Source organism: Zeugodacus cucurbitae, chromosome 2 (genome assembly GCF_028554725.1).
Source record: "Zeugodacus cucurbitae isolate PBARC_wt_2022May chromosome 2, idZeuCucr1.2, whole genome shotgun sequence".
Lineage (NCBI taxonomy): Eukaryota > Metazoa > Arthropoda > Insecta > Diptera > Tephritidae > Zeugodacus > Zeugodacus cucurbitae.
The window spans coordinates 40,761,132-40,905,310 of record NC_071667.1 but is presented as its reverse complement, the minus strand read 5'-3'; the positions used below and the strand labels follow the sequence as shown (position 1 = coordinate 40,905,310).

At 36.4% G+C, this 144,179-nt stretch overlaps 4 protein-coding genes across 11 annotated transcripts; 1 reads left to right on the top strand and 3 right to left on the bottom strand.

The window, feature by feature from the left end:
- Positions 1-47,111: 47,111 nt before the first annotated feature.
- On the bottom strand, positions 47,112-77,132 carry LOC128919976 (uncharacterized). Of its 2 annotated transcripts, none has more exons than XM_054225968.1 (5): positions 77,003-77,132; positions 48,919-49,060; positions 48,062-48,813; positions 47,781-47,973; positions 47,112-47,707 (listed from the first exon to the last, which is right to left on the bottom strand). In XM_054225968.1, exons 1-5 carry the CDS (start codon positions 77,054-77,056, stop codon positions 47,622-47,624), a joined length of 1,227 nt encoding a protein of 408 aa, XP_054081943.1. In that variant the 5' UTR covers positions 77,057-77,132; the 3' UTR covers positions 47,112-47,621. The 2 variants fall into 2 exon arrangements, with proteins under 2 accessions (XP_054081943.1, XP_054081942.1); XM_054225967.1 differs by lacking the exon at positions 77,003-77,132 and adding an exon at positions 49,166-49,524.
- On the top strand, positions 76,148-121,002 carry LOC105220266 (uncharacterized). Of its 7 annotated transcripts, none has more exons than XM_054225970.1 (5): positions 76,566-76,846; positions 96,140-96,282; positions 96,388-97,145; positions 97,234-97,426; positions 97,500-121,002. In XM_054225970.1, the coding sequence occupies exons 2-5, from the start codon at positions 96,246-96,248 to the stop codon at positions 97,583-97,585; spliced, it is 1,074 nt and encodes a 357-aa protein (XP_054081945.1). In that variant the 5' UTR covers positions 76,566-76,846; positions 96,140-96,245; the 3' UTR covers positions 97,586-121,002. The 7 variants fall into 7 exon arrangements, 3 of the variants coding, with proteins under 3 accessions (XP_054081945.1, XP_054081946.1, XP_054081947.1); XM_054225971.1 differs by having other exon boundaries at positions 76,568-76,846; positions 96,358-97,145; XM_054225972.1 differs by lacking the exon at positions 96,140-96,282 and having other exon boundaries at positions 76,569-76,846.
- On the bottom strand, positions 93,610-95,436 carry LOC105220265 (39S ribosomal protein L37, mitochondrial). Its single transcript, XM_011196700.3, has 5 exons — positions 94,950-95,436; positions 94,570-94,890; positions 94,237-94,517; positions 94,011-94,177; positions 93,610-93,952 (listed from the first exon to the last, which is right to left on the bottom strand). Exons 1-5 carry the CDS (start codon positions 95,129-95,131, stop codon positions 93,698-93,700), a joined length of 1,206 nt encoding a protein of 401 aa, XP_011195002.2. The 5' UTR covers positions 95,132-95,436; the 3' UTR covers positions 93,610-93,697.
- On the bottom strand, positions 120,811-122,449 carry LOC105220377 (protein arginine N-methyltransferase 1). Its single transcript, XM_011196816.3, has 4 exons — positions 122,189-122,449; positions 121,887-122,132; positions 121,596-121,825; positions 120,811-121,534 (listed from the first exon to the last, which is right to left on the bottom strand). The coding sequence occupies exons 1-4, from the start codon at positions 122,189-122,191 to the stop codon at positions 120,913-120,915; spliced, it is 1,101 nt and encodes a 366-aa protein (XP_011195118.2). The 5' UTR covers positions 122,192-122,449; the 3' UTR covers positions 120,811-120,912.
- Positions 122,450-144,179: the final 21,730 nt, after the last annotated feature.

Sequence of the window (144,179 nt, the reverse complement as noted above, 5' to 3'; positions counted from 1 at the left end):
GCAAATTTTTATAGACATTTTTATTCCATTCAAGAACCAGCCATGATCATTTAAAATTTGTTAAAAACTGGTTTATGGAATTCGGCTTACGGTTACCCACATACGCACCAATCAAAAATGCAAAAATGGCTTCATATCAATACGATTTGACACAGCTCCTAAAATTGGCCGAAGGTGCCCCTGAACTTTTAAAAAGCGGGCACCCGTCTACATTGATATCAATATATACGCAATCCATATATCCATTGGAGGTAAAGAAATTTTCATCAAAGAAAGTATTTTCCAGGCGACACATCAATTATACTAATTTCTGAGTTAGGCAATGTCATTAATTGTTTCTTTGATGTAGGTACACGCACGTCTTCTTCTTCTTCTTGACTGGCGTAGACACCGCTTACGCGGTTATAGCCGAGTCCAAAACAGGGCGCCACGTATCCCTCCTTCTGGCAGTTTGGCACCAATTGGTATTACCTAGTGAAGACAGGTCCTTCTCCACCTGGTCCTTCCATCAGAATGGAGGTCTCCCTCTTCCTCGGCTTCCACCAGCGGGTACTGCATCGAATACTTTCAGAGCTGGAGCACTTTCATCCATTCGAACAACATGAACTAGCCAGCGTAGCCGCTGTTTTTTTATTCGCTGAACTATGTCTATGTCGTCGAATAACACATACAGCTCATCGTTCCATCGTCTGCGGTATTCGGTGTTGCCAATGTTTAAGGGATCATAAATCTTCCGCAAAACCTTTCTCTCGAAAACTCCTAGTGCCGTCTCATCGGATGTTGACATCGTCCACGCTTCTGCACCGTAAAGTAGGACGGGAATGATGAGGGACTTGTGGAGTTTGGTTTTTGTTCGTCGAGAGAGGACTTTACTTTTCAATTGCCTACTTAGTCCATAGTAGCACCTGTTGGCAAGAGTGATTCTGCGTTGGATTTCCAGGCTGACATTGTTATTGCTGTTAATGCTGGTTCCCAGGTAGACGAAATTATCTACAACTTCAAAGTTATGACTGTCAACAGTGACGTGGGAGCCAAGACGCGAATGCGCTGACTGTTTGTTTGATGACAGGAGATATTTCGTCTTGTCCTCGTTCACCACCAGACCCATACGCTTCGCTTCCTTATCCAGTGTGGAAAAAGCAGAACGAACGGCGCGGGTGTTGTTTCCAATGATATCGATATCATCGGCCAGTAGCTGTACACTCTTGTACAAGATTGTACCTTCTCTATTTAGCTCTGCAGCTCGTATAATTTTTTCCAGCATCAAGTTAAAGAAGTCGCACGATACTGAGTCACCTTGTCTGAAACCTCGTCTCGTATCGAACGGCTCGGAGAGGTCCTTCCCGATCCTGACGGAGCTTTTGGTGTTGCTCAACGTCAGCTTACACAGCCGTATTAGTTTTGCGGGGATACCAAATTCAGACATCGCAGCATAAAGGCAGCTCCTTTTCGTGCTGTCGAAAGCAGCTTTAAAGTCGACAAAGAGATGGTGTGTGTCGATCCTATTTTCACGGGTCTTCTCCAAATTTGGCGCATGGTGAATATCTGGTCTATTGTTGATTTCCCAGTTCTAAAGCCACACTGATAAGGTCCAATCAGTTTGTTGACGGTGGGCTTTAGTCTTTCACACAATACGCTCGACAGAATCTTATACGCGATGTTGAGGAGGCTTATCCCACGGTAATTGGCGCAAATTGTGGGGTCTCCCTTTTTGTGTATTGAGCAGAGTACACTGAGATTCCAATCGTCAGGCATGCTTTCTTCCGACCATATTCCAAAGAAGCTGATGCATGCACCTTATCAGCTCTTCGCCCCGTATTTGAATAGCTCGCACGTCAGCACTACGAAATATTTGGAGAATTTCATCGGATGCCCTCTTACGAATTTTATATTTGACACACCAATTTCTTAATTTCGCATTTATGTCATTATTATTGTTGTTAGTTACCAGTAGCCGCATTACGCACATTATGCACATTACATATATTTATATTTAGTTCTTCGGATACATTTTTGCTACAACTAGGAACATTTTCATTTTCTGGAACAATAGTTTTTTTCACGATTTCAATTGTGCTCCTTTTTTTTCTTGCCACAAGTCGATGAAAATGTCTATCACTCACTCCACATTTAGTTTTTCCCATTTCAATAGAATTATTAATTTACTATTCAATTAGTTTCATATATATGTATATTAATCTAGACTTTTAAAAAACTACAACTTACTTGTAAGTCCGCGTACGAAATGAGAAAATATATAATAACTATATGCATAAACGCAGCGTTTCCGAAGACAACGAAAAATAGAACAATAATGGCAAACAGTAACGCGGTTGCATATACGCAGTATTCGGTGGCGACAAGAGGTCGGCGGCAGATAACAGTAAAAAATTTACAAACGCTGTGCAGCTTTGAAAATGAATATCATCATCTACTTTGTCTCTTTATTTTGTACAACTTACCCTACGCTACTAAAAGAAGGTCATTGTGAGAAAGGGAAGGAATTAAACAAATAAGGCCTCACATTGCCCTGCTTTTGTGAGGCCTTTATTTTGTCCCCGCTAGGTTATCGTCTTGTATGGGAGTGGAAACATACCATAGTTGCAACAACAGCTGTAATAAACACATGGGTGGAGTAGATCTTTCAAACATTCTGATGGAATCTTATAAAGTAAACCACCGCTCAAAGAAGTGGGTAAATGAGACAATTTTACGTTGTTTAGTCACATTTGTATTAAATTTTGTCTATTTTATCGCAATCATCAATCTTCAATGAAAACTAAAGCACATTCCACTCACTAATTTTAACTTGGGGTCGGAAATTTTCTCATGACTTATAGTGATACAAATCCCGAGTCAACTTAAATAATAGGAGCTCGCCGTCATCAGCAACAGAGATAGAATCTCCACATGATTGATCCTAGGGTTTCAACAAGCAGTCTACAATTTTATTCCTACATCTGCAAATTCGAAACACTACGAACAAAACGGGCGCTGGGTTGGGTTTGGTTAAAAAAGGAAGTGGCTACACAATACAAAATTGGGACTCCATTGACTATTAAACCATGGCCCAATGTTGCTCACAAGCAATTTTCTGTAGCGCCCACAAGAAAATGTGTAGCAACGGGAAATTTTGCTCGTTAGCTCTTTGCGTCATTATTTTATGGTCCGAATAGAAACAATAAAAAGTCGGGGTCGAACGGTTAATGTCATATTTTAATTGGGTTTATTGTGTACTTGGATTTACATCGCACAAGCACTGGTCACAGAGCTGTTGTCGGAACTGAACAATCCGGGTTTCATAATTGTTGAGTATGTATTTGCGCCTAGTTCGGGTCGGGTTGATGAAGGTTTGGGTCGGCTTGGTAGGAACATCATCGGGTCTTTTGTCGCTATTTGTTAGTTTTCTCTCCGCACGCGTCGTGTTTGTACATGCGTTTTGCTGGGTGGGTTACAGTACGCCGGGCCGGCGGTTTAGACGTCGGGCCAGGGTCCCTTCTTTAGAGAGTAGGATAATGCTTAGGGTCAGGCGGAGTGATGTCATGGTAGTGGTCGATCTGCTGCGTCAGTTGTAGATGGTCTGGATGCTGTTTTGTAGAACCATTTCACTATAAAGAAATTTTATTAATTATTGGGTAAAGATTCTACTTTGGTTATTGGGCGGGTAATTATGCCTTGAGAAGTTCGTATGTATATCTACTACTCTTGTTCTATTGTCTGAACCGAAATAAGTTTCGATTCGATTCGACGTAGTCTCCATTCATTTCGGGCTAGTGTTTCATGGTGAATGACAACCAAATCATTGACTTCTATGTTGCGTTGAGGGTATTTCTGAACCGAAATAAGTTTCGATTCGATTCGACGTAGTCTCCATTCATTTCGGGCTAGTGTTTCATGGTGAATGACAACCAAATCATTGACTTCTATGTTGCATTGAGGGTATTTCCACTTATATCCTTTGTGTAGTTCTTTTAGGTTTTCTTCTTTCCATAGTTTGCAGAAATATTGTTGTTGTATCTTTAGCTTTTGCCATCTTTTTACGGTGCTTAGATGTGCATTTTCTAAGTTGGGTTCTGCTGGGGGTTAGGAAAGGGGTACCTATTAAGAAATGGCCTCGTGTTAAGGGTTCTAAATTCGTAGTACTCTAGTAAACTCAAATGGCGAGAATTGTTTGTTGGTAAGGCCGTGAAGGCCGCAGGTCATTTAGCGTTACCCAGGGTGCACCACTCGGAGGCGACCTGTACTACACCATATCCACTGGCAAGATCATTTGGCTTCTTAACAATTTATCAGGAAAAGAGCTTTTTATTTTAAACACAGAATACGAAATGTTTGATAAATGTCAAATTTTTATTAATTAGAAATTTATTGAATTTGTAAAGTGAACAGAATAGTGTGAAATACTATTATATATACACCAATTGCAATAAATCAAGAACAAACATTAAGAATTGTATTTATTTATTATTCAATATTTATCAGATACATTACACAGATTGTAAAAAACATTTTGTTTATTTATGTTCCATATAACACTAGAAAATTAATTGAATTGATTATAGATAAATTGTTTGAGAACTGTGCAGAGTCCCCGTGTTGATGTTATATTACACAAGGCAGTCATACACTAGAAAATTGATTGAATTGATTATAGGTAAATTGTTTGAGAAGTGTGCAGAGTCCGCGTGTTGATGTTATATTACACAAGGCAGTCATACCAACAATACAAACGGGTGGTTAAAATTTAAATTTACGGACTGCGCTGCCAACTTAAAAACGAAATTATAAAACTGCAACAGTAGACCAAAAATAAAATTAAATAAAAGATAATTTTACATGAAATTTTGTATCGATATATTAAAATTGTAAATGTCGTTAATAAATATCGTTGCCTACGTTGAATACGATTCGAAACATACGTCATTTTACCACTAAGATTACCAAGTCTGTATGCAGAACAGGTCCAGTGTCGTTGAGGCTGTTTCTGTTTGAGGTGGGGGCATGATACGTTGCGGAGACAGTGTTATTTAAACCTGTCACTTGCGCATTTCTTAAGATTGTTGGTTTTTCAATCTTCTTTGAAATTTTTCCGAAAGGAATGTGGCCACTGAACCGGAGTCTATGAGTGCTCTGACTGTATATAATTGCCCTTTGTTATAAACATGCACTATAGCAGTACCTAACAAAATCTGCTTCCTTTCCATATGAGTATATGGGTTAAACAGTACCCTGTAGTTCGGTACCATCGACTAATTCCTCATAATTAGTACAAGTTCCAGCCCGATTACTCGCAATGTTATTTGACTAACGATTTTTACATTGCAATGTCCAACGAGAGTAATCCAGCGGTGCAACGCTGTATTACCAGTCACTGGTGAAACGACTAGTTCCAAAATCATTAGTGAATCGCTAATACATAATCGCTAGCGTTTTCATTAATTCAAAATTGCTAGTGATTTGACTAATTCCAAATCGTTAGTGCTTTCGATAATTAAAAATGGCGAGTGTTTGGACTACGAAAATAAAAAAAATTTTATGAAATTCAAAGCATTATATTAATTAAATTCATTTGTATGTATTTTTTTAATTTATTCCTTATTCTGCTATTCTAATATACTATCATATATTCTATTATTATTTATTTTTCGTATTTAATAAATTATTTTTTATATTACGCGTTTTTTGGAGGCTGAAGGGCTTGGCGCAGTTGAACCTGTGGCAATCCAGCGTCTATCTTGGTAGAATGGACTCTGTAATAATTGAAATATATGTATGTATTTGTTTTTAACTGTTCTAATAAGCTTGTTCTGTTCTTACCAATAAGGGTGTCGAAAAAATGTTTAAGGCTTTCGAACGAATCTTTGCCCAACACTCCATAATATTGTATTATATGGCCAATTCGTCCGTTATTATGTTCTTGAGGTGTTTCTCCACCTTAGAAGCAGATGTTGAGTCATACATTTGATCTGTAAATAAGTAAAAGATTAAAACGATAAAAATTTAGAAAACAATTTCGAATTTCTGGCCGAATCTTCTTTATTTTTAATTGGAATCTTCTGAATGAGTACTTTCTGCTGTGCTACTTCTTCCAAGACTACTTGGTACTGTGCAGAAACTTGGCTAATTTTTCTTTCCATAAGTTCTTGAAATAAAAAAATTTATATAAATGAAAATAGGATAATAATAATATACCTTCGAAGAAAGCCTTTAAGCTTCCTTATCATCACATTTACATGTCTTTTCTGTATATACATACTTGACTGTAGCAAGTATTTTTAATTTGTTTCGCGCTCGGACCATCCATATTGGCTTCTGTAATTTATTACTTTTCATTGGCTTATTTTTATACTCTTTGTAAAGTAAAATTTGGTCCAAAGGATCACATTAGGGATGTCATTTTTTATTTGAAAGTGGGCGTGACCCCACCCCCAAATCGGTTTTTTGTATACATATGTATATCTCGCAAACCAATAAAGCTATATAAACCAAACTCTTTGCAGCACTTTCTTTTAGCAACTCCCTTATACAGTCCAAAAATGGAATAAATCGGATAATAATACCGCCCACCTCCCATAGAAAGGTTATGTTGAAAAATACTAAAAGTAAGTATTGCCGAAATCGGGCTTTAACTTTTCAATGCTCAGGATATCGTATATGAAGAACTCAGTGCCTTAGCGTAATTTTTCCGAAAATTTCGGCAAATCTCTCAGATATCTAAATTTAATTCATAGGGAATGTTTTTCTTGTAATAGTGTGTCTCTATTTTAAATAATTTAAAATCTGGTCATAGCTTCCTTACATTCTAATTCTGACAAAGCAAATTCTGCAATATATATCCCTAAGGAACTAGAAACAAACGACGTATCATAGAAACTGTTTTATTAGACATATTTTCTATCTAAATTGATAACAAATATTATCAGGTTGGGAACTACGGAAAAAGCATTTATTACCTTTAACATCATAAGTGTCGAAATGGCCAGGCGATGTTGAAAATGGGCTATCGAGTTAATGACAATGAGGCCGATTCCGTTCGAAGAAAATATTAGTTTTTGAGAGTTTAAACTTTATAAATTCAAAATATATTGAGTATAAAAGGGGTATGTGTATGAACAATATTTGGTTAATTGTTTTTTGTGTAATTACATATAATTCAGTGTTAGTGAATATTAAATGTTAATGTGGCTAAAATGTGCTTTTTTAACCTGTGTTATGTTTGGATTTCCTTCTTAGATATGTTGTGTTCGGTGGGTTGTTCCTTGAATGGATATGGTTTTGATTTCCTCATGGTGTTGTATACTTATTTGTCTCAAGTTTGGGTTTTCATTATCTCCTTTATTTACACTTTGTTTTGTGTTGGGTTGGGTTTATTGTATCACTTGTAGATGTGTTTTTTGTAGTTTTCTTTCATTTTACTTAAAAGCGCGGGTTTAGGGTTCGTGTTGTTTACTTGTTCTGTTGTTTTTATATTGTTGTTGTATAAAGGGTGATCAGTGATTAGCGAAGTTGGGGCGGTTTAAATCCTCTGCAGTACCTCTCTATTACTTTTTGGAGAGTAATGCAGATGAGTATTTGTTTGGACTAAACATCCCGGCCGCCTTGCAGTATCTGAGAAATAAATAGGTATTAGTGGGGTATGAGTAAATTTCTGGAGTATACTTATCTATTATAGGGTGCAAGTTAGAGTTGGACAATCCGAGTAATGTGTGGGTAGATATCCGCTCCAATCTCCAGCATTAGTTCTGCTTAGGTGTGAGTTTGAGGGTCAGGTAGGATTATGTTGTCAAAGAGTATTTGAACAACGTCACTTAAGTCTCTTAAGGGTCGGGTTTAAGAATGTGTAAGTGTCTGTTTAGCCAGTAAGGATGATATCCGAGTTTCTGTTGGTAGGGTTTGAGATCTTAAACAATCACTCTTGCGTCTCGTCGGTTTTTTTGAATAAGGTGGAACAGTCTTTCCATAAAATCACCGTGGATCACTCTGGAGATGTAATGAGGATCTTGTGTCCATCGATTATTTTTCTTCTGATGCTCGTTCCTTAATGACTGGATTTGGGATCTTGAGATCATCAATCGTTTGGTTTTTTGATCCCAGACATTAAAAAATAGTTGATGTCCTTTTTTAATTCTTCTTTTACTTTAGCCAAGTCAATAGTTTCGCCGCCGGGTTTCTAAATATTTCTAAATCTTAAATTAAACAATTATAATAAAATTTGACTATCCTTTCTTTATTTTAATATAATAAAAAAAACGAAATCCGAAAAGTAACGATTTTTTTTAATTGTGCTCTGGGTGTATCAGTGCACAAAATCTTGGGGTTTGGGTCGCAAAATTTTTTAAGTTCTGATGAACGAAAAAGTTCCTAATGGGTCGTTGGAATTTTTTCTTGCAGGGTTTTTGTTCTAGCTTGCAGTGTAGCAACGAATCTTTAACTTAGCGGGTAATGCAAGTTGTAAATATTGTAACGGATTTCCAAAATCTGTCGTTTACTCTAAAACTCTACCCTGAGTTTGATCACTGGATTGTCAAATAAAAGTCACACTTTAATGGCTATACACTAATCTTTATTTCCAATTCCTTAAAACTTAACACTTTATTACTCAATACTCTAACTTATAACTTGTTTACACTTTGCTCGACAACTCTCTCCTTAGAATTGTCCCCACTCGACAACTCTCTTATCAGAACTGTGTCTTGCTGCCAGTCCGTCAGCCCTTATATAGACGATTGTAAGCGATACATCGGCACTCGAACATTCTGGCAACTACGAATATCGCTGTCTAGATACATCTGGAAATTTATCGTTTTCGATTGTCAATTCTGGTTTGTTCTAGTGCCATTTTCGTTACAATATATTCGTGTAGTATGAGAAGGTGCCAAGAGTAAACCCAGTAAAAAATCGGATTATCCAAAGATTAGTCTTAGAATGGATTACTCCACAATGCTCTTAGGCCCATGTATTTATTACTTCTTTTTAATATAGCACGTCCTTACGAAGGAGCACTCCTTTAAAACTCCTAATGGAGGGAAGCCCGAGCATTCTTTTAAGCTCTTTCTGACCTCCGAAACGAGAGCAGAGGAAGTGATCTTCTTTGTCTCCCGAAAGAGCACGAAAAAAAGCACCAATCCGACACACAAAAATATAAACAGTGTTGTAAATAATTGAACATTTTTATTATTTTTTTATTTTTAAGATATAAGAAATAGTAATTCACTTAACCAAATCAGTTATAATAATTCAAAATAAAGTTTATAGTTGCTAAATGGTAGAGGTCATTTTAATATTAACGAATTGTTGAAAGACGCAACAGATTATTGATTAGGTCTTTCGGTAAAAAGTCATATTATATTTTTGAAAGTCCCGTTTAATCGATTTTTCAAAGTCACCATGCGATGTAAAGTTTTATTGAACAGATTCTGGAAAATATGGAAGAAATAGATAATACAGTACGAACTCGGTAATCGCAACTAATAGAAATCTAGGTAGTTGTACTTATTGAGTTTGTTGCACCCAGCGAGGAAAAATATATAACAAGAAATATGACAAATGAAAATCGTTTTATGATGTAGAAATCTTATTTTTTTATTAAAAATTTTATTTTTTAAACATATCGGGTTTTATTCCCTATTAAATGCTCCAAAAGACTTTTTTGTAATAGACTTTTGTTAAGTACGGTACAGTTAGGTGGAAGACACATAACGGATATCATTTCATCATCCCTTTTCATCTCATTGTCTTTAGGATGACACGGGGAGTTATCCAAGACCAATAGGGTTTTTTTGGGAAGTCCCTTTGATTCTAGAAATTCGCGTACCTATAACAATCCAAAAAAATACACATACATTTTAAACAAAAATTCAATACATCAGGAACAAACGTATGATGAAACTAGTCTTCGAAAAACAAATAAGTCATCCACGAGTTCTTGTTAGCCTTGTAGACAACGGACATTTTTTGAAAATTTTTGAATGCTCTAGGGTTTTTTGCTTTTCCAATGATAAAGAGCTTAACTTGCGAGAAATGTTATTCTTTCCTTACTAACTTTCCGACCAGGAGCAGATTCCTTGAAGCTCACCAACGTTTTATCTGGTATCTGCCTGAAAAACAATCCGCACTCGTCGGCATAATAAATTTGTTCTGCAGAAAGATCAAGCTCCTTGATTTTAATTCTAAAACGTATTACAAATGGGTCGACGGACGCTGTCTTATTGGAAAGCGGAAAGCTTCTTTTTTATGTGGCGGAGGCCATATCGCTTTTTGAAATTAGATACCCAACCATTACTTGCATGAAAACATCCTGTCTTTTCTTTTATTTTCTCATGAAGATTGCGAGCTTTTGCTTTGACGATACCGACGCATATAGGCACATTTTCACTCCTTTGTTTCAAAAACCACTTGTAGAGAGCCTTTTCCATTCTTGGGTATTCACAAGATTTTAAGGTTTGCCGTTTTCCTGGCCCAGCTTCCATATTTGTGGCATATTTAAGTATACAAGCTTTTTTCTTCTTTATTCTCGTTATTGTCGACTTGTGAACTTTATAATCAATACAAAGAGCTTTTGTCGATACACCACTTTCTAGTTTATCCAAAATTTCAGTTTTTTCTTTAATTGTTAGTATTATTAATTTTTTTGTGACCACCATGACTTTTACACATAAAACACTACTGGAGCGTTGCAAAATAAACTGATAATGAAAGTCATTTATTGACAATTGCTTTTAACACACACACAAAAACAGTAAAGTCGACAGAGCAACGGTAAAATAACGATCAGTTTGTGAATATATAACAAAAAATGCCATAAGAAGAAACCGGCAAAAAAAGAACTGAAGCAAAACATATTTAGATGTAAAGTTGCAGTTATTGAGGACAATATTTTTGAGTAGTTGCACTTATAAAGGTTACAGTGCTATGTTTTATAGCGTTGCATGAATCGAGGAGTTGCGTGTATCGAGGGTTGCGGTTACCGAGTTTATACTGTATATAAATATATTAGAAAAACAAACGTTTTTGTTTTTAATAATTTTGAGACCATTTTTCAATTGTTTTTGAACTAATATTATGTTCCCACCGATACTAAGAGGAAGCGCTCATAATTGAATTGTGGCAAAATCTTCTCGGACCCAGAAAAAATAGCCACATTTTAGAAGAAATGGCAGTGGAGTTGCAGCAACAAGGTTTGCTATCCACAGCGGCCTAAATTAATTAATTTGCAGAACCCGAAGGATGTCGCATAATTCATTAAATGAACGATAGATCTATTTCGATAGCAATCATGTTCCCAAAAATTATTCTTACGTTGCTGGAATTAATTATATTTATGAAAACATTTGCATCAGTAAAACCTATACAAACTTTTGTCCAACATGATTTAATCGGCGTCCCAAGTTATTATACCTAATAGGATTAAACGTTGTTTGTTCAACTCTTCTACCTTTTTTACAAGGCAAAGGTGCTAGGTAGTCAGAGTCTCCATCAATTCTCTTGAAGAATCATCGTTGCGCAAGGTATTTATCTGGCTTTTCAAAGCCAATACCTTCATTATTAAATTTTCTTGTCGTGATGCTATAAAACACGATCATTAATAATAATTATAAGCAAATCTTAAAGATTCTAAATCTTGCCAGTAGTATTAGGCTTTTGAGAGGTTTAACTAGGGATGGCCATTAAAACTAAAAATAAAAAACTTTTGGACTAATAGAACTATCTGAGGAGTCCATGTCCATCCTCTCTTCATTGGGAGAACACTCATAATATCTGTGATTTTTTAACCGCTTTCAATGACATCAGAGAAATGCATTTTATTTAATCTACGAATTTTTTTATCTATGATCTACGCATTCTACAGCACTAATTCTTTTATTAATTTCTTTCAGTATTTTTTTTTTGCATATTCTTGGCAAGAGGGTTCTCGAGGTACATTGCTTATATTTTACTGTTGTCATTTTAAATCAAGTTCCCATCGAGACAAATCCCATAACAAAAAACATTAATGCATCGAATGAAAACATGGATGCATCGGAAATATTATGACCAGGCATGGGCAAAGTCTTAGCAGGTGCTAAAAGAGCGTAAGTGATCGTATACGTACACACACCGATTGTCACTAACACGCACAAGCGAAGAGCGTAAAACGAGCACCTACGATGGGACAATAAGATAAATAAACGACCATAAAATCAGTCTGCAATCAGCAGTTGACTGATCAGGTCAATGCGGACGAAGTTATATATTTTACGTTTGAAATGAAAACAATTTTTTTCATTATAAAATAGCTCAAAATTACTTTTTTAACTTATTACATTACCTAATTTTACTATAATTTATATTAAATATAAATTATTATTAATTTTTACATTCATTATCACTTGCATATATTCGTATTGTGCAACCGTGCTGCATAGACCTGCTCGCTCAACCTCTGCAAGCAGACTGAATATTTTTGATTGCTGATTCGCTTGGTACCACAGTAAGCGCACTAACACAATCTCATTTTGTGATGCTCGTTTGATTGTGATGGTGCTCATCCCTGATTATGACGAATAAATTGGAAATCGATAACTCGCCAGATTAATCCAGACAACGATATTTCTAGTTGCCAGAATGGTGATATATTGCTAACAATCGACTATATAAGGGTTGCCGCACTGTCAGCAACACACAATTCTAATTAGAGAGTTGCCGAGTAAAATGCAAGAACTTATAAGTAAGAAGTTGTAAGATCGTATAACGTGTAATACAGCGTTAAGTTCTTTGAATTAGAAATAAATATAAGTGTACAGCCATTAAATAGTGACTTTTATTTGACAATCCAGTGATCGAATTCAGGGTAGAGTTTCAGCATTCAAGTTCTCGGGGAAGTACCGAAAGTACGAAATTGTAATAGGAAAGAAAGCCGTGTTACATAATTTTATAGTGACGAAGTTATAATTGGAGTAGACTTTCTAGTTAGTAAAGGAATCAAATTAGACATGGAATACAGAATTATGACTTATATTAATATGGAATTCTTATATTTGGTTATAATGACAAATGCAACGTTAGACTACAACAGAAAATCAGAAGATTCCACAAAAATCAGAATTCATCTAAACCAAACTTAATTACAGGAAAAACCATGGCTATGACACGACAAGACAAAAGAGTTCCAGTAAGAGTCCTTAATGAGTTTGAGTCCCCAATCACACTCTCCAAAGGAGCTATATTAGGGCAGTGTCAGGAAATTGAGGCTGTGATAAATTGCGAAATACATCTTGAGGAAAATTCTAAAAGAATTCAAAATACAGGGTCACTAATTCACAATTGTGACAAATAGAGACATGGGACAAACGTGACAAACAGATGTGTTTGTCACATTTGTTAAATCACAGCTGATTTTGACACTACAAACTGTGAAAGTGAAAAAATAAGCACACAATTTAAAAAAATTAAAGTTAACAGACAAAACAAAAGTTCAAATACAATGTCGAGTTATATAGACGTTGGGCCGATGTTGTATTAAAGAAAAGTTAGTGGTTTCGATTTTCAAATTTACAAAAATTCAGTGTATTCAATATGATTTTGCGTTATGTGTACATCAAATATATGTGAGTTTGGGTGTGATTTTACAATATTTGTTAATTGTTTTATGTTTGTTTAATTAGTATCCAATGTTAATATAATTTTGTTTTAATAACCTGTGTTGTATACGAATAATTCCTTGTGTTGTTTAGTGTTGATTAATATATGGTTGTTGGGAACATTCTCCGTTTGGTATTCGCAAATTTATTGTCGAATTTACGTTTTTTCCGTTTTCACTTTTAGGGTTGTGAGTTGGGGTTTATTTCTCCTTTTTGTTAAATCCTTTGTTGAACGTTTTTCCACTGGATTTGTTCACTTGTAGGTAGGTAGGTAGGAGTGCTGCCCTGTTTTAGTTCGGTCTCAATTAGCACTATCTGTGCCATTTTGATGCACTAATGCACTAGTCGATGACCTTTTTTTTATTTGCTGTCATCTTTAAGCTTCTCGTTCAAACCATTATGCTTTTTGTATACATCCATTCGAGGTTTGAGGTTAGGGCTGGGCATTCACAGAGGAAGTGGAAAATTGTTTCTTTATTCCCTGTTAGTTCGCATCTTCGGCATATGTTATTGTAGGGCATACCCATTTTCGATGCATGTTCTCCAAATGGCCAGTGCCCTGTAATGATAGCAGTTAGTCTGATTTTAATAAGTCGTTAGTTCTCTTCATGTCATATTTTGGCCATATCTGTTTTGTTATTTTGCATTTAGTTGTATTTTTCCATCTGTTATTTGCTAATAGATGAAATTGTAAATTAAGCTCTCTTCTGATCGAGCCTAGGGGCTTGGTATTAATTCGGCCTCCGATTCGTTCAATCAAGCCCCTGTCTTTGCCAGCTCATCTGCTTTTTCGTTGCCGAAAATGTTCCTGTGGCCGGTAACCCAAACCAAGTCTAGGATGATCTTGTCTTCTAGCGACTTCAGCGCCTTCTTGCAATTTAGGACAATTATTGAATTAGTCATGGGCGACGACAATGCCAGGAGAGCCTTTTGGCAATCCGTATATATTGTTGCTTTATGTATCCTCTCATGGTTTTCCAATAGAGCTTCACAGCCCTTCTCAATGCCTAGTACTTCCGCTTGGAAGATATTAGCCGATTTTGGTAAACGGATAGAGAGAGACATGTCTAGATCATCGGAAAATACTCCCGTGCCTACACCGCAGTCCATTTTGGACTCGTCGGTATATACTGAGATGGTATCTTCCTCCCCTATTCTTCCCCTTCTCCATTCTCGTCTAGAGGGTATCCTCACCTAGAAGTTACTATGGAAATCCAGCTTTGGGAGAATATAGTCTGATTTATAGACTGGTTCCAACCTCCTAATTCCTTTATTCTTATTGCAGAACATGCTGCTATTTTGTGAATATGAATGTGTATGGGTAGTTGATGCAGGATCATATTAAGCACATCAGTCGGACATAACTTGATTGCTCCAGTTACTCCTGCACATTCCTTTGTATTCCATTTAGTTTTCTGATGTTATATTGTTTCTTCAGAGCTGGCCACCATACCAGCGCTCCATAAGTAAGTATTGGTCTAATGACAGCCATATACATCCACATGATTATACGAGGCTTAAGGCCATAATTCCTGCTAACAACTCTTTTACAAGTGTAGTAGGCCATATAGGCTTTTTTTGTTCTTTTTTCAATGTTCATTTTCCAGTTCAGTTTGGTGTCAATCTCCACTCCTAAGTATTTAGCTGTGGGAGACAGTGAGAGTGTTGTACCATTTAGTACTGGAAGATGAAACTGGGGAATTTTGGTTCTGCTTGTGAAAAGCATCAGTTCTGTCTGGACCTGCCGCTTTAAATGGTGAGAAACTATTTATAGCGTATTTTATTTTCTTTCTGTTTACTATCAGGCCTTGGTAGTCAGCTGCTTGTGCGGGTGAATCTGGTTGAACCTCCGTTATTGCCGTTTGCTGACTCCCTGGGAAATGCGTTTTAGTGAGAACCTCCAAAGATCCTTTTGCAGAGGAGGTCCACGCATTTCCATCCGCCTTTATGTAGGCAGTATTGCTGTGTTCTTTGGATAGTATTTTACTCAGTCTAGCGGATTCTTTGCAACTTTCTATCGATATGCAGAAAGAACGCCATCAGTCAGTTTTTGCTTTTCTGACTGCTTTTTTGTATTTCTTTAAGACATCCTTGTAGGGTTGCCAGATTTTGGTTTTGAAACTTTCGTTGAAAGTTTTCCTTAGTTGTGTTCTTAGGTTCTTAAGATCACTATTCCACCAAGGAGGAGACTTTCTCTTTTTCAAAACCGTTAGCGGTGTGGATTTGTTGAATGTTGTTATTAGGATTTTTTCGATATCCTCTACCTCTGTGTCGAGTTCTGGAGGAGTTTTGATATTAATATTGCCTCCTTTATCGAGGCTCTTTGTTGCTATACTAGTAATTTTTTCCCATGCTGTTCTTCTAGGTTTTCAATACTTGAGAGGAGTACTGAATTTCTCGCGAATGTTGAAGAGTATCCAGGAGTGATCCGACATGGATGGCTCCTCTGACACCCTCCAATCCTCTACAACGAGACTGTCTGTGTCTGTTGATATCCTGAGGTCCAGCACTTCCTCCCAACCCGGAAACCTGTCAGAGCTTGGGAAAACTAAAGTTGGCCTATCTCCCTTATTGCATATAGCTAAATTGCTATTTAAAATATATTGTAAGAGTGACTCACCTCTGGTGTTTATACTGGAGCTTCCCCATAAGGTGTGTCTTGCGTTTGCATCACATCCTATTAGGATATCTTCATGTTTGTTGTCCTCTAGTAGCCTTATGATTGGTGCTGGTGGTACGTCCTTGTCATGAGCCATGTAGGCTGAGACCAAAAAGAACAGATTTTTCTTCTGCTCTACCATTACCACCGTGGTATCTGCTGTGCTGTAATTTGGACAAAGGAATGCGTTTATACTTTTGTTTATAAGGATGCATGCCCTTGGTTTACCTTCGTTATGTGTGTAAAAAATATTATAGTTTTTGCTGTTTAGCCCTTTAATAGTGTCTTCATTAACCCAGGGCTCCTGTATTAAGCTAATGTCGATGCCCCTCTCTTGTATGAGGGTTGTCAGATTCGCCGTAGCACTCTTTGAGTACTGTAGGTTTATCTGCACACATCTAAGACAGTTGTTCATTTGATGTCTACGTTCCTTAGTAACTGACTGGCGTCGTCGACCTCTTCCGTGTCGTCTTCGCCAGCCGCTTTGCCGCCTTGGAAGATTTTCATCTTGGCCTTGCGAATGCCGAAGCTGATTTTGTTGTCAGTCTTCGTTAGGGCGCCTATGGACTCATCTCATATGGCCACTAGTATTGGGGGCAGCCAAATGCGAGTACGTGGTCTCTTTAGGATGTCCTTGGCGGGTATAAGCCTCAGTAGGAGGCCTACAAAGGCGTCGCTGATCTTAGCAACGCTACGCGTTAGGAAATCCAGAGAGGCCTGGTCCGCGCACTTGATGACCCTGTAACCCCTAAGGTGTTTAAGAGGATTCAAACTCCGGGTGGGGACCCGCCGGGTTGTCAAGTACATAGCTTAGCACCATACTTGACAGTTTGACATCGATATCCACCCATTTTTCTTGCACCGTGCTTGGTGAGGAGGAGTTGCTGTCAATGATGGCTACTTGTAGGCTATCTCTTGCTACATCGCAGAAGTGTCTTGCTGTTGTTGTACTTTTTTGCTCACCTTCACTCTGCCTGGGTTTTTTGGGCAGTGTGCCTTGCGGTTCGATGAGTGAGCGATTCCTTTTTTGGGAACTGCTCGGTTTTGTGCTCTCGATTTGTTGTTCTTGAGGCTCAGATTGCTTCATTTTCAGGAAGCTTTCGTATTCCTCCACTGTTTGTTTGAGGCGCTTGATTTCTTCCTCATCAACTGAGGTGACGGCTGCCTGATCTTTGGCTATCTCTCCTAGCAGAAAAAGACTGCCCTCTGGTACCTGTTTTTCCTCAGTTGATTTTGGTTTTTTTTTTCGTTTCTTGCGCTGGTTGTCTCCTTTAGCTACCAGTGCACTTTGGTTGGTGTTCGTGGTTGCTTTGGAGGTGGAAGCTTCCACATCAGATTTATTTGTTGTTGCTGCTGTCACTACCGGCGTACTATGGCTGGTACGCCCCGTAGTACTCTTATTCGTCTCCTGGCTGGAGGCGAGTAGTTTGTCCTCATCGGATTCCGTTATAGGATTCCGATATGTCATTTCTGTTCCAGTAGTCGTAGCCGTTGTCGTCAAGTCGGTTGTTGTTGTAGTTGTTTGTTTGTTCATGTTTTGGTCCCACGAGTAGTCCGAGTAGTCCGGATTCAATTGCGATTTGCGCGGGTTTTGTGTACGAATACGAATTGGTTTATGTGCTTTTGTACCTCTTCGGATATTGTTTTGTTGCAAAAGTTTTGACTGAAGTCAATGAAAAGGAAGCAAAAACCTCGGATGAGAGACCCCAATTTTGATGACTACCACTGCAAACGTATAAAGGACTACGAATTAAGGGCATGCACCTGGAATGTCTGGACCCTTAATTGGGAAGGTGCCTCTGCCCAGCTGATTGATGTCCTCGTAAGAGTAAAGGCTGACATCACCGCCATCCAAGAAATGCGATGGACGGGACAAGGACGGAAGAAGGTGGGTCGTTGTGACATCTACTACAGCGGCTATATAAAGGAGCGCAAATTTGGTGTTGGATTTGTGGTGGGAGAGAGACTCCGTCGCCGAGTCCTGGCATTCACCCCGGTGGATGAACGTCTAGCCACAATCCGCATCAAAGCGAGGTTCTTCAACATATCGCTTATTTGCGCCCACGCCGGAATAGAAGGACGATGTGACCAAAGCTACTTTCGATGAGCGCCTAGAACGCACCTATGAGCGCTGTTGTTACATTAGTTCGAAGTGTTGTAAAGAGATCTCGCCGATCTTTAGTCAATAACTGCGAAGGTCCTTCAAAGTTTGTTCCGTTGTCGGAATAAAGATTGGCGGGACATCCACGGCTGGAGAAGATACGGGTGAATGTGTAGTGAGATCGCTTACGGCTTCGAGATGTATTGCTTTGATGTCATAAGGTCCGGCGAAGTCGATACCTGTGGTAACAAATGGTCGGGTTAGTGTTGTTCTTTTCTTTGAGAGTGCTGTCATTATTTGGGTTTGTTGATGTTTGAATTGTGGTGTAGGGTTACTAAGTGTGTAAATTGGGTTAGTAGTTTGTATATATATAAACCCAAACGATTAACCACCTCCCGCCCAACCGACCGTAGGGCGCAATCCGCAAACGAGCGGAATTTGCCGAGTCATTAAAGGCAAGAGTTTTTAAGCGTCGAGATCTCAAACTACTAGCTACTCAGCTACGGAATGGTTCGTTTAACTCAAAATTAGGCCAATATAGGCCTTACCAATGTAGTAAAAAAAATTTTAGTAATATACGGGTCACTAAATTCTTTAGACCACGTTTAACAAAGCTAAGACATCGTTTTACATTTTTTAAGATTCAGTGGCATATCATTTTTGTGACGCCAAGTAACTGAATTATTTAAATCCGAATGTAACTCAGTTCTATCATTATAAGTATATGATTTAAAAAGTTTTACATCATCCGCATATAATAAAATGTTTGAAAACTGAACTACGGAAGGTATATGATTAATAAACAATAAGAACAGAATCGTATCGAGATGACTACCTTGTGGAACGCCTGAAGGGACCATAATTGAATCGGATAAAGTGTTATTAAATATAACTTGTTGTTTTCTATTATTAAGATATGAAGATACCCAATTAAGAAGTCTTGGTTGAAAACCAATATAATCCAATTTTTGCAATAGAATATAGTGGTTTACTCTATCGAATGCTTTACTAAAGTCTGTATAAATAACACCGGTATTCTTATTGTCTCTAAAACCCATTAACACATGGCTTACGAATTCAAGCAAGTTTGTTGCTGTAGATTTCCCTTTACAGAATCCATGCTGAGAAAATGAAATTAATGGAGAAATCAAGAATGTAATTTGGTCAGTGATAATAGCTTCAAAAAGTTTGGGTATAGCTGACATTTTTGCTATCCCCCTATAGTTCTCAACGGATGATCTAACACCGCTTTTATGCAAAGGTATTATGAAAGAGTTTTTCCACAATGACGGAAAAATACCTTGTTTAAGAGATGAGTTGAAAAGCTCTGTTAAAGATAGAAAGAAGATAGATATATTTTGCACAATTTTTAAGGAAGCATGAGGGAATCATATCGGGGCCATATTTATACGAACTTTTTAATGGATCTAAATGATTTAAGACATCTAATTCAGAAATGATTGGTGCATTAATAACGGTACTCGGACAAAACACATGCTGATATGGCACACTCGTAGGGGAGTTTGAACAATAATTAGACTTAAAGAATTCAGCAAACATATTAGAAATAGTATAATTATCACATGACATGGTTGAATTATATTTAATCGCGGACGGAAAATTAGAAATCCTGCGTTTGGAGTTAACGAAACCATAAAAAGATTTTGGATTGCGAATAATATTATTTTTATACTCTCCCAACAAAAGTTGCTAAAGAGAGTATTATAGCTTTGTTCACATAATGGTTGTTTGTAACACCTAAAACTAAAAGAGTTATATATATGACATATATATATAGGACATATGTCTGTCCGTCTGTGCAAGCTGTAACTTGAGTAAAAATTAAGATATCTTGACGAAACTTGGCACAAATATTCCTTGGCACCATAAGAAGGTTAAGTTCGAAAATGGGCGGAATCGGACTATTGCCACGCCCACAAAATGGCGAAAACCAAAAACACATAAAGTGTCATAACTAAGCCATAAATGAAGTTATAAAAGTAAAATTTGGAATAAAGGATCGCAATAGGAGGGGGCATATTTGGATGTAATTTTTTTGGGGAAGTGGGCGTGGTTCCGCCCACAAATCGGTTATTTGTATTAGGTCGCAAACCAATAAAGCTATATAAACCAAACTTTCTGCAGTCGGTTCTCTTACGTACCCCACCACACACCATGAAAATAGTTGAAATCGGATAATAAACACGCCCACCTCCAATACAAAGGTTAGGTTGCAATTTACTAAAAATGGGTTAACTAATTAACGAAGAAATAGCAGACGGGAGATGTACTCAGATTTTTTTACAAAATGGAAAATGGGCGTGGCATCACCCACATATGGGTCAAAAACCATATCTGAGGAACTACTCGACCGATTCGAATGAAATTCGGTATATAATATTTTCTTAACACCCTGATAACACGGACAAAAGATCAATTTTGAATTCCATCTGATTCCTTCACTTTATAATGTAAACATAAGGAACCAATGAAGATAGCGGAATAAAACTTTACCCAAATAGTGCATGTCATCTCTGGCTTCACTTGTGAAAAAATTGTCGAAAACGAACCATAACTTTTCCAAGGCCCCATATATCGAACATGTTGAACTCAGCGCCTAAGGATAAATTTGAACCGAAAATATGGGTAAATCTCTCAAATAATTTAATGTAATTCAGAGGAAATTGTTTTCTTCTAATAGTGTGTCTCTGTTCCAAAAATTATTAAAATCGGGTCATAACATCTCCATATACCTCATTGTAGGTTTTTCAAAAGTATCTTCTCCTAGCTCCCATATACCTACCCAGTAGTTCGGCTGGTGGCGATTACTAGAGCGCTAAACCTACTAGCGATTTCATGCATTACTAGTAATTAGTCTTTTCGCCTCCAAAAACCTCCACACTCAGGATCATTCTACTATAATTACAAGAAATTTTTTAGTATTGTTCTCATGGCAACTGTGAATGCAAATTATGAATTTATAGTTGCGGATGTTGGTACAAATGGGCGCATTTCTGATGGTGGTGTTATAAAAAACAGATTTTGGGAAAGCATTTTACAGCAAATGTTTACAAATACCTTCATCATCGCAACTACCAAATAGCAATAAAGTTCTGCCATATGTTTTCATTGGAGATAATGCTTTTCAAATGCATGAAAACCTTTTGAAACCCTATCCTGGCACCAATCTCACGAGCAAAGAACGCATCTTTAACTACAGATTGAGTAGAGCGCGTAGAATTGTTGAGAATGTGTTTGGAATATTAGTATCCCGATTTGGTGTTCTACAAACTACCATTTCAGTCGAGCCGGAAAAAGGACAAACCATTGTTTTGGCATGTTGCTATCTGCATAATTTTTTGCGCGCAAAAAAAATTTATTCATTCACCGATATAATTGATAATGAAGTTACCAGCTCTGGGGATTTGGTTATTGGAAAATGGCGTGAAGATACACATCTTAATGCACTGGAATGCACACAAATGCGGAATGCTTCAAATAAAGCCAAAGAAATTCGCGAGACTTTTGCAGAATATTTTAGCAACGAAGGGGCAGTTTCTTGGCAAACGAAATATGCATAACTTTGAATTTAACTACATATTTTTTATGTTTATAAATATATTTTAAAAATAAAAGTTTATCGAAATATACGTTTTTTTTTTAATTTTACTTACTGTAGTACTTCTTGATGTGCTTGGTGTCTCCACATCGTTTAAAAATTGCATATGCGCATAATAAAATAAATTTGATTCGGAATCTTCAGCTCCAGCACCACTTCTTTCGCAATCAGCCAATCGCTGTTTCTCCCGCCTGAAGCCGGTACGCAAAGTATTTATTTTTTTTTTTTAAATCTTCGATTGTGGCCTTTGGGTATTACTCTTTATATATTTCTAGAAGGATGTGGTATTGCTTCCTCTTTTCTTCTCGATTGCTGTATGACTCCACTCGAGTATTCCACAATCCTTCTAAAGTTTGATAGTGTTCTATCAAACGGAGTATGAATTGCTGGTCGCTTAAAGATTTCTCCATTTTTATTTTATTTTGTTTTATTTTCACTTTATTTTATTTTATTTTATTTCACTTTATTTTATTTTATTTTCACTTTATTTTAATTTATTTTATTTTATTTCACTTTATTTTATTTCAGTTTATTTTTCAATTCACTTTTTTCTTCTTCACTTCACTTTACTTTATTAATTCACTTTTTTTCTCTGAATCGCTTCACTTCACTTTTTATGTCCTCTCAGTATCAAATCTTCGCTGCAAATGAGCTCATGCTTGTCAAACATGAGTGGAGACGATCAAATTATCGTCCGTCAAATAGAAATATCAAAAATTTTTGATTTTCAATCAACAGAGCCGACAACAGGTCGGTGTAGCGTACGTGTAGCCGATGAGAGCCGACGACACCAACACAATTAAAGTGTTTGACGCAATTATTTGATCGTCTCCAAGGCACTTAATGATTTGTAATGCAACGAGGCATTACTCGAAAAATGAATTGCCAAAACCCACCCCTAAAAACACTACTCTGTTGTTTTTTTCATTTCGCGCTCTCTCTAGTCTCTTTTGTCACACAATTTGTTTCCAAAAATTTGACTCGTCATTTCACATTTTTCCGACTAAGAGGAAGATGCGTAATTTGTGTACGGAAAATTATAGAATATTTTACATATAGTGAAAAAGTAATGTGCAAAAAAGTGAAAATTAATTTAATAAGTGAAAAAAAATAATACAATAAGATTAAGAACGCAACAAAAGAAGGCAAAAAAACCACGGACGGAGGCGCCAACACCGGATCATCACAAACAACAACAAAATCACCGCAGATCACCCATCTCTACAACCATAGAACCATCGCGGGATTATCTACCCATAGATCAGGTATATACTTAATATAATTGAAAACATATTATAATAAGTACATCAATTTAACATTATTATACTAAAAACTAACAATATTTTTTATTTTGCATACATATGTATGTATTTTGCAATAATAAATAAAAATTAAAATAAAAAAAAATTAAATAAATAAAAAAAGGGAGGAGATAGAATATAAGAATATTTTTACATGAATTAAATAAATATATTTCTTTATATTTCGTAAACATTTGTTTTATTTTTTGTAAAAGTGTTGTTTTCAAAAGTTTTTCTCAGGCGTAGAACCACAAGCGTTAATGGACCAGTAGAATCGCTAGTGATTTTGAATTAATGAAACCTCTAGCGTGTTCGAATTAGTCAAATCACTAGCCATTTTGAATTAACGAAAACGCTAGTGATTCTGTACTAGCGATTCACTAACGATTTTGGAACTATTCCTTTCACCAGTGACTGGTAATGCGGAGTCGCACCGCTCGATTACTCTCGTAGGACATTGCAATGTAAAAATCGTAAGTCAAATAACATTGCATGTAATCGGGCTGGGACCGGTGCTAATGATTCGGAATTAGTTATATCGTTAGCTCTTCTCCGATGGTACCGAACTACAGGGTAATTATAGGTTTTTCAAAAATACGGTGAGCTTTATTCCGCATATATGTATTGGTTAATATATGAGCTATCTAGCAAAATTAAGTGAGCGTATAGTCTTGGATATAGTGTACCTTGCTGATGAAAATGAATGAAATCGGTTCAGGAATTACCTCAGCCCTCATATACTATATATGACGATTTTCGTTATTCTATTAAACTTTTACCGAATTTATGGGTTAATTTGTATGTTATCTTAATAAAGTTTCTTCAATAAATTGCGAGAGTATAAAATGTTCAGTTGCACCCGAACTTAGCCTTTCCTTACTTGTTAAGTTTATTTATGTAGTTTTTATAACATTTTTTGTTAACTACCGCAAACTCTCGGCGTAACTTAGAATATTTTAAAAATCATTCGAAAACCACAAATCTGAGTTTTTACTTTAGGGCGACTACTATAGGGTATTGAAATTGGGTGCCGCTCGTTGTATGTTAGTGCTGCAGAATTGCTTAATCTGCCATAAATTCTCATGACTTCTTTAGGGTCAATGAATGGGTTTAGTGTTAATAATGAACGTTTTTTGTGTATCTGGGTTTTATGGGTTAGAGCGTCATATTCTTCTCGGAAATATGCTTTTTTGGTCTGTATGATTAGCTTCATTCGTGTTATTTTGAATTCTTCCGGGGTGATCTCTTGGTTTGAGTACTGAGTTCTCGTCTCCTTGGTGAGGCGCTTGAGCAAAACCTGAAGTATGCGATGGTACAAATAGCTCTGGGTAGTGAGGAAATCCTTTCGAGAATATCCTCTGGGTCGTGATGAGTGTTGTAGGAATTAGAATCAGTTATTAGATATTCATCTTTTCCACGTTGTAGCCAATCGGGTTCTTGCCACCAAAGGTTGCAATTCTAAAGTGCCGTGGGTGTGCATCCTCGACTTGCCTAGTCTGCGGGATTGTGTTGATTCTCAACATGGTGCCAATTTTCGACTCCGACTTTTTCGATTATCGCAGCGACTCGGTAAAAAACGAAAGTGGTCCAAGAACAAGGTGGTTTGCTTAACCATGCTAGAACGATTGTAGAGTCTGTCTGCTATGGCTGATAAAACTTCACGTTTGGTATATGCGGGTCTTTTCTCCATTGGGTCGACGAGAAAGAAAAATATATCCTTTTTTGAATTCCATCGAATACCTAGGGGTTGCGTGTTTTCTGGTTCAGAGAGGTTGAGGGTTTCTGTATCTAAGAGATGATCGGGTGGAAGTCCTATTAGAATGTGTGGGTGACTTGAGTTTATCTCGTGCAGATTTTGGGGTGGTTATGTCGTGGGCTCCTGCTAAAACGCCGTCCACATACATTTCCTCAGCTAACTTCATGAGGGTTCGGATTGCTAGGTTTGGTGCGCAGTTTATACTGAATGTAACGGTTTGTAGTTCGAAGTCTTCTATGGTGTCTTCCGGGGTCTTTCTGAAGAGGATCCTTTGAAACCGAGTGTGATTAGGGTCCACTAATATTTGTCGGTAAATTTTTTGAATGTCGGCATTGTAAATTAATTGGAAGAGTCTCCAGTTTGTAATTAGAATGACTAGGTCTTTTTGTAAAGTGGGTTCGATGTGTAAGGTGCCATGTTCCAAATATTCCATAATTGTTTTATCATATTCGGCCTTTACATCGGGTCTTTTGAGTAAAGACCTTTCATTTCTGAGGAACTGAGCTAATGCTATTTGTCTAGATTGTCCAATATCAATATATGTGGGTTCTTTGAATGGTAGGGTTAAGACATTGCGCCCATCGGAATTACGTCGGGTAGTTTTTCGTCATTTTTCTCACAAAACTTGTCTGATGTTGAAATTATGGAATCCTTTGGGATTTCCAGCACCTCTCAAAAGCGTGTGAGTATATACTCAGGGTTCATTTTATTATGGAACGTTACTATTGAAGAGTTTTGGATGGGTTGGGTAATGGGTCCGGATAAAATGCATCCGAATTTGGTTTCTTGGACTAGGAGTGAGCCTAAAATATTTCGTTTTACTCCACCAATATATTTCAATATATTTCGTTTTCTCCACCAATTAATATATCCACGGATCTTGGTTTGTGGAATTGTGTATCTGCCAGAGTGAAGCCGAGGTTCTTTAAAAACAGATTAGGGTCTATCGGGTATGAAGGTAAATTATCGGTAAGGCTATTCAGAATGAGTTGATATTCTGTAATTTGTATTTGTGTGTGAACAAAGCGTTACATTACACATTTTCGTAAGTGCTGCTGAAACCGGGTTGGGTTGTGTGGGTCTTGGGTTGAGAATTCAGTGGACTGTATCGTTGTGGTTTAGGCTTGCTGATTTGAATTTTAGGTAAGTATTGAGGTATTTGCCGTGGTAGCAGCAGTTGAATTGGTCACTTTTGGGGTTTCCGGGGTTGATTCAGGTTGAGGTCTAGTTCCTCTATGTATCAGAGTATTATGTCTTTTGTGACATTTACGGCATGAGTATTTACTGATACAATTCTTATAGCTGTGTGATGTGGCTAAACAATTGTAGAATTAGCCGTACGTTTTGATTGTAGAAATACGAGTCTCAACATGTTTTTGCTAAAAGTTTGGGGCATTCACGAATTGGATGATGGTTTTTGCAAAGATGAGAAGTAGTGTAATTATTACCTTTTCAATGGTTTGAGGGTTCAGCTATTTAATTTTTAGACACGTTAACATGAAATGTGTTAAACTTCTTTTCGTCTGTCTTTTTTAGTGAGCTAGGGTGAGACGAGGGGGGTTTTTGCTAATGAAGCCTTGAAATTTCGAACAGATTCGAATTTTTCCAGGCCAGTATGAAACCATCATTTGTAAGGGGTGTGTTTTTAATTGCATCTCTTGCTTCGCCTCGGGTCTTCTAAGTTAGGTGGAATTGGCTTTCTTTCGCCAAGAGGGCGCGTCTATTCTTGCTAGTTCCACCGATGTTGGCCATTATCCTGGCCATAAGCCGAGCAACTATCATAACCCCCAGGTATTTCAGGGACTGCTGTGTTACAATGGTATGGCCATCAATGTTGAGCGTAGCGCATTCTATTTTTTCCGACTAGTTATTAGTACTGCCTCTATGGTACTCCACCCGTGATTACATATCTTTCTGGTCCTTCATCTGTATCGTACAGTAGCGATATTTCCGGCAGATAGTTGGAAATGACTTTCAGCAGATATATAGGTATTTTTTTTTTTTTGCATTCTAAGGCTCTTATGATATGATGCCTGTGGCTAAATTAAAGCCATTTTTGACGTCAAACGTAACTACCGCACAGTATTCTTTGGAGCCATACATCCACCTGTTCCTTTCTATTGTTTTGCCTGTAACTTGTGTCAACCTTTGTATCGCATCAATTGTAGACTGTGTCTACGATTGTAGATTGTGTCTACGAAATCCATACTGGTTATCGGCCAGACCCGGTAATTCTTTTCCAAGGTGTTCTTCCAGGCGTACGCATATAATTCGTTCCAATATTTTGCCCATCGTATCCAGCATACATGTACGAATTTGGTTTGGGTACTTGTTCGTTCAACTCAAAATGATTTTTTGTGATGGGGAATAAACTCAAAAAAGGCACAAATGAATGTTTTGATTTTTATGCCGGTAGACAAACTGGATGACGGAAACAACAAACTGAGGTGGGAAAGAAGGAATATTAATTCATTACAGTAAAATTATATTTATTTTCATACACACATATCTATATACATAAATACAACTTAAAATAATATGTTATTCATGAAAGGAAAATAAAAATTACATATATAAAAAAAAAATTAATTCATATTTTCTTAAATAAGTATTAAAAAATAAAAAAAACTGAAAACAATACTTTTAGTTTTTAAAATTTTTGAAATATGATTGCAAAAATAACAAGCTGTCTATCGATTTTGGCCCAAGTCTGTTTCTCTTTTCGGTTATTACGTTGCCAGCCAAAGAAAAAGCTCGTTCAGCAGCTGCACTACTGGCAGGAATTGAATGGACTTGTAGTGCGACTTTAGATAAATATGGATAGAACTTTTCATTTGATTTCCACCATTTGAGAACATCAAAATCGTCAGTTATTTCTACATTTTCCTTGCAGTATCTATCTACCTCCTCTGTTGGTGTCTTCGTGGTATTCTGCGTTGCTTTTTTAAATATGTCGGGGGAAAAAAATTGAACCTCTTTTTTATATGACGGTTGATTTGTAGATTCAGTGTCCAAGTCTATTGAAATACTGTTTTGAGTAAATGAAAATTGCGCAACGGAATCAGAACAAGGTGTGCACGGACTAGTTGGGATAGAATGAGATGCTGATGATGTGGGGGTAATATTAAGAAAATTTTCAATTAAGGAAACGCAAAAATTCTTAATATCATTTAAATCGGTTTGCTGTGTACTCAAAGCTGGTGGATATAAAAACAAAGCAGTTTTTTGCCATAAACCCACATTTACATCCCACACTTTTTCAACGTTTTGAGTAATTTTTTTCTTCAATGATACTATAGCAGCTACGTCTGTATCTTTAGGCATACACACACTCTTAACTTTTTGAATTGCTGGTATAACGAAACACAATGATGGAGAACTGCAAAGTTGTAATTTTTTAAATATTATTTCAAAATCACTGCACAAGTCAACAAGCTCTTTAAGCGTTGAAATATTTATCAACAAGAAGCCTTGGCTTTCTTCTTTCTCTTTGAGTATTTCGTTAATTTGGAACCAATTGTCAACTATTGACTTGAACATAGTAAAATTCGAATTCCAACGGGTGGGGCATTCGTTTTTTAAAGAAGTTTGCAACTGGTGCTGCAAATTGGCTTTTTTGAAGTATTTAACGATCCTCTTGCACGCCTCAACAAGGTCTCGCAGTTCTGTAGTTTCCTTAAAGGAGTATTCCAATACATTTGAAAACAAATGGGAGCTGCAGTTTAAACGAATTTTATTCTCCAAGGCTTTTACAATGTTTGATCCTCTGTCTGTTACGAATTTAATGTCATCTATATTACTTATTCCAAAGTCACCAAACAAAGTCGTTAGTTTACTCCAAATGTTAGCACCAGTTGAACGCTCGAAATCCATGGATTTAATACCCAAAACTAAGTCGTATAATTTCAAATTTTTTTGATAATGCAATGTAACTCCCAAAAAATTTCTGTGTACATAATTATCCGTCCACAAGTCCATTGTAGCAGTGGCTCCTCCGCAGTTTATTATATCAGATATTTCATTTTTAATTTCTTTTCTCTTATTATCTGCTAGCTTCTGTGTTGTACGAGAAAGTGTTGATGGATCAGGGAGCAGATCTTCAATATCGACATCTTCTCCATATTTGGCTCCAATTTTAATTAAAAACTTTGCGAGCTTTAAGAAGCCAGACCCCTTAATAGCTGTGAATGGCTGAAAATCTTCTGTAATCCACATTACACAATTGTCAATGGCGATCGTTTTATCTTCTAGTGCAACACTTTTTAGACACTTAAATTCTTTCAGTGACTGGCAGCACTTATGACGGCATAAATTGGACGTTTGTTTTGGCAAACATTTAAGAAGTTTTGAACATGAACGGCAGTAAACAAATCCCTCCAAAATATTTCCATCCTCTTTAATTATTTCGGATAATATACTCCATATAACACCATATAACTCCATATACTCCATATAAAAAAAGGGAGGAGATAGAATATAAGAATATTTTTACATGAATTAAATAAATATATTTCTTTATATTTCGTAAACATTTGTTTTATTTTTTGTAAAAGTGTTGTTTTCAAAAGTTTTTCTCAGGCGTAGAACCACAAGCGTTAATGGACCAGTAGAATCGCTAGTGATTTTGAATTAATGAAACCTCTAGCGTGTTCGAATTAGTCAAATCACTAGCCATTTTGAATTAACGAAAACGCTAGTGATTCTGTACTAGCGATGCACTAACGATTTTGGAACTATTCCTTTCACCAGTGACTGGTAATGCGGAGTCGCACCGCTCGATTACTCTCGTAGGACATTGCAATGTAAAAATCGTAAGTCAAATAACATTGCATGTAATCTGGCTGGGACCGGTGCTAATGATTCGGAATTAGTTATATCGTTAGCTCTTCTCCGATGGTACCGAACTACAGGGTAATTATAGGTTTTTCAAAAATACGGTGAGCTTTATTCCGCATATATGTATTGGTTAATATGTGAGCTATCTAGCAAAATTAAGTGAGCGTATAGTCTTGGATATAGTGTACCTTGCTGATGAAAATGAATGAAATCGGTTCAGGAATTACCTCAGCCCTCATATACTATATATGACGATTTTCGTTATTCTATTAAACTTTTACCGAATTTATGGGTTAATTTGTATGTTATCTTAATAAAGTTTCTTCAATAAATTGCGAGAGTATAAAATGTTCAGTTGCACCCGAACTTAGCCTTTCCTTACTTGTTAACTTTATTTATGTAGTTTTTATAACATTTTTTGTTAACTACCGCAAACTCTCGGCGTAACTTAGAATATTTTAAAAAGTCACCAAGCATTCCCGTTTTTTTATAAAGTTAAAAAGCACAAGCTTTCTATTTTTTGGTTTACATAGCTCATTCGAAAACCACAAATCTGAGTTTTTACTTTAGGGCGACTACTATAGGGTATTGAAATTGGGTGCCGCTCGTTGTATGTTAGTGCTGCAGAATTGCTTAATCTGCCATAAATTCTCATGACTTCTTTAGGGTCAATGAATGGGTTTAGTGTTAATAATGAACGTTTTTTGTGTATCTGGGTTTTATGGGTTAGAGCGTCATATTCTTCTCGGAAATATGCTTTTTTGGTCTGTATGATTAGCTTCATTCGTGTTATTTTGAATTCTTCCGGGGTGATCTCTTGGTTTGAGTACTGAGTTCTCGTCTCCTTGGTGAGGCGCTTGAGCAAAACCTGAAGTATGCGATGGTACAAATAGCTCTGGGTAGTGAGGAAATCCTTTCGAGAATATCCTCTGGGTCGTGATGAGTGTTGTAGGAATTAGAATCAGTTATTAGATATTCATCTTTTCCACGTTGTAGCCAATCGGGTTCTTGCCACCAAAGGTTGCAATTCTAAAGTGCCGTGGGTGTGCATCCTCGACTTGCCTAGTCTGCGGGATTGTGTTGATTCTCAACATGGTGCCAATTTTCGACTCCGACTTTTTCGATTATCGCAGCGACTCGGTAAAAAACGAAAGTGGTCCAAGAACAAGGTGGTTTGCTTAACCATGCTAGAACGATTGTAGAGTCTGTCTGCTATGGCTGATAAAACTTCACGTTTGGTATATGCGGGTCTTTTCTCCATTGGGTCGACGAGAAAGAAAAATATATCCTTTTTTGAATTCCATCGAATACCTAGGGGTTGCGTGTTTTCTGGTTCAGAGAGGTTGAGGGTTTCTGTATCTAAGAGATGATCGGGTGGAAGTCCTATTAGAATGTGTGGGTGACTTGAGTTTATCTCGTGCAGATTTTGGGGTGGTTATGTCGTGGGCTCCTGCTAAAACGCCGTCCACATACATTTCCTCAGCTAACTTCATGAGGGTTCGGATTGCTAGGTTTGGTGCGCAGTTTATACTGAATGTAACGGTTTGTAGTTCGAAGTCTTCTATGGTGTCTTCCGGGGTCTTTCTGAAGAGGATCCTTTGAAACCGAGTGTGATTAGGGTCCACTAATATTTGTCGGTAAATTTTTTGAATGTCGGCATTGTAAATTAATTGGAAGAGTCTCCAGTTTGTAATTAGAATGACTAGGTCTTTTTGTAAAGTGGGTTCGATGTGTAAGGTGCCATGTTCCAAATATTCCATAATTGTTTTATCATATTCGGCCTTTACATCGGGTCTTTTGAGTAAAGACCTTTCATTTCTGAGGAACTGAGCTAATGCTATTTGTCTAGATTGTCCAATATCAATATATGTGGGTTCTTTGAATGGTAGGGTTAAGACATTGCGCCCATCGGAATTACGTCGGGTAGTTTTTCGTCATTTTTCTCACAAAACTTGTCTGATGTTGAAATTATGGAATCCTTTGGGATTTCCAGCACCTCTCAAAAGCGTGTGAGTATATACTCAGGGTTCATTTTATTATGGAACGTTACTATTGAAGAGTTTTGGATGGGTTGGGTAATGGGTCCGGATAAAATGCATCCGAATTTGGTTTCTTGGACTAGGAGTGAGCCTAAAATATTTCGTTTTACTCCACCAATATATTTCAATATATTTCGTTTTCTCCACCAATTAATATATCCACGGATCTTGGTTTGTGGAATTGTGTATCTGCCAGAGTGAAGCCGAGGTTCTTTAAAAACAGATTAGGGTCTATCGGGTATGAAGGTAAATTATCGGTAAGGCTATTCAGAATGAGTTGATATTCTGTAATTTGTATTTGTGTGTGAACAAAGCGTTATATTACACATTTTCGTAAGTGCTGCTGAAACCGGGTTGGGTTGTGTGGGTCTTGGGTTGAGAATTCAGTGGACTGTATCGTTGTGGTTTAGGCTTGCTGATTTGAATTTTAGGTAAGTATTGAGGTATTTGCCGTGGTAGCAGCAGTTGAATTGGTCACTTTTGGGGTTTCCGGGGTTGATTCAGGTTGAGGTCTAGTTCCTCTATGTATCAGAGTATTATGTCTTTTGTGACATTTACGGCATGAGTATTTACTGATACAATTCTTATAGCTGTGTGATGTGGCTAAACAATTGTAGAATTAGCCGTACGTTTTGATTGTAGAAATACGAGTCTCAACATGTTTTTGCTAAAAGTTTGGGGCATTCACGAATTGGATGATGGTTTTTGCAAAGATGAGAAGTAGTGTAATTATTACCTTTTCAATGGTTTGAGGGTTCAGCTATTTAATTTTTAGACACGTTAACATGAAATGTGTTAAACTTCTTTTCGTCTGTCTTTTTTAGTGAGCTAGGGTGAGACGAGGGGGGTTTTTGCTAATGAAGCCTTGAAATTTCGAACAGATTCGAATTTTTCCAGGCCAGTATGAAACCATCATTTGTAAGGGGTGTGTTTTTAATTGCATCTCTTGCTTCGCCTCGGGTCTTCTAAGTTAGGTGGAATTGGCTTTCTTTCGCCAAGAGGGCGCGTCTATTCTTGCTAGTTCCACCGATGTTGGCCATTATCCTGGCCATAAGCCGAGCATCTATCATAACCCCCAGGTATTTCAGGGACTGCTGTGTTACAATGGTATGGCCATCAATGTTGAGCGTAGCGCATTCTATTTTTTCCGACTAGTTATTAGTACTGCCTCTATGGTACTCCACCCGTGATTACATATCTTTCTGGTCCTTCATCTGTATCGTACAGTAGCGATATTTCCGGCAGATAGTTGGAAATGACTTTCAGCAGATATATAGGTATTTTTTTTTTTTGCATTCTAAGGCTCTTATGATATGATGCCTGTGGCTAAATTAAAGCCATTTTTGACGTCAAACGTAACTACCGCACAGTATTCTTTGGAGCCATACATCCACCTGTTCCTTTCTATTGTTTTGCCTGTAACTTGTGTCAACCTTTGTATCGCATCAATTGTAGACTGTGTCTACGATTGTAGATTGTGTCTACGAAATCCATACTGGTTATCGGCCAGACCCGGTAATTCTTTTCCAAGGTGTTCTTCCAGGCGTACGCATATAATTCGTTCCAATATTTTGCCCATCGTATCCAGCATACATGTACGAATTTGGTTTGGGTACTTGTTCGTTCAACTCAAAATGATTTTTTGTGATGGGGAATAAACTCAAAAAAGGCACAAATGAATGTTTTGATTTTTATGCCGGTAGACAAACTGGATGACGGAAACAACAAACTGAGGTGGGAAAGAAGGAATATTAATTCATTACAGTAAAATTATATTTATTTTCATACACACATATCTATATACATAAATACAACTTAAAATAATATGTTATTCATGAAAGGAAAATAAAAATTACATATATAAAAAAAAAAATTAATTCATATTTTCTTAAATAAGTATTAAAAAATAAAAAAAACTGAAAACAATACTTTTAGTTTTTAAAATTTTTGAAATATGATTGCAAAAATAACAAGCTGTCTATCGATTTTGGCCCAAGTCTGTTTCTCTTTTCGGTTATTACGTTGCCAGCCAAAGAAAAAGCTCGTTCAGCAGCTGCACTACTGGCAGGAATTGAATGGACTTGTAGTGCGACTTTAGATAAATATGGATAGAACTTTTCATTTGATTTCCACCATTTGAGAACATCAAAATCGTCAGTTATTTCTACATTTTCCTTGCAGTATCTATCTACCTCCTCTGTTGGTGTCTTCGTGGTATTCTGCGTTGCTTTTTTAAATATGTCGGGGAAAAAAATTGAACCTCTTTTTTATATGACGGTTGATTTGTAGATTCAGTGTCCAAGTCTATTGAAATACTGTTTTGAGTAAATGAAAATTGCGCAACGGAATCAGAACAAGGTGTGCACGGACTAGTTGGGATAGAATGAGATGCTGATGATGTGGGGGTAATATTAAGAAAATTTTCAATTAAGGAAACGCAAAAATTCTTAATATCATTTAAATCGGTTTGCTGTGTACTCAAAGCTGGTGGATATAAAAACAAAGCAGTTTTTTGCCATAAACCCACATTTACATCCCACACTTTTTCAACGTTTTGAGTAATTTTTTTCTTCAATGATACTATAGCAGCTACGTCTGTATCTTTAGGCATACACACACTCTTAACTTTTTGAATTGCTGGTATAACGAAACACAATGATGGAGAACTGCAAAGTTGTAATTTTTTAAATATTATTTCAAAATCACTGCACAAGTCAACAAGCTCTTTAAGCGTTGAAATATTTATCAACAAGAAGCCTTGGCTTTCTTCTTTCTCTTTGAGTATTTCGTTAATTTGGAACCAATTGTCAACTATTGACTTGAACATAGTAAAATTCGAATTCCAACGGGTGGGGCATTCGTTTTTTAAAGAAGTTTGCAACTGGTGCTGCAAATTGGCTTTTTTGAAGTATTTAACGATCCTCTTGCACGCCTCAACAAGGTCTCGCAGTTCTGTAGTTTCCTTAAAGGAGTATTCCAATACATTTGAAAACAAATGGGAGCTGCAGTTTAAACGAATTTTATTCTCCAAGGCTTTTACAATGTTTGATCCTCTGTCTGTTACGAATTTAATGTCATCTATATTACTTATTCCAAAGTCACCAAACAAAGTCGTTAGTTTACTCCAAATGTTAGCACCAGTTGAACGCTCGAAATCCATGGATTTAATACCCAAAACTAAGTCGTATAATTTCAAATTTTTTTGATAATGCAATGTAACTCCCAAAAAATTTCTGTGTACATAATTATCCGTCCACAAGTCCATTGTAGCAGTGGCTCCTCCGCAGTTTATTATATCAGATATTTCATTTTTAATTTATTTTCTCTTATTATCTGCTAGCTTCTGTGTTGTACGAGAAAGTGTTGATGGATCAGGGAGCAGATCTTCAATATCGACATCTTCTCCATATTTGGCTCCAATTTTAATTAAAAACTTTGCGAGCTTTAAGAAGCCAGACCCCTTAATAGCTGTGAATGGCTGAAAATCTTCTGTAATCCACATTACACAATTGTCAATGGCGATCGTTTTATCTTCTAGTGCAACACTTTTTAGACACTTAAATTCTTTCAGTGACTGGCAGCACTTATGACGGCATAAATTGGACGTTTGTTTTGGCAAACATTTAAGAAGTTTTGAACATGAACGGCAGTAAACAAATCCCTCCAAAATATTTCCATCCTCTTTAATTATTTCGGATAATATACTCCATATAACACCATATAACTCCATATACTCCATATAAAAAAAAGGGAGGAGATAGAATATAAGAATATTTTTACATGAATTAAATAAATATATTTCTTTATATTTCGTAAACATTTGTTTTATTTTTTGTAAAAGTGTTGTTTTCAAAAGTTTTTCTCAGGCGTAGAACCACAAGCGTTAATGGACCAGTAGAATCGCTAGTGATTTTGAATTAATGAAACCTCTAGCGTGTTCGAATTAGTCAAATCACTAGCCATTTTGAATTAACGAAAACGCTAGTGATTCTGTACTAGCGATTCACTAACGATTTTGGAACTATTCCTTTCACCAGTGACTGGTAATGCGGAGTCGCACCGCTCGATTACTCTCGTAGGACATTGCAATGTAAAAATCGTAAGTCAAATAACATTGCATGTAATCGGGCTGGGACCGGTGCTAATGATTCGGAATTAGTTATATCGTTAGCTCTTCTCCGATGGTACCGAACTACAGGGTAATTATAGGTTTTTCAAAAATACGGTGAGCTTTATTCCGCATATATGTATTGGTTAATATGTGAGCTATCTAGCAAAATTAAGTGAGCGTATAGTCTTGGATATAGTGTACCTTGCTGATGAAAATGAATGAAATCGGTTCAGGAATTACCTCAGCCCTCATATACTATATATGACGATTTTCGTTATTCTATTAAACTTTTACCGAATTTATGGGTTAATTTGTATGTTATCTTAATAAAGTTTCTTCAATAAATTGCGAGAGTATAAAATGTTCAGTTGCACCCGAACTTAGCCTTTCCTTACTTGTTAACTTTATTTATGTAGTTTTTATAACATTTTTTGTTAACTACCGCAAACTCTCGGCGTAACTTAGAATATTTTAAAAAGTCACCAAGCATTCCCGTTTTTTTATAAAGTTAAAAAGCACAAGCTTTCTATTTTTTGGTTTACATAGCTCATTCGAAAACCACAAATCTGAGTTTTTACTTTAGGGCGACTACTATAGGGTATTGAAATTGGGTGCCGCTCGTTGTATGTTAGTGCTGCAGAATTGCTTAATCTGCCATAAATTCTCATGACTTCTTTAGGGTCAATGAATGGGTTTAGTGTTAATAATGAACGTTTTTTGTGTATCTGGGTTTTATGGGTTAGAGCGTCATATTCTTCTCGGAAATATGCTTTTTTGGTCTGTATGATTAGCTTCATTCGTGTTATTTTGAATTCTTCCGGGGTGATCTCTTGGTTTGAGTACTGAGTTCTCGTCTCCTTGGTGAGGCGCTTGAGCAAAACCTGAAGTATGCGATGGTACAAATAGCTCTGGGTAGTGAGGAAATCCTTTCGAGAATATCCTCTGGGTCGTGATGAGTGTTGTAGGAATTAGAATCAGTTATTAGATATTCATCTTTTCCACGTTGTAGCCAATCGGGTTCTTGCCACCAAAGGTTGCAATTCTAAAGTGCCGTGGGTGTGCATCCTCGACTTGCCTAGTCTGCGGGATTGTGTTGATTCTCAACATGGTGCCAATTTTCGACTCCGACTTTTTCGATTATCGCAGCGACTCGGTAAAAAACGAAAGTGGTCCAAGAACAAGGTGGTTTGCTTAACCATGCTAGAACGATTGTAGAGTCTGTCTGCTATGGCTGATAAAACTTCACGTTTGGTATATGCGGGTCTTTTCTCCATTGGGTCGACGAGAAAGAAAAATATATCCTTTTTTGAATTCCATCGAATACCTAGGGGTTGCGTGTTTTCTGGTTCAGAGAGGTTGAGGGTTTCTGTATCTAAGAGATGATCGGGTGGAAGTCCTATTAGAATGTGTGGGTGACTTGAGTTTATCTCGTGCAGATTTTGGGGTGGTTATGTCGTGGGCTCCTGCTAAAACGCCGTCCACATACATTTCCTCAGCTAACTTCATGAGGGTTCGGATTGCTAGGTTTGGTGCGCAGTTTATACTGAATGTAACGGTTTGTAGTTCGAAGTCTTCTATGGTGTCTTCCGGGGTCTTTCTGAAGAGGATCCTTTGAAACCGAGTGTGATTAGGGTCCACTAATATTTGTCGGTAAATTTTTTGAATGTCGGCATTGTAAATTAATTGGAAGAGTCTCCAGTTTGTAATTAGAATGACTAGGTCTTTTTGTAAAGTGGGTTCGATGTGTAAGGTGCCATGTTCCAAATATTCCATAATTGTTTTATCATATTCGGCCTTTACATCGGGTCTTTTGAGTAAAGACCTTTCATTTCTGAGGAACTGAGCTAATGCTATTTGTCTAGATTGTCCAATATCAATATATGTGGGTTCTTTGAATGGTAGGGTTAAGACATTGCGCCCATCGGAATTACGTCGGGTAGTTTTTCGTCATTTTTCTCACAAAACTTGTCTGATTGGAAATTATGGAATCCTTTGGGATTTCCAGCACCTCTCAAAAGCGTGTGAGTATATACTCAGGGTTCATTTTATTATGGAACGTTACTATTGAAGAGTTTTGGATGGGTTGGGTAATGGGTCCGGATAAAATGCATCCGAATTTGGTTTCTTGGACTAGGAGTGAGCCTAAAATATTTCGTTTTACTCCACCAATATATTTCAATATATTTCGTTTTCTCCACCAATTAATATATCCACGGATCTTGGTTTGTGGAATTGTGTATCTGCCAGAGTGAAGCCGAGGTTCTTTAAAAACAGATTAGGGTCTATCGGGTATGAAGGTAAATTATCGGTAAGGCTATTCAGAATGAGTTGATATTCTGTAATTTGTATTTGTGTGTGAACAAAGCGTTATATTACACATTTTCGTAAGTGCTGCTGAAACCGGGTTGGGTTGTGTGGGTCTTGGGTTGAGAATTCAGTGGACTGTATCGTTGTGGTTTAGGCTTGCTGATTTGAATTTTAGGTAAGTATTGAGGTATTTGCCGTGGTAGCAGCAGTTGAATTGGTCACTTTTGGGGTTTCCGGGGTTGATTCAGGTTGAGGTCTAGTTCCTCTATGTATCAGAGTATTATGTCTTTTGTGACATTTACGGCATGAGTATTTACTGATACAATTCTTATAGCTGTGTGATGTGGCTAAACAATTGTAGAATTAGCCGTACGTTTTGATTGTAGAAATACGTGTCTCAACATGTTTTTGCTAAAAGGTTGGGGCATTCACGAATTGGATGATGGTTTTTGCAAAGATGAGAAGTAGTGTAATTATTACCTTTTCAATGGTTTGAGGGTTCAGCTATTTAATTTTTAGACACGTTAACATGAAATGTGTTAAACTTCTTTTCGTCTGTCTTTTTTAGTGAGCTAGGGTGAGACGAGGGGGGTTTTTGCTAATGAAGCCTTAAAATTTCGAACAGATTCGAATTTTTCCAGGCCAGTATGAAACCATCATTTGTAAGGGGTGTGTTTTTAATTGCATCTCTTGCTTCGCCTCGGGTCTTCTAAGTTAGGTGGAATTGGCTTTCTTTCGCCAAGAGGGCGCGTCTATTCTTGCTAGTTCCACCGATGTTGGCCATTATCCTGGCCATAAGCCGAGCATCTATCATAACCCCCAGGTATTTCAGGGACTGCTGTGTTACAATGGTATGGCCATCAATGTTGAGCGTAGCGCATTCTATTTTTTCCGACTAGTTATTAGTACTGCCTCTATGGTACTCCACCCGTGATTACATATCTTTCTGGTCCTTCATCTGTATCGTACAGTAGCGATATTTCCGGCAGATAGTTGGAAATGACTTTCAGCAGATATATAGGTATTTTTTTTTTTTTTTGCATTCTAAGGCTCTTATGATATGATGCCTGTGGCTAAATTAAAGCCATTTTTGACGTCAAACGTAACTACCGCACAGTATTCTTTGGAGCCATACATCCACCTGTTCCTTTCTATTGTTTTGCCTGTAACTTGTGTCAACCTTTGTATCGCATCAATTGTAGACTGTGTCTACGATTGTAGATTGTGTCTACGAAATCCATACTGGTTATCGGCCAGACCCGGTAATTCTTTTCCAAGGTGTTCTTCCAGGCGTACGCATATAATTCGTTCCAATATTTTGCCCATCGTATCCAGCATACATGTACGAATTTGGTTCCCCAGCTGGTTGGTTTGGCTTTTGTACGAGGACCAGCCGGTGTCTCTTCCAAATTTTGGGGAAAATATCCTCTTGCAGACACTTCGTAAACAGATTTTTAAACGATTCGATGTAGAATTTGATCTTTCAGCTGCACAGAAATATCAGCCTTTACGCTCATACGATCGAACTTGTTCGAACACTCATATTCAATGTTGATTTTAATTCAATCAAACCATGCGGTTCGTGTGCGCTCGGTCATTTAATAAACGACCGCCTCAGATCACTCAAGTTGGGTACTTGTTCGTTCAACTCAAAATGATTTTTTGTGATGGGGAATAAACTCAAAAAAGGCACAAATGAATGTTTTGATTTTTATGCCGGTAGACAAACTGGATGACGGAAACAACAAACTGAGGTGGGAAAGAAGGAATATTAATTCATTACAGTAAAATTATATTTATTTTCATACACACATATCTATATACATAAATACAACTTAAAATAATATGTTATTCATGAAAGGAAAATAAAAATTACATATATAAAAAAAAAAAATTAATTCATATTTTCTTAAATAAGTATTAAAAAATAAAAAAAACTGAAAACAATACTTTTAGTTTTTAAAATTTTTGAAATATGATTGCAAAAATAACAAGCTGTCTATCGATTTTGGCCCAAGTCTGTTTCTCTTTTCGGTTATTACGTTGCCAGCCAAAGAAAAAGCTCGTTCAGCAGCTGCACTACTGGCAGGAATTGAATGGACTAGTAGTGCGACTTTAGATAAATATGGATAGAACTTTTCATTTGATTTCCACTATTTGAGAACATCAAAATCGTCAGTTATTTCTACATTTTCCTTGCAGTATCTATCTACCTCCTCTGTTGGTGTCTTCGTGGTATTCTGCGTTGCTTTTTTAAATATGTCGGGGAAAAAAAATTGAACCTCTTTTTTATATGACGGTTGATTTATAGATTCAGTGTCCAAGTCTATTGAAATACTGTTTTGAGTAAATGAAAATTGCGCAACGGAATCAGAACAAGGTGTGCACGGACTAGTTGGGATAGAATGAGATGCTGATGATGTGGGGGTAATATTAAGAAAATTTTCAATTAAGGAAACGCAAAAATTCTTAATATCATTTAAATCGGTTTGCTGTGTACTCAAAGCTGGTGGATATAAAAACAAAGCAGTTTTTTGCCATAAACCCACATTTACATCCCACACTTTTTCAACGTTTTGAGTAATTTTTTTCTTCAATGATACTATAGCAGCTACGTCTGTATCTTTAGGCATACACACACTCTTAACTTTTTGAATTGCTGGTATAACGAAACACAATGATGGAGAACTGCAAAGTTGTAATTTTTTAAATATTATTTCAAAATCACTGCACAAGTCAACAAGCTCTTTAAGCGTTGAAATATTTATCAACAAGAAGCCTTGGCTTTCTTCTTCTCTTTGAGTATTTCGTTAATTTGGAACCAATTGTCAACTATTGACTTGAACATAGTAAAATTCGAATTCCAACGGGTGGGGCATTCGTTTTTTAAAGAAGTTTGCAACTGGTGCTGCAAATTGGCTTTTTTGAAGTATTTAACGATCCTCTTGCACGCCTCAACAAGGTCTCGCAGTTCTGTAGTTTCCTTAAAGGAGTATTCCAATACATTTGAAAACAAATGGGAGCTGCAGTTTAAACGAATTTTATTCTCCAAGGCTTTTACAATGTTTGATCCTCTGTCTGTTACGAATTTAATGTCATCTATATTACTTATTCCAAAGTCACCAAACAAAGTCGTTAGTTTACTCCAAATGTTAGCACCAGTTGAACGCTCGAAATCCATGGATTTAATACCCAAAACTAAGTCGTATAATTTCAAATTTTTTTGATAATGCAATGTAACTCCCAAAAAATTTCTGTGTACATAATTATCCGTCCACAAGTCCATTGTAGCAGTGGCTCCTCCGCAGTTTATTATATCAGATATTTCATTTTTAATTTCTTTTCTCTTATTATCTGCTAGCTTCTGTGTTGTACGAGAAAGTGTTGATGGATCAGGGAGCAGATCTTCAATATCGACATCTTCTCCATATTTGGCTCCAATTTTAATTAAAAACTTTGCGAGCTTTAAGAAGCCAGACCCCTTAATAGCTGTGAATGGCTGAAAATCTTCTGTAATCCACATTACACAATTGTCAATGGCGATCGTTTTATCTTCTAGTGCAACACTTTTTAGACACTTAAATTCTTTCAGTGACTGGCAGCACTTATAACGGCATAAATTGGACGTTTGTTTTGGCAAACATTTAAGAAGTTTTGAACATGAACGGCAGTAAACAAATCCCTCCAAAATATTTCCATCCTCTTTAATTATTTCGGATAATATACTCCATATAACACTTCTGCCTTTGCGTCGTGGCGTCAATGTGTAAACATTTTTAAAAATTTGTTCTCGAATAAAACTTTGATCGTCCGACATTTTTACGATGTTAAATGTATGCTTCTGCACAACAAACTGAATAAAATCAAATGGGTTGATCTTACTCAAATCAAACTTACTTTCGCTCAAACAAGTGAATTTACACAAACATGTTCGATCAATCCACTCATAAATATCCGAAAGACGTGTTCGACAACTTGAGTGTGATTTTATTCAATGCTGAGTTTTGTTACATGATTAAATGTGAGTAAAAATTTTGTTGTATGATGAAATCAAGAAAAATGTGATTTTTGCTGATCTCTGACCAGTATACAGTTTTTTATGCAGGCCCAGTTTTTTCCTGCACATGGCGGCATCACAAGCTTTGCTGGAGTATTTTATTAGAGACTCCGCCTGTTGTTCGGTTTGCTGTTTAAATTGCAGTCCAACATGTGTTGGTGTAACTCTACGTCTAAGGTTTCGATTTTCCAGCCTCTTGTGTGAGACCTTTTAGGTGACTTCATTCGTTTGATATCCTCGCCTATTCGTGTGAGTGCTTCCCCATTCCATCGCCCATGCGTTGAAATCTCCCGCTACGATATTCATTGGGGTATTGAGACTTCACGTACCAGACTGTCCAGCATTTTTTCATATTCGTCTTGTGGGACACTCGGCGGCACATAACAACTATAAAAATATATTCCACGGATTTTTGCCCGCGTAAAATAGCATTGTCCCGTAAGTGGCTTGTCTTGGAATACTATATCTATCTCCACAAGACCATATGGCAGTTTTATTCGTTACGTCTGTGGTCCATGTTGCACCACCTATGTTTTTATATAGTTCGCTAATTATTGCCGGTCACGGTATGTTTAAGCAGCTCTTGTGCTGCTTCACAGTGATTTAACTTAATCTGTAAAACTCTCATATTTTCGCCTTTTGTTTGCTTCTTGATACAGGGGACATCTTTTGCTACCTATTTGGTGGTCTGTTCTACCCCTTCCACTTTTTACACACACACTACAAAACGGTTTGTTTTCACATGTTTTTGCGAAGTGTCTCTTTTCTCCGCATTTGAGGCAACATTGACTTCTGTCTTCTGGATTGGTGCAGTTTCTCGCCAGATGTCTATATTCTTTTATCTGACCTTTATCAAAGTCACTTAGCCCGTTTCTCTGGATGCGATTGACAATATCCTCTTCAGTAGTTACTTCGTCGAGATCCCGAATTTCCGCCATGATATCTGTGGCCATATAGATATATACGGCCAATGAAATTAAAATAAAAATGCATAACTTCACAAAAAAATAAAGGTAGGTAATATATTATGAAGTAAATGTACATGTACAAAGTTGTGCAAAAGGCAGCACGCTTTGATGTCAGCTCTCGTGTTGACCATGTGATTATCCAAGCCTTTGCCAACTCGTGTAAACCTTGCCTTTAAATGACCGAAAGCATTCTCCACCACTCTTCGGCATTTCGAGAGTATATATGTATGTAGTTAAATTGTTTTTTATCCAAAGGTTGGTTTACACAAAATGGGTACGGTTTCATCAAATGTTCATCAAGTTTAAACGATGAGTCGCCCAATAAAACGGTTGGAACATTAACTGACTATATTTGTCTACTCATGCCCTTAAATAAACTAGATTGTGCCATCTGGCATTTTAAAGATGAACTCTGAAATATTGACGAGTCATTACAATGACCTGAACTACCAACTACTACTTGATGTATATAAAGGTGTTTAAAAAGCTTCATGAAAAAATTACCTTGCGTCTACTCAAGCCAAAAGAACTGTGGAATACCAGCCTTTGTAATTGTAGTAGTCAACAGCATATTCTGCTGCTGTGCGAACATATATATGACAACCATCTAAAACTTACATACAAATTCCAATGTTAAAAATTCCTAACACATGAGGAAAACCCAATAACTCAAAACCATTTAAACACTCCCGCAATTGAATTTCGTTCATTGGGATTTTTTTCAGATAAAAAGGCCACAAACATCGCCCAACTTCATGGCAGAACTTAATTAGAATGGAGCCAATTCCGAACATATTTCCAAATGTTCGGTATTCTACAAAAGAGCTAACAGCATATAAAGCAATAGCAATATAAATGTTGCACAAGAGTATTATAGTTTTGTTCACATAACGGTTGTTTGTATCACCCAGAAATAAAAGAATTATATATATACGAGTATGTGTATATAAATGATCAGGAAGACGAGTGAAGTTGAAATCCGGATGTCTGTCCGTCCGTATGTCTGTCCGTCTGTCTGTGCAAGCTATAACTTGAGTAAAAATTGAGATATCTTAATGAAATATGGGCAAATCAGTCCACTGCCACGCCCACAAAATGGCGAAAACCGAAAACACATAAAGTGTCATAACTAAGCCATAAATAAAGTTACGGAAGTTAAATTTGGAACAGAGAAACACTAAATTTTACATGAGAAATGGCATATGGAAGCTGTACTCAGATTTTTTACAAGCACGCCAACTTCCCATATAACTCAATTCTGAATTCCATCTGATCCGTTCACTTTATAATATATACATAACCGATGAAGATAGGAACCGATGAAGATAGCGGAATAAAACTTTACACAGATACTGTATGTCATCTGTGGCTTCACTTATGGAAAATGTTTCGAAATCGGACTATAACTTTCCAAGGCCCCGAATATCTATATGAAAAACTCAGTGCCTAAGGGTAATTTTTCACCGAAAATATCGGCAAATCTTTCAGATATTTTAATTTAATTCAGAGGAAATTATTTTCTCCTAATTGTGTGTCTCTGTTACAAAAATTATTAAAATCTGATCAGAACTTCCCCTAGCTCCCATATAACTAATAATGTGTGGGCTTTATTCCGCATATATTTTAGCTTGTATATAGTGTAGCTTGGTGGGGAAAATTAGTGAAATCGGTTTAGGAATTACATCAGCCCTCATATACCATATATGATGATTTTCGTTATTCTATTACATTACATCAATAAATTGCGAGAGTATAAAATGTTCGGTCGCACCCGAACTTATCCTTTCCTTACTTGTTCTAATTGTTTTTGTTGTTGAAACTGTTCTCTGTTTGCTTTCTGCCATCTATAAACATTAAAATTAGTTATTGTTAATATATTTGTACATAATATAATTTGCAAAATAGAAAAATAAATCATTTGTTTACGTTTCCTTCCTCTTCTTTGTATCAATCAGCATTTACAATAGCAAAAATCGGCCATTTTCGTGCAGCAATACCAGCTCAAATTTGATAAAAACAGCTAACTGCATATAATGCATATAAAAGTAAAAAGACAGGGAATAAGTCTATATATGTATGTATATAAAAATGAAACCCGTTTTCCGTTGTCACGACATAGCAAGAATACGGCTTGACCGATTTGGGTGATTTTTTTTTTGTAGTTTTCTAATACTCTGTACAAGGTTCTTACGGAAAAAAATATTAAGAAAATCTCTCAAAAAGATTGAAAAATATACATTTAATCTTTATATATAATCTTCTGTACGTGTGTTACTCATTGAACACCTCCTAAACGGCTGGATCGATTTCACTAATTCTTTTTGTGTGTATTCCAGGGGGATTGATGATGGTTCTTACGGAGATAAAAATTTAAAAATTGCCTGAAAAAATCTAAAATTCACATTTTTCTAATCTCCCATACAAACAATTTGTATTCTATAAATATAAAAACGAATTGCTGTTCGTTAGTCTCGCAAAAAGTCGAGAACTGCCACACCGATCTGGCTAATTTTAGTCTTGAAATATTCGAGCATGGCCAAGAAATGTTTGGAAAGTAAGTAAATATAGAAAAATTGCGCGGAAGAAACACAAACAAAAAATAATAATATTTTGAAGGTAGTCATTGTTGCTTTGTTAAAATATTTTGTCATTGTTCAATTGTATAAGGTTGTGTCGATAGACCAAAACAATTTGTAACAAGTAAAGAAAGGCTAAAAGCTCAGTTATCCATGCTTGACTTGACCCAGAGAGACTTGAGAACTGTCACATAAAAGATCCGTTTAATGGGCCTTGCATGCATTTGCTTGCCGAACGCATGACTTGACTTGAAAGTCTGTTGAATTTAGAACTCTAAGTTACGTTGACATTTGAACTGTTCTCCCTCTCTCACTGCTTCTCTTTTCATTCTCATTATGACACTATTCCAGTGTTGTCTGAATGTTTTCTTTTAAAATTAAATATGTTAAAATTCTAATCTTTAATATTTATAAATCTTCAAATAAAGAAAAAATAAGACAATTCAGAGGAAAATACCTTTTTCACCACAATTATTTTTTAATGTTTTTAATAAAAAAATCTTTTATTTTATTTATAACGCAAATACTTGTTTAACTTTAAGTGCAATAAACAAATCAAATCAAATAGGTACGATAAGAGGGTAATTTTTGCAACAGAAACATAATTATTGCGAATCTGTCCAAAAATTTGAGGTGATCTGCTCAGAAAAAATATTTTGCGAATTTATGTAATGAAAAATTGATTGTAAATGTTCAAATACAATTTCAATTAATTATTTATTCAACTATCATTTATACGCTTGGCTGGCTCCAATTTATTACATCTTCTAACAATTCTAAATATCGAAAAACTGAACTACGTTTCTTTTGTGCTATTCTGCTCAAAGCTATATTCATATATTTATTAAAGAGTTTTCACGTGTTCACAGATTTCCTAATAATGAAAATTTTTTTTGTATACTAGTTTTAAAATCTTCAATCTTGGTGATATTTTAATTTAAAAAACTTAATTTTAAAGCTAAATCTGAACATCTGGCAACTCTACCCAGAAACTATAATAGGCGTGTTTTATTTAGGGATGGAAAGAGCGCGAGCGGAATCGATTTTTGACTTTGGAATTGACTTCTAGTTTTTCGATTCTGGAAGTCAATTGATCAACCCCGATAGTCGACTTTTGTGACTTAAGTTGACTTTTTATAAATTAAGCAACTCGTACACGAAATTCATTAGATATATCAATATTTTTTTAGTTTTTAACATATTATAAAAAGTATTTTAGGATTTCATTGCATACATTTTGGTATTGGACAATAAAATTGCTTTTTTTAATTAAAAAACAAAAAATTTAAAAATAAATAACTACGAAAACCACATTTCTTCGCCGATTGATCTTAAAAATATTAGCTCATTAATGTGCTGAGGTGATAAGCGACTCCTCAACTGATTTGCGATAAGTCCTGCATGTGAAAATAATCGCTCACAGGGTACAGACGTTGCAACTATTGGCAAGTACTTTTTAGCTACTTTCCATAGATACGGATATTCATATTTCATACTTTCCCACACAGTGAAGGGATTAGGATTTTGTTTCCGATTGACAGCCGGGCGTGTCAAATATTGTCGTAATTGTATTGGTAATCCTCCAGCCTCATCAGAATCTACAACTCACAGTGTTATCAAAATAAGACCATAAATCATCATTGTCATCGTTCGTTTTCTGAGATTCCGGACCTCAAATAGCTAATATCTCATCTTGAGGGTTAATATTTGCCACCGTTGCTGCCAATGCTAATTTTCGTTCTGTCTTGACAAGATCAGCTACACAAAAAATTATATTAAGATTAAACTAAACCATAGAAATAATCAAATAATGTTTGCATAATCAACCTACCGACATTAGTTACCGCTCGTGCAGAATCCCGAATACTTAGAAAACCAAACTTTTTATAACGAGGATCAACCAATGATGCACAAGCGTACAGTTTTACGGATTCAATATTGCCGTATTTTGTTTCGATGTCTTGAACCATTCTCTTTTTCAAATGTCGCCCAATTAAAGTTTCTGGCGTTAACTCTTCAATCTTCTGTAAAATATAAAATCAATTCATTCAACAAAAATTCAAAACAAGATAATATTGCAATAGCTTTGCTAGTTTAATAATGGGAACTTACTTTTCTAAGACTTGAAATCAAAGGAATGCACTTGCTCAATGTTACACATTTCTCAAAACAAACTTCTTGAGTTATTTGCAAGAGAGGTTTTAAGATGTCACGAACTTCTACTAACGCATCGATTTCCTCACCTGTGATCATGTTAGGTGGCTTAGCTTTCAAAGATTTGTCCATCTTCACTTGTAAAAGCACTTTACTGACATGATCAGCAAGCACAATGAAACGGTCAACCATTTCAAAACAGGAGTTCCATCTCGTTCGCACTTCCTGAATTAATTTCAGACGAGAATTTTCAGGCTTGTCCTTCTGTAATTTCAGCAGCTCTGTAGTCGCTCTTTCACTTTGTCGAAAGAATGTGACAATTTGTTTAACTTTTGACAATAGCTCACGCAATGAGGATTGCTTAGTATGATCTGTAATTAAGTCTTCAAGATTGTCAATAGCATCATTTTCATCAGCGGGTAAGTCGGAAACTTGATTTCGAGATTCAGATGCAGGTGGAGTAATATTAACTTCGATAAGGCGCTGACCAATATTATTTATTACATGTCCAAAACATGAAATGTGTTTCCCGAACTCACTTTTAATAGCTCCTTTGATGTTTGCGCCCCCGTCTGAAACGAATGCTGCTATTTTACTATCATCAAGACCCCAGTCATTGCATATATTTCTTAATTTCAAGCTCAAATTTTCTATTGTTTTCCTCTCTTCCATGAGATAAGCGCCCAGCTCAACAGTCTTCATCTCAGTTTCTGTGAAGAAAGGTTAATATGTCAATAAAGCTAGGAAACAATGAAAATGCATGATAGAAGAAATTAATAAGATTAACGTTGTTTCCTAATTCAATTCACTACTACCTGAAAAAGAATTAGCATTGTTTATACAACGATCCATAGGACCTTGGACCTGAGATTGTACTGTGGAATTTTCTTGAACAGATGATTTTGTTTGAGGTACCAAAGCAACCGATGGAACAGATGATTCGACAGCGACTAAAACCTAAGAAAAAAAATGATTAAGTTAGTATCAATATAAAAAATTAAATTGTCTGTGGAGAGGAATAATTTATGTACAAACTTTAAAAAGTTCTTCAAAAGCACTTACTTTTTTAGGCTGAACTTCGAAATCATTGTGACTGTCATTCAATCTTTCATTACTTGACGGAGGAGCAATCTTGTGAGCACATTGTAAGTGCTTCATCATTGATGTGCTTTTATTAAACAAAAACTGTTTATGACATAAATCACACTTAACTTTACTGCCATTGTTAACTTTTGTGCAATAGGCCCATATCAAACTGGGAGCCATGATAAAGAATTGTTCAATACTATGTACCGTATATTAAAAAGTTAATTACATCAATTACCGGCGGCAATATAAACATTATATTGTTATAGACCAATCAGAAAATCAGAAAGAGGCTATTTATAAAGAAACGCTTCGATTAGTACTTTGTATTGTGATTTTAAAAGTAATCTTATAGTGATTATCTTAATTCATCAACTGTCAAAGTCATCGAGTAAAAGTCGATTTTAATCGATTCAAGACAAGCATGAATCGATCCTAAAAAGTCTATTATTTCTAATAAAAGATCGATTTTCGACTAAAGTCAGAGTCGACTTTTCCATCCCTAGTTTTATTTGACCACCACAAGCTAATAGCTAAATCATGGACAAATAAAACGCATTTAGCTTATTTCATATCTTCGCTTAAAAATGAATTGTGATGGCAATGCGGGCCCGAACTCTCAGCTCAAATGTAATTTATTTGAAAAAAAAAGTTGAATTTATAAATAAAATTTCCTTTGGTTTACCGCTTTTCTATAATATTCTGAGCTTTTATACTGATCCATATAATCATAAAGAAGAATAGAATAACGAAAATTGTATATGAGGACCGTGGTAATTCCTGAACCGATTTGACTCATTTTCACCATCAAAGCATAACGGGAATAGGGGCAACTTGGAAACCTGTTAGTAGGCACACAAACTGTACTTTCGGCATTGAAATTACTCCTAAATTGCAAATCAACGAAACACCAGTTTGCAAAATCGCCAAAAGTAGCGCTATAGCGAAGATTCTCCAAATATGCAAGTTAATAATTTGGGAAGTACGGCGCAAAATCGCTTATTTATACATACAAGTGTTTTTGCAACAAGATCAAACTGGGATTGTAGAAGCAGCTGCTAGATATTGGAATTGGTACGGTCACTGTTTAGCGCAAACATATACTCCTCTGCATTACTGTCAAATACTCCGAAAAGTAATAAAGATGTAATGCAGAGGAGATAAACCGCCACAAACTTCACTGATAACTTTTACAACAAAACAACACCCGATGAGGTACAAAAACACATAAATTACAAGTGAAATTATCAAGTGGAAACAAAGGATTTAACAAAAAGGATAAAATAAACACCAACTCACAACCCTAAACGTGGAAACGGAAAAAACTTAAATTCGACAATAAATTTGTGAATACCAAACGGAGAATATCCCCAACAACCACATATTAATCAACTCTAAACAACACAAGGAATTATTCGTATACAACACAGTTTATTATAACAAATTTATACTAACATTGGATACTAATTAAACATACATAAAACAATTAACAAATATTGTAAAATCACACCCAAACTCACATATATTTGATGTACACATAACGCAAAATCATATTGAATACACTGAATTTTTGTAAATTTGAAAATCGAAACCACTAAATTTCTTTATCGCAACATCGGGCCCAACGTCGATATAACTCGACCTTTTTATCCATCGAGCCGCGATAATTTAAAGGAAAGTACTTCGTGGGAATTCACACAACAACAGCAACATCGTTGGAATTTATCCCCCAAACACCGTGCGGCCAACAAAGTTGAACACCGACTACCACCGATAAGTAGGACACATATAAATCATTTAAATATCGAATCCGAAGAATCTGTAAGTGCCACCCGTTGTTATCATTTATATTAAAAGTGCAAAGTAAAATAGTCAAAAGCGACCTTAAGTTCAATTTATTTGTCAGCAGTGAGCAGCAAATTTTGCTTGCGCTATTGAATTATATATTTATCCAAAAGAAGAAGTGCAATAAAGAACGGATAATTATTTGCCGTCGGCTATTACACTCTTCTTGTTAAAAAATATTGATGTAAATCAGCGTTGTCCACGGCCTATGCGCACAATAGCGCACGGACAAGCCACCCCACACCAACATGTCGCGACAAGTGTCTGTGAAAGCACGATTGTGCTACTGTATTCAACTTCGTAGGCAAGCAAAGCAGAATTTTGCGATCAGTTGACGCTAGAAAATAGAACGCACTAAAAATGTTCCAACAAATTTGGGAAATATGTTATTTTTTTATTGAGAACAATGAAAAGCATGCAGAATGCTGAATTTGTTATAAAAAAAGCGTTGTAGCAAACATGATATAAAAAGACATTATGAACGTTGTCACAAAAATCTTGTAAATATCGAGGGAGACGCACGAAAAAGTCTTCTTGATAATTACAAAAGAAAATCACACAACAACAGCAACATCGTTGGAATTTATCCCCCAAACACCGTGCGGCCAACAAAGTTGAACACCGACTGCCACCGATAAGTAGGACACATATAAATCATTTAAATATCGAATCCGAAGAATCTGTAAGTGCCACCCGTTGTTATCATTTATATTAAAAGTGCAAAGTAAAATAGTCAAAAGCGACCTTAAGTTCAATTTATTTGTCAGCAGTGAGCAGCAAATTTTGCTTGCGCTATTGAATTATATATTTATCCAAAATAAGAAGTGCAATAAAGAACGGATAATTATTTGCCGTCGGCTATTACACTCTTCTTGTTAAAAAATATTGATGTAAATCAGCGTTGTCCACGGCCTATGCGCACAATAGCGCACGGACAAGCCAGACACCCCACACCAACATGTCGCGACAAGTGTCTGTGAAAGCACGATTGTGCTACTGTATTCAACTTCGTAGGCAAGCAAAGCAGAATTTTGCGATCAGTTGACGCTAGAAAATAGAACGCACTAAAAATGTTCCAACAAATTTGGAAAATATGTTATTTTTTTATTGAGAACAATGAAAAGCATGCAGAATGCTGAATTTGTTATAAAAAAAAGCGTTGTAGCAAACATGATATAAAAAGACATTATGAACGTTGTCACAAAAATCTTGTAAATATCGAGGGAGACGCACGAAAAAGTCTTCTTGATAATTACAAAAGAAAATTTTATTTACAATTAAATTCTCAGCTGTACTAACTAGTTATTAAACAATCACATTTCAGATCTCATTAGAATTAAGCAATATATTAAAGAAATAAATATAGATAATTTAGTTTACCGTAATTTTTAAAAAGTACGTTTACTTATTTGTACGCACTGTTCCGTATTCGTGTTGTCTGCTCGTAGCTATCCGAATGTACGCTAATAACCAACACAAGCATAACGTGCACACAGTCACGTTGGACAACACTGATGTAAATACATACACACACACACGTACTTATTAACTTACATAAGAACCAGAGAACGTCAGGGGTGTCACTTTTTGGCACCCGAATCACACTTATAAATTTGGAGTGCTTGTCGCACTCACAAACAGCAAGAAAAGAATAACACACCCAAACGCACAAATCGCTTTCCGTGTTTTGTGTTTTTGCATTTCGTCACTCACTCAAACGGTAAGCGTCGATTCTATTTCACCAGACACCCAAAAATTTTGCGTAGATAAGTGAACGGCACAATGCACTGAAAGCAAATGTGCGAACAGCAACAATAGATCACAAAAAGGAATGCGCAAAAATGAGCTGTAGGCGAAACACTCATCAGAGAACGTTAAATATAGAGAAGGTCCAATTGCGGACCAGCGTGTGAATTGTCAAAATCTAACAAAACACGATGAGCGTGTTTCACCTCAGCCAGCTCGGAAGGAGAAATTTTAACAGCGTCACGTTAACATTGCTGAGCATTAAATATAAAATATGCTCAGAGATTTACATTTCTATTATATCGGAATGTTAGCCCGTTTGCTTATATATTGATACATTTATATGCAATCATATGTGCTAATATGATATTTATTTATGACTGCAATTTATTCAATTCAAATAAATTATGCGATTTCAGGGGCATATTTGTCGGCATGTTTAAACGGACCTACATATGTATGTAATGTTTTAAAATAATATAACTACTTTCATAAAAAATGTTTTTATTTTTATATTAAATGCATTTCTTACAATACTAAAATTAACTACATATTTCATTATATGAGACTTATATATAAATACATGTGTATACCTAGATATATACAAAAGCGCTTACGTACATACATACATATGTAGATGCATATGTATGGATATCTTCCAAAATTCATATTGTCTCGTTATCACTTATCAGTGAAGGTCATATGCACACATTGTTACATATGCATATACATAAATATGTTTGTATGTCATTGACGAACAAGTAATGCATACACAAACTTACATTCGCATATGCGTACACGTAAGTTTGTCACCATCACAAAAAATCAAAAGTATTTTCTACAAAAACAACAAGCGCCTCAAACCAGAGAACGTTAAATATAGAGAAGGTCCAATTGCGGACCAGCGTGTGAATTGTCAAAATCTAACAAAACACGATGAGCGTGTTTCACCTCAGCCAGCTCGGAAGGAGAAATTTTAACAGCGTCACGTTAACATTGCTGAGCATTAAATATAAAATATGCTCAGAGATTTACATTTCTATTATATCGGAATGTTAGCCCGTTTGCTTATATATTGATACATTTATATGCAATCATATGTGCTAATATGATATTTATTTATGACTGCAATTTATCAGAGAACGTTAAATATAGAGAAGGTCCAATTGCGGACCAGCGTGTGAATTGTCAAAATCTAACAAAACACGATGAGCGTGTTTCACCTCAGCCAGCTCGGAAGGAGAAATTTTAACAGCGTCACGTTAACATTGCCTAGCATTAAATATAAAATATGCTCAGAGATTTACATTTCTATTATATCGGAATGTTAGCCCGTTTGCTTATATATTGATACATTTATATGCAATCATATGTGCTAATATGATATTTATTTATGACTGCAATTTATTCAATTCAAATAAATTATGCGATTTCAGGGGCATATTTGTCGGCATGTTTAAACGGACCTACATATGTATGTAATGTTTTAAAATAATATAACTACTTTCATAAAAAATGTTTTTATTTTTATATTAAATGCATTTCTTACAATACTAAAATTAACTACATATTTCATTATATGAGACTTGTATATAAATACATGTGTATACCTAGATATACAAAAGCGCTTACGTACATACATACATATGTAGATGCATATGTATGGACATCTTCCAAAATTCATATTGTCTCGTTATCACTTATCAGTGAAGGTCATATGCACACATTGTTACATATGCATATACATAAATATGTTTGTATGTCATTGACGAACAAGTAATGCATACACAAACTTACATTCGCATATGCGTACACGTAAGTTTGTCACCATCACAAAAAATCAAAAGTATTTTCTACAAAAACAACAAGCACACATCACAAGTCAATATGGCAGCCAATCAACGAAGCCAAATTTTGTAGTACATACAACAAAACCATTTTCATTCATGAACGCAAGCGCACATTCACTTGGCAAAGTTGCTTCATTCATAAAAGCAACGCCATACACACCTCCCTGCGCATGCCATGTCTACAAACGGCTTTTCGCGACGATGACAAAAATCATAAATTGAAGATTTTTCTAATGTTCCCTCCAGAAGGAAAATTTACAACATCGCAAAAACCTAGGTACAAAAATGGCAACATAGCCTTTTAAAATATTTTTCAGCAAAAATTCTGATTTGAGGCTCGCAAAAATTTATGTCGATATGTTTGCATGCTCATACATATTCATACATATTTACGACAAGCCGATTTTCTACCAACAACGCAATGTTGCGTCGTTTTGACGTCGCGCAGGCGGCCATCAAACCTTCGACACATCGAGCTTTACAGAGGCGTTTCAAGTGATCCCTCCCTAATTATAAATGCGCTAATTATGTATTGTATAGTATTGACCTACAATTAGCAAATACAAATAATTAAATGTATTTAAATATTCTACTAATGTATTATGCCATATTTCAATGTACTACGACTGATTTCTGTAAGAATCAAGACATAAAAATTCAAACGATAACATGAGTTGGGGACCTGGACCGCTTCCCTTCGAACGTGCGACACTGCTTTGACTTGAGAACAAAAAATCACAATTTGCGACCATTCGTTGTCCGTGGCAACGAAGATTTTACAACAAACCATGAGGCTCATATTTACGCACATATGCATGTAAACAAATTTACAAACATTATGCCTATGGTTCTTTCGATTTTGTTTACATGCACACATAGTTACAAATTATGCGCCAACTTTTATTCTTTTGGTATATTATCGAAACTTTTAATAACCAAAGAAAATAAATATTCATATGTATGCAGTATATAATTATATTATATTTTAACATATGTATATAAAATAATTATTTCATTATATACTTCAAAGCATTTTATGGAATAAATCATAAAGTTTTGCATATATACGTATGTATTTTGATATTAAATGTAAATGAAATTATATAGCGAGTCGTTTGCGCACTGTATATAAGCGAATCTGTAAGCGTACAGTTATTAACATTCAAATTAACACAATTTTTCTCATTTAACACTGAAACCGCTCAATTCTGCTATTTTCGAGTGCGCTGATGTTAAACCTGTGGTGAAACACGCTAATAATTTTCTGTGGTGAAACACGCTCATCTTGGCGAGTACCCCTGCGAAAAGAGGACCACTTTGACAATCGGCACACCATGAACCTTCTCTATATTACACGTTCTCTGCACTCATGTTTTACAGTTATGAGATCGAGTGTCTTCAACTTATATGCATAAGCAGGACATTGAGCACTAATTGCTGGTTTGTTTTGTAGTCGCCTGATATCAGTTGTAAATTGTGGCCTTAAAAGGAATAAGCAAAATGACTGAAACGCCGGACTCTATAAAAAGTAAAATTGATTATGGAACGACCTGGCCGACATTAAAGAACAGTGTGTTTTAGAAATGTTAAAATTTTCTATTTCAAAAGAAAGTGATACAGCACAATATGTTTCTACTCCATTTACATCCAGCACAGAAAGCTTCACTTCATCAGAGCCGTCACCACGCTTAAGATCTGTATCAAAACCAGAATTTTTTTTTTCAACATTAGTTGCTGCACCATCTAACAACTCTAGACAAACTCCAATAGAAGAAATAGAACAATATTGTAGAGAAAGGGTTATTTTAAGTCATGATTTCGATGTATTGAAGTGGTGGGGAGTAAATGAAAATCGTTACCCTCTTCTGTCAAAGGTGGCATTGAAGTTTCTTACAATACCTGCCAGTAGTGCACCGGCTGAAAGAGTTTTTTCATTAGCAGGCAATGTCATTACTGAAAAACGGAATAGATTGGGACCAACATCTGTTGACAATTTACTATTTTTACACTCTTATTACAAGCATATGAACAAATCAGAATAAGTTATATTTACATTTTTAATAATTCACATGCTCAATTTCGTTCATTCTTTTTTTATTACTAGTCATTGAAGACCAAATACATATCAAATATGTAATGCCTTTGTTGTAAACCTTAAAATAAATAATAAGTACATATGAATTTATAACACGCCATGAAGCAGCAAAACACGGCTTTTTATTTTAATTTCACATATGTATGTATATGTGCATATTCATAAACAAATATGTACATATGCATGTATGAATCTAATGTAAGAATAACAACACACACATGTCTCTCACATATTGTTTGTCTCAAGTGTTGTGCTCTTAATTGCGCACATTCCTTTTGCTTTAGCATTTTCATCGGCCTCAACTCATGTACATGCAGAAAAAGAGCACGAAATCGGTTTGAGCTTGTGCGTATGAGCATGCTCGAAATTATCAGTACAAGGCAACAATCAATATTTTAGAGTGCCGATCACACTCTAAAGTGCCTTGGAGACGATCAAATAATTGCGTCAAACACTTTAAGTGTGTTGGTGTCGTCGGCTACACGTACGCTACACCGACCTGTTGTCGGCTCTGTTTGATGAAAATCAAAAATTTTTGATATTTCTATTTGACGGACGACAATTTGATCGTCTCCACTTATGTTTGACAAGCATGAGCTCATTTGCAGGGAAGATTTCAAGCCGAGAGGGCATAGATATGTGAAGTAAAGCGAAGCGGAAAAAATAAAATAAAATAAAATAAAAAAAAAAAATAAAAAAATTAAATAAAATAAAATAATATAAAACAAAAAAAAATAAAATAAACAAAAAAAAAAATAAAGTAAAAAATAAAATAAAAAAATTAAATAAAATAAAATAATATAAAATAAAATAAATTAATTTAATAAAAAAAAATAAAATAAAATAAAATAAAATAAAAAAAAAATAAAATAAAATGACATTAAATTAAATTAAATTAAATTAAAAAAATAAAATAAATAAATAAAATAAAATAAAATAAAATAAATAATTAAATAAAATAAAATGAAATAAAATAAATTAAAATAAATAAATTAAATTAAATTAAATAAAATAAAATAAAATTAAAAAAATAAAATAAATAAATAAAATAAAATAAAATGAAATAAAATAATAAAATAAATTAAAATAATAAAATAAAATAAAGTAAAATCAAATATGTATAATAAAATAAACTAAATAATATAAAATAATACAAAAATTGAGAAATTGTTTTTCATAAGAATTGCAGCACATGCTAATAATAGATCATCATCATCCGACGATGACATGATGACCGTTCGTTACGAGCTCAAAACTAAACTGATGTTTGACGTGTTAATTTGAACGTTTGCGGGCAACACATGATTGAACATCACTAACACATATGTGTTGTTTGACGCAATTATTTGATCGTCTCCAAGGCACTTAAGTGTCGTAAACGCACAAATGATTCGGGTACACTTATTGTTAGGGTGTACCCTTGCCGTTCTCTGATAAGAACTAGCGATCTAGTTCGTATAAAAATATTATTGGTAGCGGACACTAAAGCGGGCAGCACATAGCACATAGCACACAACAAAGAAAAGACCCAACAGGAAATTCGAACGGTGACCCAATAGGAAAAGTTGCAACAAATCCTCAAATTTTTGTGTGGCAAATTTATTCATATATTTCGCGTATATATTATACAAATATTTGTTCTCATCCAATTATAAACACTATTAGCTCATAATACTCGAAAATTTTTTTTTTTCTTTTTAACCCGAAATATTCAAAGTTTTTACTCTTCACCCAATTTATTGAAAATTCCTTCTAACTCAAACCACACCCACCCAAACTATTAAAATGGAGGACTTCAAATTGAATTCTTCAAATTTGGAAGATCATTTCCAGACCCAAAATGAAGAGGAGACAGTTTATACTCTAGAAATCAAAAGAATTAAACTAAATTCTCTTTACGATAAAGCAGAACATGCCTATGATGCTATTCGCAGAATTTCTCGCGAAACCAAAGAAACCATGGATTATAACAAAGTTAAAGATAGATATAAATTTTTTACGAAGATTATACAACTTGGCCTACCTTTCGGAACATGTTTACAGCGTTGTATATCCGTAACTCGAGAATTAGTAATATCGAAAAACAATTCCACCTAACTCAGAAGACCCGAGGCGAAGCAAGAGATGCAATTAAAAACACACCCCTTACAACTGATGGTTTCATACTGGCCTGGAGCGTTTAATAATGTTTCAACCAATTTAGCAAATCTTGAGATTGACACACAAAGTTGGGACCTTATATATCTTTGTAGCTCGAAACTACCCAAACAAACTTTAGAAGCTTTCGAATACACCCTATCAGATAATTCTACAATACCCACATGGTCAAATTTCGACTCGTTCTTGACACATAAATACAAAACCCTCGAATCTATTCGAAATTTCAATCCTTCATTAGGAAAAACCCACTCGTCTCCCCCTAGTTCAGTAGAAAAGACAGACGAAAAGAAGTTTAAAACATTTCATGTTAACGTGTCTAAAAATCAAATAGCTGAACCCTCAAACCACCGAAAAGGTAATAATTACACCACTTCTCAACCCTACCCCGAAGCAGATAGTTGCAAACTTTGCAAAAATCATCATCCATTCCGTGAATGCCCCAAATTTTTAGCAATGAATGTTGAGACCCTCATTTCTACATTCAAAAAGTACGGCTATTGCTACAATTGTCTAGCTACATCACACAGCTACAAGAATTGTATCAGTAAATACTCATGCCGTAAATGTCACAAAAGATAGAACACCCTGATACATATAGAAACTAGACCTCAACCTGAATCAACCCCGGAAACCCCAAAAGCGACCAGTTCAACTGCTGCTACCACGGCAAATACCTCAATACCCACCCAAAATTCAAATCAACAAGCCTACACCACAACGATACAGTCCACTGAATCCTCAACCCAAGACCCATACAACCCAAGTAGGAAGCAGATATTATTGGGTACTGCAATGGTACAGGTAGAACATAATGGTCAGCGATCCTCAGCAAGAGCACTTATAGATTCAGGATCAGAGGCGACATTTATATCTCAAAGGCTTCAACGAAGTCTGGATATACCTACCCACTCTGTATCAGCACAAGTGACTGGACTAAACAATGCGGTTTCAGCAACTCTAACGAAAATGTGTAAGGTAACGCTTTGTTCACACACAAATTCAAATTACAGAATATCGACTCAGGCATTCATTCTGAATAGCCTTACTGATAATTTACCCTCGTACCCGATAGACCCTAATCTGTGTTTAAAGAACCTCGGATTCACTCTGGCAGATACACATTTCCTCCAACCAAGACCGGTTGAAATATTAATTGGTAACGATATATACCCAAATATCATACTAGGTGGAGTAAAACAAAATATTTAGGTTCACTCGTGGCCCAAGAAACGAAATTCGGATGCATTTTATCCGGACCCATTACCCAACCCACCCAAAACTCTTCAATAGTATCATTCCATAATAAAATGAACCCTGAGTATATACTCACATGCTTTTGAGAGGTGTTGGAAATCCCAAAGGATTCCATAATTTCACCATCAGACAAGTTTTGTGAGAAAAATGAAGAAAAAACTACCCGACGTAATTCAGATGGGCGCTATGGCGAAACCCTACCATTCAAAGAACCCACAAATATTGATATTGGACAATCTAGACACATAGCATTAGCTCAGTTCCTCAGAAATGAAAAGTCTTTACTCAAAAGACTCGATGTAAAGGCCGAATACGATAAAACAATTATGGAATTTTGAATCCGCGGAAAAGCGACGCAATATTACTTACCACATCATGCAGTCATTAAACCCGACCGTATAACCACGAAACTGCGTGTGGTATTTAATGCATCTTGCCCCACGTCAAATCATAAAAGTTTAAATGACATCTTACACATCGGACCCACCTTACAAAAAGACCTGGTCATTCTAATTACAAACTGGAGGCTCTTCCAATTCGTTTTCAATGCGGACATTCAAAAAATGTACCGGAAAATATTAGTGGACCCTAATCACACTCGGTTTCAAAGGATCCTCTTCAGAAAAAGCTCAGAAGACTTCGAACTACAAACAGTTACGTTCGGTATAAACTGCGCACCATACCTAGCAATCCGAACCCTCATGAAGTTAGCCGATGACGTTCAAGAAACTCACCCATTAGCAGCAAAAATTCTGCGTCAGGAAATGTATGTGGACGACGTTTTAGCAGGAACGCACAACATAATCACCGCAAAATCTGCACGTGATGAACTTATTTCTGCCCTAGCATTCCCAGGATTCACTTTGAGAAAATGGACATCAAATCACGCACACATTTTAAAAGGACTTCCACCCGATCATCTCTTAGACACAGAAACCCTCAACCTCTCGGAACCAGAAAACACGAAACGCTAGGCATTCGATGGAATTCAAAAAAGGATCTATTTTTCTTTCTCGTCGATCCAATGGAGTAAAGACATATACCAAACGTAAAGTTTTATCAGCCATAGCAAAATTATTTGACCCAGCTGGCTGGCTTAGTCCAATTATAATATCGGCAAAAATAATTATCCAACAAATATGGCATGATAAAACTGACTGGGATGAAAGTTTAAAGCCACTCACCCTTCATCGATGGAATAGCTTCGTGAAAGAATTTGAAAATATAAATCAAATCGAAATACCTTGTTGGACTCACTTCTCTCCATCAGCAATAATCGAATTTCATGGTTTCTCCGATGCTTCAGAGAAAGCATACGCTGCAACACTCTTTATACGAGTCTTAATTGGTGACAAAATATGGACAACTCTCTTAGTATCAAAAACTAGAGTTGCTCCTATTAAAACCCTATATCTACCCAGATTGGAACTCTGCGGAGCTGTCCTACTAGCTAATCTTACTAACTCTACTCTAACCCAATTAAATGTAACCCAATATAAACAATATTTCTGGACAGACTCCACAATAGTTCTAGCTTGGTTCTTGGACACTTTCAAAATCGTCAAAATCGAAAATTGGCACCATGTTGAGAGTCAAGACAATCCCGCAGACTTGGCAAGTCGAGGATGCACACCCACGGAACTTCTGAATTGCAACCTTTGGTGGCAAGGACCCGAATGGCTACAACGAGGAAAAGATGAATTTCCAATAACTGATTCTAATTCCTACAACACTACCCTTGAATATAAACCAGTTAAGACATTTGCGATCACGACCCAAGAGGATATTCTCGAAAGATTTTCCTCACTACCCAGAGCTATTCGTACCATCGCATACTTATTCAGGTTTTGTTCAAACGCCTCACCAAACAAGAAAATCAATACTCAAACCAAGAGATCACACCGGAAAAATTCAAAATAACACGAACGATGCTAATCATTCAGACCCAAAAATCATATTTCCGAGAAGAATATGACGCTCTAACCCATAAAACCCAAATACACAAAAAAAGTTCATTATTAACACTAAACCCATTCATTGACCCTAAAGGAGTCATGAGAAGTGATGGCAGATTAAGCAATTCTGCAGCAGGAAAGAACAACACTAACCCGACCATTTGTTACCACGGGTATCGACTTCGCCGGACCCTATGATATCAAAAACTACACTGGGAAAGCATGTCTAATTACCAAAGGCTATGTATGTGTATTTGTATGTTTCTCGACTAAAGCAATACATCTCGAACCCGTAAACGATCTCACTATACAAGCATTTCTAGCAGCATTCACCCGTTTCTTCTCCAGGCGTGGAGAATCCCGCCAATCTTTATTCCGACAACGGAACAAACTTTGTAGGAGCTTCCCAGTTATTGACTACAGATCGGCGAGAATTCAACACTTCGAACTAATGTTATAACACAACATAGTCATCAAAACATCTCATGACACTTCAATCCACCAGGAGCTCCGCATATGGGTGGATTATGGGAAGCAGGCGTTAAAAGTTTTAAAACCCACCTAAAAAAGATCGCCAAAGTGCAGAAATTGACATTCGAAGAATTTGCTACCCTATTAACCCGCATCGAAAGTTGTTTAAACTCTCGCCCAATAAGCCCCACAAACGACGACTCATCAGACATGGAACCATTGACTCCAGGACACTTCCTAATAGGTACTCCACTACTAACACCAGCCGAACCCAATTTAGAGGATGCTAACTTAAGCATCATTAACAGATGGCAGAAATTGAAAATATTTTACCAACATTTCTGTAATAGATGGAAGGAAGAATACCTTAAGGAAGTCCACAGACGTTATAAATGGAAATACCCCCAGCGTAACGTTGAAGTAAATGATCTTGTTGTCATTCGAAACGAAAACACATCACCAAACGAGTGGAAATTAGGCCGAATCGAAAAGTTGTTTTTCGGTGTGGACAATAATACACGAGTGGTTGAAATCCGCACTGCCCAAGGCACAATAACCTGCCCTATTACAAAAATTGTAATTTTAAGTACAGAATAACTTAACAGTTTTCTTTCTTTTTAGAGAAATGGCTCCAACCACAATTAAAACATTAAACGGTCGACGAAATAGCCCCACGTCCACCATACGGTCCCATAGTGTAACCCGTAGCATTACACCAACGCTTGAAAATGAAAAAAATGTCGCGACGCATTCGACGTTTCCAAACAACTCTACCCACTATTCGTGAAGAAAATGAGAATTATCACCACAAGACCCGTAAAACTATAACCCACCGAGAAATTACTCATCGTCACGCTGCTTGCGGATTATGTAAAAAGGATCACCGGTTAGCCACTTGTATCATGTACTTGTCGGTTAACATATATAAAAAGTACGAAGTTGTCATCAAACATCGATATTGTGTTAATTGTTTAGCCAGTCCCACAAGACAGAAGAATGCACAAGTAAGAACCGATGTTCCACTTGCAATGGGAAGCACCATACATCCCTACATGGACACGCCAGACTATACACGGAAAATGAAGTAAAAATACTAGAGAAACCAATATCTCAAAAACATCCAATAGAGACCCGATTACCATCCTTGCTGGCTAAACAAACGCTAATACCCACAACAATTATCCAATTGAAATGCGATGGTATGTAACATACAAATTGGATCAATTAATGATGACAAATTTCGTTCTGAATGCCACTCGATAATCACACAGCAGTTACCCAAAAAACTTTATGAGCAGGACTTAAGTGACGATGTTCAAACACGCTTTGACCACTTAGTCCTCACTGACCCATACTTTTATACCAACAGAGAAATGATGATTGAAATTGGAGCAGATGTATACCCACACATTATCCGAAGTGGATTGTTTACCCTGATAATGGTACAGTGGTAGCACAAAATACAGCATTCGGCTGGACCCTCACTGGAACCCTATGATAACGAATTACCTTAAGTATTATCATTCAATTCACTCTCATTAATCACATTGAAATATATAAATTATACCCCACTAATCCCATTTTATTTCGCAGATACTGCAAGGCGGCCGGGATGTTTAGCGCAAACAAATGCTCCTCTGCATTACTATCAAATACTCCGAAAAGTAATAGAGATGTAATGCAGAGGAGATAAACCGCCACAAACTTCACTGATAACTTTTACAACAAAACAACACACGATGAGGTACAAAAACACATAAACCAATTCGTATTCGTACACAAAATCCCGCGCAAATCACAAGTGAAATTAGCAAGTGGAAACAAAGGATTTAACAAAAAGGATAAAATAAACACCAACTCACAACCCTAAACGTGAAAACGGAAAAAACATAAATTCGACAATAAATTTGTGAATACCAAACGGAGAATATCATTGGATACTAATTAAACATACATAAAACAATTAACAAATATTGTAAAATCACACCCAAACAAACTCACATATATTTGATGTACACATAACGCAAAATCATATTGAATACACTGAATTTTTGTATATTTGAAAATCGAAACCACTAACTTTTCTTTTCGCAACATCGACCCCAACGTCGATATAACTCGACAGTCACAGTTGACACCTCGATGGATTAATAACATTTCAAACAGATTTCTGTCTCTTTCCGGACATATAACAACAATATAATACACATAATTGGCTGGGTGAACAACCAATATTGGTCGCAAAAAACAAAGATGTCGTCGATGTCAATGCGACATTTTAATTTTATTAATACACGCAATTTGACCCACATATTCGTCATATATATGATATAAAGTCCATTCAAAGCTGGAAACCCTAATGTTAGGTATATGGGAGTTAGGTGAAGTTATTACCCGATTTCACACATTTTAGGCACGGATACATAATATTAAAATAAAAATATTCCCTCTGAATTCAAAATATCTGAGAGACTTACCTGTATTTTCGATAAAAAAATATAAGCACTGAGGTCCTCATCTTCGATATATGGGGCCTTGAAAACTTATGGTCCGATTTCGACGATTTTTAGAAAATGGGTGCCACACCATAAATGCAGTATTTCAGCAAAGTTATGTTCCGATATGTTCATTAGTGCCTACTTACTTTATATCATGTAAGACGCCTTCAAAGTTCTGGTAAATAGGAAGTAGGCGTGGTTGTGAACTGATTTGTCCTATTTTCATAACATATCATTTCGATGCAAGAAAAATTTCACAAACCAATTTTCATTGATATTGGTAGAGTAGTTTCGGATATATTTTTTTTTACCCATAAGTTGGCGGAACCACACCCAATTAAAATTTTATATACCAATTTGAGAGCAGCTCTTCCGTGCACTCTTTTTAATGAAATTTAAGGTATCTAGTGTTTTCCCTTACTGAATTAAAGTAATTTTTAGTAGTTTTCAACATAACCTTTGTATGGGAGGAGGGCGTGGTTATAATCCAATTTCCTCCACATGGACTGTATAAGGTAGTACCTAACAGAAACGACCATTCTACAATGTTTGGTTGATAGGCCCCTTCATAGCACTTTTTTAAAGGCACTTACATTTAAACGCTTCACAAAACTATCATGTTCTGCCGTTGGAGATTTATAAATCAGTTGTTTTTAACTCATATACATACGTAAGAGTGTTTCTGTACTGTTAGCTAGCAAAGTTTCTGCTGTGAAACTATGAAAACACAAATTATGAGTTATTATAAAAAATAATTAATTTTTTATTGTGGCTTTAGTTTAAAATATCTAGCCAAGTAATTTATTCAATATTAGGCGTGTTTTATTTGACAAGCAAATTAAGCTATTAGCTTATTTTGTATGGAAGATTTAGTCAACATAATTATATTAGCTTGTCATACGCTATCATAGCTTGCATATTGAACTAGAGGCATTCTCAGATCATCGCGTTTTTTCATTTACAATAGTTACGTTTTTTTTTTTCAAAAAAAAAAATAGTGGGCAATAGCGGGAAAAAAAATTTTGATAAATAAAAATGTAAACAAACCAAAATTGTTAATTCTATTAGATGTGCAAAATGGCAAATAAAAACTGTGTCCATATTTATCTTGGCCATCCCGAATCTAATCATGATTGTGCATTCCTTAAAAGGTCAGACCATTATAGAAAAGCGTTAAACGAAAGGAAAATTTGATTTATAAATTCAATCGTTTAATTTTCAAATAAATTAAATATCAGCTCAGGCCCGCATTCATTTTTAAGCGAGTATATCAAATAAGCTAAATGCGGTTTATTTGTCCATGATTTAGCTATTAGGTTGTGGTGATCAAATAAAATACGCCTAAAAATTAATATGGTAAATGATTTGAAATTAAAAAAATATATGTTTGTTTATTATGTACGGTATACACTAGAAGGTAGGTAGTGAAAAGAGTAGTGAATTATAACAGCCTATATGTAGTGAGATAGCTTGTGAAATAAAAATAGTGATATCTGGTGAAGTAGCTAGTGAAGTATAGGTGGTGAATCACAAGTAAATAGCTGGTGAACTCACTACTGTTACACTGATGAGCCGAATTGACGGGAAGCCAGTATCTTGGCTCTCCAAAGATATGTAGATATTGTATATAGTTTAGTATATATGTATAATTTACAATGTGCAAAGCGGACTATGGCAGTAATAAACTCGCAAAGGCTTTGTATTTAATACCTGTTAAGTACAATATTTTCTGTGATTATTATTTTTTATGTTTTTTTTGTCATTTTGATTTTTATTCAGATTTGCACTAATTAAATACTTTCTACGTAAATTTGGGTCTAAGTACTTACAATACTTTCCATGTATGTTATTAAATGTCGAGTTAGTCGGCTTGCCAAATAAAAGAAGATACTTGGTTTTAATATAAACAAATGTAGTGATTTGAGGGTATATAGAATTTGTGTTTGATTAGTTATACAAATGAGTGGGTATGAGTATATATGGATTAAACAGTATTTTGTATAATTCAACATGTTTATGACAAATTCGATTATAACGGAATTTATATAAACAACAGGAATCGATTCCAATGCAACCGTGTCTGAGAAACGCTGCAGAAGTGAAGATAATCGACCAGGAGCAAAAAATCGAACAGATGTCTACAGTGATCATTCAACAGGATGAAACCATAAACCAAACGAGGATGCAATTTTCAATTTAAGTTCAACCGCAGCCATTCTACATCTATCTACAGCAATGTAACGTGATGTAATTTATTAAATCTGTGGAAGTTGTCATAAAAGTATGTCCACATAACAACCCACAACTAATGTACCTGACAATGAACATTGTAGCCAACTAGAAGATCTTGGGAGACGCAGAAATACTTAACCAGACGTCAGGCGACATAACATGGTCGGAGTTTAAATCAAAGCTGATACAACAAGGAAACCCAAAGACATCTCACGGTGATATATTCACCAGATGCAGGAATATAAAAGTAAGTAATCTAAAAGAATTACTCGATCATTCTCAAAAGGCACCTGAACCAATGGAAATAGCACCTATGGAACAAATAGAAATGCACTATCGAAGAAAAAGAAGTAAAATTTAGTAACGAACGAGATAAACGAATTAGTTGTCTTATAGGCAAGGTTCAACCAAAAGAAGGGATATTATCGGACATTTACCCCAAAATAATAATGAAATATCCTATAAATTATAAAAATTTTAAATGGAATAAATCAAATAAAAAACGTAGTCATTGTACAATTCCCAAAAGATTTTGGATGCCTTGACACTCTTCAGAGGAAGCTCTTCAACTTTTCTAAAACAAATTTTCGGGTAGGGGGAAATTTCCTACTTGATTATGTGGAAAACTATATTGATATGTTAAAAACTAATTATATGTATTTAGAGGAATAGAAATGTTTGCAATTTGGAGCATACTGAATATAATTATCGTAGGATTAAATTCAATTTCTCTCCTTTGAATATGGAAGAATATCAAACAACTTAAACGCTAATTAGGTAGATCACAATACTTCCCAACTCTGGTTGGTATCTGGCACTTCTTTAGAATAATATGTATGTAACTAATTTAAAGCAAATATTCAAAGCCCTAAGGTTAACAGAATTACAAATGCGTGTGGATAATTGTGAATTTCTCAAGACAGAAACTCTATTATACGCCTGACAGACGGCAAAATTAATTCGGATTAACTGCGCTTTTAATCAGTTCCAATTTTGTGGGTGACAGACGGCAGCAAAGCGAGTTATAAACTCTCATAAACAGCTGATTGTCATAATCATAATATTTTCAGAGTGATACAGTGAAACAATAAAAATGGAAAGACGGCGAATATTAAGGTTGTTAGCAGTCCAATTGGTTCAAAACCACTTTTTAATACAAAAACAATTAAATACACTACTTCTAAAACTCCATCGGAATAGGAGATTCATTAATGAAATGCAACAAACGATAGTACAAACTAGTAATGCAGTGGCGACTTTCCAGACACGCCAAAGAAGGGCATGGAAATTTGTAAGTTTAGTATATTGTATTTCGATAATATATATTTATATATCCCTCATATGTCATATCCCTCAATAGTAAGGAAAGGCTAAGTTTTACATGCTCGCAATTTATTAATGAAATTTGATTAAGATAACACAACTTGACTCATATATTCGGCATAAAGTCCGCTAGAATAACGAAAATCGTCATATATGGTGGATGAGGGCTGAACTAATTCCTAAATCGATTTCACTCATTACCAATCTGCACCATATTCAAAACTAATACGCACCATTCGAAGAAAAAGGTTCCCTCTGAATTAAATTAAAATATGCTCTTTGGAGCCGAACAACAAGTTATAAAATCTTAATTCTAATTAAAACTAGACAAGCTCAACCAATTGTTTGAGTTGTTTTGGTGAAACGTTGCTCCTCAGTGTGCTGGCATATCTCTTCTTTTTAGGCGTGATTGATTACAAGAATGTAATAAAGCATTAACCATAACATTAATGGGTTTGGGTGATCGCGGAGTTTGGATAAATATTTATTTCTGCTGTTCTCTACTTCTTTCTTTACCATGAGAATACCAAGATCTTTATGGATATTTTCATTACGCATATACCATGGTGAGCACGTGATTGTTCTAAGCATTTTTGATTGGAATCTCTGAATTATATCGATATTGGTTGCACAGGTCGTACCCCACAATTGGATGCCGTAGATCCAAATCGGCTTTATGACCGCGTTGTATAATAGAACTTTGTTGTCTAGGCTAAGTTTTGAATTTTTATTTAAAAGCCAATTTAAATGTGTGGCTCTTATCTTCATGCAGGTTATTTTGCTCGATATGTGTTTTCTCCACGTGAGCCTTCTATCCAAGTGAATACCAAGATATGTTACTTCAGTCGCTTGGGGTACTAAAATATTGTTCATTTTAACTGCCGGACACGTTTTTGGTCTTAGAGAAAATGTAACATGCTTGCACTTCTGTTCGTTTACATTTATACTCCAGTTTGCTAGCCATTCTTCGACAAAAATCAAATGCGCTCCTAATACTTTTGATGCTATAATTGGGCATTTGTTTCGGCTCACTAAGGCTGTGTCATCCGCAAAAGTTGATGTCAAAATATTACTAGCTGTTGGAAGGTCTGCTGTATATATTATGTATAGAGTTGGCCAAAAACACTGCCCTGAGGTACACCAGGTCGTTCTTCAGATATGTAGTCTCCTACTTTGACAGTAAACTTTCTATATTTTAAATAAGACACCAAGGTTTTATGCATTTCGAGAGGTAAGCTTTTTTTAATCTTATATAAAAGCCCGTCATGCCACACTTTATCGAACGCCTGAGCCACATCTAGAAATATAGCAGAACAGTACTCTCTATACTCGAACGCCCTTCTGATTTCGTTAGTAATTCTATTTACTTGTTCTACAGTGCCATGTTTTGCACGAAAACCGAATTGGTGCGTTGCTATTACATTATTTTCATGGAGGAAAGGAGACATCTTTGACATCTTTTTAAAATATTTTAGAAAGACAGGGTAGAAGACTGATTGGTCTGTATGAAGACGGCTGTGTCAAGTCTTTACCTGGTTTCTCTATCATGATGATCTGCGACTTTTTCCATGAACTTGGATAGTACCCGAAACTGAGAATAGCGTTAAAGAGCAAGGAGAGTACTGTTAAAGCAATATTTGGTAACTCAATTAGCATTTTTGGAGTAATTTTATCGTGTCCTGCCGACTTTTTAGGATTCAGCTCTTTTATGATTTTAATAATTTCAGAAGATGACGTTTGAATAGACCCAAGCGACTCGTTAGCGCTATTGGAGATGATTGGCAGCTTAAAGCTGTTCTTTGGGCAATTAGGTTGAAATACCTTTTCTAGGTGATTTGCGAAACAATTTGCCTTATCTTCGTCACTTCGTGCCCAGTTTCCACCCAAGCCTCTTATAGGCAAGTTGGAGTCGACTGGAGGCTTCATTGACTTTTGGGCTTTCCAAAGAGAATTTCCTTTGTTTGAATTTGGACACAGCTTCTTTATATAATTGTGAGTGTGGTACTCATCCTCACGTTTAAGCGCTGTTTTTAGTTTTCGTACAGCATATTTTAGTTGCAGCTGAGTAGAAGGGGAGCGATGTAACTGCCATTCACGTCTAGCTCGCCTTTTTTCATTTACAAGCTTTTCTATTTCATTATTAGTGATTTTTCTGCGGATAATCGGTTTATTGCTTATGTTTGGTGTTGCTATGACAGCTGCATTTGATATTACATCATTAAATTCTCTTATACCTTCATCAATATCTCTTTCTGTATCTATTTTTACATCAATATTAATGTGGCTACTCACATATTTTTTGTATTTTAACCAGTTCGTTTTGTGAGATGTTAGACCCACCTTTGGCTCAACGAATTTGGGTTCTTCACACAACGTTATTAGTACAGGTGAATGATCAGAAGATAAGTCTGTACATGTATCAGCTGTCACAAGTGACCTATCTATATTTTTGGTTACAGCGAAATCAATTAAATCTGGTATTTTGTTATGATCACTGGGCCAGTATGTAGGCTTACCAGGAGTTATTATATCAAGGTTATTGTGGTTCATAATGGTTTGGTACAACTGGCGTCCTTTCGGATTATTAAGACGTGACCCCCAGTACATGTGTTTTGCATTATAATCTCCACCTGCTAGAAATCTATGACCTAGCGTTCCAAAAAAGTTTAAATTCGCTATCTGTAATTTTAAAACGAGGTGGGCAGTATATAGCCAATAGATTTAAATCACAACCCCGATTTTTTAACGATATTGTAAAGTGGTTTAACCGATTTCTAACCAATACTGCCGTTCCGCCATCCGGGTGATTTGTAACATACAGTCTAAATCCCGGTATTTTAAAATTGTTTTTGTTTGTCAGATGAGTCTCTGATATTAACATTACATCTATATTTTTTTCAGACAGAAATCTAATAATCTCTAGTTTATGTTGGTTAACACCGTTAGCGTTCCATATACAAATGTTTAGTATGCTCATTTTTTACTTAATAAAGTTTGCAGCATTTGGTTTTGTGATTTTATTAAATCTTGGATCATGTTTTGCATTGTAGACATAAATTGTGTCATACATTGCGTAAGATTTATGATCATAGTTTCAATACCACTATTTGGAGGATTTTGCGGTGGTTGCATTTGTACATTGTTGCCTTTTACATAGGCATAGCTCCCTTGTACCGTATTATTTTTAATATTACTAGATTTCGGAATATGGTCTATGATATCTATAATGTTAGTACGGGGAGTATGTAACATTTGGTTACGTCGTGCTTGAATTCCCTGTGACAACTTCGATTTCAAATCTTTATAAACAGGACAACCCCTGTAGTTGGCAGTGTGACTTCCTCCACAGGTGCTGCATTTTATGTCTAAATCCTCTTTCTTAAGGATACATTTTGAAGTGGGATGTAAATCTCCACATACCACACAAACTACTCTACGCAGTAGAGTGCAATAAGATTTGGTATGCCCATACTCTTGGCAGTTGGTGCATTGTACCGGACCGTTTCTTTTGTGTGGTTCTTCTACGGTTACTCTACGGTGCAGCAAATATTTTAAATTATATATTGGATGCACTTCGTTCATTTTAAGCTGGTTAGAATTCGGCATCAATTCAAGTCTAAACATTGGTTGTGGTACTTTGTTTCTGTTAAAGATGTTTACGACAGTTTTAACTTCAAAGCCACATTCTTCAAGAGCTTTTTTAATTTCACTAGAGTCTACAGATGACTCTATACCTTTAATTACTACAGCTAGGCCCTTTGAGCTCTTCAACTGATAGGAATAATAAGTTTTGTTTTTATCCGACAAAAACTTTACAACATCCATAAAACTTTTCTCAGTGTATGTCTGTATTTTCGTTTCATCTATATTGCCTTTTTTTAAAGGCACTATATGAAAGTTTTTAGTTTTTTGTACCTACAATTTCGCTTAATTTAGCAACAAGAGTATTTAAGCTACGCTCGCGCAAATATATTGGGGGCGGTTTGGCATACGCGACTGTGGTGGTACGTTTCGCATCATCATCAGAACCATTGCTTAGTACGGCAAATCTGTTGCCATTTAAAACGTCAGGTTTATTCTTGGTTGGCGTGCAGCCTTGAAATTTTTTAGGATTGACCGCTGACTTCACAGGACTTAATTTCCTTTTAATATTGACGTAGCGGTCAATGCCAATCTGAACAGATGGTCCTTTTTTGATTTGTGCATTCTCACCTTGCGTTATGCTTTTCTTCGCTGTCTGCTCGCTTGCAGGTACCTGCTTATTTGTTGATGCGTTCGTGTTTGTTGCTGGCCGTTGTTGGCCGCCGTTCTCTGCTGGGTCAAAATTTCTCAGAAATATCAATGTTGGTCGGGGGTCAGCCGATTTTTTTGAAACTTAGCATAACTTTCAAAAATATAGAACTTACAGGGTTTTTAATTTTTAAGTCAGAGTTTTTTAAATTACGATAAACTTAACAGGTTTTAATGGATTTGCTTCATATTTACAGGATTTACAGAGGATTCGTAACAGTTTTAAACAAAATTTACAAGCTTTCAATTTTTCATTGAAAAATTATAGCCTAATTTCGACAATATTTTTTCACAAGTTATGTCATACAGTATTTGTGCATTTGATTTTGCAACCTGCAATACCAACCGTCTCGTGGTGCCAAGGAATATGTTTACCAAGTTCTATTAAGGTATCTCCATTTGATACCTTATTGATATTGGTATATATATGTAAATAACCCTATATCTAACTCGTTTAGTTTTCAGTTCAGTCTCAAGATGGTCAACCCTTGGCATAACATATGTACATCAAGAACACTAAATAATTATGAAACAAATGGCTGATGACAAAATACAAGTCCAAGGATATAAGTCCAAGACTTCAGAAATATTTAGTGAGTCCGAGCGAATATAATTTTTCCATCGAATACATAAAAGAGAAAACTAATTATATAGCAGCCTTTTTGAGCAGAATAAGGAAGGATGAAATTATTTATCAAATAGAAATTATTGAAAGGGATGAAAGTAAAAGATTGTCATTAGAAGTGGGATTATTCATTCACAAAAAAAAACAGGATTTGAAGTTCATATATTAAACAGGTTTAAAACACGAGTAATAATAATAAAGAAGAAAATAGAATAAAAGACAAAAGTTGGCATATATTCAAATCTTAGCGATCATAAATATTTTATGTATAGAAAATTATTGCAGAATTTTCATATAATCCTAACGTAAAATTTGTCAAGGGTTCTTATTTAACAAAAGACGTTGACAACGAAGAAGAATTAAGAAAACATATTGCACTTTTCCATAAAAATGAAATTCATCACTGTGTAATTATAGCTACATACGAAAAATGTAAGGATAACTTATACAATCCTCATATTACACTGAAATTTCAAATGTATTCAAATATAATGATAAGATATAGAAGTACAAAGAGAATAAATATATAAATGAGTGTGGCATATCAAAACACTGTACAATAGAAAAAACATGTGAACTGATTACAAAAGTAAACTCAGAAAGAATTATCATAAATGATGAAACTATAATTGTAAAATATGAAAAAATTACTTAAGTCAAAATAATTGTCGCTCGAAAGCATTACAATTAAATGAAATTTATGTAATAAAATACAACAATCGTTCAATAGAATTAGCATACCAGAAGTTTTCAAACAATTTCAATTGTGCATTTAGACAGCTGATATTCATTAAAAAAGTTAACAAATCTTTCAGCACATTTTCGTCGCTGGTTGTCGTTGTTGAAACCGTTCGCTGTTCATTTTCTGCCATCTAAAAATTTTAACATTTTGTTGTGTATATATTTTTATATCTTCTTCTTTGTATCAATCACCTCTCACAATAGCAAAAATATTCCATTTTTGGGCAGAGTTGGATATTCAAATTTGTTAAATTGGTATTGGTAAATTCAGCAAATGCACGAAAGTTTTGTGCATTTATATGCCACTAATTTGCATTAAAATGGATCAGAACAAAACACTGGCTAAGGCGCGCGCATTTCCATTTTCAATATAGCGCAGATTGTAAGCGCGAAGGAGTTAAAGAAATGCGGTGCCGAGTATTTATGTTCGAATTCTATAATGCTGAAATGTTTTAATAATCTTTTTAAAAGGATTTTTTGCAGATCTACGTTCATATAGTCATTTCAATAGCATATTTTCTTTATTTTAATAATTACAATATTTCATGAAAATATTTGCTCATCAGCCAAAAATTCAGCAAAACGTTTATGCCTTTTATGCACTTTTGCTTTTATGCGAGTACAGTTGAAGAAGCAAGTGGGATGATCTCTCGCAAGGAGGATCGGGCGCAGTTGCCCGTGATATTTCAATGATATTTTGTATTGCATTAAATTATATAGAATTGAAAAACATTTAAGAATTAGTATGAATTCATACTTTCTTAATTAAATAACCCCATAAATGCCAATATTTCTCAATACAAATCAATATCTATGAATAAGAAGTAATCCTCCGTTGAAACGCCTCTGCCCATGATGTTGTGTCGAAGGTGTAACGGCGATTTTGCGCGAAGGCGGCGTGACTCTACTTTGTGTTGTTGTTTAGTTATAGCACAATGTTGCAAATAAGTAAATGACCACTTCCCTTACCCCTGACAACTTTGTCCAGAAATATACAGACGAGCTCGCATACACATTGACGTCGAACTGTGCAAGCCGTCGCAGAGTTGACAAAAATGTTTCAAATCGACAATCTAATGTTATCACATTTATTTCTTTCGCAAGGTTTTGTTCTTGAATTATGACATATGCTACTTGGCCGAGGCGCCAAGAAAAAGGAGTGCGACGCTGAGTTGCGAATTCACGTACTTAAATGAATGAAATTATTTTTGTTGTAGCATGAAACATTTAAATGTTCTAATTAGAATACACATGTAACGCGAGCGCAAATATTTTCCAATCCTTAGGAATTAGAAAAAAAGAATGAATTCAGTATAATATTTACATAAATGCTTATGTGTGTGGGGTAAAGTTGAGCCATATATGAATTTGATCTGCCATAAACGATTGGCAAGTAATATGATCAGTGAACCTGTTCGTATAGGACAACTTTATGTTGCAACTTGTAATATTTTGCCGAAGTTCAAATCCCACCCGAAATTTTACAATTTTCTTTATTTTAAATATAATTATTAATACCTTGATTATTTATATATTCACCCCATAAGTTAATTCCTTTTTTTTATACATTTTCCTAAACTTCCCTCATGCGCATGTGGAAGATCAGCTGCACCGTACATACAATAGAAAACCCTTTTCGTGGTGAATTCTCGGTGGTGAGATATCCGCCATCTTGGTAAAACACAGTGCTGTTTATATTGAGTATTTAAATTTTTAAGACTTTAGTCATAAAATATCAAATATTATATATATAGTTGTCTTATATAAAGCGAAATTATTTATTTATGCTATATTTAACTTATAGAAGATTTTAATCTCAATGTGTGCCATTTTATATGCAAAAAATTTATTATATGTGGATGAGATATTTTATAAGCGGTGAGAATAAAATACAGCTCTCATACAAGTAATTCTCTGTGGAAACTTATTTTTGGCCACATTTATTTAAACTTCACTAACACATAATGAAAAAAAATCATTTTTGCTAGTTTTTACTTAAATCTTTTACAAATATCGCCTCACTTTTAAAATTTTTTAAAGAAAAATATGTCCTGATCCTAATGAATAAGTATTTCAAATCATCGGGTTACGAATTTTCGCTGCAATAAAATGGTTGGTTATATGTCCCTCATCAAACCACTAATAGCTGCCATCGATTGGTCACTTCTCTGCTCGCTACCTTTGGGCGCTGCTCGCCTGTTAAAAATTTTACATGAGAAAGAAACAATAAAGTTATCTAGTTGAGGAGAGTATGCGAATACCTCATTAAAAAATCTTTCTATGTGTTTTACACATTTTAGAACCATTTTACTATTGTGAACGGCTCAAAGGACAAATTACTGTCAAAATAATAAAAATTGTTATACAGGCTGACTTCCTAAATGTATTTTGCATTGCAATCGAACAATGTATTACATTCCCAAACGCAGTTGCTAAAACTTTGACAAAGTATCGTATTCCTAATAGCAACCCTGCCCGATAAATGCGCAGAAAAAAGCAATTGGCGCATCACTAACATTGTTGATACATTTATTCTACAATTCTATTCTACAATGGCGACCGAAGAAGAAACGTAAGAAAATTTTACCTTTTTTACTATTTTTATAATATAACAAGTTTTATATTATTTTTATTAGGCAACTTATTCCATAATGGTTCGAGCATACAATATAATTTCTAGAAAATGAAGTAATAATATATTATCAAATAACGCAATAACATTTCTTACCTCGAAAGTTGAGATTTGCATTCTGAAATGACTATAAAACACGTCATTTGGCATCTCGATAATGGTTTCCAAAAATTTTTTGTTTTTTGGTATACTTCTCCTTGGCACATTTTTCTGCACTAATAATGCAGCTAATTTTTTACGTTTTTGTAAAAGTATTTTTGATATCACAACGAATTTGATTCTTGAAAATCAATTAAATTAAAAATTTCTTCTAACAAAATATTTTGTTTGGCCATTTTTTGCGCATTAGAGATGTGCCTAAACGCAACAGTGTTACAAAGTTCATATATACAAAGTTTAGAAGAAGCAACGTTGCAAAGTATTGAGTATGTATTTATTCGGCATAAAAACTTTGCATACAGACGTTTAGGAAGTCAGCCACACTGTCGAGGTATTCGCCGTTGAGTTGCCGGTGTACCAAATAAAATAAGATTAGTTTTTTGATTTAAAAGAAATTTTGTGTATTTGGGTGAGAGGGGTATAAATGATATACAATTTGTGTATGTTAGTTTACAATTGGGTGTGTGTACGGGTTAATTGATTAAACCAGTGTTCGGCAAACTCATACATTCAAACAATTTATTTCGTGAGAATTTATGAGTGTTGAGAGCTACTCAACTGACCAAGTATTATGTTCTACTGGTCCTGAACTTTTTTATGACTAGTTAAATTAGGTCCAATACTGGTTTCCCAACAATCGTTTTTATATTTTACGTTAGTTTAACACATACAATCAACTGTTATTACTGCGTAGAAATTTTTTTTTTTTTTTTTTTTTTTTTTTTTTTTTTTTTTACATTGCAACTAGTTCTAAAATATTTACAAAAGAAAGACTAACAAGCAACTTGAGTATGATATAAAATATTACAAAATTACAAAAATACTCTGAGAGTATTGGCTAGTTTAAAGATCGCTGGGTTTTATGCGTTTGAGTCGTCTTGGTGGCCCATCTCTAGAAGTTAACATGACTACTTCTTCGTTACAATGCATTAGCAACCTGGCTTCATGTGTTGCTGCAATTTTTAATATTTCAGCGTTAACTGAGTTTACGTTTAGATCACGCTCTATGTCAGCACATCTACAATACCAAGGCGCTTTGACAATAACTCTTAGTATTTTGTTTTGGAATTGTTGGATGACTTTCTTATTATTTGCGTTAGTACATCCCCAGAGTTGTGCACCATAGCTCCATATCGGTCTGAGTACTTGTTTATAGATAAGTAACTTATTTTCGATGGATAACACTGATTTGTTACCAATTAGCCAATTAATATTCTTGAGTCGCATGTCTAGTTCTTTCCGTTTGTTTTTTACATGAATTTTCCACCGTAGCTTAGAGTTAAGTGTCATTCCCAAGTATTTAGCGGAGTTGTAGTATGGTATTCGTACACCGTCTATGAAAATTGGCAAGTACTGTATTTTGTTGTACGTGAAAACAATGTGTACAGACTTAGCTTCATTGAGTTTTATCTGCCATTTCTTTGCCCAATGTAGGACTTTATTTACAGCTTCTTGGAGATTATTAGTTGACTCATGTTCACTGCTACCAACAGCAAGCAACGCGGTATCATCTGCAAATGTGGCTGTTGTGTAATTGTAGTCTACTGGCAGGTCATGCGTGAACAAAATATAAAGAAGAGGGCCCAACACACTACCTTGTGGAACTCCTGCTTTTATTTTCTTAAGACTAGAATACTCGTCTCCTTGTTTAACACGGAAGTAGCGATCTGACAAATATGATTTTATGATATCATAATACTGTTTCGGTAAAATTAGTTTCAGTTTCGAAAGCAGTCCTTTGTGGCAAACTTTATCGAACGCTTTTGCAACATCCAAAAACACGGTAGAACAGAATTTCTTTTCCTCAAATGCTTTTTCTATAGTATTTGTAATTCTATGGATTTGATCAATCGTAGAATGGTTAGCTCGAAACCCAAACTGATGAGCTGGAATTATGGCTTTTCGTTCTATGATTTTATTGAGACGTTTTATGAGAATTTTCTCAAAAAGTTTCGATATTGTCGGTAGAAGTGATATGGGCCTGTAAGAAGATACATCATATCCTGGTTTTCCTGGCTTTTGAATCATAATAACTTCAGCAATTTTCCAATAAGTTGGCACGTATTTAAGATTAAAAGACGCATTAATAATGCTAGTAATTTTTACTATACCTACGGAAGGAAGCTGTTTTAGAACCTCGGCAGTAATCAGGTCGTAACCGGGGGATTTTTTTTCTTTCAGGTTTTTTATTATGCGTAGAAATGTGTGTAAAAACATTATAAATCAGTAAAATTTATGTAAATTACATTTTTTGCAAAAAAAAATCGGTATTACTACTTTGAATTAACAATTGTGTTGTAACTTAATTATATTACTAACATTTAAAATAGTGAATGAAGTTGGAAAATTAATAGTTGTGTTTTTATGAACCACTTAAAATTTTGTATACCAATTTGGGTGGAACCCTTCTATACCTTCTTTATAATGAAATTTGAGTTTTCTGGTGCTTACCCTTACAGAATTAAAGCATTTTTAGTAGTTTTCACAATAACCTTTGTATGGGAGGAGGGCGTGGTTATAGTCTCCTATCCTCCATTTTTGGACTGTATAAGGTAGTACCTAGAAGAAACGATTCTAGAAAGTTTGGTTGATATAGCTTAAGTAGTTTACGAGATATATACAAAAGCTTAGTAGGGGACGGGGCCACGCCCACTTATCCAAAAAAAATTACATCCAAATATTCTCCTTCATAGTGCGATCCTTTTAACAAAATTTTATTTCCATAGCTTTATTTATGTCTTAGTTATGGCACTTTATGTGTTTTTGGTTTTCGCCATTTTGTGGGAGTGGCAGTGGTCCGATTGTGCAACCTTCCTATGATGCCAAGAAACAAGTGTGCCAAGTTTCATCAAGATATCTTAATTTTTACTCAAGTTACAGATTGCACAGACGGACGGACGGGCGGACAGACAGACATCCGGATTTGAACTCCACTCTTCACCCTGATCACTTTGGTATATATAACCCTATATTTAACTCGTTTAGTTTTGGGTGTTACAAATAGCCGTTATGTGAACAAAACTATAATACTTACTCTCTTAACAACTTTGTTGCGAGAATATAATAAATAATCAAAATGGAAATAAAATAATACATATAAAAGCATTGTATTTTGTGTTCATACATGCATGCGTTCAATCCCACGATACGTCCTGCTCGCTGTGAAGTGAGCAAGCAACTGACCTCACATCGCTTCTATGGTGTAATAATGATGTGCTGAACACATAGAAGACGACAAGCGACGAGCGACATCTGTCAAATATTAAAATACACGCGTTCTTATGGGCACAGATTTTTTGACAACAGCACGACTACGCGACAACAGGCTTGTAGTTGTCGTTGTCGCCAAATTAGAAATGTTTCTAGTTTTGCCGACGACAATGGCCGCTGTAGTGCTGCCACTAACATGTGAAATGTAAAATTATTCAAAGTTCTCACAAGTTATTTTGCCAGCAGAAACGTAAAATAGCTTTGATATATCATTTATAATAACAATCGATTATTTAAAACAAATAAATCGCCAATTTTTACATTTTTTGCACAAACAATTTCACTTTAAACTAAATATGTAAATTTTATTGAAGTGAAAGATTTTAGTACGGCAACAATGAAATTGCTGTTTGATATATCGCTGCCGTCTTCAAAATGTTCAAGACGCTGGCTTCAAATCGACATTTGTGGTCAGCCGTCGCTACGTCGTGTCGTGTCGTCGTCTTTGTGTTCAGCACTTGATTGCAAGTACGTGTGTTTCACACGTACACTTAGTGTGCGCTGCCGATCACTGGATTAAACTATTTAATAAACAAATATTCTTATATATATTAATTATGTATTAATCATACAATTATTTGTTATATATGTATGTGTTTATAACCTGAGGGAGTCGATATTCCTGCGTTGATTTGATGGGTCTCCTTTGGGTTGTTGATGTGCTGGGTTGATTCAGTTTGGCGCTTTTGTCCGTCCGTGTTTTTTCTTCCTTCTTCGGTTATTACTCTTATTGTGTACTTTTTATTAGAATCATCTTCGCATGCTATGTTGGCGCTGTTGTGCATTTCTGCATTATCCTCTAATTCGTATTTCGACCAGTTTAGAGGACAATACAGGCATGTGTTCATTTGGCATGAACATACACAAATTTGAAATTGAAAATAGCAGGCGAAGATAAATCGTAAGTTTTTTTGTATTTAATTTCTTGAATGAAAACTTTAATAAAAATTAAATTTGTTGCAGAACACGTAAGACATGGACAGTGGTAAAAACCAAGTAGCTACTCTCTCTCACTCTGACACTCCAAACAAATTAGCAAGCTGCTGAAAAGTGACGGTGTTACTCATGTACCAAATTTAAATATACAACTTTTTTCCAGGTGGTACAATTTCTTCTAGTATTTGTTTTGGACTCAATGATATTTGTATATTTGTCTGAAAGTAAAATGTTAATATAATTTTGTAAAGTCAATAAAATGAAATGCACAAATACACACCTATTAAATATTCCACGGTCGAACGCCGCAATCTTATGTGCGATTTGAAATCATTCTCGACATAGGCTTCAATGACTTCGCAAAAGTTTAATTTATTGGTTTCCTCCCCACCCGATTGCTCAGACCTTGATGAAGATTCCGAGCTGGAGCTAAATGGCATTTCATCTAAAAATGCTAGTATACCAGCACTCCCAATCATAAGCTCTCTTCAGTTTGTAAATACTGAGAAACCTGCACAATAATTTATTAGTATAAACACAATACATTACATATGTTTTAAAAAAAAACTTTCTTACCAAATTAAAATAATCATTGTTTTCCATTTTCTTTTTTAACATAAAATGATTCGATCAGTTTTACTTTGAAAATAAAATTGTTTTGCTAGCGAACTGTCAAAGAGTTCATTGCGACCAAGTATAGACAATTCGATTTCACTGCTGTCAGTTCGTATGGAAATTTGGAAAGTTTGTTCGATTGGCTTGTCTATAGCAGTTAGCCAATCCTTCCAGCTTTTTGCTTTTTGGCGTAAACTAGAAACACCAAGTGATCCCTGGCCACTTAACACTTGGTCTTTCCATCCGAGTGGAGGTCGTCCTCTTCCGCGGCTTCCTCCAGCGGGTACTGCATCGAACACTTTAAGAGCTGGAGTGATTTCATCCATTCGTACAATATGACCTAGCCAGCGTAGCCGCTGTCTTTTTATTCGCTGAACTATATCAATGTCGTCGTATAAATCGTACAGGTCATCGTTCCATCGTCTGCGGTATTCGCCGTTGACAATGTTAAGAGGACCATAAATCTTGCGAAGAACCATTTTCTCGAAAACCTCAAGAGTCGTCTCATCGGATGGTGTCATCATCCAAGCTTCAGCGGCATACTTCAGGACGGGAATGATGAGGGACTTGTAGAGTTTGGTTTTTGTTCGTCGAGAGAGGACTTTACTTTTCATTTGCCTACTTAGTCCATAGTGGCACCTGTTGGCCAGAGTGATTCTGCGTTGGATTTCAAGGCTGACATTATTATCGTTGTTGATGCTGGTTCCCAGGTATACGAAACTATCTACTACTTCAAAGTTATGACTGTCAACAGTGACGTGTGAGCCAAGACGCGAGTGCGCTGACTGTTTGTTTGATGACAGCTGCGTACGCCAGGAGTTGTATACTCTTATAGAAGATTGTACCTTCTCTATTTTGCTCTGCAGCTCATATTATTTTTTCTGTACCTTGTCTGTAACCTCGTTCACGGGTCTTCTCCAAAATTTTTCGCATGGTGAATATCTGGTCAGTTGTGGATTTTCCAGGTCTAAAGCCACACTGATAAAAGTCCAATCAGTTTGTTGACGGTGGGCTTTAGTCTTTCACACAGTACGCTCGATAGAACCTTATATGTGATGAAAAGGGTCAATTAACAAGCATTAAAAATAAAAGAAACAAACGCTAGAAACATGTGTAAAAGAAATTTATCAAAAATTGGGCATTCAACTAACGTGGAAAGACCCGTGTAACCGGGTGTAACCGAACATTTTATACTCTCTAAATTGCGATTAATCATTTAATTTTATTAATATAACGCAAAATTTAACCCACATATTCGTCATATATATTGTATAAAGTACATGGAATGTTGGAAACCTTAATATTAGGTATATGGGAGCTAGGTGAAGTTATGTCCCGATTTTACCCATTTTTGTCACGGAGACATATCATTAGAAGAAAAATATTCCCTATAAATTTTAAACTTATGGTATGTATATAGGAAGTAGGCGTTATTATGAACCGATTTGACCTATTTTCACAACATACAATTGGGATGGCAGAAAAATATTATATACCGAATTTCATTGAAATTGGTGTATTAGTTTCTGTGATATGGTTTGGACCCATAAGTGGGAGGAGCCAATTTAAAATTTTGTATACCAATTTGGGTGCAGCACTTACATATGTACCATCTTTATAATGAAATTTCATATTTCTGGGGTTTTTCCTTACTGAATCAACTGTTGTGCCAAAGACACCTTCTTCACTCACCCTAGCGTTAAAATCGCCAAGCGCCACAGAAGGGGCTTCGCCTTCTCACTTTAGCTCGCCTTCACACGGATGTCTGTTGGCTACCCAGAGGATACTTAGTCTAAAACCGGAAGTCGTGAGCTACTTGAGTCATATGCAAAAGAATCGTTCCTGACCACTCCCAAGGCAGTCATAAACTTTCCTCACTTGTGTGAACTTCTGCATACAGTGTATCACAAAAATAAGTATGCAAAGCGTTGATCTCTTTTCGTTTGAGAAAAAAATGTTTTAAACCTAATAATAATACCAATTTTTTATGTTTTTCAATTATTTCTCATTTTAATTAAAAACAATAGCAAAAAGCCTAAACTTAAATCAATAATTTTTCAAATTAGAGATAAAAAAATATTAAAATAGCTTAAAATGACGTGACTAAAGTATGTATGCATTTAGAACAAAAAAGTTCAACCAGTTTTTCATGGACCCTTAATACTTTGTTGGATAGCCTTTGGATTTCTTAATTGCACTCAACCTGGCTGGCATGGACTTTACCAGTCTTTGGGTCACTGAAGGTGGTATCTTGCCCCATTCTTCGATTAATGCTGCTTTCACAGACTCTTTGCTAGTTATTTGGTGTCTTCTGATTTTTCTCTCTAAATAGTCCCACAAATGCTCGATAGGGTTCATATCAGGTGTGGGGTGGTGTTTTTAATTGTTTGGGTGTCCTGTAGAGTAGCCATTCTTTAACAATGTCAGCCGTGTATTTGGATCAATGTCAAGTCCCAATTGGCCGCATAATCATATTTGTTCATTGTATGCTCAATGAACACAAGATTCCCTACACCAGGAGCTGACATACACCCCCATACCATGAGCGACCCTCCACCATGTTTTACGGTTGAAGTCATATTCCGTGGATCAAGCTCAGTATTGACTTTTCTCCATACTTTTTCATGTCCATCTGATCCAAAAATATTTACATAGGCTGTTCACGATAAGGTGGTTATCGGGTTATGTGATTAAGTAAACAACAACAAAATGCGGTATGACAAAATAACCAACTTTGACCAACCTAGGCCCTTGTTTACAGATTATGTGGTTGTTTGCTTATTTCCAATGTTAGAAAGTCGTTGGAATTTTACTATATGGCAGCACAAAAAATAAATAAAACTAAGCGAATGGCACTTCCATTTAGATTTTCTTATTGGAAAATCTGCTATTAACAGCTGTTTTTTGTTTACAATCGGCAAATTAAAACCAAAATAAAACCTTCGAAAAGTATCACAAAGCATCAAAAATCATTAAAATATGATGAACCTAATCGGAGCAATACGATTGCGAGTTGCAGATCTACAAGTATTTGTAAACTTGAATTAGTAAAGTTCATATCATTAGATAATATTTCTAGGAGATGAGCGAATTGGCATTTGCTGACGCGCAGCATTTGTAAAAATCTTCCATCGTCAAAGCAACACAGAACATTTTCTCGCCAATGAATAGATTTCGAAACATGTAGTTCATCTCCCCGTCTACTACAGATGATTAAAGTTATATCCTCTAGCAGTTCATCTAGTACTTCATCTATTGCATTGTGACACTGTTCAGGGCGCAAGATGTCTGAAAATTGTATACAAAGAATTTTTTTAACCCTTCAAATTCGGATTATTTAATAAGCACATACCTTCAATAAAGTCCATTTCCTGAATAGCAGAACTTATATTAAATTCGATTATTTTGCTTTTTAAACTTTGTTTAGGCATTTTATAAGTAGGAATTTCATTGAACTAAAATTGTAAAAAATAAACCGCTGTTTGTGTAGAAATAAGCAAATAACCATACATAGGATGTTCACGGAGCATAGAGGTTATTTTTAATCTAATAATCACATAGGAGGATGGGGTCATATGTAGAAGTTCACGCAAGTGAGGAAAGTTTCTGATTGCCATTCACTTGGGAGTGGCCAGGAACGATTCTTTTACATATGACTCAAGCAGCTCACGACTTCCGGTTTTAGACCAAGTATCCCCTGGGTAGCCAACAGACATCCGTTTGAAGGCGAGCTAAAGTGAGAAGGCGAAGCCCGCTTCTGCGGTTGTGCGTAGGGTTTGGGACCCACCACATAAAAGAAAACCTCACCAATGAAAAAACAATCAGAGCCTCGGAAAAGAAACCCCACCTTTGGTTTAATGACCCCTGCAAACGAACTAAGGATCATGATTTGAGGGCATGCACCTGGAATGTCCGGACCCTTAATTGGGAAGGTGCCTCTGCCCAGCTGGTTGATGTCCTCATACAACTAAAGGCTGACATCACCGCCATCCAAGAAGTGCGATGGACGGGACAAGGACGGACGAAGGTGGGTCCTTGTGACATCTACTACAGCCGCTATATAAAGGAGCGCAAATTTGGTGTTGGATTTGTGGTGGGAGAGAGACTCCGTCGCCGAGTCCTGGCATTCACCCCGGTGGATGAACGTTTTGCCACAATCCGCATCAAAGCGAGGTTCTTCAACATATCGCTGATTTGAGCTCACGCCCCAACGGAAGAGAAGGACGATGTGACCAAAGATGCTTTCTATGAGCGCCTAGAACGTACCTATTAGCGCTGCCCCCGCCACGATGTCAAAATCGTGCTTGGCGATTTTAACGCCAGTGTGGGTAAAGAAGATGTCTTTGGCACAACAGTCGGAAAATTCAGCCTCCATGACGAAACATCGCCAAACGGCCTGAGGCTGATCGACTTCGCTGGGGCCCGAAATATGGTCGTCTGTAGTACCAGATTCCAGCATAAGAAAATACGTCAAGCAACATGGCTGTCCCCTGATCGAAACACGCGCAATCAAATCGATCACGTTGTGATAGACGGAAGACATGTCTCCAGTGTTTTAGACGTGCTTACGCTCCGAGGACCAAATATTGACTCGGACCATTATCTAGTAGCAGCAAAGATATGCACTCGCCTCTGTGCAGCAAAGAACGCCCGTCAACAAACACAAGGAAGGTTCGACGTCGAAAAGCTGTAATCACAACCGACAGCCGAGCGATTTTCTACTCGACTTGCACTCTTGCTCTCTGAGAGCACTCATCACCATCTCGATATAAGGGAGCTGTGGAACGGCATCTCAAACTCATTGCATACCGCTGCAGCCGAAACAATTGGTCTCCGGCAACGCCAAAAAACCAATTGGTACGATGAGAGTTGTCGTTCCGCAGTGGAGAGAAAACATACTGCCTGCCTCGCAACTTTGCGAAAGACCACAACACGTTCGGGGTGGGACAGATATCGAGATCTGAAGAGGGAAGCGAGACGCATTTGCAGACGTAAAAAGAGAGAGACCGAAATGCGTGAGTATGAAAAGCTTGAAAAGCTGGCCGACATGAGTAATGCTCGAAAATTTTATGAAAAGATCAGGCGATTTACAGAAGGTTTCAAGACCGGAGCATTATCATGTATGGACCGATGAGGTAATCTGGTAACGGATGTCCAGAGCATACTGAGATTATGGAGGGAACACTTCTCCGACCTGCTAAATGGCAGTGATAGTACAACACCAGGAGATGGCGAACCCGATTCCCCAATCGATGACGATGGAATAAATATTCCATTACCCGACCATGAAGAAATTCGAATAGCAATTACCCGCTTGAAGAACAACAAAGCGGCGGGGGCCGATGGACTACCGGCCGAGCTAATCAAATACGGCGGCGAAGAACTGATAAGGTGCATGCATCAGCTTCTTTGTAGAATATGGTCGGAAGAAAGCATGTCCGACGATTGAAATCTCAGTGTGCTCTGCCCAATCCATAAAAAGGGAGACACCACAATCTGCGCCAATTACCGTGGTATAAGTCTCCTCAATATCGCATATAAGGTTTTGTCGAGTGTATTGTGTGAAAGACTAAAGCCCACCGTCAACGAACTGATTGGACCTTATCAGTGTGGCTTTAGACCTGGAAAATCGACAATGGACCAGATATTCACCATGCGCCAAATCTTGGAAAAGACCCGAGAGAGAAGAATCGATACTCACCATCTTTTCATCGATTTTAAAGCTGCCTTCGATAGCACCAAAAGGAGCTGCCTTTATGCCGCGATGTCTGAATTTGGTATCCCTACAAAACTAATACGGCTATGTAAACTGACGTTGAGCAACACCAAAAGCTCCGTCAGGATCGGGAAGGACCTCTCCGAGCCGTTCGATACCAGACGAGGTTTCAGACAAGGTGACTCACTATCGTGCGACTTCTTTAACTTGATGCTGGAAAAAATAATACGAGCTGCAGAGCTAAATAGAGAAGGTACAATCTTCTACAAGAGTGTACAGCTGCTGGCGTATGCCGATGATATTGATATCATCGGTAGTAACAACCGCGCCGTTTGTTCTGCTTTTTCCAGACTAGATAAGGAAGCGAAGCGTATGGATCTGGTGGTGAATGAGGACAAGACGAAATATCTCCTGTCATCAAACAAACAGTCAGCGCACTCGCGTCTTGGCTCCCACGTCACTGTTGACAGTCATACCTTTGAAGTAGTAGATAGTTTCGTCTACTTGGGAACCAACATTAACAACACCAAAAAAGTCAGCCTTGAAATTCAACGCAGAATCACTCTTGCCAACAGGTGTTACTTTGGACTGAGTAGGCAATTGCAAAGTAAAGTCCTCTCTCGACGAACAAAAATCAAACTCTACAAGTCGCTCATTATTCCCGTCCTGATGTATGGCGCCGAAGCGTGGACGATGACAACATCCGATGAGACGACTCTTGGGGTTTTCGAGAGAAAGGTTTTGCGTAAGATGTATGGTCCTCTGAACGTTGGCAACGGCGAATACCGCAGACGATGGAACGATGAGCTGTACGATTTATACGACGACATTGACATAGTTCAGCGAATAAAAAGACAGCGGCTACGCTGGCTAGGTCATGTTGTACGAATGGATGAAAACACTCCAGCTCTGAAAGTGTTCGATGCAGTACCCGCTGGAGGAAGCCGCGGAAGAGGACGACCTCCACTCCGGTGGAAAGACCAAGTGCAAAGTGACCTGGCTTCACTTGGTGTTTCCAGTTGGTGCCAAAAAGCAAAAAGAGGAAGGAGTGGCGCGCTCTGGTGGATTCGGCTATAATCGCTTAAGCGGTTTCTACGCCAATATATATATATATATATATATATATATATATATATATATATATATATATAATCACATAACCCAATAACCACCTTACCGTGAACAGCCTAATTATACTTACTTTCATCAGAGAAAATAACAGAATTCCAGAAATGTTCGTCTTTATTTTCGTGTTCCTTCACAAGCTTCAATTTTTTTTTGCCTGTTAATGTTACTTATAAATGGCTATTTACGAATATTACGTCCATGGTACCCAGCATCATATAACACTCGACGAATTGTTCGCAGGGATCGCAGTTTTTACCAGTCTCATTTTCAATTTCAATTCCCACTTTTGGTGCACTTTTCTTCGGGTTCGCCTGTATCTTCCGTGTGATACTACGCCGCTCTCTTTCATCAAATATTTTTGGCCGCCCTGATCTTTCCTTATTTTTTGTATTTTTTTCTTTTTTATATTTTTCTATTACTTTTTAAACAGTAGAATTGCTTTTATTTATCGTTTTTCCAATTTGTCTCTGACTATTATTTTCTTTATATAGTTTTATTATAACATCTTTCAAATCTTGTGATAGTTCTTTTCCGCGAGGCGCCACGGTAAAAATTTGAATGAAATTATGGATGAAATTTTTTTAAAACTTGAAAATAGTTATTTTGTAAACAAAAAAATAACACTTTATTGATTTACAAGTGGATAAATACTTTGAGGCAGTCGAAAAATACTGAAATGGTAAATTGCATACATATTTATGTGACGTAATTTTTGCTTTTTACTGAGAAAAGCTAACGGTTCTTAATAACGGGATATGTGAATGGTATCGGATTGTCATATTTGTCGATATTATGAGTAATGCTTGTTGTAAATAGGCAAAATATTTTTTTTTTTTTTTTGTTGTTTTGTAAATACTCTGACTTTTTTACGTCTACACATAGTTCATACTTATTTTTGTGATGCACTGTATGACACCGTCTCCATGTAAATACCATAAGGGTTGGTAATATTCAATTTTCAAAAAATTTAAAGGGCTAAATGGGGCGTTACTAACCCAAATATACACTTTTATTGTAAATTTAAGATTCAAGAAATATTTGTATCACATTATTCATATGAATCTAAAATATTACTAACTTAGCAATAAATAAAATTAATTACTACAATAACATTGAACAAACATGCGAAATAATTTAAAATAATCACAATAATAAGGAAAAAATATTATTTAATATTTATTTAAGTGCTGTTCATCAGACTTTAAAATTTTTGTGTTAGCTCAACACCCTAATTACCAAAATTGTAGCAAAAAAGCGTGACACACAACCCAAGTACGCCTCGGTGGTGCGTAAAAAGAGGAAACATAACGTAAACAAACCAAAGGTTTTCTATTGTATATCCTGAGATCAGCTGCGCAAGCAATCTCTGTTCCCACGTTCCTTTATATTGTGGTAAACATTTACTTTGTTCCCTTTTAGAGTGGTGCGTTCTTTATAGTGTTCGATTTTTTTCAATGATCCCTAATGTCAAATAACATTTTGGCATAGCTAACATTTGCCCCTTTTTATACTCTCGCAACCTGTTGCACAGAGTATAATAGTTTTGTTCACATAACGGTTGTTTGTGTCACCAAGAAATATAAGAGTTAGATATGGGGTTATATATACATAAATGATCAGGATGACGAGTGGATTTGAAATCCGGATGTCTGTCCGTCCGTCTGTCCGTGCAAGCGGTAACTTGAGTAAAAATTAAGATATCTTAATGAAACTTGGAATATATGTTCCTTGGCACCCTGAGGAGGTTGCTTTCGAAAATGAGCAAAATCGGTCCACTGCCACGCCCACAAAATGGCGGAAACCGAAAACCTATACAGTGTCATAACTAAGCCATAAATAAAGTTATGAAAATGAAATTTGGAACATATAATCCCATTAGGGAGGGGCATATTTGGATGTAATTTTTTTGGAAAAGTGGGCGTGACCCCATCCCCAAATAGGTTTTTTGTACATATCTCGCAAACCAATAGAGCTATATAAACCAAACTTTCTGCAGTCGTTTTTTTTAGCCATTTCCTAATACAGTCCAAAAATAACCCACCGCCCACCTCCCATACAAAAGTTAGGTTGAAAATTACTAAAAGTGGGTTAACTCATTAACGGAAAACGTCAGAAACACTAAATTTCACATAAGAAATGGCAGATGAAAGCTGCACTCAGATTTTTTTACAAAATGGAAAATGGGCGTGGCGTCTTATGGGTCAAAAACCATATCTCAGGAACTACTCGACCGATTTCAATGAAACTTGGTTTGTAATAGTTTCCTTACATCCCAATGATATGTTGTGAAAATAGGCCAAATCGCTTCACAACCACGCCTACTTCCTATATACCAGAACTTTGAAGACAATCTGAATCGTTTACTTTACAATATATAAAATAAGTACTAATGAAGATATCGGTCCAGAATTTTGCACAAATACTATGTTAATAGTGTGGCAGCCCCATTCTAAAAATCGCCGAAATCGGACCATAGGTTTTTAAGGCCCCATATATCGAACACGAGGACCTCGGTGCTTCTAACCTAATATTATGGTTTCCAACTTTCAATGGACTTTATACAATATATATGATGAAGATGTGGGTCAAATTGTGTATTATATAATATAAATAAAGTTTAATAAATAAATTGCGAGAGTATAAAATGTTCGGATACACCCGAACTTAGCCCTTCCTTACTTGTTATATGTACGTTCTTTGGCATTGTTCCCAGTTCCCTCATGCTGTGGTGTACTTTTTCCTTTCGAAGTGGCGAGTTTTCGATGTTCCCTTATAATTTTGCACTAAAAAAGTTGCGAGTTACCATTTGCTCTTTCTTATTATAACACGTTCTTTGACTAAACCACCATTGCGATTGGAAATCACTGCTATTTACAAAAATTAATCACACTGAAAATCACCGTTAATGAAATATCGCTCATCACTACTTCACATGAAGTTTACAATAAGGCTGAATAATTAGCATTTATGAACTTAATGATGATTGAAAATTAAAATCAATTTGACAAACAAATTCAATTTCTATTAAATAAGAAACATAAAAATTTACAAAATATTTTTTTAATAACAAAATAGATCCATTAATTAAATTTCGCTTTGCAACTTCTGCAACTACTTTTTTTCGCTATGCATTAATGCTCTGAACACAAAGATGACGACACGACGTAGCAACGACTGACTACAAGTGTAGATTTGAAGACGGCAGCGACATACCAAAAGAAATGTCATTGTTGTAAAACCTTTCACTTCAATAAAATTTACATAATTATCATACAGTACTTTTCGCTTAATTGCACATCAAAATTTGCACAAATTTTGTTCAATTAACCAATAATGAGTTTTGATGTCCACTGCAAGAACCTTTTTTTGGACACTTCATGGAAGATGAGGTACCAACTGCTAAGCTTTCGGAATTTGTAAATATAAATTTCACTAAATACTGTTTAAATACGTATCTTTAATATGCTGAATGAATTATATGATTGTGTACATTAAAAAAAATTTAAATATACTCCTGTTTTTTAACCTCTTAAACCCAGCTAACCCCTTAAAGGAAACTGCATACAAACATATGTGCACTTAAGTTTTTCAAATATTTGAATATTTTTTACCATTATGGAAAAAATACAATTATGAATTATTACGAATTTATATTAGTTATTAAAATTTATTATTAAAAAAGTACAGTGTTAATTAGAAAGTTTGTTTTTTCAACGATATTATCTTGTGGAATTAACCGGGTAAATTTAAAAGGAAAATTATTTTTGATGACATATATTTTGAACCGACTAAGCGGGAAATTTAATTAACCGAGTCCAATTATCCGACAAAGTTTACATGTGCTTTCATATGCTATATTTTTTTCCCGATAACACCGTTCAATTAAACGGGGAAATCAATTAACCATAGGGTCAATTAAACGAAAAGTCCTGTACTTGTTACAACTTTTAATAATGTTACATTTTACATATTGTCGTGCTATTGTAAAAGCTGTAACAAAGCTGTTCAAAAAAGCTACGTACACTGATGGACAAAAGTTTTGGCACAGCGGGTGTATGAACCAAGATTCATCCGTAGTTCCGAAAATATAAGAATTAGGTTCAAGCACTCTTCTAGTCATATAGTCACCATCATGTTATCTATCACTATGTTCAATTTCGTTTATGTAACATCTACGCCAGTTAAGAAGAAGAAGAACATCTGTGTTTATTTCGTTACAATGATTTAAATAAAAATACTCATATATTTCTGTGGACAATAGTTTTGGCACAGTTAGAATTTGTATTTTAACATGAAAAAGAAAATGAAAATTTAATAACAAGTATTCAAACCTTTCCTTTTAACAACATAATTTAAACGATTTGGCATGGAGTGTATCAATTTACTCGTCATCTCAGATCCAATTTTGGCCCATTCAAACAAATTAATTCAATGTATTGTTTTAAATTTTGGTTTAAAACGTATTAGCTGCTTAATTGGGGAGATTTTAGTTTCTGGGCGCCAAGAGTTGACACCATTTCAATATTAATTGTCCCAAAATAAATAATTTTTAATAAATTAAAAAAATTGAAATCTGAGATAACTCCAGATTCAGGCAGTTAACCGGATTAACGCCGCCGTCTGTCAGGGGTATTATGGTTCCATCCGTATGCTTGAGATCATTCTCGTCAATTGGTTGACTTAGCATGTGGAAAAAACCCAATCAAGTGATGGATCCTAGATATTGCGGCCGAAAATAAAGCAATGTGACGGCCACATGAATAGAGTATCGTAGCAATTTACTACGTTACTTTAATCAACCCATCTGTCCTGGTGATTTAACCATCTAAGTTAGCTTTAGTCAGGCAATTACTTTGTTATATTAGTACATACATGTTCATTCATTTTTCTCTCATTTTTATTTCTCAAACAAAGTTTATTATAATTGGAATTAGATTCCGACTTTTTCTTAATAAATCTTTAAGATTTTAAGAATTAATATAAAATGCATATATATATCGTAAAACTTCCTTGTTAAATCCCTTCAATTTAGGTATTCCAGAAACATATTCGCATTTCTCGAAAAGATCATGATTACATGAGTGAAACCAATAATTCTTAGGTCCTTCTAATGCATCAATACGTAAATCATTTAGTTGAAATACGCCAAAGTGAAATGTACGTCCATCTGTCTGTATACTTTGCACAACAATTGGTCTTGTCAATTTATCGACGGCTGATTCCTAAAATTATAGGTATAAATATACAATTAGTGTTTACATACTATGTTATATAGATTACTCCATAAAGCTGTTTAGCTCGTGCTGCAGCTACTGTAAACGCTTTAAGCATATTACGACTTTGGAATTGTGATATCTTTACTGGAACGTCATGAAAGTTTGCTACCTTGTCATTATCAAAATTTAAAATTATTGTATGTGGATGAAAATTTAAGTTTTGGCTAAATGCTGAAATGATACAAATTTAAATCGATTTTAAAAATAAATAAAATATTAAATCTTCTTACGGCATATTGTTTTATTTGAGTATAGGTGCTCCCTTGGCATAGATATTGTACATTTTAGAGGATATAAATTTGGCAATTCTGAATCGAATTTGCCCTGAATTGATGCAAGAGGACGTCTTGAAGTAATGAGTTTCTCTGCATTAATCCTAAATAGTAATAAATCATCATTTCTAGGCAAAGTAAAATTAAAGTTCACTTGGTCAATTATGCGACGTTCGGAATTAATGTTGTGACCAGCAATCTTCTCGCATTCTGTGAGCAGTTTATTAACTAATACCATACTGAAATTATATTTTGTTAACTTAACCCAATATAAAATACGTATATACTTACATTTTTTTTTCTTTTGGTATACCATATTCTCGGGGAAGATTATATTCTGGACGCAAAGTATCTTTCTTTTTATGTAGCTTTTCTTGATCTGCTGAAAATATATTTGAAGCTAGAATTGCACCTTTTATATTGCGCTCAAACAATCCAGATATTTGAATTTTATCTAAAGAATCCTGAATGCCTTCGGGTAAACTTGGTACTTCTATAGTTTTAGTAAGCAGTTGAGCTTGCTGAATCCCTTTAAGTAAGACGTTATTGTCTCCAAATAAGTGGCACGACTTTGTGTTCCAATCGTGGTTTTTGTCCTGTCCAATATAATTTCTATCATTATACTATATTTGTAGAACTCTTTTCCAATATAAATATTTAATTTACATTACCTTCCCTGTTTAGCATATGCATCCGATTTTGATAAATCTTCAACATTTCGAATGGAAGTTCCATTTTTTATCACTTCAGCCGCAGCACCTGTATCACGCGGTACCCTTTTTCCTTGAACTAACCAATGTTTCTTGAAAGTCCATCCTAGATGTTGGGCGCACAATTTGTTAGTTAACCTCATTTTTTTTTAGACGATCTTTCTTGTATAGTTTGTTACGTAGTATTACTCAATTAAGCAGCCTTTTAGAATCAATGTCCAACCATTAATTTGCCCTAATTACAGTTCCGTCATTAACTAAAAGCACGTTAATCTTTTTATTAGAATTTTCAACGCAATTCGATACCTTAACAAATAATTGCCAATTTAAGATAGTGATGAGCGATATTTCACTACCGGTGATTTTATCGCTGTGACTGAGTAATCACTTATAACCCTGCAAGACGGGTATTTTTCAGCTAACATGTTACAGCTGTGTTACTCTAAACATTAGCAAAAATTAATTTGTCTGTTACTTTTGTTCGAAGCGTGGGAAAGAAGTAACACTATGCCCCTACTCGTTCAATGGTCTTCTCACTCTATCCAATTACATTTTGCATAAGTTGTCCCGTGCTACGATAACACTTATACTTGCCTAGGGATGGAAAAGTCGACTCTGACTTTAGTCGAAAATCGATCTTTTATTAGAAATAATAGACTTTTTAGGATCGATTCATGCTTGTCTTGAATCGATTAAAATCGACTTTTACTCGATGACTTTGACAGTTGATGAATTAAGATAATCACTATAAGATTACTTTTAAAATCACAATACAAAGTACCAATCGAAGCGTTTCTTTATAAATAGCCTCTTTCTGATTTTCTGATTGGTCTATAACAATATAATGTTTATATTGCCGCCGGTAATTGATGTAATTAACTTTTTAATATACGGTACATAGTATTGAACAATTCTTTATCATGGCTCCCAGTTTGATATGGGCCTATTGCACAAAAGTTAACAATGGCAGTAAAGTTAAGTGTGATTTATGTCATAAACAGTTTTTGTTTAATAAAAGCACATCAATGATGAAGCACTTACAATGTGCTCACAAGATTGAAGAACTTTTTAAAGTTTGTACATAAATTATTCCTCTCCACAGACAATTTAATTTTTTATATTGATACTAACTTAATCATTTTTTTTCTTAGGTTTTAGTCGCTGTCGAATCATCTGTTCCATCGGTTGCTTTGGTACCTCAAACAAAATCATCTGTTCAAGAAAATTTTTACAGTACAATCTCAGGTCCAAGGTCCTATGGATCGTTGTATAAACAATGCTAATTCTTTTTCAGGTAGTAGTGAATTGAATTAGGAAACAACGTTAATCTTATTAATTTCTTCTATCATGCATTTTCATTGTTTCCTAGCTTTATTGACGTATTAACCTTTCTTCACAGAAACTGAGATGAAGACTGTTGAGCTGGGCGCTTATCTCATGGAAGAGAGGAAAACAATAGAAAATTTGAGCTTGAAATTAAGAAATATATGCAATGACTGGGGTCTTGATGATAGTAAAATAGCAGCATTCGTTTCAGACGGGGGCGCAAACATCAAAGGAGCTATTAAAAGTGAGTTCGGCGATGGGAAACACATTTCATGTTTTGGACATGTAATAAATAATATTGGTCAGCGCCTTATCGAAGTTAATATTACTCCACCTTCATCTGAATCTCGAAATCAAGTTTCCGACTTACCCGCTGATGAAAATGATGCTATTGACAATCTTGAAGACTTAATTACAGATCATACTGAGCAATCCTCATTGCGTGAGCTATTGTCAAAAGTTAAACAAATTGTCACATTCTTTCGACAAAGTGAAAGAGCGACTACAGAGCTGCTGAAATTACAGAAGGACAAGCCTGAAAATTCTCGTCTGAAATTAATTCAGGAAGTGCGAACGAGATGGAACTCCTGTTTTGAAATGGTTGACCGTTTCATTGTGCTTGCTGATCATGTCAGTAAAGTGCTTTTACAAGTGAAGATGGACAAATCTTTGAAAGCTAAGCCACCTAACATGATCACAGGTGAGGAAATCGATGCGTTAGTAGAAGTTCGTGACATCTTAAAACCTCTCTTGCAAATAACTCAAGAAGTTTGTTTTGAGAAATGTGTAACATTGAGCAAGTGCATTCCTTTGATTTCAAGTCTTAGAAAAGTAAGTTCCCATTATTAAACTAGCAAAGCTATTGCAATATTATCTTGTTTTGAATTTTTATTGAATGAATTGATTTTATATTTTACAGAAGATTGAAGAGTTAACGCCAGAAACTTTAATTGGGCGACATTTGAAAAAGAGAATGGTTCAAGACATCGAAACAAAATACGGCAATATTGAATCCGTAAAACTGTACGCTTGTGCATCATTGGTTGATCCTCGTTATAAAAAGTTTGGTTTTCAAAGTATTCGGGATTCTGCACGAGCGGTAACTAATGTCGGTAGGTTGATTATGCAAACATTATTTGATTATTTCTATGGTTTAGTTTAATCTCAATATAATTTTTTGTGTAGCTGATCTTGTCAAGACAGAACGAAAATTAGCATTGGCAGCAACGGTGGCAAATATTAACCCTCAAGATGAGATATTAGCTATTTGAGGTCCGGAATCTCAGAAAACGAACGATGACAATGATGATTTATGGTCTTATTTTGATAACACTGTGAGTTGTAGTTCCAATCTTGCAGATTCTGATGAGGCTTTGGGATTACCAATACAATTACGACAATATTTGACACGCCCGGCTGTCAATCGGAAACAAAATCCTAATCCGTTCACTGTGTGGGAAAGTATGAAATATGAATATCCGTATCTATGGAAAGTAGCTAAAAAGTACTTGCCAATAGTTGCAACGTCTGTACCCTGTGAGCGATTATTTTCACATGCAGGACTTATCGCAAATCAGTTGAGGAGTCGCTTATCACCTCAGCACATTAATAAGCTAATATTTTTAAGATCAATCGGCGAAGAAATGTGGTTTTCGTAGTTATTTATTTTTAAATTTTTTGTTTTTTAATTAAAAAAAGCAATTTTATTGTCCAATACCAAAATGTATGCAATGAAATCCTAAAATACTTTTTATAATATGTTAAAAACTAAAAAAATATTGATATATCTAATGAATTTCGTGTACTAGTTGCTTAATTTATAAAAAGTCAACTTAAGTCACAAAAGTCGACTATCGGGGTTGATTAATTGACTTCCAGAATCGAAAAACTAGAAGTCAATTCCAAAGTCAAAAATCGATTCCGCTCGCGCTCTTTCCATCCCTATACTTGCCTCCTATTGGTCAAGTTTTGACAACTTACCGTCTGTTAATGGCATCATATATTTTAATGTTTGGCATGTTATATATATGTTACCTCTGCTGAAGCATATGTTAGCACCTATGTTACCCCTATGTTATTCAGAACAGATGTATTTGTTACCGAACGGGTCATTGTTTTGGTTAGCAGTTTGTTACCTATATTTGTTATATCTTTCCGCTAACAGGTAAAAACAATTCATTTTTTTTTGTTTTTTAATTTATTTTATTACATTTTCAATCATTACAAAATCAAATATGTAGATAGTACAATCTTATAAACTTAAACAGTTGCGTACCATGGCACGATTCCGATTACTTTGGCGGTCGGGGTTTGACAACTCCGATTGGTATAAATGGGGTATCGGGTGAAAGAGGAGGCTCTCCAGAGCAGGAATAGATATAAAATATTCTTGATCAGAGTTATAGGCGTATCACACACACAATTTTTTCACATTTTTCACTTCATATATGTATTGAAAAGTACGCTATTCACATACAATTTAATTCAAATTCTAAATTTATTTAAGGTTTTTTAAGCAAAAATTACTTCTTTTAAAAATCACTTCGCACACTAATAGCCAGGGATAAAGGGATGTCCAACTTATTCCAGTGTGAGAGCGCCTCAACATTTTGCATTATTACCAGATAAGACAAAATACTAATTTTTGGGCATTTAAATAAAAATACCCAACATTTATTATGAATAAAAATTATTATATACTGAAAATTTAATATAAAATAACTTATTTCAATTTCATTTAGCGATAAATTGGTATATTAAAATAGCCGGTTTTCGAAGTTTCAGTAATAAATATGGTCAATTATTAAGTGTCAACTGAAAATAAATCAATTTCTTTTATAATTTTCCATGAAAAATTATTTTCTCGATACTGCAATTCACAAACATATTTTTAAACCACTTTTAAATTACGCGTTTTCATTGATATTTATTGTTTTAAGTTCTTATTAGTGATCTTGCAAGGCGGCTGAAAATGTCTCCATCGCATTATTTTTTTGGCAACATTTCAATCTGGCCTTTCCAGTTTCCTAATTGCGAAACGTCAAAACCTCCTCATCTCGACAAACTGTCAAAGTTTAGGAGGTTTTGACGTTTACAATTGCGCTCTCACTTCCAGTGATATGAGAGTTGTACATATCTTTATCTCTGCTAATAGCTGAAAAGGATTCTGTGCTTACAATTATGTGGAAACAGAACGTTGCCACATGGTAGAAACCACAGATAATGGTTTTTTTAATGACTGCGTGTTATTTATTTGCATATCACAACTTTTTGTCGTAGAACTTTCTTCTGCATCAAGTATGTATATAAAAAACTTTGCAGGGATGTCTGAAATTGTTTTTTCGCATAGAACTCCTTACATCATTGGGGGCCTTCGGCCGCGCTTAAAAAAATTACCCTGGTGGAGCCAAAACCGGGGTGTCCGAAGTTTTTTTTTTGTGTAGAACTCCTTTCTGTACTAGCGGCCTTCGGCCGCGCTTCAAAAATATTACCCTGGTCGAGCCAAAACCAGGGGTGTCCGAAGTTTTTTCGCGTAGAATTCCTTTTTGCACTGGCGGCTTTCGGCCGCGCTTCAAAAAAATTACCCTCGTCAAGCCAAACCAGGGGTGTCCGAAGTTTTTTTTGTGTAGAACTCCTTTCTGCACAGGGGACCTTCGGCCGCGCTTCAAAAAAATAACCTTGGTCGAGCCAACACAAGTGTTAACAACATAAGGGACTGTTATCGATATTATATTTTTAAATTTATTTTGTTAAATAAAATAAGAGGAATTTTGGAAAAAAAAGACGAATTTTCGCAAAAAGAGGAATTTATGGATGAATTTATATATGGTATCTACAATGTGGCAGCGCTCGTTTTCCGCATAATTGTAAACACATAAATCTTAGAGTGAAAAGTGATTTTTAAAATAAGTAATTTTTGTTTAAAAAACTTTAAATAAATGTAAAATTTGAATTTTATTGAATGTTAGTAATGTAATTTCAAATATTTGAGGTGAAAAAAGAGCGTAAAATGTGTTAAAGTGTTAAATTGTTTGGCGAAATTTTTTATTTTTTGATCTTTAAAGCGGAGTATCTCGAAAACTAGGCGTCTGCGGTACCTATAATCCTATATATTTTTTAATCGGGAGGACGTCCTCCAATGGTGCCCTCAGATCGCGGCGCCATAGTAATCGGAATTGTGCCCTTACCGTGAACAGCATAATTATAATTCATTTTCATTTTATTAGAATAAAGCTGATTTAAAAACTTTGGCACTGTTGTCTTTCACCAATTCGGACTTGTAAATCACAAAATATGCTACACGTGCAATAATTATCTCGCGGTCCACGATCCGCGATATCGATTTCAATATATTTAAATATTTAGTGACATGGATCAGGATCCATCAATATTGCATGCTAAATGATCAATAAATATCACGATAAATACTGAACGTGTAGCAGGCGCCATAGCGACAGTGATTGCTGGGCCTTAATATCAGTGATTGTTGATTTTTCTTGGAACGATTAAGTTAACAGATGTGTTGTAGCGGTAATTTTTTGGTGTTTGAACTAGATATAGTGAATTTGTAAGAATGGGTTGTTCATTGTGAATATATTCATTTGAATACTATTCAACGGTTGATTTAAAATATATGTTCAAATACGTAGTTTGATTTCGTGAATCGCGTGATTAAATTATAAATATATTATTGTCATAATGTAAAAGTGCGAAGATAGCTTTTAATAAAAAAAGAAGTGAATGGTGGCAATTTTTTCGACCCAATAAGTGAAACTCATGCAAAATTTAAAATTTGAAATGCTTAATAAACATATTATACTAGTGGGCGGGCCACGCTTTGCTGTGGATAAGGTATATGTATGTTAAATCCTATTCTGGTTAACTATTTGATAAAGTGAAATTATTAGGGAGCAACTAATTATATAAAAATGTTATAGCTTTTGCTGTATCCTGAAGTTAATGTTGTCAACACTAAAATCTTTTGCTGCGAAAGTATCGGGACAACTAAATCAGTTATTTTTTTACTTGCATCTCAATTAATTAATTTTTGTCGTGAACAATAAGTCATAAATTGTCTGGCAGATTAATATTGTAATGGATTTCCAAAACCTGTCGTTAACGCTGAAACTCTACCCTGAGTTTGATCACAGGATTGCAAATAAAAGTCACACTTTAATGGCTATACACTAAACATTACTTCTAATTCCTTATAACTTAACACTTTATTACTTATTACTCTTCTTTACAACTCTAACTTATAGCTTGTTTATACTTTACTCGACAACTCTTTCCTTTGACAGTTCAACTCTCTTATTAGAACTGTGTGCTGCCGCCAGTCCGGCAACCCTTATATAGTCGATTGTAAGCGATACATCGGCACTCGAACATTCTGGCAACTACGAATATCGATGTCTAGATACATCTGGCAAATTATCGATTTCGATTGTCAATTCGAGTTTGTTCTGGTGCCATTTTCGTTACAATGCCCTCCACTTATGTCTGATCGTCCGATACAACGGCACTCGAACATTCTGGCAACTACGAATATCGATGTCTAGATACATCTGGCAAATTATCGATTTCGATTGCCAATTCGAGTTTGTTCTGGTGCCATTTTCGTTACACTGCCCTCCACTTATGTCTGATCGTCCCGATAAGACATACTTCCAGAACCAAACGCTTAGCATTTCTTCCCCTAATTCGTCTTCTAGGACACTGTCGTCCTCCTTAACATTCCTTTCTCCATTGGCATTAATCCTAAACCTTAAATCAATCAGTAACCAAAAATTATACTCGCAGTCGTCTACGCCGTTGATTCCTGGACAGCAGGCCAATTAGCCAGAAACATGGATATATGGACATTCTCTGTACCTGTGGTGATACCTGTCCACCAGCTTTCTAAAATGCTCTGCCAAATTTCGGGTGAATCTTTCCACCATGTTATCGGATCGTGGATGTGATGCTGCTTCAAATATTTTCCGGACACATAGCTTCTGGCACATCTCCTAACTTTTAATGTCCACGTCCACCATCTCTTCAGTATCTTGGCTTAGAATTGAGTATTTCTCCGTCCTAGCCATCTAACCACTCCTGTTTCCCGATCTGCAGGTAGGTAATGGACCAGCTACAACGATGGCAATTTGCTCAAATGGCATTCCCGAATTGTACTGCTTCACCTGACCATGTCTCCTGGAACTCGACTCATTTACAATGCAATCTCTAATTGATTGACGACAACCAACCAAATAAAACTGAAACCGTGATTCTTATGTGCACTTCACTTGGACCTTTGTGCATCTCGTAGCGAACTTTAGGTGATCTTTCGTTTCGAACAACCATGAGAGCGCGGGAGCAGTATCCTCCTTTGACTTTCCACACTCGATATAAGCCACCGGCCACCAACTTAAAACTGTTCCACTGTGCCTTTGCGACTAGAGGTTCTGCAGACACCTCTGCTTTCTTTGAACGTTTCACAACTGGAGCTTCATCTTGAGATTGTTGTACATTCCTATCACAATCTTTTGTCCATGACACGTCTGTTTTCTCTGGGGTACCCATATCAATATATGTGCCTCCTGCTAACTCAATTGTGTGAACACCTGTTCTGGAACCTGCGATGGTATACACTCTCCATGCACTTCCAGCTTTGTTGACAACTCTTCTCTTTTTAAGGCACCTCCATCGACTCCTCTTCTTTCAACTTTGAGGACTCCCCATTCACTTCCAATTGTGTTAACAAAATCTCTCCATGCGCTACCAAAGTTCTTGATATACAAGTCTCATTCGCTTTCAAATATGTGAACATATTCTCCTCATGCATTTCCAGCTGTGCTAACATGTCTGCTTTATTCGAGGTCAGCGAATGGGTTGAAAGTTGAGTTACAAGCCCGTTTGCGAGAGGCCATGGAAGAAGAAAACATCAACGTGGACGATTTTTATTTTTGAATCGCTGTTAGAGGAATCGACAACGAAAATTGAGAAAAAGGAAGATACTCCATGTTCATCAGGAGTACTGGACATGAACAAACTTTTGTCTGCAATATCGTCACAGCTGGTCAACGCGAATGGAAGAACAGGACACACGCTTACCAACAAAGACCAACAAATAACAGAGCAGATATCAGCTCAAGTATCAGTACAGTTGAAAGATCACAAGTGACCTCACAAATACAGGAACTCAAACGCAGATTTCAGAAGAGCAAGATAAAGTTAAAGCTGATGTGGAAGAACTGAAAGATCGTCTCCGTGACCTGCAACTAAATTGACTAACGGTGTCAACAAGTTCTGTCAAAGTCAAGACCCCATCATTTTACGGCACAACTCCGTTCCAGTTTTTCAAACTCCAATTTGAAAAGACAGCTACAAGCGTCAATGGGTGCTGTAGAAAGACAGTATGGAAGTGAGCAACGGAGACAAATTTTAAAAATCGAACTGCAAAATCGCAAACAGAAAGCTAGTGAGCCTCTGCAAGAATGGATATAAAAATCCACAGTTTCGTTAATGGTATAAGAGACGAGAATAGGCGCTATTCTGCACTCGCATGCCCAAAATTGACATTTGCATAAACAGTGTCCTTTGCTCTAACGCACGAAACTGCCCCCTTACTTAGCAACATAACATTTAAAGCTCATCGTGTAGAAATAGAAGAGCCTGCCTGGACGCAGAAATTTTTTGAAGAAATGCATAAAATGCTGGAGAAATCTGGAGAAACACGGTGAAGACCATCAACCAACTCTGAAAAGCACCCAATCGTTAAACTAAACTGGCTCCGTCAAGTGAATGCCCTTTAATCTCTGTCTCTCAAATAAATAGAAATACGAACAACGTTACATTAGTGGATGCGTGGACGGTAGAAAACGAATTCTGACTGTGGATACGGGAGCAACACATTCCATAATTCGATCGGATCTAGTTAACAAGGAAGAAAACCACTAGCTGGTGCAAAGTTATGTACTGCAACTGGAGATGTTACTCAAGTTCCCGGGAAGTAACGCGCGAAATTGGAATAGGAAAGATAGCCGTGTTACATAACTTTATAGTGGCAGATATCGTCGACGAAGTCATAATTGGAGTAGACTTTCTAGCCAGTAATGAAGTCAAATTTGACATGGAAAACAAAATTATGACTTATATCAATATGGAAGTGCCTCTTATGTTTGGTTATGATAACAAATGCAACGTTCGACGAGTGTTAATAACAGAAAATCAGAAGATTCCACCAAAATCAGAAGCAATTATTTGGGCAGAAATATATGGAGACTATGGGACAAACACGTTGTGGGTTGTTGAAGAGGCAAAAGAATTTACACCAAATTTACTTACAGGAAAAACCCTGGCTATGACACGACAAGACAAAAGAGTTCCTGTAAGAGGCCTTAATGAGTGTAAGCCACCAATCACAGTCTCCAAAGTAGCTATATTAGGGCAGTGTCAGGAGATTGAGGCCGTAATAAACTGCGAAACACGTATTAAAGGAAATTCTGCGAGTAAAAACGATATTTCGAACGAGATTAACGCTTGGACTAATGAACTAGAGGTAGACCGTAAAAAGAAGGATAAACAACTTCTTCTCAAATACTCCACCATATTTGATAAAGATGAATCCAAACCAATCCGCCAGGCTCCTCGCAGCGTTCCATTAGCCAAACGTGAAGTTGTAAGCCAAACCATACGTGAAATGAGCGATAGCGGCATAATTGAGTCCATCATCGAGTCCATGGAGTTCACCTGTAGTACTTGTGAAGAAGAAAGATGGCAACATGAGGTTCTGCGTGGACTATAGAAAGTTGAATGATGTCACGCAGAAAGACAGCTATCCATTAGCTAGAATAGATGACACTCTAGACCCGCTATCAGGCACGAATTGGTTCTCAACACTCGATTTGAAAAGTGGATATTGGCAAGTAGAGGTAAACGAAGAAGACAAAGAAAAGATGGCTTTCAGCGTTGGAGATGGTCTATGGTAATTCACTGTAATGCCCTTTGGCTTATGTAACGCTCCTTCCACTTTGGAGAGACTTATGGACCAAGTGTTAAAAGGATTGCACTGAAAGGCATGCTTGGTGTACCTAGACGATATCATCGTGTTGGGTAAAAGCTTTGATGAGCATCTTAAAAATTTGGAAGAGGTTTTCCAACGCATAGCTAGCGCTGGATTAAAACTGAGCCCAAAGAATTGTTCTCTTTTCATGAAGGAAGTGAGCTATTTAGGACACAAGGTGACACCGAAAGATATTTGCACAGCTCAAGAAAAGATAGAGGCAGTGAAAGATTGGCCTAGACCTGAAAATTTATACGAGTTGCGGAGTTTCCTTGGACTGTGTGCCTATTACCGACGATTCGTTCCAAATTTCGCCAGTGTAGCTACTAGCCTCCATGAACTCACGAAGGAGAACAAAGCCTTTGAGTGGAATAAAGAACAGAAATTGGCCTTCCAAACTCTGAAGGAGAGATTATGTACTGCGCCAATGTTAGCATATCCAGTTCCAGGGTCAACGTTTATCTTGGACATGGATGCTAGTGGCTATGCAATAGGGGGCGTTCTATCACTAGAGATTGACGGGAATGAGAAAGTGGTCGCCTACTCCAGCCAGACGATAAGTAAGCCAGAGCAGAATTATTGCGTAACGCGAAGAGAATTACTGGTATTGGTGAAGTCCATCAAACATTTCCACAAGTACCTTTATGGCCAGCGATTTCGAGTACGGACAGATCATGCACCATTAAAATGGTTTCTGCAATTCAAGAATCCAGAAGTACAGTTGGCACGATGGATTGAGAGACTCAAAAGTTATGACTGCTCTATAAAGCATCGCAAAGATAGCCTTTATGGCCAGCGATTTCGAGTACGGACAGATCACGCACCATTAAAATGGCTTTTGCAATTCAAGCATCCAGAACGACAATTGTCACGATGGATTGAGAGACTCCAAAGTTATGACTTCTCTATAGAGTGAACTGGTAATGCATGGAGTAGAGCTGAACAAGCGTCCAACGAGAGAAGAAATAGCTGCAGATAGTCCAGTTGCAAAGGCATATTGGGCACAGTGGAACAGTTAAAAGTTAGTATCTGGCTGCTTGCATCGAGTATGGCAAAGCGAAGATGGACAAAGTTCCCGAGCTCTTATAATCGTTCCGAAAATAAAAATTCCTGATTTTCTCAAGGAGATGCATAACGGTCATGGAATCACATGTAACATGGGAATTACCAAAACCTTGGAAAAACTAAAGGAAAGATTTTATTGGGTTGGTTGTCGGCAATTAGTAACGGAGTGGATTGCTAATTGTGCTGAGTGCATTACAGCTAAAGGGTCGAAAACCAGAAGTCACGGGCAGATGAGTAGTACAATTCTGGCGCTCCATTTGAGCGAATTGCCATGGATGTAGCTGGTCCGTTTCCTACCAGTAAATTAAACAAATATGTTTTGGTAGTTATGGATTACTTCAGCAAATGGCCAGAGGTGTACCCAATTACTAATCAAGAAGCTGAAACAGTAGCGGATGTTTTCATCAATAATTGGGTAACGAGATTGACCAAGGAAGGAATTTCGAATGAGCTCTAATTCAGGCAATGTGCCACAAACTGGGTATACGGAAAACTCGTACAACAGCCTTACATCCACATTCCGATGGTATGGTAGAACGTTTCAATCGAACTTTGGAAGAACATCTAAAGAAAGTGGCAGACAAATATCAAAAGGATTGGGATACCCATATAGCATTGTTCCTGATGGATTATCGGTCTGCCGTTTATGAAACAACGGAGCAGACTTCAGCAAAGATAATCTTTGGTATTCATCTTCGGTTACCGATTGATTTAAAGCTTGAAATGAACGCAAATGGAGGAAAGACTGTTAAGGAAGCCAACAGTGTCCTAGAAGACGAGATGAGGAAAATCCATGCTATGGTGAGACAGCGCACACAAATCATGAGTGATAAAATGAAGACAAAATACGACAAGGCAATGAACTCTAAAGGATTTGTGGAAGGAGATTGGGTGTTGTTATATAACCAACAACGGAAGAAAGGATTGTATCCCATATTTCAATGCAGTTGAGAAGGACCATACCAGGTTGTTCAACGGATAAGTGATGTGGTGTATCGCATACAAACAAGAGGAGGTCTGGAAGACCTAGGAATAAATTGAAGGTGGTTCATCCAGAACTTGCAGCATTTGGTTCTGGAAGTATCTCTAATCGGGCCGATCAGACTTAAGTGGAGGGCAGTGTGACGAACATGTATGCTAGAATAAACTAGAATCGACAATCGAAATCGATAACTTGCCAGATTTATCCTGACATCGATATTCAAAACAGACAGTGCATGGGTTTGCCAATGTTAGTCGCGTTTCCGGAAGACAGTTTTACACCATTCTTGGCAATTTCGTCCACAATCTCGTTGCCTTCAATGCCTTTATGTCCTGGCACCCAGTAGAAGTGAAGACACGTGTTCCTAGCAACTCTCTCCACTGCCATCCTGGTATCCAAAACAATTTTGGCCGAAATGCAAACCGAGGTTGTTGCCTTGATTGCTGCTTGACTGTCTACGTAGATATTGACTTTGAAGTAGCCGGCTGCTGTATTGAGGGCTAGCTCTGCGGCTTTCCCAATAGCAAATACCTCCGCTTGAAAAATACTGCAGTGGTTCGGAAGTTTAAAAGGCAGCTTTACACCTAACTCCTGACAGTGTATTCCAGCACCTACCCCGTCCTCCATTTTCCAGCCATCCGTGTAGATATTCAATGTGCTGCGTGAGATTATCATTCCCTTATGCCAGTCTTTTTCCAGGTTCACCTGGAATCTTATTTCCCAGTTCATGAGTGGGGTCAAGTAGTCGGTACTTGTCAAACCGCCCCTACCCACCGAGCTGTGCCCAAAAGTTCTATACGTAAATTCCATTTCCATTGGCTTTCGGTAAGTTGACTTCTTCAAGCCTGTCCACCACACAATAGCACCATAGAGCAGGATTGGTCTCACTATCGCTGTGTAGCACCAGTGCATGAGAGAGGGAGAAAGCCCCCAGGTAGTGCCGAGCAGCTGCCTGCATGCATAAAGAGCATTACTAGCCTTTCTTACCCTTTCTTCCACATTGTGCTTCCACAGTAACTTACTGTCCAAGACGACTCCTAGGTACTTAGTGCGGTCCTTTGGTGATAGTTCTGTTCCGTTTAGCGAGGGAAACCTCCATTGAGGGATTTTGTATTTCCTTGTAAACACAGGTAAATCGGCTTTTTGTGCATTCAACCCTAGGCCTGCTTGTGTTGCCCAATTTTGGACAGTATTGTGTGTGCTGATCATAATGTTGCTAATAGTATGCAGACACTTTCCAGTTATTACTATGGCTATGTCGTCCGCATATGCTACTATTTTGGGAGCTTTACCTTCTAAGTTCTTCAACAGATTATTCACGACCAGTGTCCAAAGGAGCGGAGAAAGTACTCCGCCCTGCGGAGGTCCCCTACCAACTTCCTTGGTCGTTCTGGCATCGTTCCATTCTGCCGTTATCCTTCTAGAAGTCAGGAGGCATTTTACCCAGAGCCTTTTGAGCCTTGCCACCTCAATGGTCTTTTCAAACCTGCTACAAAAGCTTTTCCAGGACTGACGTTTGGTCCTACGCAATATAGCTTTTTGTAGTCTCGTAGAAGATCTTTATATTCGCCCCAGCATTCATCATTCTCTGCTATTTTGGCCCAGTTGAACATCTCTCGTACCTTGCGTCTGCAGGACCCGAGTTCCTTGTTCCACCAGGGGGGCTTTGTGTTTTGCCTCAGTTTGTAATTGAGGACACGCGGATTGGAATGCCTTGTTGAGAGCATTTGTAAATAGGTTTACGCCCTCCTCTAGTTCTTTGTAAGATTTAAAAGTGCAAGGTCTGAGTCTCTTACACAATAATAGGGTCCCATAGAGGTCCCAATTTGCCCTTCTGGGATCCCTTCTACCTTCAACTCTTATTTTAGCTTTCGATTGAATGGATGATGTACCTATTATCAGAGAATGATGGTGTACCTAACGCCTTCCAGTTCTCCACCAATACACCTCTACTTGTAAAGAGAGTAATGTATAAAACGTTTTTTGATGTGGGTCCTATATAAGTAGGTTCCTCACCTCGATTGGCTAGCGCTAAACTACTTTGAATGATATAGTTGAATAGTGACTCACCTCTTTGGTTTATGTCTGGGCTTCCCCAGATCGTGTGATGGGCGTTGGCGTCGGCGCCTACCACCAGCGCCTGCCTCCTGTTACTGGATGTAGCTGGCAGTTTATGGAGCTCCGCCGTTGGCGACTCGCTATCGTGTAGCATGTAGCAGGATGCAAGGAGTATGAGCTCATCCTTAACACCCTTTACACCCACCACCGTTAGGTCTTCTGTGGAAAGATGGAGATCCATATGAGAATACAGTTTTTTGCTCACCAGTATTGCCGTTCTTACCCTGTTTGTTACGCTCGGAATGTATGTTATAAAGTTTTTTGACTTTAGCCCAGAGACCACGCTACCCGAAGCTATCCATGATTTCTGGACTAGAGCCACGTCGTAGCCGCCCTTCTCTAAATTGAGAAGGAGCTCGGCTGAGGCGATCCTACTCTTGTCGAGGTTCACCTGAAGTACGCTCAGCTCCTGATTTTGCGTCATCAGACTGCTGGGTAGGTGCCATCTCCACCACTTGTAAGACCAGTGAAGTCGGCATTATCTCTTCAATGCCGAGATCTTTTCCACTTCACCTTTTTCGAGAGTGTTCTCGTTGCCGTCCGTATGCCTGACGTCTAGCTTCTCGGCTGCGTCTTTGCATCTCCTCCTTTTCGTTGGTGTCTTCGTTTCACCTTCCGTACAGCGCTGCCTCCTCTCCGCAATATGCTCCTCAATACGATTCGCAAACGCTGGGTTTGAAGCATTGCACCAATTACGAGTGGCGAAGTGAGCTCGGCCGTTCTTTACCTCCTCTCTGGCCCAAGCCAACCTTTTCTTCAGATTAGGCTTGTCTTCGAGTCGGTCGCAAATCTCGACCGCCGCTTTATAACGCGCCTTTGCCTTCAACCCCTCCTTGCTTGGCTTCTTTCGGGGCCCTCTCTTGTTGCCAGAGAAGAAGTTCATCCTCCTTTTCCGTGCATATACTTACGGCGCTTTCCTGGTCCGAGTCTTCGTGGACTGTGGAACCGGTGCGACGTAGAAATCTCGCTGTGCCCGCCGGTGGTAGCAGCCACGCCTCCCACCGACGTTTGGGCTAATATCCTAGCCCGCTCTTTTTCGTTTGCTTTGTCCTCCATGTTGAGTTTTAGAAATTCGGGGGACTCTACCCCTAGCGTTTTATACCTATCGCCAGGTACCTCATTAGCAATGGCCAATGTAGACCCTCATCCACCCCTCATGAGGTTGCATGTGGAGCTGACCACCATGACGAGGTGAATGAGGGATTACACCAGCCTTAGCTAGGTGACGCCTGCCTGCAATGCAGCGGTTTAGCCTGTCCATAGACAACCCATTGCCCAGTCGACACCCGCGCGGAGGGTATAGCTAAGAGGAATTCCGTCGACCATAACGAGTAATAAAGTGTAATGTTCGTTGAATTAGAATAAACTCGTATAACGAGTAATCAAGTGTAAAATTAGTACAGTGACTCGTATTTGACAATCCAGTGATCGAACTCAGGGTAGAGTTTCAGCGAAAACGATTTATTTTGGAAATCCGTTACAATATACTTTGTATGTGGTTGCAATTCTATTCCACCGCTCCCAATAACACTATTTCTGCTGAGGAATCATGTTGAAGTTGTATGCGATTGAAGTGTTTCAACGACAGTACATACAGTAGAAAACCTTATTCGTGGGGAATTCTCGGTGGTAAGATAGACGCCATCTTGGAAAAACACAGTGTTGTATATATTGAGTACTTCATTTTAGTGAAACCTTAGTCATAAAAAAGCAAATATTATATATATTCTTGTCTTATATAAAGCGAAATTATTAATTTATGCTATATTTCACTTATAGAAGATTTTAACATCAATGTGAGCCATATTATATGCAAAAAAAATATTTAATATAAATGAGATATTTTATAAGTGGTGAGAATAAAATACAGCTCTCATACAAGTACTTCTCTGTGGTAAGTTATTTTTGGCCACAATTATTTAAACTTTACTGCCACAAAATTAAAAATAAAACCCAATTTCGCTAGTTTTTACTTAAATTATTTACAAATATTTATATTTGAAAAGCTTTGAATAGCAAAGCTTTGATGTACACAAAAGCTTTATGAGCTTGAAATGATACGTGGCCGCCTCCTTATTAAACATTTTTAAAACAAAATATGTCATGATCCTATTGAATAGGTATTTCAAACCATCGTGTCCAAAGTAACAAGAATCAAAATCGTCATTTAATACTAATACACGTTTTTTTATGAAATTTATAAAAAGCTCAAGTTTGACGAATCCTTCACTTTTTATTTTGTAAAAGTATAGGCGTCTTCAGAGATCTACCCTTTCTCGAATAGTGTTAAATACAGCAAACAATTGTGTATATTAAAATATTAATTATATATATAACCATATGAACATGAAAATTAATTTCTCTGAAGGAAATCGTTTCCAATTATATCAATTTACATACAATGTCTAATAGATTGCTTACTATCTATGGAAGACATTGCCAAAGCTTGAAAAGTTTGCCAAGAACTATCTTGAACCAGACATACATACTCGTTCAAGGTTATTTAGTGAAAATTGTTCAAACTGTTTCATAGTAATATTAAATCTTTTAAAATTTTAAAGCGCAAAATACAGTGTCATTAACCAAGGGATGTATTTATTTAAATACAAGATTTAACAATTTGTTTAATCGCGTTATACACTTGTATCTCTAACTTATTAATAAATAACATTTAATACCACTATAAAATTTAATAAATATGCGAAATAATTTAAAATAATTCCAATAATAATGAAAACATTTATTTTATTTAATAATTATTTAAGTACTGTTCATCGGACTTTAAAACTTTTGTGAAGATTAAATGCTAACACAACACCCTAATTACCACAATTGTAGCAAAAAAAGCGTAGCGCACAACCCAAGTACGAGTCGGTGGTGTGTAAAAAAAAGAAAAATAATGTAAGCAAACCAATGGTTTTCTACTGTATATACTGAGGTTAAAACCTCATGAAACCTAACTAAACTATTAACCTAGAAATGTGTAAATCCTAATGTTTTTCCGTGCTGCGAATATCTGTTGGAAAACTCTTATTGTTTTCTTAACTTTTATTTATTTTTTCATTTGTCCGATTTTGCCTACAATACAATCTCATATTACTAATTGTAACGTGTACGAAGTTTTATGAAGATATCAAGATTTCAAATCAAATTATCGCTCGACCGAATAGCCGAATGAACAGACTGATAGACATATCAACTAAAATTTTAAATATAAACTATTGTAACGAAAATGGCACCAGAACAAACTAGAATTGACTATCGAAATCGATAACTTGCCAGATGTATCTAGACATCGATACTCGTAGTTGCCAGAATGTTCGAGTGGCGATGTATCGCTAACAATCGACTATATAAGGGCTGTCGGACTGGCAGCAACACACAGTTCTGATAAGAGAGTTGTCGAGTGAGGACAATTCTAAGAAGAGAGTTGTCGAGAAAAGTGTAAACAAGTTATAAGTTAGAGTTGTAAAGTAGAGTATTGAGTACTAAAGTGTTAAGTTATAAAGAATTAGAAATAAAGATTAGTGTATAGCCATTAAAGTGTGACTTTTATTTGACAATCCAGTGATCGAACTCAGGGTAGAGTTTTAGAGTAAACGACAGATTTTTGGAAATCCGTTACAATTGGTGTCAGAAGTGGGTTTGCCAGATAAAACTGCAGAATAGATAATGACTCAGTTAACTGAAGAAGACATGAACATGATTTTGTCTGCAGTGTCCCAGATGTCATCGGAGATGAAATCCCAGTTTGAAGCGCAGGAGACACGCTTAACAACAAAGTTGTCCCAACAGATGAAGGACCAAATAACAGAGCTATCAACGCAAATATGAGCTCAATTTTCTTCACAGTTAAAAGAGCGGATGTCGGAAGCGAATGGGGTATCTTCACAGTTGGGAAAGCAGAAGGAAGAATCAATGGATGAGACTTCAAATAATGTGGATGTGTCAATACAGCTGAAAAAGCATGAAGAAATTTTGTTAACACAGACTGAAGCGAATGAGGCGCGTATGTCAAAGCCTTGGGAAGCGCATGTGCAGATTTCCTCAACACATTCGGAAGCGAATAGGGTGTCCTCTCAATTGGAAAAGCAGGAGGAAGAGTCAATGGATGTGACCTCAAATAGAGCAGACATATTAAGACAGCTTGAAGAGCATGAAGTGCATGGAGAGATTTTGTTAACACAATTGGAAGTGAATGGGGTGTCCTCACAGTTGAAAGAGGAGGAGTCGATGGAAGTGACCTTAAAAAGTGAAGAGGTGTCAACACAGCTGGAAGTGTATGGAGAGTGTGTACCATCGCAGGTTTCAGAACAGGTGTCTACACAATTGAAGGAGCAGCAGGCTCATATATTGACGCAGGTGACCCCAGAGAGGACAGACGTGTCATGGACAAAAGATTGTGATATGAAGGAACGAGAATCTCAAGATGAAGCTCCAGTTGTGAAACGTCCAAAGAAAGATGAAATGTCTGCATAACCTCTAGTCGCAAAGGCACACTGGAACGGTTTTAAGTAGGTGGCTGGTTGCTTATATCGAGTGTGGAAAGGCAAAGGAGGATACTGCTCCCGATCTCTCATGGTTGTTCGAAACGAAAGATCACCTAAAGTTCGCTACGAGATGCACAAAGGTCCAAGTGAAGTGCACATAAGAATCACGGAAACCTTGGGAAGGTTGAGGAATCAGTTTTGTTGGGTTGATTGTCGTAAGTTCCAAGAGACATGGTCAGATGAAGCAGTACAGTTCGGGAACGCCATTTGAGCAATTTGCCATGGTTGTAGCTGGTCCATTACCTACCAGCAGATCGGGAAACAGGAGTGGTTTGATTGCTAGGACGGATAAATACCCAATTCTATGCCAAGAGACTGTCGAGATGGTGGACATAGACATCAAAAGTTGGGAGATGTGCAGAGAGGAAATGTGTCCGGAAAATATGTGAAGCTGCATCACACCCACGATCCGATATCATGGTGGAAAGAATCAGTCGAAACTTGGAAGAGCATTTTAGAAAGCTGGTGGACAGGTATCACCACAGGTACAGAGAATGTCCATATATCCATATTCCTGGCTTATCGACCTGCTGTCCAGGAATCATCGGCGTAGACGACTGCGAGTATAATTTTTGGTTACGGAATGAGTTAAAGTTTAGGATTAATGCCAATGGAGAAAGGAATGTTAAGGAGGACGACAGTGTCCTAGAAGACGAATTAGGGGAAGAAATGCTAAGCGTTTGGTTCTGGAAGTATGTCTAATCGGAACGATCAGACTTAAGTGGAGGGCAGTGTAACGAAAATGGCACCAGAACAAACTAGAATTGACTATCGAAATCGATAACTTGCCAGATGAATCTAGACATCGATACTCGTTGTTGCCAGAATGTTCGAGTGGCGATGTATCGCTAACAATCGACTATATAAGGGCTGTCGGACTGGCAGCAACACATAGTTCTGATAAGAGAGTTGTCGAGTGAAAAAATTCTAAGGAAAAAGTGTAAACAAGTTAAGTTAGAGTTGTAAAGTAGAGTATTGAGTACTAAAGTGTTAAGTTATAAGGAATTAGAAATAAAGATTAGTGTATAGCCATTAAAGTGTGACATTATTTTTTGACTATCCAGTGATCGAACTCAGGGTTGAGTTTTAGAGTAAACGACAGATGTTTGGAAATCCGTTACACTATCCTATCTTTTAGCGCCTGCTACACGTTCACTATTTATCGTGATATTTCCTGTATCGCGATATTTATTGAACGTTTAGCATGCAATATTGATGGATCACGATCCATATTAAAAAATATTTAACTATTTTGAAATCCAGATCGCAGATCGTGAGATAAATATTGAACGTGTAACATATTTTGTGATTTACAAGTTCGAATTGGTGAAAGACAACAGTGCCAACATTTTAAAATCGACTTTATTCTAATAAGGTGAACATGCAATGTACGAAAAATTAAACAAATATATTTTTAAAATATTTTTCTTGTGAAAACACTAACAACATCGTATAATATTGACGTAATATCCATCAATATTCTATATAGATCGAAATCCAAATATCACGATAAATATTGAAGGTGTAGCAGGCGCCTTTAAGTTTGACCAAATTGAATTCGTGTTCAAAATTTCATTTAAAATGGTTCAGTAGTATAGGCGCCAATCCCAGACAAACAACGTGACATGGAATTTATATATATATATATAGATTTGGCTTTATAGCAAGCTGGTTTGTGATATGTTTCTTTTTTTTACATATTCATATTATTGTAACGGATTTCCAAAATCTGTCATTTACGCTGAAACTCTACCCTGAGTTCTATCACTGTATTGTCATATAAAAGTCACCAATTAATGGCTATATGTATGTATGTGATTGGCGTTGCAACCGTTTACCCGGTTATAGCCGAATCGACGATAAGACTCCCCTTGGTTGGCGGGTTTCCCAGGTTTCAGTAGTAGGACCACTCTTCCGATTTTCAACATATCGGGTATTTTAAGAGTGATTAGCTACAAATTGAGAACATCGAAGAATTGATTCCGTCTGGGCGAATGGCTCAGGAGGACTTGGCCTTCCTGATGACATCCCGAACCTCCCCGCTGGTGAAAACAAGTGGCGCGCAGTTGTTTCGCATTTTGCGCAGCCGTCTAGTGACATGCCTTTTAGCTTTGTCAACCGGGTGGTGCAGTATAAATTGTCGGCTAAAATAGCTCGCGCACCTCTCCTGGTCCGAGGAGGCATGGCTACCGAATGGAATTTCAACCCGGTCGTCATGTCTCCTCGGGTTTGACAGGGATTTGACGGTCCGTCAAACCCTTGGGGATTTCCAAGTCCGCTATCTCCACGATCTTGCTTTGGATTCCGTTGCAGTTAAATTGTAAGAGTCGGATGTGTCGTGGTGTTGCTGTCGTGACCCTGGGAGTGAAGTACAGGTTGAGGTTGTTGCAACTGTGTTACCCGCAAAGGAAATTGTCGCACTTCGGCTTCGTTTGGCGACTCCGATTTTGTTGGTTGCGGGTGCAGACTCTTATTACAGCATAGGGCAACGTACGATACACTCCACTCACGTGTGGTGCGCATGCCGGAACAGTGCAGGAATTGCATTTGACTAAGGTCACGTTCCGACGTATTACGGTCTGACACACGGAACAGACTGTGCCAGGTACCAGGAGTTGCCTTGAAGTGCTCACACGAGGATTGGAGCGGGATGAAGGTTGGGGGATTGGTCGCATTGGAAGTCATGTTGCCTCGTTGAGCTCCAGGGGGCCCTAAGTTGACCACTTCCTGGAGGTGGCGGCGCGTTGGGCAAACTAGGTGCTAGTTGCACTGCCGTAGAGTCAATAGTCGCAGTAGTGCGTTGACAGCATGGGGACACATTACGTGTGGTCCACTCCCTACGAGTCTTAAGGCCTGAACAGGTCTTAAGATGGCTCCATCCATTGCATGAATTACACCTAACTGAGGTGGAGTTTGGATGGAGCTTCTTAGCGCAGGCCCTGCTGCAATTCGTTGCTCCAATGTTGACTAGACTTAGTACTTATCGATAATAACAGGGATAGACCGTTGAAAGGGCAGCCCTTAACTGGATAAAATCCGGGTCAACTCCGGTAACGTAGAACCGGCTGCAGTGGGAGTTGGCCGTCGCTACGTCATGTCGTCGTCTTTGTGTTCAGAGCATATCATATCACTCGTTTATGCGTATGCATGCGTTTAACATGTTAAGGATCGGATTTGAATACGCAAAGATGTTGAATATTTTAGGTTTGTTTCGTCGAAAAAAGACATATTTTCATGAATTTTTTTAGAAAAAATTATTGCTGTAGGTTTATTTTACTTATTATTATATGAAAGTACAACATTTGAAGGATACTTAAAAAAAGTTTTATCGAAAAATTGCGAGGAATAACGGATTTATGGTCGATCTCTGCAGGCATCTCGAAAAGAAGTGTTTGTGCGGTGACCAGCCTACAGCATCGCTGGATCATCCGAAACCAAAAAATCAAAATGTTTTCTTTAGTTTATTAGTTTAGCTTTCAATTGACGTCGAGTTTTTTTTTAATTTTTAAATTTTTGGTACCATTTTCAAGCCAAAATGACGATTTTAGACGAAAAAATCGACCTATTTGTTATTGTAAAATTGTTAGTAATTAAAATTTTTGGAAAAGCTCCACGTAATTCGAGAGCTATATATATGTAGAATATTTGTTAAAAATTTCAAAACGATCGATGCACTAGTTTTTTCTGTAGGCTGGTCACCGACTTTAAAAATGACATATTTGGGAAAATCGATTCAAAGTTTTGTACACTCAGCGCAGGTTGCTGGAGGTACCGTTATTCAACCTGCTGTAACTTTGTTAGTTTTTCTCCGAATGACCTAAAACTTTAACACAATATTCTTGAGATGTTGATGGTTCAGAAAAAAAATAAAAAAAAAATTAAAAAAACAAGTTGTCAAACCTTACCCCCCCCTCGAACTAACCCCGATTAAAGCAGTTATTCCGAGTTAACGCCGCCGGGTGTTAATGTAAATTTTAAAGGAATTGACTGATAAAGTAGATAGTTTATATTTTAATTCTTCACCTTTTTTCATTTAGAAATGAAGCTAACAGCCCTATTCTCATGCCCTCACAAAAATTACCACACTCACTACTGTGCGGTTTTTGAATTTCGTGATGATTACCTTATTCTGGCGAAAATTCAAAAGCTCAAATGCTCACAATTTTGTCAAACTTCAGTGTCGTATGAAAGCAGCAATTTCAAAAACATCTGTGATTGTTTCGTTTTGCATCAATATTTGAAAACAAATATGTATGTAAATATTTGAGTTTTATAACTAGCATAGAGGAACTATTTTATTTTGTTTGTGCTGCTAGTGTTGAAGAGCAGGAGGAATCAGTAAGGAGGTAGGAAGAAAATTTTGAAGGGTATGTGAGCAAGGAGACCAAGGATATTCATTGGAACCATGCAAATTTTTGACGGGCGATGTCACATTAGAAACGCCGTACTGTTCGTTCGTTTTGTTTCGATATCTTCACTGGTGCTTAATTTATACGTCCTAAAGTGGGGGATGGTCATATGTAGAAGTTTACGCAAGTGAGGAAAAGTACTGACCACCAATCAATTAGGAGTGCCCAGGAATAATTGTTTTGGATATGACTTAAGCAGCTCACGACTTCCGGTTTTAGACCAAGCACCCTCTGGGTCGCCAACAGACATCCGTTTAGAGACGAGCTAAAGTAAGACAGCGAAGCCCGATTCTGCGGTTGTGCGTAGGGATTGGGACCCACCACATAAATTCGTTGAAATTGATCAAATAGTTTCTGAGATTTGATTTTGACCCGTAAGTAGGCGGCCCTTTTAGTAGTTTTAAAAATAACATTTCTATGGGAGGTGGGCATGGAGTGCCTAAGGGAAGTGACTCCAAGAAGTTTGGTTGATATAGCTTTAACAGTTTACGAAATATGTACAAAAACATTATAAGGAGCTGATCAACGCCCACTTTTACAAACAAACTCCATTCTAATATACCCCGATGTGACCCTCTATACAAAATTAATTACTAAGCTTTATTTATGGCTTAGTTATAGTACTTTAAAACTTTTCGGTGAACGCCATTTAGACATGGCAATAGTATGATTTCGTCCATTTACAATAGCAACCTCTCCTAGTGGCCCGGAATATGTTTACCCAGTTTCACCAAGATATCTCAATTTTTACTCAAGTTACCGCTTGCACAGACGGACGGGCAGACATGCATCCGGATTTCAAATATACTCGTCGCCCTGATCACCCTGATCACAAAATATAAATTTAATTTGTATACTTTCGAATAATTTTTCATAGAGTATAATAGTTTTGCCCACTGAAGGGTTATTTGTAACACCCAAAACTAAACAAGCTTGAGGTGTTATACAAACATACATATATGTATGTATACATATGTACATACATATGAATATCAAATTGTTCAATGAAACTTAAGACACGTGTTACTTGAATAAAATCGCAAAATTAAATGATGCTTAGGATAGTGTGGATCACTTCCGACCACACCGACACCGATTGGCACTCAATTCCTTACTGAATACTGTACCCGTGGGCATAACCGGAAAGGGTATGGCCCGAAAACCACTATCAATCTCAGGCAGGCTGGGTAACTAATGGAATGTATGGCTGGGGACTCCAGAATCCTCGCGTATTTTATTTTCATTTTTAGGCTACCTAACCATGTTACCAAGCCTAGTCCTGGCTCTCTCTTATCTGCTCTTATATGTATATGCCTTCAAGATAGGCTTAAATGGGTAGTAGACGCTGGGGGAGAGTCGCTGAGAGCTTCTTTACGGATGAGTTGTACAACTGGTAAAAGAATTCCTGTCCTCATTATCAGTGACAGCAGGCTACGTCGCGATTAGACTAGTTTGAGTGCATCACCTCAACCGTATCGCGGGAAATTGCGAAGTTAATGAGCTTGCTAGGCTAGGTATGTCAGTTTTACTACAGTACATTCTCTTGTGGTTTACTACTAGACGTTTATCTGACGGTGTGCATTCCGATGGAATATTGGCCAGTTTCATTAGATTCATCGAGGAGGACGAGGTGGAATCATTTCAACTTTTCCCTTGTTAACTCGCTAACGAAAACGCCAGCAGAACTTAATTTTATAGTGAAGAAGATATAGAAACATCACCACACTAACTTCTGATTATCTTGGCGACATGTTTTAATCTTCGCTGGCATTGTCTCGTCACAATTTAGATGAGCACCGAAATCGTAGGTTTTTACATTGCTTTATGTCATATGGAATGGATTCTTCCAAAAAGCATCGACTTTAATTTTATCACCATTTACAAATCTTCCGGCAATATCTCCATGAGCTTACATGAATGAGAAATAACCGGAATTTCCTTTTAAAAAATAACAAAAATGTGGGTTTCAAAAGTGAAATTCAGAACACCAAATGTGGGATTGAATAGGAATTTGTTTGAATTTCATTTGGAAGTGAATTATAGAACCTGCCAGATTATGTTTAACATCAGCAGTTCGCAGTTATTTTTTAATATAAGTGAATTATAGAACCTGCCAGATTATGTTTAACATCAGCAGTTCGCAGTTATTTTTTAATATAATACTGTAAAAAAGGTTTAACCACAGTACACTCTAGAATCGTATAGAATGTAACATTTACAGCATTTAACCTTTATTTAAACCGTATACAATAAAATTCAAAATTATATCCAAATATCTTGTTGGCAATCTCTTCATATGTTGAGCTGTAACACTTTTTATTAAAACAACCGATTAATTTTCAATAACTTTACTGCATCATTTTTTTTACTGGTTTTCCGGCTGTTCCATCAAACGTATGAATACAATTGTTCTTTGTCATTTTTTAAAACAATATTAACGCATTCTATAGGTGTTATGTTCATCGACATCTGAAAGCTCACCTTTAAAGTGAACATCAATGACAAAATCTAAATCGCGATTATTGCGTTCATTAGGCTTCATTTTGAAGGTACCTACAATTTCTTCCCCTTTTTTAACTGTAAGGTAATCGTCTAAATAAAACACCGTTTGCTTCCAGTGTGTATATGTAGCCTCGGGGGAGGTACTAAAACCTAGTCGTTTGTGACATTTTGTAAACTCAATATTGAAATAAGTAACCAACGCCTGTACAAAATCATTCCGCTTTATAATCAGGTTAAACGGTGAAGAAAATTCCAAGTCTTCTTTTTTGACAGTGTATAAATCTACTTCCTTAACCAAATATGAAGTTGAAACAACTTGTTTAGGATCAACCACGTCGACCAATGGTTCAGTCACAGCAACTTTTCGAATACAACTCATATCAAATCCATAGACATCGTCCCACCAATTAATTTTTTCATCTTTATATTGCCGATCTTCAATTGCTGTTATATATAAAGTACCGCGGTCTGGGAACATCATACCATCGGATTTCAACCATTTATCCCGGGCATGTAGAACTGTATCCAACATGGACTCGTAAAACAGACAATACCTAAAGAAATTATTTTAAATGTTAACATACCTCTAACAATACTTTCTTAAACAAAACTTACCCCATCCATTCAGATATAATAATATCTACTTTTTCTATACCAGGAGGCAACTCTATTTCTTCAATTTTTCCCTTTACCACACTAATCACATCTTGAAGATTATTATCTATTACAACTTGGCGGGCATATTCTACGATGTTAGAACAATCGACTGCTATGACTTTAGATGCTCCAGCTTTAGCTGCAAACATAGATAATATACCGGTTCCACACCCTACATCAAGAACAACCTTCAACAAAACAAGATTACTTATAATACAAATTTTTAAATAATAATAAATGATAACTTACTTTTCCTCGAAATAGATGTTTATTGTGGTACATGGCATTCCTATACGTAATGGTACGCACTTCATCTTTCAACATTTCTTCATGAATGCCAAAATGAGCATAAGAGTCGAAGTAATAGTCCCTTGATGTCATCTCTTCAGCTGAAGCTGAATGTGATACTGAATTATCAGTTGAGTTCTTTAAGTTGGTAGCTCCATCATTATTAGCTTGGTTAGCCGTGCTTGAGTGCATAATCACGTCATCAGACTAAAATATATATATTATTCTTAAAAGTCTTATTAAATATTTAACAAAAGATCTACCATTTCTTCTGCTGTTGTACACTAAATATGTGCATTAATATTCCAAACTTTTGGAATTACTATTTTTGACTTTCTGCTCAAATATGTTCAAAACTTGTTCCCAGTATGTACCTCTAATATATTAAAAAAAAAAAAACAAATCACAACTTGTCTCACCGCATGTCGGTAAATTTTTCGCAAATGCCAAAAATGCGGAATGTTTTTAACGTGGCGCGATCGTGCCTTTGATGAAAAGGTTCTTCGCAAACGCAAGGATGCATCTAAAAATATTGTATCTTATAATACCAAGACTACACTTAACAGGATGTACTCACGTTAATATTTATTGCCACAGCAACAATTTTTATGATATCATTTTTTTCATGATATTTTTTTTTTTATTTTATTAAAGCTTACATAATAAACAAATTATTAAATAAACTAAAGTACGCAGCGCTAGCATCATAGGCTTTCGGCTGACTGGTGGGAAAAATAGAAACTAGTTTAAATACATCGAAGGAGATCTGTATCCTTCAGATAATTGTAAATTTTAGATATGTTGCTAATAGTAGGGTTCATTAAAAGCTGAATAGGATCATCGTTGTTAAAGTTTATAAGTCTGAGGCTGTCCAGAGCGGGACAAAACACGAGAAGGTGTAGCACACTAACCGTTGACTCACAAAAGGGACATTGGTTGATGCGACTGCCATCCAGAAGGTGTGCATTGGTAATGATAGTGTGCCCAATGCGGAGTCTGATGTACGGAGTGATGAGATTGACTGCCAGAGAGGTCGGAAAGTTAGGTTTCGTGCGATTTGGGTTAATTCTTGAGTAATGGTGATTGTAAATTACCCAATCAGCAGCTAAATTGGTACTTCTCAGTTGAGCGATGAGCCGGTAGATGTCGCCCTTAACGAAAAGTGGTGAGGTTATAGTGGGAGAGTGACACATTTCCTTGGCAATTGAGTCCGCAAGCATGTTTCCAATTATTCCCGAGTGGCTGGGAACCCACATAATTCTGAGCTTATGTGGGAGCAATATCAAAATGTCTCTGATGGCGCAAATGATGTAATTGGAGTTATTGCTGTTTTTTAAAGCTTGAAAGCAGGATAAACTGTCAGTACATATAATATATTTTCCTTTGTTTAGCTTTGAGTATTGAACAGCTTTAAGAATTGCGGTAGCTTCAGCTGTAAATATTGAACAGAAGGAAAATAGCAGGCCATACGAAATAGGGTTATCATCTTCACTAACTGCAGCGAAGGAGGTGTGAGTTCCTTTTGATCCGTCTGTGAATAGGAGTTTCCAACCAGCTGATTTGAGAGGAGCTGTTACTTTCAGGAAGTGGGCTTTATAAACATTGCTAGAAGTATTGTTCTTTCGTAGTTGAACTAAATCGGAAACAAATGAGGCTTCAATCACACGCCACGGGGGGTGTTTGATATTCCAGGGTAAAGCTATTTTATGCGGTAACTCATTTTCTTTAACAAACATGGCGCATTTGTAAAACGATGATTGAATCTTTGGCGATCGTATACGTGTCAGAGCTTAGTGGAAATCCTTTTTCAGAATAAAACTGGGATTGATTACGAGCTTAGGATAGAGTTTATATAAGCTGTCTTCAATAATGTCTTTTAAAAAAGGAAGTCCAGATTCAGGCAATATGTTTTTTATCGGAGATGTTGGAAACGCACGAATTGAACGACGGGCAGCAGAATGATACGGAGCGGCAAGCAGCTTAATATGATTTTTTGAATGGTGTCCATATATTTCTAAGCCGTAATTAATTATTGATAAGATGAGAGCTTTGGTGACTTTGGTTAAGTTAACAAATAGTCTTTTTCTTACATATTGACAATGTTGCTTAAATGAATACTTAGAGTCTAATATTAAGCCTAGGAACTTAAAACTATGTGTACAGATTAAATTTATATTATTAACAATGAGTGAGCGCTTACATGAAAGATACTTGATTATGTTTAAGTTAACAAATAGTCTTTTTCTTACATATTGACAATGTTGCTTAAATGAATACTTAGAGTCTATTATTAAGCCTAGGAACTTAAAACTATGTGTTCAGATTAAATTTATATTATTAACAATGAGTGAGCGCTTACATGAAAGATACTTGATTATGTTTAAGTTAACAAATAGTCTTTTTCTTACATATTGACAATGTTGCTTAAATGAATACTTAGAGTCTAATATTAAGCCTAGGAACTTAAAACTATGTGTACAGATTAAATTTATATTATTAACGGTAAGTGTGGGTGTATTACAATGATGTTTCTTGCAAATATGTAATAACTTAGATTTAGAGGAAGAAATTGACGTGCCCGAAGAACCAGACCAGTGGATTAAGAGGGATAAGATTCTAGAAAAGGAAGACGTAACAACGGACAAATCGGAGGCATTAGAAAATAATATTAAATCATCAGCATAGATTTGGTGACTGATATTAGGGAAGTCAGATAAAATTGTACTGATTTCATCAAATGCGATAATAAAAAGAATGACTGAAAGGGGGGAACCTTGGGGTGTTCCATTATCAAGAGGAAGTATAGAGGATCGGACATTAGAAACAAGTGCACTAATTTTACGTTTAGTGAGAAAAGATTTAACAAAGTTATATATATGTGAGCCGACTTTCCATTTTCTGAGCTGCCTTAATACCACGTGTATACCAATACGATCAAAAGCTTTTAAAAAATCAAGTGAAAGAATCGACACATGATTTTTGTGGGATAATGCATCGGAGACAAATTGGTCAAGATGCAGAAGAGCATCTAACGTCCCCTGCCCCTTCTTAAATGCAAACTGGTTATGGTGAATAAGATTGTTAGATTGAGCATACCAGGATAGCCTGATAGCAATGATTTTCTCCATAAGTTTACCTAAGCAAGGTAGGAGGGATATAGGCCGATAACTATTGACTTCGCAGGGGGGCTTGCCAGGTTTTAAAATGGGAATGACAGCGCTGGTTTTCCAAAGAAGAGGATAGTTGCCTGTCCGAAGGATGTTATTATAAAGATTAATTAGACGGGATAGCAGGAAGGGAGGGAGGTGTTTAATAATAGGGTAGGATATTTTATCAATCCCTGGGGTTTTGCCTTTAACTACAGTGAGTGCAGAGAGGAGTTCAAAAATGGATATATCCGAATCTAAAAACCTAGCTGAAGAAGACAAGTTCGATGAGGAAGGTAAGGGGAGGAGAGAATGGACAGTTTGCTGGAGGAAAATTCAGGAGAAAAACTGGAATCCGAGGAAACGTTGGAAAAGTGAAGCGCAAATTCTAAGGCTATATCTTGCGGATATAGTAGGTTGCCACGAGGAGAAGTGAGGAGAGAAATCGGAGAAAAGGAGGTTAAACCAGACAGTCTCCTTATGTCAGCCCAGATCTTTTTTTGGTTAGAAGAGGAATTGATTTCGCTAGTGAACTTTTGAAAACAGAGTACTTTAGCAGCTTTCGCCTTACGACGAAAAATCGCATTAGATTTTTTGTATTGCATCAAGTTAGCATTTGAGCGAGTGCGCTTAAATTGGTGCCAAGCAAATTGTTTTTGTTGTCTAAACGCACAAAGTTCACTATTCCACCAACGAGGTGCAGGTTTGAGTGATTTAGAGGAGGACTGAGGTATGGAATAATTGGCTGCAGAACGGATAATTTTTTGAATACGTGAGGACTCCTGATGGACATTGGACGAAATGGGGAAAAGACAGGAAAGAGATTCGCAGAAATGTTCAAACTTATCCCAATCAGCCAAGTCTGTTTTAAAGTGTACTCTAGTTTTAAACCGGGATGCATGATGGGGAGAGGAAATTTTAGAAAGAATGGGGAAGTGGTCGCTACCATGTAGGTCATCAATCCGGAGCCATTCGGTTTTAGTGAGTAGGGATGAGGAACAAAGCGATAGGTCAATATGTGTAAAGGAAGAGTGAGTGGAAAAGTGGGTGGGGGAACCGTCATTAAGAACAATGCAGTTAGAACCAAGTATAAAATCTTCAATAATACGACCTTTGGGATTAGCTGAGGGAGACCCCCAAAGGGGGCTCCAAGCGTTAAAATCACCGGCCAGTAAGAAAGGGGTAGTACAAGACGGGACGAGATGACAGATATCACTTAAAGTGAATGATTCATTAGGAGGGGAATAGGCACAAATAATGATGAGTTTGTTAGGAGAAAGAATTTTTATGGAGAGGGAGGAGATGTTTGAAGGAGTAGGGGGGAGGGTGTTATGTGGTACTTTTCTGTTGATAAGAATGGCTATTCCCTGTTTGCTGGTGGTATTGTTGGGGAGGTTATAAAAATAACCTATATATGCCTTGGGGGTATGAGCTACAATATTGTTGGCAAGATGAGTTTCATTTAATAAAATTGCTGAGGGGTTGAATATTTTAATTAAAAGTTCGAGTTCGATGTAGTTATTTAAGTATCCGTTGATATTCCACTGAAGGATGGATAACATGGATAAAAAAAAATAATAATGTGAGGTAAGGGTATTTATTGTTCCATCAACGAGGGTGAAGGAGATGAAAGGGAGGAGGAAGTTGGATTGGTGTTATGAGCAAGAGGAGAGATGGCAAAAGATGCCAGGGGAGATAAGGTGTGTGAGGCGGGCGATGGGATGTGAGAAAGTGGAGAGAAAGATGGGGAGGGGGAAGAATTCAAGGGAGAGGGGTATTGAAGAGGGGAGTTCTTTGGAGTTTCTGGAAGTTCTATGTGATGCAATGGATTGATGGTGGAGGATGATACGTTGTTAGCTTTTGTTGTTGTTGCGTTATTATTAAGGTTAGAATTTTTTGATATTGAAGTATTATCTTTGTTATTAGGATTTTTTGAGTTTGTATTTATATCGGTGTTGGTTTGGATTTTTGCCACGTTGGCAAAGGAGAAGGGGGATGGGGTGGAAGGAAGTTGATTTTTATACATAGAAATGGCGTCCCGCATGGTGCATTTGTGTATAGTTTTAATCTTTAATATTTCTTTCGATTGAATAAATTTAGGGCAAGCATTAGAGGACGAGGGGTGTTCCCCGGCGCAGTTCGCGCAGTAAACTCTGGTGCAATCAGAAGGTGAAGGGTGGTTAGGAGGAAGGTTGCAAATGACACAGGAAGGAGTTTTTTGGCAGTGTTTAGCGGTGTGTCCTGATAGCTGACAAGTTTTGCAGCGCATAGGATTAGGGTAGTACGGACGGACATCTAGGGTTCTCCAGGCTACATCAATTCTGTTAGGAAGTGTATATTTATTGAATGTTAATAATACGGCACCAGTAGGTACACGAACGCCTTTAACCAATTTGTTAAACTTATGGACTGCAGAGACACCTTGTTCCTTGAGACCTTCGATTATTTCATCGTCGCTAAGTTGGCAAATAAAGGGGGCATAAATTGTGCCCTTGACTGAGTTAAGGGTGCTGTGAAGAGCGACTTCAACAGCGCCTGCACCGGGTAGATTCGTAGTGGAAAGGAATTTATCAGCAATTTTTTGATTTTTTACAAGGAGGAGTAGGCTGCCATCGCGAAGTGACGAAATGTTGTTAATATCTTTACTGATAGATTGAATACCTTTATAAATCGCAAAGCAGGAGATGGATGTAATAGGTTTACTGGCATCCCGCGACTTAATGACGAGGTATTTGGGGTCATCCTTCTTTGTTATCGGGAGTTCCGGAAATTGGTCCAACGTTGTCTGTTCAGGCTTTTTTCTTTTAGTCTTCTGGGCTGTGGATAATAGGGCAAACCTATTATCACCCAGATTGTTGGCCCCAGGGAGCATTGTGGAAACTATTACTTTTTATGTATGCAAAACTGTATGAATGTAGCACAAGTTAACAATAAGAAATAGTCACAACGAGAAATTAACAATAAAAAAAAAAAAAGTTCTTTGTAAACAACTGTAAAGTGGCGTTATAGCACAGATACCGCTAGAATTGCAGATGCTCAACAACAGCACTAACGAGAGAAAGAAAAAAAATGCGACCGTACGGTATGACAACACGGTTACAACTGTTTTCATGATATATATGCCGATAATCTGTGATCAGTCTCAAGTAGAAACTAATCTGTGGTATAATCTCTTGAGTGACTTTTTGGTATTCTTGCAAGAATGATAGAAGACAAGTGACAAGATATAGAGACTCAATCAGGACCCCTGAATGGGAATAGGTGACATGCAGAATTTTCAAATGGAAAACGGAAATGATATGTCCAGAGAAACAAATTGAACATGAAATAGATACAATAGCTGCCATCGATTGGTCACTATGTTTGCTCGCTACCCTGCAAGTCATGGGTACTGAAACTCCAACACATTCAAAGAAATTTTAATAACACCACTACATACACACATATGCAACAAAGGGCAAAATGTGCATAAACATTTACCTCAACTCTTCTCTCGTACAGCATTCTGAATGATAGAAAGAAACAACCAAAGTTCTCGTGTTTGAACAAGTTTTGTTTTGAGATATATCATGGCTGCTTGTGAAGTATTATTTTGCGTGTTTCATTTAATTCAGTGATTTGCAGCCTAATTATTAACCCAAACGATTACCCTCCTCCCGCCCAACCGACGCGTGGGGCGCAGTCCGCATACGAGCGGAATTTGCCGAGTCTAGAAAGGCAAGAGATTTTTAAGCGTCCGGTTCTCAAACTGCTCAGCTACAGAAAGAAACATTTCAACAGCTGAGATTTAAAAATATATAAAAACAAAAAGTTAAAAATTTCTGAATATTATTTATTAAGAGAAGACAAAATAGTTTTTTTGATGCTAAATATTGAGTCAGATGGATCAAATGTGCTGGAATGCGAATTAAAATCATGACATATTCGGCAGAATGGTTCATTTAACTCAAAATTTGTTCTAGAAGATTTTAGAAATAATGGTCTAAACTGCCTGGATGAACGCAATGGGACATTAAACTTAATATCAGACAAAAGGAATGAACTACAAACTAAACCATTCAGAAGTTTTACTAGAAAAATTATACCTAGCATTTCTCTGCGACTAGTGAGTGTGGGAAGACTTATAAGTTTTAAACGACTAGTATACGGGGGAAGATTCAATCTTGAATCCCAATGTAAGTGGCCTAAAGCAAAAAGTAAAAATTGTTTTTGAACGGACTCAAGCTTATCAGAATGGGATTGATAGCTAGGATTCCATACCACAGAACCATACTCCAATATAGGCCTTACCAATGTTGCAAAAAGAATTTTAGTAATATACGGATCACTAAATTCTTTAGACCAACGTTTAACAAAGCTAAGAGCACCTTTAGCTTTTAAGACAATTGAATTTACATGAGAATTAAAATTTAGTTTAGGGTCCATATTAACTCCTAAATCAACAAAGGCTAAAAACTTGCTCTAAACTGAAGTTATTTATTACATAGGGGGAAAGATCAACAGTTCTACGGGAAAAGCACATCGTTTTACATTTTTTAAGATTCAGTGGCATATCATTTATGTGACACCAAGTAACTAAATTATTTAAATCCGATTGCAACTCAGTCCTTTCGTTATGAGAAGTATATGATTTAAAAAGTTTTACATCATCCGCATATAATAAAATTTCTGAAAACTTAATTACTGAAGGTATATCATTGATGAACAACAAGAACAGAATCGGGCCGAGATGACTACCCTGTGGAACCCCTGAAGTGACACTAATTGAATCGGATAATGTATTATTAAATAAAACTTGTTGTTTTCTGTTAGTAAGATATGAGGATACCCATTCAAGAAGTCTTGGTTGAAAACCAAGAAGATTCAGTTTTTGCAAAAGAATTGAGTGGTTTACTCTATCGAATGCTTTACTAAAGTCTGTATATATAACATCAGTATTCTTATTATCCCTAAAACCCATTGACACATGGTTTACAAATTCAAGCAAGTTAGTTACTGTAGATTTCCCTTTACAAAATCCATGCTGAGAGAATGAAATTAAAGGAGAGATTAAGAAAGTTATTTGGTCAGTGACAATAGCTTCAAAAAGTTTGGGTATAGCTGACATTTTAGCTATCCCCCTATAGTTCTCAACAGATGATCTAACTCCACTTTTATGCAAAGGTAATATAAAAGAGTTTTTCCACATTGACGGAAAAATACCTTGTTTAAGAGATAGGTTAAAAAGCTTAGTTAAGGGCAGATAGATATATTTTGCGCAATTTTTAAGAAAGCTTGAGGGAATCATATCAGGGCCATATTTAAACGAATTTTTTAACGTAACTAAATAATTTAAGACATCTGTTTCAGAAATAATTGGTGTATTAATTACAGTACTCGGACATAACACTTGATGATATGGCACATTCATAGGGTAGTTTGAACAATAATTGGATTTGAAGAATTCTGCAAACATATTAGAAATAATATAATTGTCACATGACATTGTTGATTTATATTTCATCGCGGACGGAAAATTTGAAATCCTGCGTTTGGAGTTAACGAAACCATAAAACAATTTCGGATTACGAATAATATTATTTTTTACTTTGATTATGTAGTTTTTATAACATTTTTTGTTAAGTTCCTCAAACTGACGACGCAGTTTAGAATATTTTAAATAGTCAACAAGAGCTCCAGTTCTTTTATAAAGTTTAAAAGCACGAGCTTTTTTATTTTTTAATTTACATAGCTCATTCGAATACCACAAATTTGAACTTTTTCTTTTGATAATAAAACATTTCGGAACAAATCTTTTAAAAATATTATAAATTGTTTCATTAAAATGTGATACATTTAATTCAATATTACCACTATAATCAGGCCAAGACAATTTAGAAAGTTCACAATTAATCTTTTTGAAGTTAGCTTTCGCAAAGTTGAACCGAGAACAAAGGTCCTGTTTGTTGCATACAAGTAATTCGTCTATGATTTCGATATTAATTTCCAAGGCAGGGTGATAAGAGTCCTCTGGCAAAACTAAAGGATCAGATCGGACCACAGAAACTGTTGAAGAATTATCAACATAGACCAAATCTAAGAATTTACCAAACTTCACACACTCCAAGATACACTCACAATTATGTAATCAGTATTCTTAGCAATTGAAAAAACATTATTTATTAAAGAAGCATGCTGCGTATATACAGATAAGTCCGATTGAGGCGGAATATAAGATAAAGTTAGATAAATAGAACATTTATTAATACAAATTCGTATGCACTTAAATTCAATAAAGTCCGCATGAGGAACTTCTACTTCTTCAGATGGAATTGAAGAATGCATAGCAAATAGTACACCCCCCCCCCCCCCCCCCCCGACTCTGTTCAGTCGATCGCATCTAAAGATTTGAAATTCACTATTTAATATTTCGTTATCAAAGATATGAGGTTTAAGCCAAGTTTCAGTAAAAGCGATGACTTTAAAATTACAATTAGTGCTGTTCAAATACAATTCTTTTAATTTTGTATTTAAACCCCTTACATTTTGATAGTGAATTTGTAATGAATTTTTTATAATTAGTTTTTTGAATCCGCGGTATTTTTTGGAATATGAGCAATTACAGTTTGTTTTTGTTGCTTTTGCTCGAATTCGCGCACGAAAGCACCAGGTGGCCAAAATGATTCATCAAGTAGCAATTGAAAATTAACAGCTGAAACGCCAATCTTGAAAGAAGATATGTTTCTTTCGTATTTAAAGTTAAATTTTCTGACATCAATATCAATATCGTTAATTTTTAATTTCGACGAGATGTAAAACTTTATATCTTCGATTGTGGTATCCGAAGCGAATCTCGAAACGAAAATTGATTTTCGTTGAGGTATTACTACCAAATTTTTTGCCACAAACTCAGAGTTAATAGGAGGCGGATCCTGAATAGTTTTCCGCTTAAGGTTATCGTTATTTGTTTTCGGAGGATTAAGCACTTTTGAAGAGGAAGGCTTCTCTCCTTGAGGGCAAGGAGATGAGAGATTAATAAGGTCTAATTTCACCGGTGACATACTTTTTACGGACAAAGTGGCAGGTTCTTCATTAGACGGACGTTTACGTTTTGATGAAGGCTTAGCATTATCATCTTGATCATTTAGGCATTTAAATGATTGAAACAACACTTCATAATGCTTAAATTTTTCTGTAAGGTTTTGAAGTTCTCGACCGATTTCTTTAAAATTATTGCGCGCCTGTTTAAAAACTTTAAATAATTCAATATCTGTCGGTCTACACTTTAAGCACGACCAGCGCAGACCCTTTCCATCGAGAATAGAATCTAAGATTCTACCTGTCAATCCAGCACATTTAAGATGGGCAAGCCCGTCACAAGGCCAACAAGAAACAAAACGATCAGAATCGCCTTTAATAGTACAATTCGGAAAATTGCAAGTCATTATGAAAAAAAAAGAAATTTAAATTGAAGGAAAAAACAGAATAGTAAATAATAATAAAAATTAAAATATGATATAATAGTAAATAGAAAAACAATAATAGTTTTACTGAATTAGCCGAGATCACAACCAATATAATAGTGAGCAGTTTGAGAAGCACTGAGCCACTTAAAAATAACACGCAAACAGCTGTGAGCAAAAATGAAAGAAAAAAAGACGAATCAAAAGAAAAAGAGCAAATTAAAACAAAAACAATATGCAATCGCACAAACAATTGCAAAGTAGGAAATAAAATTGATAATTGATAACAACAACTAATGATTTAAAAGACTCGGCACCAGAATTTAAGAAAATAGTTAAAATACAATTAAAATTTAAATATAACACAAAAGCAAATTAGCACAAATACTTAGCTTTAGATTACACTTATTAAAAGTAAAACTTTCTTCAATTATATTAATAAATTTAAGCACAAATTCAAGAACCGAGGAAAAATTAAATTTCACAGTTTGACGTGTTGCCAGATAAAGTATAAATTATAAATTATTGAAGCACGCATTTTTAAATAAGTAAAACGTAAAATAAAAGTTTTTTTTTCCAAAATATGGAATTGAAGAGGGTGATACAGTAATACTTCATTGCACTATCAATTCGAAGCACGCATTAGAAGCCAATAATGGTCAACTTCAATGGCGAAACCATTGAATACGTAAATAATTGTTGAATATAATAATATTATCTTGCCTTAAATTCTAATTTATTTTCCACACAGATATTTCAAACCTCATATGGCGCGTTAAAGGTACGCAAACTTATTGGTGTCACTTATTATAGCAGCGTAGAACTTTCGAAGCGATGGAATATGTGCTGCAAGCAAATCCAAAACTATGGACGCAAACGCTGCTACATGGAACACAAATCATTCACACACCAGATATTACGTTTAATGCCACTTTTTTGCGTTCAATTAAACCTTTTGGTCAACACAAGCACGAGAATTGGAACGACATGGTTTAGGTGCTTTTGAAACCGTTTATTATCACGACGTGTGTCAACTGGGTTTTGCCAATGAGCTAGAGGGCAAAGCAGTTTCAGTATCTTTGAGCGTACCGGCACTTGGCCGTGCCATTAGCAGCTAAAACACAGAAATTAAAGGGTAAATTTAAGTGAATGTTTGTGCTCATAGAAATTTGAAAACTTTTTGTATGTTTAATTAGGAGGACTTTTTTGATTCATTTTCACCTTGTATTGGGGAATCATAACGTTGTTGTATCGCTTTACAAGGACATAAATTCACCGAAATTAGTTCAATGGAAATACTACAGCAAGAGCATGGATGTTAAGACTTGAACGGTGCCGTGTTAGATTTTGAATTCCTGAAACATAAGGTAATTATTACCAACTTTTATTACAAACTATAAAAATTCAAATTTTACTTTATATTTTATAGAAACCCTCCTCCCAGATGAATCTAGTACTAGTGAAATTAATGAAAGAACAGATCTTATAAAAACTCCGAAAGAAACCCCTTCCAGACCGCACGGGGTGTTTGACATTTTCCTCTCTTCCTCCAGCCTTTGTCCGATAGCAAAAATTGTTCAAATATTCATTTTCACCTACTTTATACATATGTATATAGTGTAGTACGATAATATATGTATAAAGTAAATATAATAATAAACAACTAAATGGCATGATATTTTCAATAAATATGTAATATAATTAATGATTTTGTTATTAAATTCTTATTTGGAATTTTGGTAGAACTAACCGAAAACAGAGGGTAAAGTTTCTGGGCCTTTGTGGGTCGCAGTACTGAAAGTGCACGTGGAGTTTTGGTTCGCAGTATTGGGTCTTTCATCCGTGATTGTACCAATACCATTCCCCAAATTGTGCAAGAGGTATATATACATTGCTAAATGATGAATGTAATGTGCAAGAAAGGGATGAAAGTTCACACGTACACAATACTTTCGGGTACTTTTGTCAATTCGCCCTTAAGAATGGCATAGAAACTTTCATTGAAGCTGCGGGTACCGCTCCCTGGCATTTCACCGGAGAATTCGCCGGTACCTGTCTTGCAGGGTATCTTTGAGCGCTGCTCGCCTGTCAAAAATTTTACATGAGAAAGAAACAATAAAGTTATCTAGTTGAATTCGTGCTGGAGAGTATGCGAATACATCATTAAAATTTCAATCGTCGCTTGCTGAGTTCTACCAAATTTTGTTTTACACATTTTAGAACCATTTTACTATTGTGAACGGCTTAAAGGACAAATTACTGTCAAAATAATAAAAATTGTTATACACAAATTTGAAATTGAAAATGGCAGGCGAAGATAAATCGTAAATATTTTTGTATTGAATTTATTGAATAAAAAACTTTAATAAAAATTAAATTTGTTACAGAAAACGTAAGACATGGACATTGGTAGAAGAGTTCAGTGCCACTAAGTATAGACAATGCGTTTTAAATGCTGCCAGTTCGTATGAAAATTTGAAAAGTTTGTTCGATTGGCTTGTCTATAGCAGTTAGCCAATCGATGACAGCAAATATTACTTAAGTTCACAATATTAAAATAAATCATATTTGTTAACTAAAGTGATATTTACGTGACCTTAAAACAGAAAACTCTTATGAAAACACATTTGTATGATATTTAAATAAATATATTTTTTATTCTATATATATATATTCTTTTCAGCATCCTAAAATTCAAGAAAAATTTAGTGAATTATTAGCTGCCATCGATTGGTCACTTATCTACTCGCTATCTTTGGGCGCTGCTCGCCTGTCAAAAATTTTACATGTGAAAGCAACAACAAAGATATCTAGTTGAATTCGTGCTGGAGAGTATGCGAATACCTCATTAAAATTTCAATAGTAGCTTGCTGAGTGCTACCAAGTCTTGTTTTACTCATTTTAGAAGCATTTTACTATTGTGAACGGCTCAAAGAACAAACTACTGTCAAAATAATAAAAATTGTTATACACAAATTTGAAATTGAAAAGGGCAGGCGAAGATAAATCGTTAGTATTTTTGTATTGAATTTATTGAATAAAAAACTTTAATAAAAATTCAATTTGTTGCAGAAAACGTTAGACATAGACGGTGGTTGAAGAGTTCAGTGCGACCAAGTACATACAATTCGATTTCAGTGCTGCCCGTTTGTATGGAAATTTGGAAAGTTTGTTCGATTGGCTTGTCTATAGCAGTTAGCCAATCGATGACAGCTATTAATTAATATTGTGTTTACGATGTTTCAATCAAAAGATTCTTTGGGAAAACTTTAGAATACCGTCCCACGAACTTAAACTGTATATTTTTTTCTAATTTTATTTATTTAATTATGTGAAGTAGTTACATTTATATATTAGTATGCTATCTTACATTTTAATAATTATTATAGATTATTTTTCAAATATTAGCATTTCAGTACACAGTAAACTTTAATTTTTACAAATATTTTTGTGGCTATCATTTATACCTTTACAAAATTTACATATTTTACATATAAAGTTAGTATTAATTATTAAATTTTTATAATTTATAATTTCTCAAAAGTTTCAGTTCTTGATTTTTGGTGTTGTTATACAATACAACTTTCATTTCACCACTATTACGATTGTTACAAATATTCGTAAATTCATTTGTATATAGATGCTAATCTATACTTCTATACTACTATTATAAAGAGGAAAGATTTGTATGTATGTTTGTAATGAATAAACTGAAAAACTGCTGTGTCGAAATTCTTTTACCATTGGAACGCTACGTTCACCCTGAGTAACATAGGCTATATTTATTATTCGAATATTAACTTTTTGGAAATAGTTCCCAGGTAAAGGTGTCGAAAAGACTCCGTGATGGAGAATCTTAATCTCAAAACTGAAAAACGCTTGCAAGCCAATCTCTTCGCTTCACGATCCCGTGGGAAGCCGGAGCGGTCTGCTATTTTAACAATATTTTACATTTAAAGTAATAAATTTAGTGCTTTTTCGAACGTTCAAAATTAAAAATCATAATATTGAAAATTATAAATTGTAAGTTTAGCTGAATAATTCTTACATAGTCAAATAAGAAGCAAGATGAAGAACTACGGCGTATGTCCGTATTCGTAGAACAAACCTTGTTATTTGCCGGTTGCGTTGTCCGATTTTGACCAAGTATCCTCTGGGTAACTAACAAACATACGTTTGAAGGCGAGAGCAAAATCCAGACGTTATTTGTATTCAAGAAACACATATCTCAGTTACTCCCAGTAATAACATTTCCTGTCCTAGGCAATACAGCGGTTATTTCTCAAATTTATATAACAACCAAAGCAATAAGCAAAGCGTTTCCACTTTAATAAAAAAAATCATATCAACAATAGTTTTTAAAATCAACTCAAATTTTAGCTTTACTGTCATTAATACGTATATACCACCCCGGCAAGTTTTTAACGAAACTGATTTGAAAGATTTACTTTCCCAACTACCCCCACCGGTTTTGTGGACTGGGGACTTCAACGCGTGGAATACACTTTGGGGTTCCCGAAAATCAAACACAAGGGGTGCAATCATAGAGAATTTCTTTTTGAACAGCAACCTAATTCTTCTTAACAAGGGCGCCCCCACACATTTTTCTACCCACTCTTCCCTAACGAGCGTCGACCTTTCCCTACCCTCCCCCCAGCTCTCCCCCAGAATCAGTTGGGAAGCTTCCTCTATTCTCAGAGGTAGTGATCACTTTCCTATATCGATCTCTCTTCAAACAAACTTCCACTTTGAAAAATATAAACATCTCCCAAACTTTATTATTTCACGGGCAAAACAAAATTTTAAAAAGGTTACCCACCACTCCAATCGACAACATCAACCACGCCACATCGGCATTCACAAAACTGATTCGTTCTGCGGCAAATAAATCGATTCCTCAAACCATACGCAAGTCTTCAAAGGTTTTTCCGATTTGGTGGATCAAAGATTTTGGCCATATGCGTGACAAGAAAAATGAACACTGGAATACTTTCAAGAGATCAATGTCTGAATATAATCGTAACAATTATAAAAAAGCAAACGCCCTCTTTAAAAGAGCTGTAAAGACGGCTAAAAGGAAAAGTTTTGAAGTATTCACTGCCAAAATCTCTCCTGCGTCAACTACCAAAAAGGTAGGGTCAGACATTAAACTTTTGACTGGAATCCCTCACAACCTTATTAATTCCGCAGATATTGCGGCAACCATTTGGTCCACATATTCGCACGATAGTAATTTTTCTACAGAATATATCGCAGATAAACAACACTGGATATCTGCCACCTATACACCAACGAATATCTCTGCATCAGCAAAAAGCCTAGAGTTCGATATTACTTTCCGCGAACTAGAGTCTGCATCACAAAACGCTAAATGCCTGTACTACAGAATTTTCCACAAAGGTTCATACCCACAAAACTGGCGTTTAGCAACCATTATCCCAATTATTAAACCAAATAAACCATCGAACCTAACTACTTCTTACAGACCAATTTCCTTGCTATCCTGCTTAAGTAAAATTTTCGAAAAAATTATTGCTATGCGACTTTCATGGTTTGCTACAAAAAATAATTTTATAAATCACAACCAAACGACTTTCAAACATCAGCAGAGTACAATGGATTCACTTATTCAACTCCAACACTATGTATCTGACACTTTCTCCTCCAAAAACCATGCCACTATCCTGGTCACTGATTTTGAGAGAGCTTTTGATCGCCAACTAGCAGCTTGGAAGACAGGTCCAAAAGTTTTTTGAATAGTAAAAGCTTTTATGATCCTAAGGAAATTTCAGGTTCGCATAAACAATGTTCTATCTTGTTTGCATCCTCTCAATAATGGTATACCGCAAAGCTCCCCTCTTTCGGTGATGCTTTTTATTATAGCTTTTGATAAATTAACTGAGATATGTCTTAAAACTAAAGGCATTAAACTCACTATATACGCGGACGACGCTATTATTTATTGTAATATAAAAGATCCCCAAATTGCTAACAATATTTTTAAGAAAATACTAACAGAGTTAAAGAAATGGGGCATGAAATCTGGTGCAACAATTTCGATTCCAAAAAAATTACTACATATTTGTAAAAAGACAAAATGTATATATCCACAGTTAGTTTCTGAAAATATTGTAATAGAATCCGTAAGCAATTTAAATATTTTAGGAGTAGGATGGGATCATGTGTAGAAGTTCACGCAAGTGAAGAAAGTTTTTGATTGTTATTCACTTGGGAGTGGCCAGAAACGATTCTTCTCCACATGGTTCAAGCAGCTCACGACTTCCGGTTTTAGACCAAGTATCCTCTGTGTAGCCAACAGACATCCGTTTGAAGGCGAAGCCTGCTTATGCGGTTGTGCGTAGGGCTTGGGACCCACCACATAAAAACGAAGTACCAATGAAAAATCTACGAAAGCCTTGGATGAGACACCCCCCTTTTGATGACGACCCCTGCAAACGTTTTAAGGAAAGTGATATAAGGGCATGCACCTGGAATGTCCGGACCCTTAATTGGGAAGGTGCCTCTGCTGGTTGATGTCCTCATACGACTCAAGGCTGACATCACCGCCATCCAAGAAGTGCGATGGACGGGACAATGACGGAAGAAGGTGGGTCCTTGTGACATCGACTACAGCGGCCATATAAAGGAGCGCAAATTTGGTGTTGGATTTGTGGTGGGAGAGAGACTCCGTCGCCGAGTCCTGGTACTCACCCCGGTGGATGAACGTCTAGCCACAATCCGCATAAAAGCGAGGTTTTTCAACATATCGCTTATTTGCGCCCACGCCCCGACGAAAGAGAAGCACGATATGACCAAAGATATTTTCTATGAGCGCCTATAACGCATTGACGAGCGCTTCCCCCGCCACGATGTCAAAATCGTGCTTGGCGATTTCAACGCTAGGGTGGGTAAAGAAGGTCGGAAACTTCAGCCTCCATGACGAAACATCGCCAAACGGCCTCAGGCTGATCGACTTCGCTGGGGTCCGAAATATGGTCGTCTGTAGTACCAGATTCCAGCATAAGAAAATACATCAAGCTACTTGGCTGTCTCCTGATCGAAATACGCGGAACCAAATCGATGGCGTTGTGATAGACGGAAGACATGTCTCATGTGTTTTAGATGTGCGTACGCTCCGAGGACCAAATATAGACTCGGACCATTATCTAGTAGCAGCAAAGATACGCACTCGCCTCTGTGCAGCAAAGAACGCCCGTCAACAAACACAAGGAAGGTTCGACGTCGAAAAGCTGCAAATGCAACAGACAGCCACGAAATACTCTACTCGACTTGCACTCCTGCTCTCTGAGAGCACTCATCAGCATCTCGGTATAAGGGAACTGTGGAATGGTATCTCAAACTCACTGCGTACATCTGCAGCCGAAACAATTGGATAACAAGCTGATACGATGAGGATTGCCGTCTCGCAGCGGAGAAAAAACAGACTGCCTACCTCGCAACGTTGCAAACAACCACAACACGTGCGGGATGGGATAGATACCGAGAGCTGAAGAGGGAAGCGAGACGCACCTAAGCGACTTAACGAAGGTTTCAAGACCGGAGCATCCTCATGTAGAGACCAAGGTGGTAATCTGGTAACCGATGTCCAGGGCATACTGGGATTATGGAGGGAACACTTCTCCGACCTGCTGAATGGCAGTGAAAGTACAACACCAGGAGTTGGCGAACCTGATTCCCCAAACGATGACGATGGAATAGATGTTCCATTACCCCACCATGAAGAAATTCGAATAGCAATTACCCGCCTGAAGAACAACAAAGCGGCAGATCTGCGCCAATTACCGTGGGATAAGCTTCCTAAATATCGCCTATAAGGTTCTATTGAGCGTTCTGTGTGAAAGACTTAAGCCCACCGTCAACAAACTGATTGGACCATATCAGTGTGGCTTTAGACCTGGAAAGTCCACCATGGACCAGATATTCACCATGCGCCAAATCTTGGAGAAGACCCGTGAAATGAGGATCGACACACACCACCTTTTTGTCGATTTCAAAGCTGCTTTCGACAGCACGAAAAGGAGCTGCCTTTATGCCGCGATGCCTGAATTTGCCGAGCCGTTCGATACCGAACGAGGTTTCAGACAAGGTGACTCACTATCGTGCGACTTCTTTAACTTGATATTAGAAAAAATAATACGAGCTGCAGAGCTAAATAGAGAAGGTACAATCTTCTATAAGAGTGTACAGCTGCTTGCGTACGCCGTTGATATTGATATCATCGGAAGCAACAACCGCGCCGTTTGTTCTTCCGGAGGAACCCGAGGAAGGGGAAGGCCTCCACTCCGTTGGAGGGACCAGGTGGAGAGCGACCTGGTAACACTTGGAATCTCCAACTGGCGCCGAACAGCGAAGGAAAGAGAGAAGTGTCGCGCTCTCATCGATTCGGCTATAACCGGCTAAACAGTTTAACCTTGAGTCGCTATTGTTGTACTATCGTTGTGTCACTATTAAAAAAAGGTGGTATCCAGCATAAGCATAAGTTTTTCTTCCGAAGCTTGCAAATATCTGAAAAGAGTAATAAAAAGATAAAAGTAAAGTAAGCTAATTTACTATAAATATTTTTTTAAATTATAATATCAGTAACAAATTACTAATACGCACTTACATCATTTCACTTCAAATTTTCTTTTCATAAGAATGAGGGCATGGCGGAGATTTTTATCGGTTCATTGTAGTACGTGCATCTCTCTCTTATACATACAAAAATTAGGGTTAATGAATGATGCCACTCTAACTACCGAGATTACTATTTAACTACAAAAAGTTGCTATTGCGTATGTGTTGGTAAAAGCTGAAAAACTTTGCATAGTGGTGTATCCGTCGTGTAGGGTTCGAGTTATGGAGGACTTCGAGTTATAGAAATTCTAGGTAGGGAAGTTCCACTGTATTAGGTCTACAACTTTGCTTCCGCCGTATATTTTGAAAATTTTAGACTTTTTTTGTGTAAAAACGGTTACAAATGTCGATGTTACAAAGGTCAAAGAGCCTCAGCCGCACTTTTCTTGGAATTAAAAAAGGAGATCAAAGTTTTCCGCAAATGTCGAGAATTCAGCTCAAAAAGGTCCATTTTCAGTTGAAAATAAGTTTGTAATGCAAACAGATCTCTACAAATATTTTGTTGACTTAATGTTGACACAAATGTCCAAGATCGATATAAAACGATTTAATCGATCAGTGCTTGACCCTAGAGACATCTATTGGAAAACGGCGGAAGCAAAGTTGTAGACCTAATAGATAATAGCAAAAAATTTTTAAAATATATATAAAATTATACTTATAAGACGTAGGGCTTTTTCTCTTTTACTTTTTTTTTTTTGTTTTTTTTTTTTCAATATTTCTTTATTTATTGAATCTGCTTTGTTTAAAGCCTAACAATAAGTATTAAAATCTTAAATCTATTTACAACTAAGTAAGCTCAAGAATGTGTTTGAGCTTTTTGGCAGAACGTTGCTCTTTAGTAGGCAGGTAGATCTCTTCTTTTTAAACGAGTTTGATTGGAATGTACCAAGGCGTTTGCCAATGGGTTTGGATGTTCACGAAGTTTAGAAATATATTTCTTTCTGCTGTCCTCTATTTCCTTCTTTACCATAGGAATATCAAGATCCTTATGGATATTTTCATTACGCATGTACCATGGTGAACCCGTTATTGTTCTAAGCATTTTAGATTGGAATCTCTGAATTATATCAATGTTGGTTGCACAGGTCGTACCCCACAGTTGAATACCATACATCCAAATCGGTTTTATGATTGCATTGTATAACAGGACTTTGTTGTCTAGGCTAAGTTTAGAATTTTTGTTTAGAAGCCAATTTAAATTTGCTGCTCTTAACTTCATGCAAGTTACTCTACTCGCTATATGTTTCCGCCACGTAAGCCTTCGATCCAGGTGAATCCCAAGATAAGTTACTTCATTCGCTTGGGGTACTCCCACATTGTTTATTTTAATTGTCCGACATGTTTCTGGCCTTAGAGAAAATGTAACATGCTTGCATTTTTGCTCATTAATTTTTATACGCCAGTTGGCTAGCCATTCTTCGACACAAGTTAAGTGCTCCTCTAATACTCTTGATGCTCTAATGGGGCATTTGTTTCGGCTTACTATGGCTGTGTCATCCGCAAAAGTGGATGTCAATACGTTGTTAGCTATTGGAAGGTCTGCTGTATATATTATGTACAGAGTGGGGCCTAATACACTGCCCTGAGGTACACCGGCCCTTATTGCTCGTTCTTCTGATATAAAATCTGCTACTTTAACCGTAAATTTCCTATTTCTTAAATATGACTCCAATGTTTTATTCGTAAGGTAAAACGTTTTTGATTTTCCATAAAAGGCCTTCATGCCAGACCTTATCGAACGCCTGAGCTACATCGAGAAAAATAGCTGAACAGTACTCTCTGTGCTCGAATGCTTTCCTGATTTCGTTTGTAATTCTATTCACTTGCTCTACTGTGCCATGTTTAGCACGAAACCCGAATTGATGGGTTGGTATTATATTATTTTCGTGGAGGAAAGGAGACATTTTTGATAGTAAAACTTTTTCGAATATTTTGGAAAGACATGGTAAGAGACTTATTGGTCTGTAGGAAGATGGTTGTGTTAAGTCTTTTCCAGGTTTATCTATCATGATGATCTGCGACTTTTTCCACGAAATTGGATAGTACCCGAAACCAAGAATTGCATTAAAGAGCAAAGAGAGCACTGATATAGCAATATTTGGCAACTCAATTAACATTTTTGGAGTAATATTATCGTGTCCTGAAGACTTTTTCGGATTTAGCTCTTTTAGGATCTTGATAATTTCATAAGTAGACGTCCTAATAGACACGCTTGACTCGTTTGCAATATTGGGCAAAGTTGGCAACTTAAAGTTGTTTTTTGGTACATTGGGTTGAAATACCTTTTCAAGGTGATTTGCAAAGCAATTTGCCTTTTCCTCATTACTGCGCGCCCAATTACCATTCGACTGTCTTATAGGCATCTTGGAATCTACTGGAGGCTTAAAATACTTTTGGGCTTTCCAAAGGGAGTTTTTCTTGCTAGAATTTGGACACAGGTGCTTTATATAATTTTCAGTATTGTATTCTTCATCGCGTTTAAGTGCTTTTTTTAACTTACGTGCAGCCGATTTCAGTTGACGCAGAGTAGAAGGGGAACGACTTAACTGCCATTCACGTCTCGCTTGCCTTTTCTCATTTACAAGCTTTTCTATTTCATTATTAGTCATGTTTCTAAAAACCTTAACTTTTCTTTTAGGTGTTGCCAAGACAGCTGCATTTGTTATTACATCATTGAATTCCATTACGCTTTCATCAATGTCTCTTCCTGTACTTATTTTTAAATCGATATTAATGTGGCTACTGATATATTTTCTATATTTCAACCAGTTAGTTTTAAAAGATGTTAGAGATACTTTTGGCTCAACTATCATGGGCTGTTCGAATAACTTTATTAGTACAGGAGAATGATCTGAAGATAAGTCTGTACATGTATCTGCTGTTATTAGCGATCTATCTATATTTTTGACTACAGCAAAATCTATTAAGTCTGGTATTTTGTTTCTATCACTGGGCCAGTATGTAGGCTTACCAGGAGATATTATATCAAGGTTATTGTGCTTATTTATAATAGTGTAGTACAGCTG

Bases quoted from the DNA above. Each gene is read 5' to 3' on its own strand.
- LOC128919976 (XM_054225967.1), bottom strand. From the start codon at position 49,369: ATGGCTCCCAGTTTGATATGGGCCTATTGCACAAAAGTTAACAATGGC. The intron at 48,814-48,918 runs GTAGTAGTGAAT...CTTTCTTCACAG, and splicing joins CAATGCTAATTCTTTTTCAG to AAACTGAGATGAAGACTGTT. The intron at 47,708-47,780 runs GTAGGTTGATTA...TTTTTTGTGTAG, and splicing joins ACGAGCGGTAACTAATGTCG to CTGATCTTGTCAAGACAGAA.
- LOC105220265 (XM_011196700.3), bottom strand. From the start codon at position 95,131: ATGAGGTTAACTAACAAATTGTGCGCCCAACATCTAGGATGGACTTTC. The intron at 94,891-94,949 runs GTAATGTAAATT...GTATAATGATAG, and splicing joins GCATATGCTAAACAGGGAAG to AAATTATATTGGACAGGACA. The intron at 94,178-94,236 runs GTAAGAAGATTT...GTATCATTTCAG, and splicing joins CTCAAATAAAACAATATGCC to CATTTAGCCAAAACTTAAAT.
- LOC105220266 (XM_054225970.1), top strand. From the start codon at position 96,246: ATGGATCGTTGTATAAACAATGCTAATTCTTTTTCAG. The intron at 96,283-96,387 runs GTAGTAGTGAAT...CTTTCTTCACAG, and splicing joins CAATGCTAATTCTTTTTCAG to AAACTGAGATGAAGACTGTT. The intron at 97,427-97,499 runs GTAGGTTGATTA...TTTTTTGTGTAG, and splicing joins ACGAGCGGTAACTAATGTCG to CTGATCTTGTCAAGACAGAA.
- LOC105220377 (XM_011196816.3), bottom strand. The intron at 121,826-121,886 runs GTAAGTTATCAT...GTTTTGTTGAAG, and splicing joins AACATCTATTTCGAGGAAAA to GTTGTTCTTGATGTAGGGTG. The intron at 121,535-121,595 runs GTAAGTTTTGTT...TAATTTCTTTAG, and splicing joins ATTATATCTGAATGGATGGG to GTATTGTCTGTTTTACGAGT.